Below are 130,885 nucleotides of genomic sequence, written 5' to 3' on the forward strand. Positions count from 1 at the left end.
TGATGTAGAGTGCACCTTAATATATCAAAATTAGAATTATTTATCATGCTTTTGATATATTTTCATGCTTCTTAACTGGAAAAAGAAGCAAAATTGAGTTTGATATCCCAGCCAGTGCATGACCATACATATGAGTCAACTCACTATGAACCACTTGACATTTATTATAGCTGCTTACTTTTATCAAACTCCAGTCTCAATAACAACGAATAGAAAATTACCTTTCTTTCACAGATTTGTGAATTTATCGACATTTTTAGTCTATCTAGTACAAACGTTGATGCCATTAAGGGTTTCAGGTTTTTACCTGGATTGTGTCTTCAGCAAGCATTGAGAAAAAAGTAATCTCTGTGCCCTGTTAGTTTACCCATGTGATAGCCAAATGTGGAAGGCTCTTGGATGAACAACTACATGTCATTCTCCATGAAAGATGAAAACAAAATGCTGCTTCAAATGGCCTCTCAGAGAAAAACGTAAGGTTGTATTCAGCTCTCAGTTATAAGGGTATACATTTAAATGAACCTTATAAAAGTTAATGGCGTTATAGTGGTGTAAATCCATTGTTAATGAGAGTAGAATTTGGTAAATTGTCCTATATCAGTAATAAATTGCTATTTCCTTTACAGTACAATAATGAGAAGTGATAGATGGACAGACTATCTGAGAACATGCAGCTCTTTACATGCAACAGTTCTTCATGCAGAGAATGAGCACTAGTACTATTTCCAGGAGAAGTAGAGGAGTCCAACCAGTGACTTGATTGCAAAGACCTTCAATTTGTATTCTGAACCACTTAAAACTTTAGTTATGGAAGTCAGACTTTGACACAAGTGGGCAGGTGCTAGATGTGATGTTTGGAAGTATGATGCAACCAGTTGTTTCCTGTTGTATGTGGAAGGGATGAAAGAGTAATGAGGGGGCAAATAAAAAAACAAAGGATGCAAAGGGTTAACTTTAAATATATGTGCCATTGCAGATGTATTTAGTCATTCCTCAAGGAAAGAGTATTCAGCCAAATGGAGTTTCCGCCAAATACTGAGCATGAGGAATGTTAGAGAGTGTGCTAACAGATGATGGAGGCATATTATGCACCAGTTTAGCAGTCAGAGTAAAATTTGTATTTATTTTGAAAAACATTTCCCAATAGTCCTATATATAAGTCCCAAAATATGACAACAACTTCCAGCTTTTCAAGCTGTTAGTGAGTTATTTCATGGAGATCCACCTTGTATACAGGATTGCTAGGTAGCCCAGACTACTGAAAACAGTGATCAAATATAATCATTTGGTTGTCCCCCATTAGGAACATATTGCAAAACTTAGTCAAGAGCTGATATAGACAAAATTAGGAATATTCTCACAGAGATCAAGACAGGCATATCTGAGTCACATTGTAGTTCATGATGGACTTAAACTTCATTGTGACTGAAGTCTTACTTTTCAAAGAGAGGATTTATTTTTTTCTTTTGAGGCTTTACAAAAGCTAAAACATGCTGTGCTGTAACCCACAGCAGTGAAAGAGAATCCTGGCCCTTCTATCAAAATATTTCCTTGGGGATGGACAAAACATATGTTTTTGATGCCTTTAGAAATGAAGCTTAAGAAAAATCAGATCTATGTACTATCACTGAATATAAGGACTCCAGATTCACCAGGCTACAGCATGGCTTCAGTACTTTGTCTTCAGACAGAGACTGAAAAATAAAAAAGACTCATTATGACATCATTATGTTAATATGTAAATTGACAGTCTACTAGACTGCTTTATACTTCGGTTTCTGAGTGAGGAAGAAGAGGAGAACACCCTACTTCAGTAGTTGCCTCTTAAATTACGATAATCCAATCAAATCCACAACAAATGGCAGTGTGCATGCATATTTAACAAAGCTTTTCACTACCATGTGCAGCTGTCTTTTAGGATATATTACTGGCGGTGGAAATATTCTTGTCATTGTCCTGTAGTGCTGCAGTAGTGGAATACATGTTTCCACAATTAATTTATCAAAACAAACCCATTCACATATATGCAGCAAAGTAGAAGCTCCTGGCCCATCAGCCTATTCGCTATAAACCTGAATGGGAATCAGAGACAAAATATATTCATGGACAGCATGAATGGAGGACTTGACTAATGCTGTCCTGTATGATCAGATCTAGATTTGAACCAGATGGACGCTAACTATGATTAATTGGGTATTGGATTTGTTTTGCTTGAATTTGAAATAATTTTTTGTAGATTGTTAATTCTGACCCAGCCTCAGTCTGGTGGTAGCAGGTACATTTTAATTTACACTAAAGTGAGTACACAATTTAATATATCAGACCAAGCATGAGTCAGACATGCTGAAAACAACAACAAAAAATTAAAATATGAAACCTTGTCTCAGCAGTCCACAACAAAGCAAGCAGAATGTAGAGCAATGCCTTTAGACAATCTCACCAGCAACAATATTTCATTTTAATTTGACAGAATGAGACCACAGGTGACAAATTTGGACAATCACATTATCTTGTTGGACAATAAAATTAAATGTCTTAGTTGCCTGTGGCCAAGTGCATCAGAACACTTTCCTCCCAGCTTCATGTATGCTGATAGCACTATTTAAGTAATACATAATAAGAACATAAGAATGGCCATACTTGGTCAGACCAAAGGTCCATCTAGGCCAGTATCCTGTCTTCTGACAGTGGCCAATGCCAGGTGCCCTAGAGGGAATGAACAGAACAGGTAATCATCAAATGATCCATCCCATTGCCCATTCCCAGCTTCCGGCAAACAGAGGTTAGGGACACCATCCCTATCCATCCTGGCTAATAGTCATTGATGGACCTATCCTCCATGAACTTATTTAGTCCTTTTTTGAACCCTGTTATAGTCTTGGCCTTCACAACTTCCTCTGGCAAAGAGTTCCACAGGTTGACTGTGCATTATGTGAAAAAATACTTCCTTTTGTTTGTTTTAAACCTGCTGCCTATTAATTTCATTTGGTGACCCCTAGTTCTTGTGTTATGAGAAGGAGTAAATAACACTTCCTTATTTAGTTTCTCCACACCAGTCATGATTTTATAGACCTCTATCATATCCCCCCTTAATTGTCTCTTTTCCAAGCTGAAAAGTCCCAGTCTTATTAATCTCACCTCATATGGAAGCCGTTCCATACCCCTAATTATTTTTGTTGCCCTTTTCTGAATCTTCTCCAATTCCAATATATCTTTTTTGAGGTGGGGCGACCACATGGATTTATACATAATAATAAACCCTTCACCTAACTACCATAAAAAATCGAATTGTTTCTTGTAAGTCAGTGTCAGATATGCCTCTCTCACTTTTTATTTGGTTTAAATGTTTGCTTTAGGCTGTTTTGGAGTGAGCTGTCAGAATGTGAATATGAACACAGAGACTCAGACTTGAATCCAAAGGACTTCCCTTCTAAAATTCCGGTGCATGAAGAATGTCACATTGAGGCTTATGCTAATATTAATATCAAGTCAGTTAAGTCTAATTATGACTCTTGCATTGTCTGCATACCATATGCATACATAATATATTTTGGATAATAATATGATCTAGTATCAGAGCTATTCTGTAAATATTTTAGTTTGTTTAGCTGAATAGCTCTCATAGAGAAAAATATTTGAAAAGTTTCATTCCACCTATCTATCTCTCATAATCAGACTATGATCAAAGTATTCTCACTACTATATACATGTACTGACAGATATAATACCTTGGGATGTAAATCCTTTTTATATTTATTGAGAAAGGTAACATCTAATCAGCATTTAATAGGGTATTCAAGTTTAATCTTCAAGGCACCCACAGTTTGTTAATTTACTACCTTGGGGTGAGGTGAGTAGAAATAAGTACTCAAAACTATTAAAGAGTTGCATTTCCTGGAAATAAATGCCTCGTAATAATTTAAAGGTGCCCTCATTCAGGATCAAATTAATTTCTTGTGAACTCCATTAACTACAGTCATTTCAAAGACAGACTTCCTAGACCTTTTATATGGTCACTACAATTACCTTTATTACAACAACAGCACCAAAAGCTTACTTTACAAAGATGGTATGATGGATGTGTGTTTTCAAGTGTAACATGAATGAATTCATTACACACTGCATATGCACAGGATAATGAGCCTCACTAAGTCCACAATGAAAGAAGATATGGTTTTGTTCAATATGTCTGAATTCACTGCAGTGTTTGCAGATCTATAGCACGTGGAAATTTGCCAAACTCTCTGGAAGTTTTATAACTTGGTCTTCATTAAAAAATCAACAGTTACCAACCAAAATATCCTATGTGCATACTGCAGTTTTGCTATACAGTTAGACTCAGAAATTAATGTGCATCTGGAGTGGTCACTGTTGGTAAACGTTGATATTTCAGTGGTAACCACTCTACATTTTTCTTTACTAACATGTTCACAGTGTACTGTAACATATGAAATTCTCCCATCTACCTACCACATAATACAGGAATGTAATATTGTAAAAGGTGTTGTCCCTGAAAAACTTATTCAAATGATCATTACTAAGCATGTTTATCCTATGCAATGATACCTTTTACACTTTCCAGCATTACTATAATTTTCTCTGGTTTATGCCATAAGTCATAAAATAGTATTTCTGCATTTTCTCCCAGAAGTTTAATTTGACAGTACATTTCAAAATTAATAAGAATTTAGGTAAATTATTTTAATCTGCAATTCATTCATTTAGTCCCTCAATCAGATAATCTGATTAATGTGGAGTCCTATTACATGCTTGCCTACTAGTTATGATTTTGCGGTAAATGTTTCTGGACCTCAGTTGGTAAAAAGTTAGGATGTGATGTTCAAAACCACTCAGCATTGGCCTAATTCTGCTCCCACTAAAGTCAGTCCAAGTTTTACCATTCAATAGGAGCAGAGATGGGCTAATAGAGATTTCTTTTGAAAATCCCACCCTTAATGTTACTAAACATTGAATTAACAATATAATCTCTGGCTTATAATTATCATAGGTCACATACTTGGGACCATGTTCCACTCTTGAAAATCCAGTGGCATTACTGTACACGTGTTAACGAGAACAGACCATGCTCCTTTGTCTTTTTCAAATTCCTACATGAGTAGCTTTAGAGAAAGGAGGATTCCCTTCATTTTCTCCTCTTTGGCTATGTAGAGCACCTACCATTTCACTGTCATGTAGTGCTCAAAGTGTTAAGTCTTTCAATGTCAATAATAAATGCTATAGGTGACCGAACCAAGGGAGAATGTTGGACACAGCAGACAATTTAAACAAAGGATGGTCCATACTCAGCCAGTAGTACCACTGACTCCAACAAAAGCTTTTCCTGAGTAAAGATGGCAGCATTAGGCTCAACGTATTTTAAAGGTTAGAAACAGTAGTTTTGTTGTCAGATCATTTAAATTTAACATTTGCTTGTGGCAGAGTATATGGTTTGTGGTTCAAAGCAGTTATCAGTGAATAAAGAGTGAGCATCAAGAAAGCTAACTAGCCAAAAATAATTACTTAGGTGAAAAGAAAAGCAGAACTCTTAGGTCTGTTAGATTTCCTCTGTTCTACACAAAAAAAAAAAAAAAAAAAAAGGAGATTGTGGTTTATTTGTTTTGTTAAAAAGGAAAACTTTTGCTTAGACTAGTATTGTTTAGTAGAAGAGCAACTGATTACAACTTAAAGCACAGGAAAAACCCCATTTACAGGAAAAACCTCAGACTGGCCTAGAAGTCTTGCCATTGGGATTTCTTCAGCTGTACATTTCCCCTTTATTGTCAGGACAAAGGGTGTCCTAAATAGTATTAATCTGAGATTAGACAACCTTATTGGTGACCATCCTCTTTATATGCAACTCCAGAATATCCCAGGGCATTAACACTCAGAAACAGGAATTCATATAAACTGATTTATTTTAGTGTTGCCTATTCATTTGACAAAATACCTGGACATTTCTGAAGAAATTGTGGTGGGAGAGGGAAGGGTTACAGGGTTAGTTTGTTTGTAAAGGCTCTTGTCTGTGTTTTAAGAAAAAAGCACAGTTGTGATTGGCACCAAACACAAGTGTTTGTAGGATAGGCCCTGCAAGCACTCTGCACAGTAGTGTGTTATAGGATTGGACAACTGCTAACAAGGAAGATTTTCACTGGCCCTTTATTTTTAAGAGAGAATCTACCACTATTAAAACTTCATTGGTCATGATGCTGTAAGTCTGCTTCTCCATTGCTTTGCATCTTGAGCAGTCATTTACACCAGTGCAAATCAGAATGGCAGCCTTTTACATACACTTCGTCCTCCTTTTGCACCAGTGTAAATGACCACACTAGGTGCAGGGCAACAGAGAATTGGACCGTTAGTCTTCTAAGTTTGTCATTTCCATAATGCAACTGCTTTCTACTAGCTTAAGGGGTCCAAAATGGGCTCCCGAATCTCATCCTTCCTTTAGGGCAGCACATGCCATCAGACAAGCATGTTGGTCACGTTTCAAGTCTATTTGTCACTATTCTGTTTCATTGAAACCACCCACATTAGAAAGATTGTTAGCTTATATAACAAGGCAATTTACACTTATCAGAGAGTGAACATGAAAAGAGAAAAAAGCTTCAGTTCTTGACAAGCATCCCCATTAACAAGAGTTGCACCTGCACACTGAGATCAGAACAAACCCAAATGGTTCCAATTAAGTGGTTAAAAAAACCAGCAACCACCAGTTGTTTTTATAGACATCTCCAAAGCAATATTTTGTGGAGTAGTAAGTGAATCAGTTTACTTAAGAAAATACTGTAAATAGCTACAACTGGTAGTGAATTCAGTTTTTGCTCCAGAGTACCTTATTGCTTCTATTTAATTTGAAACATGTTAAATCCTGATGGATTTAGATTTTTATAACACATGAGAAGAATAATTCCAGCATACTCTCTGTACTTCTAACTATGAGCTAGATGCTTATCTCAGTTGTGCAGGTGTAAATCCATTTAAGGTAATTGAGTTATTTTGGATGTACATCAATGTATTTGAGATCAGAATCTGGTCAGAAATGACTGTGGTATCTGAGCCTTGCCAAAATGACAAATCACCAACAAGATCTTTGATTCTCTTCACCTTCCAAGAACATACATCACTTTTGTTATCATTATTAATCTAGGAATACTGTGGAGCAGAGAGGAGTTTTATATGTCCTATTGAACATGATAAGATTAATCATTATTCCTATTTCTTCTGTAATGGTGTTCTCAAACACTGGGCCAGACCCCAGAAAAGCTACAGTAATTAAAATATAGTATATAAAGGAATACTTATATCTGGGTATATGGACAATAAGATTATGTAAAGGTAGAGACAGATTTTAGATAGCAGATCTGAAATACAATAATACATTTTACATATACCTGGGTTTCCTATGAATATTGAATTGATTGCATTTGATAGGAAATTGCTGCATCAGCAGTTAAATGCAGTGTTGTAGCCTTGTCAGTCCCAGGATATTAAGAGACAAGATGGGTGAGGTAATGTCTTTTATTGGACCAATTTCTGTTGGTGAGAGATACAAGCTTTTGAGTTACACAGAGTACTTCTTCAGGTATGGGAAAAGCAATCAGAGGCCTTGGCTACACTTGCGAGTTACAGCACTGTAAAGCCGCCCCCAGCGCTGTAACTCACTCCCCGTCCACACTGGCAAGGCATTTGCAGCGCTGTATCTCCGTGGTTGCAGCGCTGCATGTACTCCACCTCTCCGAGAGGAATAGCGAGTATTGTGCTGCTGCTGCAGCGTTGCAGAGCCAGTGTGGCCGCCCAATGCACTGTGAATGGCCTCCAGAATTATTCGGCAGTATCCCACAATGCCTGTTCTAGCCACTCTGGTCATCAGTTCAAACTCTACTGCCCTGGCCTCAGTAACCAACCATGTGACCCACCCTTTACATTCCCCGGGAATTTTAAAAATCCCCTTCCTGTTTGCTCAGCCCGGCGTGGCGTGGAGTGCTATCAGCGAATCTTTCCAGGTGACCATGCCTCCACGTGCCAAGCGAGCCCCAGCATGGAGCAATGGCAAGTTGCTGGACCTCATCAGTGTTTAGGGGGGAGGAAGCTGTACAATCCTAGGTGAGCTCCAGCCATAGGAATTACAATACCTTCGGGAAGGTATCAAAGGACATGATGGAAAGGGGCCATGACCGGGACGTCCTGCAGTGCAGGATTAAAGTGAAGGAGCTGCGGAGTGCCTACCACAAAGCCCGCGACACAAACGGCCGCTCAGGTGCTCCCCCCGTGACCTGCTGATTCTACAAAGAGCTGGATGCGATACTTGGGGTTAACCCCACCTCCACTCCGAGCACCACCATGGACACTTCAGAGCCAGTGGGGGGGGGGAGGAGGAAGTGGAGGAGGAGGAGGAGGAAAACGGGAGTGATGGTGGTGGGCCAGATGGAGACACCCTGGAATCCCTGGAGCCATGCAGCCAGGAGCTCTTCTTGAGCCAGGAGGAAGGTAGCCAGTCGCAGCGGCCGGTATTTGGTGGAGGACAAACAGAAGAGCAGGTTCCCGGTAAGCAGGGGGGGGGTTTCGGAAAGGAATTTTTTCGGTGCGGGCTCTTTGGGAGAGGAAGGGTAGGCATGCATGCCTAGATGCGGTTTTGATGTGGTTTATCACATCGCGGTAATCGGCCTCGGTAATCTCCTCGAATGTCTCATCCAGAACGTGTGCAATGCACTTGCGCAGGTTTATCGGGAGAGTCACCGTGGTCCTTGTCCCAGTCAGGCTAACGTGTCCGCGCTACTGTGCCGCGAGGGGCGGGGGGACAATTGCTGCACACCAGCAAGCTGCATATGGGCCAGGGCAGAAGCCGCATTGCAGTAGAAGACCCTCCCTTGCCTCCCAGGTCACCCTCAGCAACGAGATATCGTCCAGGACAAACTCCTGTGGAAAATGTTGGGCCAGTGTTCAGTGTAGGTGCTATTGGGATATAAAAGAAGGTACTAACAGTGATTCCCCCAAGTGACAGTGACCCCCTCATAATTTGTCCCCCACACTTTAAAATCCAACAGTTTCACCAAGTACAAAAATCTTTTGGGTCTTCTGTTAAAACTTGTAAGCTACTGTCTGTAGAAACCATTGATTGTATCTATCCTGTGAAAGATACTTTATTACTATGTAAGACTTACAAACAAGTTAATTGACTTTGTTCTTGAAGTAATTGATACAATGTAAACAAACACTATAAGCTGTTAAGTGACTTTCACTTCATTCAACGGCTCCTAGGATAGACCCCCACCCTCTGTGATTAAAGGGCCAAGAGTCTCAAATGAATTAGCACACACCCCGAAAGTGGTGGAGACAGTAAATTTAAAATATGGTTAAGATATGGAATGTATGTTGATGAATGCTTGATGTACATAAATGGTTAGGGAGGTGCCAGCCTAGAAAGGGAGTATCCATGGGCCGACTAATGTGTCAAGTAGGACCACCAGACAACCCCCTGAGGGTAAACTGGGATCCACCCCTCACCTGGAAGGATGAGAAACACAAACTTTGAACAGTGTGGAGCCACCAGGAATGTGCCACTTTGGACAGGAATGTGCCATCTGCTGATTGAGTCAGCAACAGCAGGATGAAACAGTTCCCATAGACTAACATAGGAATTAATTCCTATAAGAATGGACTCTAAAGACTGATGACTTTGCGTCTCTGGTTCTGCTGCCAGCCTCCAGGAGCATCAGGTGCACCTGACACAGACTCGGCTCTGTCCTCATGACCAAGATACCTGGCCAGTAACTTGGCATGAGCAACTTCTAGGCTGGTAACTATAACACCTATACAGAACGTAAATAAATAATTGTGTAAATCTCTCTCTGTCTCTCTGTCTCTCTCTCTCTCTCTCTCTCTCTATATATATATATATATATGTATGTGTGTGTATAAGAAATAAGTAGTCAAACAACGTTGTTTACTTTTATCTTTTGCTTTATCAGTATATTTACAATAAATGTGGCATCTTTGCCTTATCCCTCTTAATAAGATCCTGCTGGTTTTTATTCTATTGGTATAACAGTGCCCCTGAAGCTGTTGGCTCTCCCCAAGGCACAGAAACCCAGAGGACAGTGCAGCCCTGAAACAATCAGTCCCCCTTACTCACCATTTTGAGGCTCCGGTGGGATATGTGCGCTCTGTTTCGGACGCGAAAATTATGCTATTGTGTAGACCCTGTGTGTTTTCTACTCCTTAAGTGCGGGGGGGGGATCATTACTGTGTCTGGTATAAACAATGCTGCCTCTGTTAAATGTTGCATTTTGCCTATACAGCAGCATCAACCTTGAGACCTCAGACGTCCCTCTTATCGCCTGCCCATCCTCTTCTTCCATGCAGCATGTTTTATGAAGAGTAGGGAGCATCTTGTTGAGGAACAATTAAACATGTAGGCCCTAAACTGCGTGAAGCACCTCAAAATGCAACAGGCCAAATGACCGAGAAGGCTTTTTAATGATCTATAAGCTGGGGGCAAAACTTTAAGTGAAAAGTCCCCCCGAAAACCCATCTTTGGAAAAGAGCAGAATATGCTGACATTGGGGCATGTTGTGCTCCATAACTTTCCTACTCACATGAAAAAATAAAGGCTGTGGTGAGGGGCTCTACAAACCCCATATTACACAAAAAGGGGTTACAAGAACATAAGAATGACCATACTGGGTCAGGCCAAAGGTCCATCTAGCCCAGTAACCTGTCTTCCGACAGTGGCCAATGCCATGTGCCCAGAGGGAATGAACAGAACAGGTAATCATCAAGTGATCCAGCCCCTGTCGCCCATTCCCAGCTTCTGGCAAACAGAGGCTAGGGACACCATCCCTGTCCATCTTGGCTAATAGCCATTGATGTACCTATCCTCCATGAACTTATCTAGTTCTTTTTTGAACCCTGTTGTAGTCTTGGCCTTCACAATATGAAGGTTAAGGAGCTGCTCGGGGCTCAGGCAGCTCCACCCCATCCCACCTGCAAGGCATGCACAGGCTGGAAGAGTTGGTGAAAAGGGGAGCAGAGCAGCTCACTTGTGGGCAGACAACAGATGTTTAGGTCTCAGTGCCTGAGGAAAGGGCTGATTGAAGGCAGAAGCTACCCCAATGACCACTGCCTGAAGGCCCTCCCTTAGGGAAGGGAGGGCCAAGTTCTGATGCGCCCAGAGAGGGAATTATTTCCCTCTCTTTCTTATCAGTTTATTTGTGTTAGTTCCCCTTGATTTTTGTTCATGGACTAGCATGGAAGGGGAGATACTTATAGTGACTTGGTTGGAGGGCCAAGTCACAGGAGGAGGTAGGTCACCACAGAGACAGAACAGCCATTGGCAGGAGCCACCCAATGGGGAGAGAGGTGCTATGCTATGCCTGGCCATAAGGAGCTGCCAGTGGTGAGTCAGCCTGTTCAGGCATTCAGAGGTGACATGTAACTGTTGATAGTGGAGGGGGGCACAATTTAAAGGTTCTGGGGTGGACCGTGACCACCCCATACATCGCCTCAGGATCTAGAACAGACGTTTTCAAAATGAGGGGGCGTGGAAGAACACTTGTGGGGGCCAGCGGCAATGCCAGGCAGCTTGGACTGGCCCCACATGGTGTAGCTTGGGGAGGAAGTGCAACCTTCACCCCCTGAGTCACATCAGCAGGCCACCCAGCCTGTCTCAAAGGCCCAAGCACTCCCTCCCCGAGCACTGCTGCCTGGTGTCACCGCTCGCCCCACCTGAAGTTGTCTAAGACACAATGCTTGATGCTGATTGGAAGAAAGATCATGAATATGCAGCATGGAAAGATATTTTAAAAAGAAGTGAGCAAGGGCCCAAGTTGTATAATTCCTGTCCAGAGATTGAGATGATCGTTGTTAAGCGGAGAAGAGCTTCCCGGTACCCTGGAATTTGGTGACTTGGGCCCCTATTTATTCTGTTTTAGCTGTTTTATAATAATTTCTGTATATATAAGAGAGAGAAGCGACAATGATTCTGTCTGGAAATGTATAAATAAAGGTGAAAAATTGAGGCACAAATCCTCCCAATTTAAACTTAATCAGTTGCCCTCCTTACAATCTGGTATCGACACTTTCTCTCTGTATGACCCCACCATGACTCTTCCATGGACTGAGCCCTCTCTGTAGCATGATAGAGAACCTAGTGGAACATGTTTGCAGGATTGTGCTCTCTGTAATGACTGCAATTGCTTCTTTATGCAAATAGATCCCTAAGAGATTGTAATAGCTGACTCATTTCAGGGCATGAACAGCACGGAGAAAGTTGGATAGTTTAGTGTTCCCAGGGGGATATTACTAGAAGTTATGGGGTGAAACTGAGGGGACAAACTTCAGGAAAATCAGAAAGTATACTAACAATTGTGCCTATTAGCTGGTGAAAAGGCCACTGCTTGAGTCTCTTAAAATTTATACTGAAAAGAATATTCTGCTGAAACATTTCTGCACTGACAGGGAATTGGACTAGATGACCTAACAAATCTTTCCCATCTCTAATTTCTTTGAATCCATGATCCTATTGTATTGGCCTTAGTGGTAAATTAGGAAATACGGTTTTAATTTATGTAGTGGTCCCTCATTATGCAGCTGTCAGGTATGGGCAGGGCCGGTGCAACCACTAGGCGAACTAGGCAGTGGACTAGGGTGGCAAGTGGTTGGGGGCACCCAGGGCTGTCCTTAGGCATAGGCAGCTGGGTAGGGCACCTGAAAATTTGGGGCACCACTGGGTCTTAGGGTACGTCTACACTTACCTCCGGGTCCGGCGGCAGGCAATCGATGTTCTGGGATCGATTTATCGTGTCTGGTTTAGACGCGATAAATCGATCCCGGATCGATCCCAGAAGTGCTCGCCGTCGACACCGGTACTCCAGCTTGGCGAGAGGAGTACGCGGCATCGACGGGGGAGCCTCCCTGCCGCGTCTGGACCCGCGGTAAGTTCGGACTAAGGTACTTAGAATTCAGCTACGTTATTAACGTAGCTGAATTTGCGTACCTTAGTCCAAAGTGGGGGGTTAGTGGGGACCAGGCCTTAGTGTCCACCCTACTGGTTTTCCTATCCCTGTTCTGACCCTTCCTGCAGGCTCTGAGTCTTCCTGGGAAGGGGATCTAGTAATTAAAAGAGAAAAAAGTCTCCAGCCTGCCAGACCTATTAGCACAACACTGAAACTGTTAAAGAGCCATTCAAGGGGTAATGAAGACATTTAACAGACATTTGCCAACCCCCAGATATCTACTGTCAGTTTCTGAATGTACTGACAAAAACAGTTGTGCATGACTGTAATATTTATTCAGAACATGTTAGTCTACAGGACCTTCGTTTAAAATTTGCTTTAAAAATATTTCATTAGTGAATTGGTGAAGATTATAAAATCACATCTCTAAAAAATCCTTGCATAGATTTTTAGATACACAATCATCTTTAGCCTTAAATGCTTGGATCTTCAGACATATGGTTTTTTAAATAAATTCTTCAAAAGACCACGCTTACCTAAAATACAAATTTTAATTACTATAGTAAAAAAACTTACTTCCAAAGTCTTCCTGTCCTTTCTGTCCATCCATCTGTCCATCCATTTCTCCATTCACCCCCTCTCCCCCACTCCCACCCCCCTGAAGGAAGCAACAGCCCTTTGTTGCTTCCAGATAGCTGGACAAAGAGTTTCCCTTTCTTTACTTCTGACTATCTGATGAACTAGTTTTAAGCAAAATCAGTACCTTAGTAAGATATAAAATCCTTTGTTATAGCTAAAATCTTTGGAAACATATTTTTTAAAGTTGGTGAAATTTCATAAACATGTGTATTGTTATGGAGATCACACACAGTAAATTAGTGTTACCTTTTTCTAAAAGCAATGAAGATTGTTATGAGCACATTAAACCTCTGTGACTGATTAATTTAAAATAATGTCTGTTTCAGTGAGTTAAATATGTAGTAATCTGGAATGAGTACATTTAAGAGTACATTTAAAATATAAAATCAGCTTAGAAATACTGATTAAGAAAATGTAAAACAGAGAAGAGCTGCATCATGTATTACATAATATTTAATGTTGTATTCAGCAAGACAGCTGACTCACCCTTACTACAAAGTTTTTGCAAATAAATGTCTGACAAACTTCAGGGCATATCAAAAAACCTGTGACTGACATTTTTTATTCCCAAGTTTAGTGCTTTTAATTAGGTACTTTCTGCATGTCCATTCTGCATGAGGGAGAGGGTACAGGGGTCTCTGTGGGGAACTGTGACTCTCTGCCACTGGGAGGCGGGCCGGGCATCTTGTTGTTCTTTCTGCCTTGTCCCTCTGCTCCCGCCTCCACCCCCGCCGGGCTGCAAGCTCAGGCTGCTGTCGGATGTAGGGGCACCAGTTTAATAATACTGCATAGGGCCCCATAAATCCTAAGGACGGCCCTGGGGGTGCCAAAAAGTGGTGCCCTGGCTCGGCAGGGAGGAGCCGCCTTCCGGAGGCACCGGAGAGCCAGAGTGTCCTGCTTGAGGCCACGGCAAGCCCCAGCCATGGAGGAGCCGGTGCGGCGCAGGGGGGCAGGAGCCCTGCAAAGGCGGTGACGCCGCTAGCAGGGAGCAGCCGCACTCCCCACTCCTCCTGCCCAGACTGTGGCCTGGCACCTCCCCTGGGGCTCCTGCAGGCTGCAGAGGCCCCCGTGCACCCCGCAGCTCTCCCCTCGCCACGCTCGGGCTCTGCGGCTTCTGGGCATGTGAGGCACCACTGAGGTGCGGGGCCCTGAGCCTGCTCGGGGATGGGCAGCGGCGGCAGCGGCTCACGCTCCCGGGAGGCGCAGAGCCCGAGGAGGGAGCTGGGGGGGCGCACGGGGCCTCTGCCCGCATGCATCTGCTGCAGGAGCCCCAGGAGCCCCCAGAAGGCAGCTCCTCCCTGCTGAGCTGCTGAAGCGGTCCAGATCCAGCAAAGCCAGTGAGTGAACTCGGGGTGGGGTGGGGAGGGCTTATGGGGGGGGGGGCTGTGCACCCTCCAGGGGAGTTCAGGGGGCAGGGAGGGGGGAACCTTGTCTGGGGAGCAGCCCCTGGGCATGGCTGGCCCCTGGGGTCTATAAAGGCTCGTTGGGATTTGCCCCTCAATGAACCGACGTTACCAGGAGGAGGGGGGAGGGCGGGCGCAAGGTGGAAATTTCGCCTAGGGCACAAAATATCCTTGCACCGGCCCTGGGTATGGGGCTATCACTTATAGAGATCTAGTTCAGTGTTCCCTCTGTCTTCAAATTGCATCAACATCACAAGTGCAGTAAGTAACACATACTAGAAGGTGTGATGGGGTACACAAACCACACTAGCCAGGAAGGGGTTAATGTGAGCCTGTATACCCAGTCAGTCCTTCCCTGCTGCACCTGTGAGAAAGATCAAGCCTAGAGGGAGGAGTAAAAGGGGCAAAGCCCAGTTCACTGTTGGCTGGCTGAGGCCCAGTGGACAGCCAGTGAGTGCCTGAAAGAAGGTGCACTGAGGCTAGGATCTTACTGGATGCTGAAAGGGTAAGTCTACATTGCAGCTAGGAGTGAGTCCCCGGCATGATAAGGTAAATGGATGTTGTTCAAATTAATTATTTCTTTCTGGGTTCAATCCTGCAGTCTTTCCTCATGCAAAATATCCATTCCTTTCTTAAATGTTTTGTATAAATAATGACTGCAGGATCAGTCCCTCTGGCCATAGGATAGGTTTCAGACTGGTAACAGGGCACCTATGTTTTATCTGATGAGCCCAGTTTTCAAATATGAGGGCGGGGGGGGGGGCAGAGAAAGATGTCCAAACCTTGGTTTGGGATGTTGAAATTGGCCTTTAGGCACGTAAATGCTCTTTATGTGACCAAGTTGGCTTTTAGGCATATAAAAATATAGAATTTAGATTACTTGTGAAGGCCCCTGTTTTAATTGTCCCCAAGGAATCTTTGTAAAACTCTCCATTTCTGATTGAGAGTGAGTGGCTTCTGCTATGGTCCCCTTTTCTCTCTCAAAGCTACATACAGTATATATAGAATTTTTCCCTCTTGCTTCTGAGTGGGAATGTTAAGACTTTTTTAATATTTATCCTTTCATAACCTCCACTCCCAGTAGCAGACTGCACTGAAATAAACAGAACACCTAGTTCAAAATCACTGTCTATAATAAAGTAAGGGGAAGGGGGGCAGAATCCTTCTCTCATTTGGAAGCTTAGCCCTTAGTTTGGAGACTAACAAAACAAAATGTTTCTTATTAATTGCCAATATGTACTGGCCCTAAATAAACACGGAACTGTCCCCTCTTCAGCATCACATTTTATAGAATTTAAAAAGGCACCACTTAGAGTCTCACAATGAGTCATACTGATATGCAATACATTATTTTAATCGCATTAGTATGAAAATACTAACAATAAGGCTTTGTGAATTGTGCCAATATGTGCAAGAAACACAAGAGGAGCTGGCTCTGTGAGCAACAGAGTGCTATAGGAAGAACACAGTATTTTATTTGTCTTGCACAACATGTCTCGAGTCTGCTGAAGCAGAGGAAGCTAGGAGGAAGAAGTGACAGATTTTTTTTGCTGATGACCTAAAGAAAGAGGGAAGGGTCATGCATAACATAATGGCAGCAGTGGCAGACAAATCTCTCAGATAGGTGGTCTGGCAACTTCTTTAGGTCGACTTCCAAATGGCAAGAGAAGCAAACCCAAAATGCTTTCATGCCTGACCAAAAATAAGAAACAAACCTCATTGACAAGTATTTTCCTGCGCTAAAATGAATAATACAATGTCATTCACAGCCTGACCAATTTAGGATTAAGCTGTGTGAAATGTTTACCTGGGTTCAGATTTAAAATGTGTCTGTAAACCAACAGGGGTTTGCTCAATTTTTTTATTTCCATAAACTGTTCATAGAAGCGTCTAGCAAATACTTTTTGCTTTCCGCATACAGGTGACTCAGGAAAATGAACCTTTCCATGCTAGCTGTTCTCCTAGGCTTAGGCAGAGACAGTCAAACTGGGACTCCCACACATAAGTGCTGGAACTCAGGGTGCTGCCTCACCCGCTAGCTTGAAGTGCTTTCCATCATACACAGGGTTTACAGTTTGGTTCAATGTCTCTCAGCACCTCCACTATACAAATTGTTCCAGTGCCGCTGCTCCCACAGGCTGGCAGGGGAACCAATAATATTCTCCTCCCTCCACTGTGATGTAGCAGGCAGCCAACAGGGACGGGACAACAGCTGTGCTGACTGCTCCTGATTTCTAGCCAAGATGTTCCAAGGTTGGCAGGGGAAGTGGTTCCCCCTTTGCTCCTCTGCCATAGCAACAGGGCTAATTTGAACACTTCTGCAGCTCAAGTACCACACGTCCAATTCATAATCAAATGAAAATTTTCTTCTTAAGACAGACTCTTCCAAGCCACAAACTAGACACCCTTGCACTATCCCAGTGCCTACAAATTTTATTGGGCTGCTGATCTGGTGTACTTCAAATTCAAAATTGATTTGCTGTGATTGCTCATGTGGAACAAGTTGCATGTTATCTTACTGTGCACCTGATTGTCTGACCCTATTCATTAACTTAGAAATGTAGGTTTGGAAAGGACCTAACTCTGTCATCTAGTCCAATCCCCTGAACTGAGGACTAAGGGTATGTCTACACTACCCGCCAGATCGGTGGGCAGCAATCGATCCAGTGAGGATCGATTTATCGCTTCTAGTCTGGACGCGATAAATTGACTCCCTAGCCCTCTCCTGTCAATTCCTATACTCCAGCACTGCGAGAGGCGCAGGCAGAGTCAACGGGGAAGCGGCAGCAGTCGACTCACTGTGGCGAAGACAGCACGGTAAGTCAATCTAAGTACGTTAACTTCAGCTTCGTTATTCACATAGCTGAAGTTGTGTAACTTAGATTGATTCCCCCCTCTCCAGTATAGAGCAGGGCTAAGTATTATCTAGATCAATCTTGACAGGTGTTTGTCTAACCTGTTCTTAAAAACCTTCAGTGATGGAGATTTCACACCCTCTCTAGGTAATTTGTTCCAGTACCTTTACAATTAAGAAGATTTTTTTAATGTCTAACCTAAATCTCTGTTGCTACAATGTAAGCCAATTACTTCTTGTCCTATCCTCCGTGGATAAGGAGAACAGTTTATCACCCTCTTCGTTATAATAACATTGTATGTACTTGAAGACTTATTGTGTCCCCTCTGTCTTCTCTTCTTAGCCTAAACAAACCCAGGTTTTTTAATCTGTCCTCATAGGTTGTGTTTTCTGTACCTTTGTTATTTTTGTTGCTCTCCTCTGGACTGTCTTCAATTTGCCCACCTCTTTCCCAAAGTGTGGTGCACAGAACTGGACACAATACTGCACTTGAGGTCTTATCAGTGCTGAATAGAGTGGAAGAATTACTTCTCGTGTCTTGCTTACAACATTCCTGCTAATACCTCACAGAACAATTTTGTCCTTTTTTTTTTTTTTTTTTTTTTTTTTTTTTTTGCAACAATATTACATTGTTGACTCATATTTGGTTTATGATCTACTATAACCCCCACATCCTTTTCTGCAGTATTCTTAGGCATTCATTTCTTATTTTGTATTTGTTCAACTGATTATTCCTTCCTAAATGGAGTACTTTGCATTTGTCCTTACTGAATTTCGTTCTATTTATTTCAGACCATTTCTCCAGTTTGTCAAGATCATTCTGAATTCTAATTCTGTCTTTGGATTTGTCAGGCTTGCAACCCCTCCCAGCTTGGTATCATCCACAAACTTTATAAATGTACTCTCTATGCCATTATGCAATCATTTATGAAGATATTGAATAGAACCAGACTCAGGTGGGATCCCTGCAGGACCCCACTCAATATACCCTTCCAGCTTGATTGTGAATCACTGAAAACTGAGTACACTTTTCCAACCAGTTGTGCACCTGCCTTCTAGTAGCTTTGTCTAGCTTATCTGTCTCTGGTTTATTTATGAGGCGATCATGTGAGAAAGAATCAAAAGCCTTATTAAAGTCAAGATATATCACATCTACTGCTTCCCTCTATTCACAAGGCTTGTTACCTTGTCAAAGAATGATAGTAGGTTGGCTTGATTTGTTCTGGACAAATCCATGTTGACTGTTACTTATCACCTTATTTTCTTCTAGGTGCTTCCAGATTGATTATTTGCTCCATTATCCTTCCATATGTTTAAGGCAGGGCCACCCAGAGGATTCAGGGGCCTGGGGCAAAGCGGGGGAGTGGACATAAAAAAAAAAAAAGGCGCCACCCTCTGCCGCGCTTGTACTCACCGGGCAGTGCTCCGGGTCGTCGGCGGCGGCGGCGGGTCCTTCAGTCGCTCCACGTCTTTGGCAGCACTGACGGACCCCCCGCCGAAATGCCGCTGAAGACCCGGAGCGACTGAAGGGCCCGCCGCTGCTGAAGTGCTGCCAAAGACCCGGACCACCGCCGGGTGAGTAGCTAGGGAAGGGATTCTCGGCCAGGGCTCGCAGGGCCCCTGCAGGGCCTGGGGCAGATTGCCCCACTTGCCCCCTCCCCGCCCCCCCAGGCGGCCCTGGTTTAAGGAAGTGCAGTTTAACAAAACCATTTTCATTTGAATTCTCCGATGATATGGATACGTCAAGCTCTTTGATCTACCTGGAAATGTCATGGAAAAGAAAATCATTTTCTGCTAACCTTTGTAGTAGCAACCTAGACTAAGCAATTGGGAGTTGTGTACAAATGTACATTCAAAAGGACTATTTTAAAAAATTTAAATCCTTTTTAACCATCAATTTTTGCTAAAAGATTTTGAAGAAACTAAGAACATCTTAAAATCTTTTCCTTTCAGTTAAAAAAAAAAAAAGATTTTTTTCCTCCTAAAAAAAAAAAAAGAAGTCCTGTCTGTTTCTGTAGGTTCTTGTCTATGTTCTAGGTGTCTTAGTTCAAAGACCTCCCAGGTCTCAACTGATGATATCTTTGATTTCAGTATAATTAAACCAGGGGTGAATTTGGCCTATAATCTGTAGCGATGTGTGGGGAAAGGTGCTGGTTTCTGTGGGAGAGTTTTCTGTTAAAGTGTCTGGTTTTCTCATAAAGTCTTACATTATAATGCTGCTTTCATGCAGAAGATTCAGGCCCTGAAATGTTTTATTGGCAAGAGACCAATCACTTCACCTAGTGCTGAAACACGGCTATCTCCGGGGAGAAACAACAGACACTTTGCATTAGTAACACTGGGAGGGGAAGTGAAGAATTACATATTCACTTTGAAATTTAGGAAAGATAGGCTAGCTCAGCAGAGTGTAAATATCCAGACTGGAATTTGACCAGGATAACAGGGCTAACCCTTGTATTATTGCCAAATGTGCCCTAGGATCTTTAATCATCACAGCAGCTTAACATGTCATTTAAAAGACAGCCCCTCCAGAAGCTCAGTGCCCCCTACCATCATGTTGGATCGTTACTCAGTTGGTTCATAGGGTAGACTGCCACCTACTGAGCTACCAACAGTAAGGTTTTGGTGTAACAATCACACAAGAAAATGCAGACTAAAACAGTTGGGAATTTTTTATAAGGAATTATGCAAGACAAGGAGGAAAACTAAGGTGGAAAAAGCAGCTTCAGACAGAGGTTAAAAGAAAGCTTGTGCACAGGATAGTGCTGCTGTGTTGAATCGCCAAAGATATATATTTGATATTGTAATTTTAGCACACATCTCCAGTGCAAGGTCTAAAAATACTGCTTGGGTAATGCACCTCCACTATGCCCTCGTCTGTGTCTGTTAAGCACCGTTTTGCCCTTCATTTTGTGCAGTTGGGACACCCATTGGCTCTCCAGAATCTAAGCTTGAAACTGAAATCGGACAAGATGCCCAATACGAAATAAGCTTCCTGAGAATATTTTATATGTCCTCTCAGTTTACTCTGATGCCTGCAGGTAAGTACCACCCTTTCAAGGTACAAGCAGTGCTTGTGCTCCCTGATAGACTAAGCCTCATCAGGATGCAAGAGGATGGGGTCTGATGAAGAGCCATTGTGTCCTCCTCCCCTCTCTTGTACACTTGTGCCAGCCCAGCCACAGTCAAGACCCAAGTGTCAGAAGGAATTATTTACACAAGTGTTTTATATTAGAAATATCAAGATGAAATTAAGAGAAGGCAATTTTAGGATGACCTAATAATGATTTTCTATCTCTAAAAAACAACAGAGTCCTGTGGCACCTTTAAGACTAACAGATGTATTGGAGCATAAGCTTTCTGTAATATGTTGCTTTCACGGTACAGAGCTGTGAACTGGTCTAAAGCCAGGTTTATAGCAATCTAAAATATTCTGAGAATTTAAACATTCCATATTTTGTTTTGGAACTAACTTCCCCCATGGTTGAGAGATGGTAGAAAGAAATGCATGTGGTCACTGGAAATGCAGTGTTCCGTAAACTTTCCTAATGTCTTTGTCACTGGGTTTAGAAACAAACTAAACTTGGATGGAGGCCTGACAGTGCGGTCAGAGAATAATGATGAGGGAATGAGTAAGGGATAAAATATTACAAGATAAAGTCAGACCAAGTGTAAGTGGGCAGAACTTCATTGATTTAAGTGGAGTTGCATTTCTTGTACTGGGGTTGAATGTGACTCCAAGAATAAAACTTCTTTCTAATCTTTCCACTGACATTATCTGAAGATTATGAAAAATTAACATTGTAAAAATAGTCCCCCAATGGCATTACCTCAGGTCCATTGAAATCACTGTAACATCATGGAACTGTTGTAGTTTTGACTGAAATATATTGTCAGCTTAATTCATAGTGTAGGAACTGGAACCATAAACTCCCTGAACATTAAATCTCACCAAATGAGGGTCAATCCAAAAGCGGGACGAGAGGTTCAAGCTCAGAGAGGGACAAAGGATGCTTCAGTAGTGCTTGGCTTGTTTGTAGCTCTGAGCTCTACTGAGGGGCCCAAGGAAATGCCCTAGGACTTGCTACTCTGGAGAAGAGGGTGATTTTTGTTTGTTTGTTTGAGTTCTGTGGTGATTTGGCAGGACTTTGCTGCTGGCCCAGGGGGAGCTGTGCAAAGAGATGTTAGAGGCCAGCTGGGAGAAGCCACCTTAGGGTCTGTCCAAATACAGCTACATTTGCTTACCCTGGAAGGGAGACTGAATTTTTAAGTGACCTGGCCAGAGGGCTAGACCACAGAAAACCCAGCCAGAAGTGACCAACAGGATGCAGTGACCAAAGGGAAGGCCCAGCAATCCTGAACCAAGTCATAAGGGCATGCTGGCTGGTGAGTCATTTCTGTGTACATGGGCCTCACGTGGGCAGGACCCTATTGTAAAAACGCCTAATTAAGTTTCTCTTCGCTTCCTGATTTGTTTGTGTTCTAGGCACACAAGCCTTTCACAGAACAGACTACTTTAGCATATTATTCAGAATAGTTTCAAAGGAATCTTTACTCTGCTCCCATTCAAATGGTTCAAGCGTTAGGGCATGCCCTTGATGCACTTCACAGTACACCCAAAAGCCTCATGAGATGGCTTGAAAAGTGCTGTCATTAGAAAAAATTCTGCTATTTCAGCTTTGTCCATAGATGTTAAATCATAGATGATTTCTATAAAATTGTTATATAAACTGATTTGGTCTTCTTTGAGTGTCAGTGAGGATCCACCACAGGTGTGAATGCACAAGGGATGGGATTTTTTTTTTAATAGCAGTCTGTCAGGACCATGGATGTACCCAGTGTCACCTAATACACCTATGCTAGGGTATAAAGAGTGGAGTGGCTGCAACCCTAGTTCCTTCTTACTTGGCAACAAGACTCATCCTTGTCTGACCTGCTACTTTCCTCTAGCTTCAAACTCCCCTTCTTAACTTGTTTGTGAAGAAAATGCTTCTTCAGCCTCCTTATCTTCATAGTTTTTTAAAGCAGATGTTCCACTCCCCACAAAAAGGATATGAGGATACATCCCCCTGAATAGTGAGGCAAGGTGCTTTGTGCCAACCACTATGGCAGACTCTGAACCTTCAAGGTTTCAGCCTTGCCTGACCAGTGACTGACTCATCTCCCTGACTGATGGGCATAGCCAATGCCTATTCTGCCTGGGGGAAAATCATATCCTGGGCAAGTGTACAGTGTGCAAATCTTGAGGAATGCTACTCCTCATCACCATCTCTTCACTATGTGTTCTCCCCAACATCGAGAAAAGATGCTTCTCCATTACTCTTTGAGAATGGTGCTAAGGCTGTTGCAGGCATTCCTTCTCACAGGCCATGAACCCAGCACAAGCCCAAATGTCATTAGGCTGAACAGCCACAACTGAGCCAGGACCCAGTCAACATTCCCCCTGGCCTTACTGGCCTTGTTGTGGACAATCATCTCACGTGTCCTGTTGCAATCTCCTTCCTACTTCTAATAAAGGGATCAACATCATCACCTGATGAGGCAGTTCAATCTGCCCTGACCAATGATGACTCTACGGCTTTTCAGGATCTACAAGTTCATCTGACTACTACCCCATGCTACTCATCCATGTGGGCACAAATGATACTGCGCGGTGTGACACTGAGCGGATCAAGAGTGACTACAGGGCTCTGGGAGCACGGGTGAAGGAGTTTGGAGCACAGGTGGTATTCTCTTCAATTCTTCCTGTTAAAGGTAGGGGCCCGGGCAGAGACAGATGCATCATGGAGGTGAATGCCTGGCTGCGAAGATGGTGTCGCCAGGAGGGCTTTGGCTTCCTAGACCACGGGATGCTATTCGAGGAAGGACTGCTAGGCAGAGATGGCGTTCACCTTTCGAGGAGAGGGAAGACCCTATTCGGACACAGACTGGCTAACCTAGTGAGGAGGGCTTTAAACTAGGTTCGACGGGGACAGGTGAGCAAAGCCCACAGGTAAGTGGGGAACATGGAGACCGGGGAAATGAGTCGGAAACAAGAGGGAGTGTGGGCTATATTGGCAGAGAGAAAGGAGAGTCAGGAAAAAACTGGGAGGAAAGATCAAACCAGTATCTTAGATGCCTATATACAAATGCGAGAAGTATGGGGAATAAGCAGGAAGAACTGGAAGTGCTAATAAATAAATACAACTATGACATTGTTGGCATCACTGAAACTTGGTGGGATAATACACATGATTGGAATGTTGGTGTGGATGGGTACAGCTTGCTCAGGAAGGATAGACAGGGGAAAAAGGGAGGAGGTGTTGCCTTATATATTAAAAATGTACACACTTGGACTGAGGTAGAGATGGACATAGGAGACGGAAGTGTTGAGAGTCTCTGGGTTAGGCTTAAAGGGGCAAAAAACAAGGGAGATGTCATGCTAGGCGTCTACTACAGGCCACCTAACCAGGTGGAAGAGGTGGATGAGGCTTTTTTCAAGCAACTAACAAAATCATCCAAAGCCCAAGATTTGGTGGTGATGGGGGACTTCAACTATCCGGATATATGTTGGGAAAATAACACAGCGGGGAACAGACTATCCAACAAATTCTTGGACTGCATTGGAGACAACTTTTTATTTCAGAAGGTTGAAAAAGCTACTAGGGGGGAAGCTGTTCTAGACTTGATTTTAACAAATAGGGAGGAACTCGTTGAGAATGTGAAAGTAGAAGGCAGCCTGGGTGAAAGTGATCATGAAATCATAGACTTTGCAATTCTAAGGAAGGGTAGAAGGGAGAACAGCAAAATAGAGACAATGGATTTCAGGAAGGCAGATTTTGGGAAGCTCAGAGAGCTGATAGGTAAGGTCCCATGGGAATCAAGACTGAGGGGAAAAACAACTGAGGAGAGTTGGCAGTTTTTCAAAGGGACACTATTAAGGGCCCAAAAGCAAGCTATTCCGCTGGTTAGGAAAGATAGAAAATGTGGCAAAAGACCACCTTGGCTTAACCACGAGATCTTGCACGATCTAAAAAATAAAAAGGAGTCATATAAAAAATGGAAACTAGGACAGATTACAAAGGATGAATATAGGCAAACAACACAGGAATGCAGGGGCAAGATTAGAAAGGCAAAGGCACAAAATGAGCTCAAACTAGCTACGGGAATAAAAGGAAACAAGAAGACTTTTTATCAATACATTAGAAGCAAGAGGAAGACCAAAGACAGGGTAGGCCCACTGCTTAGTGAAGAGGGAGAAACAGTAACAGGAAACTTGGAAATGGCAGAGATGCTTAATGACTTCTTTGTTTCGGTCTTCACCGAGAAGTCTGAAGGAATGCCTAACATAGTGAATGCTAATGGGAAGGGGGTAGGTTTAGCGGATAAAATAAAAAAAGAACAAGTTAAACATCACTTAGAAAAGTTAGATGCCTGCAAGTCACCCGGGCCTGATGAAATGCATCCTAGAATACTCAAGGAGCTAATAGAGGAGGTATCTGAGCCTCTAGCTATTATCTTTGGAAAGTCATGGGAGACGGGAGAGATTCCAGAAGACTGGAAAAGGGCAAATATAGTGCCCATCTATAAAAAGGGAAATAAAAACAACCCAGGTAACTACAGACCAGTTAGTTTAACTTCTGTGCCAGGGAAGATAATGGAGCAAGTAATTAAGGAAATCGTCTGCCAACACTTGGAAGGTGGTAAGGTGATAGGGAATAGCCAGCATGGATTTGTGAAGAACAAATCATGTCAAACCAATCTGATAGCTTTCTTTGATAGGATAACGAGCCTTGTGGATAAGGGTGAAGCGGTGGATGTGGTATACCTAGACTTTAGTAAGTCATTTGATACGGTCTCGCATGATATTCTTATCGATAAACTAGGCAAATACAAATTAGATGGGGCTACTATAAGGTGGGTGCATAACTGGCTGGATAATCGTACTCAGAGAGTTGTTGTTAATGGTTCCCAATCCTGCTGGAAAGGCGTAACGAGTGGGGTACCGCAGGGGTCTGTTTTGGGACTGGCTCTGTTCAATATCTTCATCAACGACTTAGATATTGGCATAGAAAGTACGCTTATTAAGTTTGCGGATGATACCAAACTGGGAGGGATTGCAACTACTTTGGAGGACAGGGTCATAATTCAAAATGATCTGGACAAATTGGAGAAATGGTCTGAGTTAAACAGGATGAAGTTTAACAAAGACAAATGCAAAGTGCTCCACTTAGGAAGGAAAAATCAATTTCACACATACAGAATGGGAAAAGACTGTCTAGGAAGGAGTACGGCAGAAAGGGATCTAGGGGTTATAGTGGACCACAAGCTAAATATGAGTCAACAGTGTGATGCTGTTGCAAAAAAACCAAACATGATTCTGGGATGCATTAACAGGTGTGTTGTGAGCAAGACACGAGAAGTCATTCTTCCGCTCTACTCTGCTCTGGTTAGGCCTCAGCTGGAGTATTGTGTCCAGTTCTGGGCGCCGCATTTTAAGAAAGATGTGGAGAAACTGGAAAGGGTCCAAAGAAGAGCAACAAGAATGATTAAAGGTCTTGAGAACATGACCTATGAAGGAAGGCTGAAAGAATTGGGTTTGTTTAGTTTGGAAAAGAGAAGACTGAGAGGGGACATGATAGCAGTTTTCAGGTATATAAAAGGGTGTCATAAGGAGGAGGGAGAGAACTTGTTCACCTTAGCCTCTAAGGATAGAACCAGAAACAATGGGTTTAAACTGCAGCAAGGGAGGTCTAGATTGGACATTAGGAAAAAGTTCCTAACTGTCAGGGTGGTTAAACACTGGAACAAATTGCCTAGGGAGGTTGTGGAATCTCCGTCTCTGGAGATATTTAAGAGTAGGTTAGATAAATGTCTATTAGGGATGGTCTAGGCAGTATTTGGTCCTGCCATGCGGGCAGGGGACTGGACTCGATGACCTCTCGAGGTCCCTTCCAGTCCTAGAATCTATGAATCTATGAATCTAGCAGAGACTGTTGACATTGAAGGGATGGTCACACAGGAGAGATCCCATAAAATTCCACATCCCCCACAATAGACTTTTATGCCAAGAACAATGCAAAATGTCCTTGTAACAGGGTGGACTGGCCCGTTAAGTCTAAGGAGGGGCCAGATGACCCTGTTCCAGGAATGTTGCTGTGAGCACAGGCTCAGGAACTGGTCAGAACTAAAAGAAAGGGGGTAGTCCTTGTCAGGAGTGAGATCCTTCAACAGAACCCAAGGCCTAGATAGCCCAGCATCCAGGCAGATTAATGAGCTCAGCAGGGTTGCAGTAGGAGAACCTGATTCGCTGAAGGGAGCTAGCAGGTCTGCTTTTAACTGCAGAAGCAGCAGGTTGCTGGCTGCTCGGTGCTTGTGCCCATAGTAGTAACCACTTCTGTTACCTGACTTGCTCCAGCCTTATTCCTGTCCTCCTCCAGCCCTGCTTGCTCCTGTTGCTGGCTCTGACCCCCAGCTTGACTCCCAGTTCCTGACTCTGGCCACTAGGCCTGACTACCCATGCCCTGGTTGTGACAGTCCTGGGGAGCTAGCAATGGGATGGGAAGATCCCAGACACCTGGCAAAGAATTCTCTGTAGTAACTCAGAGCCTTTTCCATCTAGTGTCCCACCACCGGTCATTGGGGATATTTGCTACTAGCAGTCACAGATTGGCTACGTGCCCTAGTAGGCAGTTTCATCTTGCCATCCCCTCCATAAACCTATCAAATTCAGTCTTGATGCCAATTAGGTTTTTTGCCCACACTGCTCCCCTTTTTGCCCACACTGCTCCAGAACTTCACTCCTCTGATGGTTAGAAACTTTTGTCTAATTTCAAACCTAAACTTGGTAGTGGTCAGTTTATTTCCATTTGTTCTCGAGTCCACATTAGCCCTTAACTTACATAACTCCATAACCCTGTGATGTATTTATATGGAGAAATCATATCTCCCCTCAGCCTTTGTTTTGTTAGCCTAAACAAGCCAAGTTATTTGAGTCTCCTTTCATAAGATAGGTTTTTCTTCCTCTGATCATCCTAGTAGCCATTCTCTGCACCTGTTCCAATTTGAATTAATCTTTCTTAAATATGGGGGACCAGAACTGCACACAGTATTCCAGATGAGATTTCACCAGTGCCTTGTATAATGGTACTAATACTTCTCTATCTTTACTGGAAATACCTCTCTTGATGCGTCCTAAGACTGCATTAGACTTTTTCATGGCCACATCACATTGGCAGCTCATAGTCCTCCCGTGATCAACCAATACACCCAGGTTTTTCTTTTCCTCTATTGCTTCCAACTCATAAGTCCCCAGTTTATAACCAATTCTTGTTGTTGGTTCCTAAGTACATGACTTTGCACTATTAAGTTCCATCCCATTTCTATTACTCCAGTTTTCAAGGTTGTCCAGATCTTCTTGTATGATATTGTGGTCCTCCTCCATATTGGCACTACCTCCCAACTTTGTGTCATCTACAAATTTCATTAGCTCACTCCAACTTTTTGTGGCAAAGCCATTAATAAAAAACATTAAATAAGACTGGTCCCAAGACTGATCCCTGAGGAACTCCACTAGTAATCTCCGTCCAGCCTGAGAGTTCATCTTTCAGCATGACCCATCGTAGTCTCCCCTTTAACCAGTTCCTTATCCGCTGTTCAGTTCTCATATTAATCCCCATCTTCTCCAATTTAACTAATAATTTCCCATGTTGAACTATATAAAATGACTTACTGAAATTCAGGTAGATTAGATCAATTGCATTTTATTTGTCTAAAAATCAGTTATCTTCTCAAAGGAGATTAGGTTGGTCTAGCTTGATCTACCTTTTGTAAAACCATGTTGTATTTTATCCCAATTACCATTTACCTCTATGTCCTTAACTACTTTCTCTTTCAAAATTTGCTCCAAGACCTTGCACACAATTGAGGTCAGACTAACAGGCTTGTAGTTTCTTGGATCACTTTTCCCCTTTCTGAAAAATAGGTACTATATTAGCAATTCTCCAGTTCTAGGGTATGGCCCCAGAGTTTACAGATCCATTAAAAATCCCTGCTATTGGGCTTGCAATTTCAGGTGCCAGTTCCTTTAAGATTCTTGGTCATGCTGGTGGGGGCAGGTCCACAGTGTTCCCAGAAGAATGTCCAGTATTCTGGGAATGCAGCTGCTCTGTTCTATATTTCCTTTCACAAGGCATGTGAGGCCCCAACAGCTAAAATCTGACTGCACATTTATGAGATGCATGCACACCTATAGTGGGATCCACACTGACAATATCTTGAGCCTTTAATCTGTAAATTAGCAAAGTAAATCCTCCTGATTCTTTTAAACCGTTAGACCCCAATCTTGCAAGTGCTTAAGCATATGAGTAGCCCCATTAATTACGGTGGGACTGCTTGTTATTTAAAAGTTAAGTATGTACATAAGTGTTTGCAGGATTGGGCCTTAGGCAGTTTTTAATCAAGATGTGCATATACAGAGTATTTTATATGTAAAATGCATGTAAAATTAGTAGGGGCCTTTCTCAGTTAAAAACTGAGTTTATTTAAATGAACAAGGGTGGCAGAATCTCCCCCAAATGTATACTCTCTAAGGGCTCTGATTCTACTCTAACTACTTTCACACCAATGCAATACTGCTCCATATTCACAGAAGTATTAATAAAAATAAAGGACAACTGAGCATAAAATCTAAAAGCTCTAAGACAGTGTTCTAAACCAGGGGTACATGTATCCCTGTGGGTGTACACAGATCTTCCAGGGGGTATATCAACTTATCTAAATAATTGCCTAGTTTTACAGTAGACTACATAAAAAACAATAGTGAAGTCAGTACAAATTACAATTTCATACTATGAGCTGTTTATACTGCTCTATATACTATACACTGAAATGCAAGTACAGTATTTATATTCCAATTGATTCATTTTCTACTTACATAGTAAAAATGAGAAAGGAAGCAATTTTTCAGTAATAGTGTGCTGTGACACTTTTTGTATTTTTATATCTGATTTTGTAAGCAAGCAGTTTTTAAATAAGGTGAAACCTGGGGGTACGCATGAGAAATCAGACTCCTGAAAGGGGTATAGTAGTCTGGAAAGATTGAGAGCCACTGCTCTAGGATCAGACACTGGCACAGCTTAAAGTCTTTTAGTGAAACCAATCAACTCATAAAACGATTCAGTAGTCTGCAGATCTTGAATTCTGACATTAATGGTAAAACTTCCATTGACTCCAGAGGGAACAAGAATAGGCCCATCTCCTCTATTGCCTTGGACAAAGATGATAGACATTAAAAGCAGCAGCAATGTCACATGGAGGAATTTTGCAGAATAGCTGTGTTCACACTGCCTGCTGGCCTGCTAGCAGTGTTTGCATACAAACTGTCCCCGACTGCGGTGAAAAAACTTCACAGCCCTTTCTCTCTCCTTCTCTCCTCTGCCTCCTTTTTCCCAAATGTTGAATGTGGCTTGACCATGTGGTTCTGGATGCTGGTAGAGTGAGTATTCCCTTTATCCTGCTGTTCTGCAGCATAAGACTATTAAGTTCTGTGAACTTAAAGGCTTCTAAAAGCCAGCTTCCGCTGTCACTGATTGTTCTCATTTAAGCACTGAGCTATTGTATTACACGCACAGACTTTACTCTCTGAGTATCTACAGTGGTTGTTATACCCTCTTCTGCAGGTTCCCAACTTAAGACTTTTTTTAATTAACATTTCTGGTTTCATAACTTTGCCACTCTGCTATCACATAAAGGGTATGTCTGCATAGCAGTTGGGAAGTGTGATTCCCAGCATGGGTAGCATGGACTCAAACTGACTTTGCTCAGGCTAGCATACTAAAATTAGCACTGTGGATTTCTGTGGCACACCTGTAGGCTTTGGCTCTCCACCCAAGCTAAGGCTCAAGGGGTCAGGTGGACTACAACTCGGGTGGCTAGCCTGAGCCACTGCTCATGCTGCAACATCCATATTGCTATTTTTAGCATGTTAGTTCACCAGAGGTAGTGTGGGTCTGTCTACCCAGGCTCAAAGTGATGCCTCTCAGCTGCACTGTAGACATATCTATAGAGATTGGGAGACTTTAAAAGACACAAAGGGCACTTAATTGAACCTTATTAAAGGGGATGTGGAATTTGGTTAATGTGTTGGCTCCTCTTTGCCCTGGGCTGTTAAAGTGAACCTATGGCAGCTCCATGTGAGGATGTTAAGGTGGGGCACACCAGGAGTGCTAGACTGGTCCACAAGCAGGTGTGCAGGGACTGCCCATACCTTTACACTGGGATGCCCATAATGTTCCTTTATTATAAAGAAAAGGTTTGATTTATAAAATTAGGGCTGGAATCTACAATCCCATATGCATGTGAACAGATTCTCCTAGAATTCTCCAGGTGCATGGAGGGAGCTGGCAAGCAGTTCTCACAGTGACCCCACACTGTCTTACATATACCAGACACTATCATGGAACCTGCTAAAAATCCTTGTGAAGAAAGACCTCAAGGGAGAAAAACCTAACAGGGGTTCACATCAGCTTTGTTTCCAGAACATTTGCCACTTTCCCTTCTTCAGCACCTTGGGAGCGATCTGGAAAAGCTCTCTAAGTAATCTCATGGGAGTTCTCCTCCCTTTGGAACCTGCATGGGTTTTTTTTCCCTATCGTAGTGGCAACACCCATCTGCCCTTGAATAAAGATTTCAGGATTTGACCCATATATCTCTTCAGTTTTCTTTTTATATTTTTCATTGCTAAAATCAAATGTCCAGTAATGAAGTGTGGAAAACAAGGTGGTTAGAATAAGCAACTTAGAGTCAGGACTCCTGGGCTCTATTCCCAGCTCTGCAACTGATTCATCTTGGGCAAGTCACAGAACCTCTGTGCTTCTTTAGAGCAGGAATAATAATTACCTACCTCAGAGGTGCTATCAGACTTAACTTATTTATGTTCATAAAACCCTTCAAGATCCTCAGATGGAAAGCTGATACAAGTGCAAAGTATTAGTTATGTTGTATCTACAGTTGTAATTAATAATTAGTAGAGAGCCAAAAAGGATTGCAAAGCAGACTTTAATGTTAAGTTTCTATTATGTTAATGATACAGCAAAGTAAGATCATTTAAAAAAATATAATTTCAAGGTTGGCCATGTTCCTTTCACACAAAAAAAAGGGGCGCATTCACCTGCACATCTACCAATGTGATATATGCCATCTTGTGCCAGCAATGCCCCTCTGCCATGTACATTTGGCCAAACCGGACAGTCTCTATGTAAAAGAATAAATGGACACAAATCTGACATCAGGAATCATAACATTCAAAAACCAGTAGGAGAACACTTCAACCTCTCTGGTCACTCAGTAACAGACTTAAAGGTGACAATTTTGCAACAGAAAAGCTTCAAAAACAGACTCCAATGAGAAACTTCTGAACTGGAATTAATTTGCAAACTAGATACCATTAATTTGGGCTTGAATAGAGACTGGTAGTGTCTGGGTCATTACACAAATTGAATCTATTTCCCCATGTTAAGTATCCTCACACCTTCTTGTCAACTGTCTGAAATGGGCCATCTTGATTATCACTACAAAAAATTTTTTTCTCTCCTGCTGAGAATAGCTCATCTTATTAATTAGCCTCTTAGAGTTGGTATGTCAACTTCACCTTTTCATGTTCTCTGTATGTATATATATCTTCTTACTATATGTTCCATTCTATGCATCTGATGAAGTGGGCTGTAGCCCATGAAGGCTTATGTTCAAATAAATCTGTTAGTCTCTAAGGTGCCACAAGTACTCATGTTCTTTTTAAAGAAAAGAAGGTTTGATTTATAAAAACAGGGCTGGATCCTGTAATCCCATACACATGTGAACAGACTCAATGTGCTTATCCTAAGCAGTTAGCAGAGCTACTCAGAGAGTAGGGGATTGTAGGTACAGACCCTTAAAAATCACTCCTAGTAATAGCCCCTGGGTGGCATGTGTTTCAGCCGAGTACTTTAATTTCAATACAATGGCTACTCTCCAATGTATGCGTAGTTTTTTTTTAATCTATACTCCACTTTTATTTCAGTAGCAAGGAGCTGGCATGGGGCAGTGCATTTGTACTTTTCCTTTTGTTTTTGTGAGATCTAAAGATAATAAATGAGGCCTCTCTGAGAAGGAGGCTTTTCTTTTTTTTGGTGGGGAGGTGTTTCTCCTGGTTTGTGGTGGAGATCTAGAACTGGTGGCCTCATCCCACTGGACTTGAGAACTATGATTGGAATTTTATGCCTTTATCTAAGGGAGACTTCCATGTAAGCCATCTAGCAAGACTTTTATGCAGATTGAGGGCTAAGCTTTCAAATATTATCACTGGATTGGCAAAATATGTGTGTCTGCGAAATTGTGCACACGGTGCTTGTGCATGGAAGTATCTGTTTAGAAGCAAATGTGTGATTATTGTGCATCATTACCTGTTTGAATACATATGTGCTGAGGGTTTGGCCATCAGTCCTTCAATACACAGAATTTTAATGGACTATATTGCATTTGGTGGCAGAAGTCTAATTAGGGTTGCCAACTTTCTAACAGCACAAAACTGAGCACCCTAGCCCTGTCCCTTCTCTGAGGCCCCACCCCCCATTCACTCCATACCCCCTCCCTCCATGGCTCGCTCTCCCCCACTCTCTCTCACTTTCACTGGGCTGGGGGGTTGGGGTGCAGGAGGGAGTGCAGGCTCTGGGAGGGAGTTTGGGTGCAGGAGGGGGCTCAGGGCTGTGGCAGGGTGTACGGGCTCCGGCCGGGTGATGCTTACCTCAGGAGGCTCTGTTTGGCGGTGCAGCGGGGCTAAGGCAGGCTCCCTGCCTGTGCTGGCTCCGCACGGTGCCCCAGAAGTGGCCGGCATGTCTGGCTCCTAGGCATATGGGGGACCAGGGAGGCTTCTTCTGCTCAGAGTCTCCAACTGCAAACCCTATCCTATCCGGGGTTGCACATGGGCAGTGTCACTGTGGCCTGCGGTGCTGGGTCCTGGCAGGGGGTGCTGTGCAGCACTGGCTGCCTCTCTCCAAGTTCCTCTTGACCAGGGTGCCTGCCCTTCATTCTTCGCAGCCAGAAGTAGTGTCCTGGCTGGGGGTAGAATTAAATTAAATTAATGGAGATATCCCATCTCCTAGAACTGGAAGGGACCTTGGAAGGTCATTGAGTCCAGCCCCCTGCCTTCGCTAGCAGTACCAAGTACTGATTTTGCCCCAGATTTCTAAGTGGCCCCCTCAAGGATTGAACTCACAACCCTGGGTTTAGCAGGCCAATGCTCAAACCACTGAGCTATCCCTCTCTCCCACAGAAGACAGAGGCAGCGGTTCTGCCGGAGGGTGAGTGTCTGGGAGGGGGCTGCCGGGCCCATGCTGCCTAGGAGCCAGACCTGCCAGCCGCTTCTGGGGCACCATGTGCAGCCAGCGCAGACAGGGAGCCTGCCTCAGTGCCACAGCGCCACCGACCAGACTTTTAATAGCTCGGTTGGCAGTGCTGACTGGAGCCACCAGGGTCCCTTTTTGACCAGGCGCTCTGGTCGAAAAACGGACACCTGGTCACCCTAAAATGTAATGCATTCCTCATGCAATTGCTAAGTTCAGGTCTACACTACAGACTACTGCCAGCATAGCTCTGTTTGTTAGCAGTGTGAAGAGGTATGATCCTTGACTTATCTTACATGCCAGCAAATCCCCTAGTGTAGATTTTTGCCAGTATAGCTTATTTCATTCAGGAGGCCAGAATAAGCCATGCCAGCAAAAGCACAGTTTTGCTGGTACAATTGCATCCACACTAGTGCACTTTACTGTTGTAGAATATCAGTATAGCTATACCAGCAAAACACTCCTAGTGCAGACCTGATCTAACTTTTGGAGTAATTAGTGATGCTGGATAATGGGTACACATAAGGCACTCCAACATCTGCACACACAAATATTTTCAACAGACAAATCAAATTTCTACCTCCTTCAAGAGGTGTATGCATTCAAATAATTGTTTTTAAAATATGGAAAATATATTGTCCATGCTTAATTAGACATCAAGATGGTTCCTGCAGTGCTCTACCAGGCTTCAGATAACCTGTCTTCCCTTTCATTTGAAAGCTCAAGACCAAAATTGGCCACGTATAAATGATAACACTGCCCCCAATAGAGAAAGAGGCTAGTGTTCAAACTGGGTGTCCTGTTCTGGGTGCCAACATGGGTATACTGGTACCTAAATTCCAGTTTGGGCTCTTAGGTGTCCACATTTGAAAATTGGGTCTGTAGTCAAATGTCAGTATTTCAGGACAGAGGCAGCAGCGTCCACAAAACACTTCATTTCATTCTCTTTGGAAGGAGATTCTGTAGTAAGCCCCTTTAAGTTAATGTCATATGCCAAGAAGTGACAGGATAAGAACAGAAAAGGGTAATAGTGCTAGCGGGAGTGCTCTACAGTGACTAATAACTTATGTGCTTTTTCTGATGCTTGGTTCTTGAAGGAGCTTTTTGCAGTCTTCATCACTATCCAAATGATCTCTGGCTTACAGAGTGAAACTTTATCTCCAGGGAATCTTTTGGCAACATTTTAGGTTGCCTTCATGCTGCAGTAAATAAATGACATCTTTGAATCAGGAAGCTAACCATGTAGCAAGATTCCGCTTTTATCAATTATTAATATACTCTGCCTCTGATGCATAGAAACAATATCAGCAGGCACTTTAAAATGCTCTTGCATTGGCTTTTTTCCTGCATGCAAAATAGAATGTTGATCTGGCTGAGGAACAAGCATTATCCTAAGTACTTGTGTGGACTTCCTCAGAAGAGGACCAGTTTTCCATAAGATTTCACTTATTAGGTGTCATATACAAGTATCACCTTTCCTTCCTCGATATTTTGAAGTCACTATCTAGCTTTGCAAGTACTGTACTCAATGATATTTAGACATTTGATATATCTAAACTTCATTGATATTTCATACTGTATAGTATCTTAGATAGTGCCATAGCCCAGCAATGCTTTGCACTGTGTGTGTGACAGATTGAGAGGTGAGAAAGGTAAGCTGTGGTGCTATGTACCATTTTTCTCCAGTAATCAAAGAAGCAAACACCAGAAGGATCACCCCTGCTGTAATCGTAGATTTATTTATGGTATATTATTCTCCACTAGAATCTCTGTTGTACAAACAGGGGTGTGGTCGCTGCTGAACATTGGAATCAAAGCTGGAATTTGAGCTGTGTGAAATCACTTTAGGTGAAAGTCTCTTTAAGACTGTGATTCCATATATTATGACTGATGGGATTCTAGTCCTGACCCTGCCTGCTATCCTAACTCAGTCACACTTGAGATCAACTGGTAAAATAATCTGATGTGTGTGCATGTATGTCTGAATTTTATATTATTTAAAAAAGCTTAAATTCCCAATTAAGCAAGCTGTTAAATATAGAGATGGGGGGGGGGATGAAGATCCAGTATTATGTTCTAAGCTCTGCCTGAGGAACCACTAAAAAGGGTTTTATTGCTGCCTTGCCCACAGACTATGACCTGATCACAAATAGTAGTGATAACAGGAAGTGTAGGCAGCTCGAGATGGAACAATCTGGCCAGCTAGCCACTGGCCAAGATCACCATACTCCTTTCCTTCCTGAGTATGTAGGGTGTGGTCAAAGCAGCAGTAGGCAGAGGAGTGAGGGATGGATTTAGTCAAGCCACCCACTCTGGAGATATCTGCACTTTCTCCCTGAGATGGGGGAGTTAGGGTGGTTTCAGGAGCTGGAGCCACAGCCACAGGGAGTGGTGGGGCACCCAGGTCTGATGATTCCTAGAGCTGCCAGTTGCTGAGTTAGTGAGATATAGGGAAAGTGAGTGCAGGGAAACTTTTGGGAAATGGGGAGAGGAGGAAGGTGGGAATGGAAGAGTATGTGAGAACAGAGAGGGAGAAGTGAAGAGAAATAAAGGGAGAGAAGAGGAAAAAGAAATAGACTGAAGACACAATTAATGATGTTTAAAGCAAGAGAGGCTGAAATAGAAAAAGCTAGGAAAGACAGAACTTTAAGATCACTGAGTGTAATGTTTTATTTTAATCTCTATCTGTGCTGGTCTGTGTAGTTCATGGGCGTTTCCCAAGGATGAGATATACAGATCTTTAAAACAAATTTACTGATGGTATTAACCCTCACTGCTTCCTTGTGGACTAAGTGGTGGGGACACAAAGTATCTTTGCTTAAGGCACCAGCACATCTAAGGCCAGCCTTGCCTGGAGCTCAAACTTAATGGTATACCTGTTCTGGAAGCTGTTGGTTTCTATCGTCTCTCTCCATTCCTTCTTTTACTTTTCCTCCGACTGTCCCCTGTTTCGCCATCTGTGCTTCTGCATAAGTGTCCTCCATAGCTCAGCATAGTTACTCTTTTAAAGAGGGGGGAGGACTTTTTAGGAGCAGATGTTCCCATTCCTTCTTCCTCTCTACTTTTTTCTGTACAAACAGCAGATTGCATTGCTTCTGACATGTCAATTTGATTTACAAAGGAAAAAGCAAATATTTGTTTTTCTGTTCCTTCTTTCTGGCCTCTTATCCCTGGCATTCCAGCCAGATGATTACTGTAGGCCTTCCTTCTAAAGTCCCTGATTCCTTTTCAGTATAGTTATTTATCTTGGCTTTCTTTTTGAGCATCTGCTTTCTTTAATACTTAGCACTTACATAGCTTTCTAAAAACATCTAACTGGTCCTTAAATGCTGCTGTGAGGCAGATAAGTATTATCTCCATTTGTACAGCTGGGGAAACTGAGGAAGAGAGGCTACATGACTTGCCCAAGTTGAGAGAATCATTACCATAGCCAGGATTGGAACATGGGAATTCCCAATCCTCTGTCCCATACTCAACCCACAGCTCTGTTTCTTACTACAACTGTCACCAACACCAGCGCTGTCAGCCTTCAACTCCCGAATTTCCCCTTTGAGTAGCATACACATGTACATGATGGTGCCTAGGTATTATGGTAATGAATGAATGCTTTAAAAATTCCTCACAGCCCTGAGTATAGTCACCTTCCTTAGCTAAAGAAGGCTACTGGGAATTGTGTGATTACGGGAGACTTTAATTTCTCAGATGTAGATTAGAGGACAAATACTACTAATGGTAGGATCCAGATATTCCTGGATTTAATAGACAGATTTCTTCACCAATAGTCACCAAACCAACAAGAGATGATGCCATTTTAGAATTAGTCTTGTAAGTAGTGAGGGCCTCATAGAAGAACTGGCTTTAGAGGACAATCTTGGTTCAAGTGATCATGAGTTTATTTTTCTATATTATTTAAATGGAATTAAAAAAAATAGTTCTGCAACTAGGATCCTTGATTTCAAAAGGGCAAAGCTTTATTTCTAAGGGAATTAGTTAGGGAAGTGGACTGGACTGACGAACTCAAGGATCTGAATGTGGAAGAGGCTTAGAATTAGTTTCTGCAACTTTGATGTATAGTATCTGGAGCCTGAATCTCAAGCAAGGTGCGGGAAAAACTCGTAGGAAAGGGTTGCAGACCAAACAGCATGAACAAGCACCTCAAACAGGTTAAGAGAAAGCAGAAATCCTACAAGCAGTGGAAGAAAGAATGGTCAGCAAGGAAAGCTACCGCTTGGAGTTCAAAAAGTGTAGAGATGAAGTGAGAACTACCACAACCCAAGCAGAGCTGGAACTTGCAAAAGAAATTAAAGCCAACAGTAAAAGATTCTTTAGCTATATAACTAAAACAAAAACAAGGAAAGCAGTGGGACTGCTAAGCATTCAAGACAGGGTGGAGATTAAAGATAATCTAGGTATGACCCAATACCTAAATGAATATTTTGTCTCCCTTTTTAATAAGGGTAATGAGGAGCTTGGGGGCAGTTGCAGGGTGGCTAGCAGGAATAAGGATATGGAAGTAGAAACTACCACATCCAAGGTGGAAACTGAATTCAAACAGCTTAATGGGATCAAACTGTGGGGCTGTATAATCTCCATCCAAGAATATTAAAGGAACTGTTACATGAGCCAATATGGGCAATCATAGCAGGGACAAAGACAAGAGGGAAATATAGAGAGGAAATCTAATGAGCATCTTAGATATATGTATACTAATGCAAGAAGTATGGGGAATGAACAGGAAGAACTAGAAATGCTAGTGAATAATCACAGTTATGACATAAATGTCATCAGAGACTTGGTGGGATGATTCACATGACTGAAATATTGGTATAGAAGGGTACAGCTTGTTCAGAAAGGACAGAAAAGGAAAACCAGGGAGGGGTTATTTTCTATATCTTTGATATACAAGGCACTTGCACTGTGAGGTCATGATAGAAGTGAGAGGCAGACCTGTTGAAAGTCACTGTGTAAGGATAAAGGGGGTAAAAAGATGATGTCCATGGCAGGGGTTTACTATAGACCAGTGGTTCTCAACCTTTCCAGACTATTGTACTCCTTTCAGGAGTCTGATTTGTCTTGTGCACCCCAAGTTTCACCTCATTTAAAAACTACTTGCTTACAAAATCAGATATAAAAATACGAAAGTGTCACAGCACACTATTACTGAAAAATTGCTCACTTTCTCATTTTGTCTCTATGAAATTTTACTTTGTACTGACTTTGCTAGTGCTTTTTATGTAGCCTGTTTTAAAACTAGGCAAATATCTAGTAGAGTTGATGTAATCCCTGGAAGATCTCTGCGTACCCTGAGGGATACATGTACCCCTAGTTGAGAACCACTGCTATAGATTACCTAACCAGGAAGAAGAGGTGGAGGAGACTTTTTTTAAACAACTAACAAAATCAGCCAAAACACAGGACTTTGTGGTGATGCGGGAGTTCAACTACCCAGACATCAGTTGGGAAAATAATACAGCAGGACACAGATTATCCAACAAGCTCTTGGAATGCACTGGACACAACTTTGTATTACAGAAGATGGAGACAGCAACAAGCAAAGAGGCTGTTCTAGAATTTATTGTGACAAATTGGGAGGAACTGGTTGAGAATCTGAAAGTGGAAGGCAGTCTGGGTGAAAAGTGATCATGAAATGATCACTATTATAATGAATAGTAGGAGGGAAAACAGCAGAATAAAGACAAAGGACTTCAAGAAGGCACACTTTAGCAAACTCAGAAAACTGATAGGTAGGATCCTATGGGAAGCAATTCTAAAGGGGGGGAAACAGTTCAGGCGAGTTGGCAGTCTTTAACAGAGACATTAAGGGCACAAGAGCAAACTATCCCAATGCATAGGAAAGATAGGAAGAATGTCAAGAGATAACCAGGAGATCTTCAACAACCTGAAACTCAGTCCTACAAAAAGTGGAAACTAGGTTAAATTACAAAGGATGAATATAAAAAAAAAACAACACAAGCATATAGAGACAAAATTAGAAAGACCAAGGCACAAAAGAAGATAAAACGAGCTAGAGACATAAAGGATCACAAGAAAACACTTTAGAAATACATGAGAAGCAAGAGGAAGACCTAGAACAAGATAGGCCCATTACTCAACTAAGAGGGAAAGACAATAATGGAAAACACATCAATGGCTGACATGTTAAATGTCCCTCTTGTTTCTGCTTTCACCAAAAAGATTAGCATTGATCAACCAACTAACATAGTGAACATCAGTGCAAATGTGGTAGGAAATGAGGCTAACATAAAGAAAGAACAAGATAAGAGTTACTTAGACAAGTTGGTTGTCTTCAGGTCTGCAGGGCCTGACGAATTACATCCTAAAATACTTAAGGATCTGGCTGAAGAGATCTCTGAACCATTAGCAATGATCTTTGAGAACATATGGAGGATGGAAGAGATCACAGAGGATTAAAAAAGGGCAATGATAGTACCTATCTATTAAAAGAGGAATGAGGACAACCCTGGGAATTATAGACTAGTAATCTTAACTTCAGTATATGGAAAGATAACGGAGCAAATAATCAAACAATTAGTTTGTGAGCACCTAGAAGATAAGGCGCTAAGTAACAGTCAATGTGGATTTGTCAAGAACAAATCAGGTCAAACCAAGCTAATATCCTTCTTTGACAGGGTAACGCCTTGTGGTTGGGGGGGAAGCAGTAGATGTGATATACCTCAACTTTAGTAAGGCTTTTAATATTCTCTCACAGGACCTACTCATAAGCAAACTAGGGAAATATAATCTAGATGAACCTACTATAAGATGGATGCACACCTGGATGGAAAAGTGTACTCAGACAGTAGTTATCAATGGTTCACAGTCAAGATGGAAGGGCATATTGAGTGTGATCCCGAAGCCATCCAGTTCTATTCAATATCTTCACAAATGATTTGTATAATGGAATGGAGAGTAAATTTATAAAGTTTGTTGATGATACTGAGCTGGGAGAGGTTGCAAGCTCTTTGAAGGACAGGATTAGAATTCAAACTGATCTTGACAAACTGGAAAAATGATCTGAAATAAATAGGATGAAATTCAATAAGGACAAATACAAAGTACTACACTTAAGGAATAATCAGTTGGACATATACAAAACGGGAAAGGACTGCCTAGGAAGGAGTACTGCAGAAAAGGATATGGGGGTTATAGTGGATCCTAAACTAAATATGAGTCAGCTATTTCAAAAAAGTGAACATTATTCTGGGATGTATTATCAAGAGTTTTGTAAGTAAGGGCTTGTATACACTGGCACTTTATAGTGCTGCAAATTTCTCACTGAGGGGTGTGAAAAAAAACACCCCTGAGTGCTGCAAGTTTCAGTGCCGTAACGTGCCAGTATAGACAGTGCACCAGCACTGGTAGCTACGCCCCTCGTGGAGGTGGGTTTTTTAGAGTGCTGGAAGAGCTCTCTCCCAGTGCTCTGCCACGACCATACAAGCCATGTTAAAGCGCTGCCACGGCAGTGCTTTAATGTTGTCAGTGAAGATGTGCCCTAAGACTTGAGAAGTAATTCTTCCACTCTTCTCAGCACTGATAAGACCTCAACTGGAGTATTATGTCCAGTTCTGGGCACCACACTTCGAGAAAGATCTGAACAAATTGGATACAGCTCAGAGGAGAACAATAAAAATGATGAAAGGACTAGAAAACATGACCTACAAGGAAAGATTGAAAAAGTTGGATTTGTTTAGTCTGGGGAAGAGAAGACTTAGGGGATACAAGATAACAGTCTCCAAGTACATAAAAGATTGTTACAAAGAGGAGTGTGATAAACTGTTCTCTTTGTCCACTGAGAACAGGACAAAAACTAATGGGCTTAAATTGCAGCAAGAGAGACATTAGGAAAAAATTTCTAACTGTAAGAATAGTTAAGCACCGAAGCAAATTACTTAGGGAGATTGTAGACTCTCCGTTGGAGGTTTTTAAGAACAGGTTAGATGAACACCCATCGGGATGATCTACTCTAGATAATACTTAGACCTGCCTCAGTGCAAGGGATTAGACTAGATGACTTTATGGAGGTCCATTCCAGTCCAACATTCCTATGATTCTACAGGCCCATTAGTTTGACTGCCAATCAGGGCTTAAATTCAGCCAGAGCTGTGGAACAGAATTCCAGTAAATATTTTCCCTAGGCTCCAGCCTGATGTTTCTAAACTGGGGGTCCGCAGCCCTCTGGAGGGCTGTGAGCTGGTTTCAGGGGGTATGCAGGGCCTCGCAGCTGGAGCCCCAAGCCCCGGCACACCCTGCAGGGCTGAATCCCAGAGCCCTGAAAGGGAGGGGGGGCCTTTAGGAAATACTCTGAGAATTTACACCATGACTGCAGTTATATGCAAGGTCTTAGAACAGGGGTTGGCAACGTTCGGCAGCGAGAAGCAGCGTGGGCGAGCAATGTGCTGGCCGCGGCTTCTCGCCACCCCCATTGGCCCGGGACAGCGAACCGTGGCGAGTGGGGGCCGCGATTGGCCGAACCTGCCGCGTCAGCAGGTAAATAAACTGGCCCGGCCTGCCAGGGTGCTTACCCTGGCGAGCCGCGTGCCGAACATTGCCGACCCCTGTCTTAGAACAAATGTTGAAAGAGAGAGTAATGAAAGACATAGAGATAAACAGTAATTGGGATAAAACACAACATGGTTTTACAAAAGGTAGATTGTGCCAGACCAATCTGATAACCTGTTTTTCTAGAAAAATGAAATGCAGTGATCTAATTTACCTGGATTTTAGTGAAGCATTTGATAATTCAAAATGGTAGATTATTAGTTAAATTGGGGAAGATGGAGATTAAGACACAAATCAAAAGATGGGTAAGGAACTGATTAAAGGGTAGGCTACAGCAATTTATGCTGAAAAATGAACTGTCTGGTTGGAGGGAGGCTGCTAATGGAGTTCCTCAAGGATCAGTCTTGGGACCAATCTTATTTAACATTTTCATTAATTACCTTGGCACAGAATGGAAGTGTGCTAATAAAATTTGCAAATGAAACAAAGTTGGGAGGTATTTCCAATACCGAGGACCAGAATATCCATACAAGAAATTTTTACAACCTTGAAAACCAGACTAATAGAAATGAGATGAAGTTTAATAGTACAAAAAGCAAGGGCCCTTCAGGACTAACAGCAATTTTTTTTTCTGTAAGCTAGGGATGTATCAGTTGGAAGCGACAGAGGAAGAGAAAGACCTGAGTGTAGTGGTTGATCACAGGGTAACTGTGAGCTTCCAATGTGATGCAGCTGTGAAAACTCCTAATGCAATCCTAGGATGCATTAAGCAAGGTATTTTCAGTAGAGATAGGGAAGAGTTATTACCATTGTACAAGGCTCTGGTGGGACCTCATCTGGAACGCTGTGTGCAATTCTGTCTCCCATGCTTAAGAAAGATGAATTCAAACTGGAATAGGTGCTCAGTAGGGCTACTAGGATGATCAAAGGAATGGAGAACATACCTTATGGGAGGAGACTTATGAAGTTTGGCTTGTTTAGCCTAACAAAACGAAGGCTGAAGGGAGATACGATTGCTCTTTAAATGGATCAGAAGGATAAACACGAGGGAGGGAGCGGAATTATTTAAGTTAAGGGCCAATGTTGGCACAAGAACAAATGGATATAAACTGGCCATCAACAAGTTTAGGCTTGAAATTAGATGAAGGTTTCTAACCATCAGAGGATTACAGCCTTTGGGGAGTACTGGGGGCAAAAAACCTAACTTGTTTTAAGACTGATCTTAATAAGATTATGGAGGGGATGGTATGAGGATGTTGCTTACAATGGCCTATGGTCCATCCATAACTGCTATTAGCAAATAACTCCAGTGGCTGGAGATGGGACACTAGATGGGGAGGGTTCTGTGCTACTGCAGAGAATTCTTTTTCAGGTTTCTGGCTGGTGAGTCTCACCCACATGTTCAGAGTCTAAATGATCACCATTATTTGGGGTTAGGAAGGAATTTTTCCCCAGGTCAGATTGGCAGAGACATTGGGATTTTTTGCCTTCCTCTGCAGTGTGGGGCATGGGTCACTTTCTGATTTGAGCTGGAGTAAATAGTGTGTTCTCTGTAATGTGAAGTCTTTAAATCAAGATTTGGGTACTTCAGTAACTTAGACAGAGGTTATAGGCCTATGGCATGAATGGGCGGATGAGGTTCTGTGCCTCTGAGGTGCAGGAGGTCAGACTAGATTATGATGGTCCCTTCTGGCCTTAAAGTCTAAGTCTATGAGAAGTGGGTCACCATTGCCATCTGGAAGTTGGACAGCCCAGAATGTTACTGGTCTGTAGCCAACCCCTTTGGTGGGAGGAGATCAACTGTTGGGGACACTGTCATGCAGATCTGCTACACCATTGATAAGTTCCTGTCTAGCCAGGTTATACAGCTGGGTAATGCTCAGGAGATTGATTGGCTTTGCACACATGAGGTTACCAAACTGTATTGGAGCAATTGATGGGACCCATGTACCTATCATTTTTGCCCCCCCTCCCCAACCCAGGCTCATAATTTATAAACAGAAAGGGGTGTTTCCTCAGGTGCTCCAAGGAGTGGTTGACCACCTGGGGCACCTGAGGAAAGACATGCATGCAGGATGGGCTGGGAGAGTCAATGTTAGAACTGAGTTCTAAGGGATCCTAATTAAATTATGGAGAAAGGATTGTTTGCACACTGTGATACTAATGGTGTGGAGGTTAGTCATTTTGGGAGACCCTGCTTATCCTTTGGTGCTCTGACTAATGAAGCCATACATTGGCCACTTTGACAGAAGGAGGGAACCTTTTAACTGTCACCTGAGTAGCTGCAGAATGGTGGTTGTGTGTGTGTGTGCATTGGCTGTTGAAAGGCAGATGGTGCTGCTCTTTGAATCATTTTGAAAGCAGCAGAGAACAGCCTGACTATTATATCTGCATGCTATGTTCTGCATAATGTTTGTGAGACCAAAGGGGAAACCCTTAACGATGGGTGAGGCTGCAGTGCAGAGAGTTGCTCTGCAGTTCAAGCAGCCAGCAAGGTGTCCCGTAAAGAATGCTAAGACCCAGGAGAATATTGTCAGGGATTCCTGTTAGTCATAGCTGAGACTCATGCTTGAACATGTGTCGCTGTACGTCCAGCAGCTTATATGTGGGGGTTGGAATAGACAATATTATTTATGGGGTACATTGGCTTATGAATTATTTTAGCTTTATTTAAAGGATTTTGTGTTACATGTAGTGATGAGTCATAATGGACCAAAATTACTTTTAAACAGCTTTTATTATGAAACAGTAACCAAGCCAAAGATGAAGCTTCAATTGAACCAATGGATCAATAAAAATACTTGAATATAAACTTACCAAGTCAATCTACTGATTAATCAACAGAAAGCAAACCTTTAAATAAAAAGGTAGAAACCAAAGTGCAGCAATGCAAACAGTGAAAAAATAACAAAGTTGTGGAGAGGCTTAAAGTTACAGGCATGTATAGGTCTTTCTTTGCCTGCCCCTCCCCACTACCTCTTGTATGCAAGATTCTGGGGTTCAATGCCATGGCTCAAAATTTTCAGGTGTGTTACAGGGCAGAACAGTGCACGGCTCCCAGGAGCCAGTGTTCTCATTGAGCAGATGCTAGATCTGAGAGGGGAATGACCTCTGGGACAAGTGTTGCGTGGTACAGCCAGGAGGGAAGCCATTATTGTCCAGGGGCTGAAAAGCATAGCTAGTTCTTGGCTGCAGGGTCTCCTGGCCTAGCAGGAACATGTTCAGCAAAAGGGCAGTCTGGCTTAGGATAGCATTCCTGAGTTGCCCCTTGACAGGGCTGGTAATAGAGCAATCATCTAGGTCATACATGACCTAGTGGTCAGAGCCAGGTTGGGGTTGGGGACACAGTCAGAAGTCACACCAAAGGTTAAAGCCAGAGTTAGAGTTCAAAGCCATGCCAGGGGTCAAGCTGGAGTAAGTAACTGGAGTTATGGGGAGGAGCAGGAACAAGGTGTAGTAACAGGAGCAAGGAAGCAAGAACTTGGTCTCAAGGGATCTGGTCAGCATGAGGCCTAGCAATTAGTTGCTCATACAAGGGGTGGAACAGGAACAGGAAGGTTGATACCTGGTGGTGTCCCATCAGCAATCTACTGCTAGTCATCTGACCCAGCTCAGTCAACAGGTGTAGCCTCTGGTGGTAGGGCATTAGCATCAGTTCCTTCATCTGACCCTGCAGCAGGTAAGGTAAGATCTTGCTTAACAACCTCTCAGGCCTGGGTTCAAGACCTGCAGTGCCTCACGTCTCCCTTTCTCTTGCCATGCTCTCCTAGGCTGCTGCAACAATGACCTGGGAAAAGTGTGTTTCTTTCTCCCTTTGGGTCCTCAACTACTGCCTTCTCTGAGCCAATATGGCCTTCCTCTGGGACTCTGCCATGAGTTCACCAAACATCTGATGCTGAGTCTTCCTTTTTCACCCTCTCAGGTTGGCCAGCCTCTCAGCCATACATAGAAGCTGTTGCAGATACTGTGGCTGTAGAAATATGGGAAAAAAACAACAACAATAATTTATTGTTCACATTCCCGATAGGCTATGATAGCTTGCGTTTTTTGTTGGTTTGTTTGTTTTTTGGTACTCATAGGCGACTTTACTTCACTAAGGCTCTTTCCAGCCTTGAGATGGGGGGAGAACTTCAGAGATGGTAGACCACTGTCTGCGTGTGAGGAAGTGGTGGGTGCATTGGGATTTGTCTGCTGTACATGCTATTTGCCACTGTTCTTTAGTGGGGTGGAGTGAGTTGAACATGTGCAGCTGTACATCCAGCTGCTAATCCATGAGGGTTGGGATAGACTAAGCAATGTCCATTTTGGTTTTATAGTTTTGTTTGTGTTTCTGAGATGCTTCTGTGGAGTCAGAGGGGTGTGGGGAAGATATGCAGGGGCCAAGCCAGATAGTAATCCACTCTGCGATCCCGAGGAGGTTCTGGGACATTATGCTGAGGTGAATGACTAGGAGGCAGAGAATAGTCTTATTCAAAAAAGGCAAAGGGCAGACCAGCAAGATATGCTGTGAGGTTATTCATGAAGATGGTCCTCCTAGAAGTGCTATAGGAGTGGAAGGGGCTTGCAAGCTATACCGGGGGAGGGGGGGCATGCAGCTATTCTATAATGCGTGAACCAAAACTGAGCAATTCCTTGATCTTAAGTTCTGGTTTAGCTCTCCTGCTGCATGCATGGAGAAAGTGCAATGAAAAATAGATAGAGTCCTGCAATGATTGTCTGCTGGAATGCATGTTACAGGGCATCTAACCCTCAGCAGAGAGCAGTCCTGTTTATACCTTTTGAAATCTTTACCAGGTATGCAATAGCCATGTGTATGTTATGTAAATTATGAACACTAACCAAACTTCTCTTCCTCTAACTACTCAATAAACCGTTGCATCTTGCACAAATGAAGTCTTTCATTATTTGGATGTGCCATGAGTGGGGTGTAATAGAAAGAGAGATCCTGAGACATGAGGCCTGGTATAAGAGCCTGGTGTAAGGCCTATGGCCCAAACTAAAGTCAGGCCCTGCCATGTTACAAAGCAGATACCTTCTTGCCAAGTTCATGATTGGACAGCGAACCTGCAAGCAGACATCTGCTTTGTAACAGGACAGACCTGACTTTAGTTAGGGCCTTAGGCCTTGCACAGGTCTCATGTTCAGGCTCTCTTTCTAATACATGGAGGATTAGAGGCTGTGATTGTGTTATGCGGCCAGCTGCCCTTTTGAGCTGGTGAATTCGGGCAAAGAGGAGGGTTGTTTGCCAGATAGGACAGATGAGGGATGAGGAAAGCAAAATAGGCAGATGAGCAAGTACTCTTGGTCGATAGCTGTTGCCTGAATGGAGACAGCTGCCATTTTGGAAACATGATGAGGGAGGGGAGGCTGAACAGGCAGTGGGGAGGGAGGTGGACGCTGGTTACACAGAAGAGTTCCTAGCTCACATCCATCTAAAATGGCTGTGGCTAACGGGCAGCTGGAATAGCAGATAGGATGGCACTATAGCAAATAATAAACTGTAAGGATAGTTTCATGCCAAAGTTCCCTCCAGGAGATCTGTCGCTTTAGTCCTGGCCTGGCTTTCTGACCTAAGCTCCTGTGTAGACAAGCTCTTAGAGCTGAGTGAACTGCCACCCCAGTGTGTGTATTCCTTTCAACCTTTCAGTTCTAATCAACAAATAAAATCCCTGAAACTTGAATTTTTCTACTTTTCATTCTTTGTCCAAAGGGAGGAAATAGAATTTCAAACAAATAACAGCAGCAGAAGCTGTTTCATCAATTGAAATACACCCATCCACTTCCAATTAAATTTTTTTTTTTAATTTTCCATCCAAGAAAAAACCCTACTCTTCCCTGTTCTCACTAGGAGGAAGAATTAAGGCCTAGATCCTTGTTCTTCAGATGTGCAAGTGCTGGAATGGGGGCTTGGACCCCATTTCTGAATGTTTAAGCAGAAAATAAATTTCATTATTGATGTTGGATGAGCTTTCATATGACTAAAATTAGGAACAGAAAGGATACTGTCAATATGGCTTATCTGATCAATAGCAACTTAGTTAAACCACTCCAACTTACAATACTGATGATCAATCTCAAAAGTATGAGACGTGAACAGAAATTTGTCAAATTTTAGGAAATTTCAGTCTGTTCATGAACAAGTCATAAGAAGAAAGAAACTAAATACACTAAGTTGTTCACTGCTCAAGTTTTGTAGACTGGTTGATGCTTTGCTTTTTCATGTACTCCATACAATCTTCCTAATTTGTGGAAAATTGTGACTCTTATTCCACTTATTCCATACATTCTCCCCTCTCTCTAAACTATGTATAGCTGATCACATCAGTGCTTCAGGTTGCTGGGAAAGACTTTTTACATTTCAAAAATGTCATAACTTCTGGGTGGTAAATGATTCAATCAAACTTCAAGCAACAAAGGATAACTATTGTTAGTGCATTAAAGATTTTTTTATTGTAACAGTTGCTTAGCTCACCTTTATCCACTACATGTATTTTTGCATTATTAGAAGAGAAAATAAGTCAAATCACTATGATGTACCTAGTATATAATATGTGGTGGAATCAATCAGCTCGTCAATAAATTAACAAATGTCCCAGGTAGTCACTCAGATTGCCTCCTGAATAATAATGAATAGAGCATTTAATTTATCATTTTGTATCTAGGTGGCACTGTTCATTACTATTAAGATGACTCATCTGGTTCTGCAAAACATTTGGTTCCCTAAGACACAGTCATTCCCTCCCCACGCCCCCTGCATATCCTTAACGCTGAACCTACAGAATACATGTGCATAAAATTAGTGTCAGTGTAGAAAAGATGAAATGAGGCACACATATCTCTCTATTCACATCGCCACAGGGGAGCCATGCACGGAGGAACTCTGCATGAGCTCTCCCCTTACGTCTTGTTTGGTGAGGGAAGAGACTTGACATGAAGTCCCAGTGGCTTTCAGAGTTTCCAGAGATTAGATGAATTGAAATATTGCATTGAAGGGGGGATGGATAGCTCAGTGGTTTGAGCATTGGCCTGCTAAACCCAGGGCTGTGAGTTCAATCCTTGAGGGGGCCACTTTGGGATCTGGGGCAAAATCAGTACTTTGTCCTGCTAGTGAAGGCACAGGGCTGGACTCAATGACCTTTCAGGGTCCTTTCCAGCTCTATGAGATAGGTATATCTCACTATATTTAAACTAAGGAATGAATATATTTCCTAAACATATCTGTCATTTCAAACATTTAGAGAGACAAGATGGGTCTCTGTGAGCTGAGGGGTGAAAACATTATCTCTTTGGACAAACTTCTGTTGATGAGAGAGACTAGCTTTTTGAGCTGACACAGAGCTATTCTCAGGTCTGGCAAAGATTTGGCAAAGTAACAACAGGTCCTGAAATCCCCCATTTGTCCATTATCTGCAATCTAACCCAGTTCTCACCCTATTGTAAAGCTATTACTGAATTAATTGTTCCAATGGCCCTTTTAGGTAATAATATTAACATAGGAAACTTCTGGGGGAATTAGTTTCATTTACATTTGGTGTGGAGGATTTTTTTCACCCTCAGTATTTAATATGCATGTTTTGTCTGATTTGAAAAATGACATCATGATCACTGTGCCTCAATGACTTCCACAGCAAGTGTGCACATTATCACCGGTAATTATTCTGTTACACCTCTGAATTTTACCTAATAAGATCTCAGCTGTCAAATAAGTGGAGAGATCTAAAGTTGTTACTCTGAAGAAAACTTTTTTTCTGATTGCCACCCCACTGTAGCTTATACATGAGGATGCTGGTTATGTGCAAAGACATGAGCAATGCTGCTTGCATTGAGCTTGAACCTTTGGAAATGGTATTACAACTGAGGCAGGCAGAGACTACAGACAAAGCAGTTTGTCTGGCAATTTGTCTGATGTCAAGCTTAAGGGCAGAATACCAGAATCTCACATCTGAACCTTCACTTTCTGATACAGGATTATGGTCCAACATTTTCTGAAATGCAAATACACCAAATGCTCAAGTTATCTGAAAACTTGATTATGCATATTCAGTTAAACTTCTCCAGGACATTCAGATAAGCATAATTGTACTGTATTGCTGTGTTAGACTGAGTCAAAGTAAGGTTTTGGTTGTTACACTGATTCCTTAGGGTGACTTTCACATGGGCAAATCTGAAAAGACCCAACAAAATGGTGTTTAGTTTCCCAGTTATGTTCCTTGTAATTGTAATGAAAACACTGAAATCTGCACTGCACTAAGACTGACTTCCGATATGCAACCTACTCTCTCGCCCAATTTAAGGTATTCCCAGGGTTCCAAATACAACTGTTTGACCTTTCTAGTTAGAGACCAATCTCCACTGAGTAACTGATTTTAACTGATCCCTTGGGTGGTCACTTGAGACAGAGAAACATGTTTGTACAAAAAAATCTCCCTCACACTTAGTTTTCCCCTCATCTGAGTCTTGCAATTTATTTATTTTATTTCTTATTTATAGAGTTGCCAACATGTTGTAGGCATTTCACAAACAAATAGAGACAAGGTTCCTTGCATCAGGAGTTCTTGGTCAAAATAATTAAGCCTTAGGGTCATTGGTGGTGTGTATAAGCAGCTTAGGGAGGCTGAGGCTTGGGAAGGCTAAGTCTCCCCAAAAAAGGCTGGCTACGTAGGGGGCAAAAATGCCATATGCGGCGTGGGTTACCTTCCTTTGGAGGAGTGCTGGCCTGCCGCCTTTGGAGTGCTGCTGCCAGAAGCTCCCTATAAGTGCGGGGGGTGGAGGGTGGGCCATCAGCGCCTGGACTGTGACCCCGCCTGCACTCGGCCCTGAGACCTCACTCCCACTTGGCTTCTTCCCCCGAGGCTCAGCCCTCGCTCTTCCTCTTCCCACCCCGACTCTGCCTCTTCCCCCAAGGCCACCCTCACCTACCGCTCACTCTTCTCCGTTCCCTCCCCCAAGTTGCTTCAGCATCAGCACACACAGCAGGAGGAGGAGTCCCACATCTGGGCCAGCCAATAAGACGCCATGTGCGCTGATGCCGGAGCAATTCAGCTAACGGGCACTGGTATGGGGGCCGGGTCAGGGTGCCATGGCCCCATCACTTTTTTTCCTAACTTAATGGCAAGTAACAGGGATGGGAAGGGGAGGAGAGGAGCGAGCGGTGGGCAGGAGCTTCAGGGGAGAGGGGCAGAGAGGAGCCAACAGCAGGCAGGCAGGCCTCAGGGAAGGGGAGCAGAGAGGAGCCAGCGGTGGGCAGGGGGTCCTTGGGGGAACAGGCAGGGTGAGGGAAGGAAGAGATGGAGCAAGGGGTGGGGCAGAGTGGGGGTGGGGCAATGGTCCAGGTCCAGTGCTCATGTAAGCCTCCCCAAACAAGAGTAATGTGCCACCTATGTTTAGGGTCAAATTAACTGCTGACATAAGCAGGCACAATTCCATGGAGTTCAACTGAGTTAGACTTGTATATTCCAGCAGCAAATGTGTAATCTTGTCTTTGTAACATAAAATGTTACTATGGAGATAATTTTGATACAGTAAATTCAATGCCATGATATCCGTGCAAGAGAAGAAAGAAGGGAAAGATGGGTTTAGAGCATGAGTGCTGTTGTTTATTTGGATAATTAACAAAGAAAACGCTTTTTAAAGATGTGAAAAGTGACTAGATACCTAATGAAGGAATGTAAACTTTAGATACTCTTCCTATTGGAGAACTGAATTATTGACAGTAAGTGTTATTTTCTTGCCTAAGTAGAAAAGGAGAGGTGACAGATAGAGAAGATATAAGAACATAGCACAGTTGAGGCAATATGGGTTATGAATTAAAGTAAATATATACTGTAATGTTTTAAAAGTTAGAACAGTGACTTGTTCTGAATCACTTCAACCCACATGGTCTATCTTTCCTCATAGCAATCTGCTGTTAATCTACTACAGACAGAAAGTTTTTCAGTTTCTCTTAATCCTTTTATTATTGTTATATTCACTGGTAGAACTGCAGTTTGGTTTATTGCAACCATAAGTACTAAACCTACACAGATAGACATAAGGTGGAATGTGCATAGACATAAGGTGTCATCCATGTGGGTGGATCCCTTTGCAGGATCCAGGCCATAGTGATGTAATATAGTTAATAATTGCAGTTGCACATGTGAAAATACTTAATCATAACTCCATGGATATTTTCTCCATTAAGGTATCACTGTACAAGCTCAATGATATGAGGATTCTCCAGTAGGAAGAATGTTTTCAATGTTTCATTTAACTTTTGTGACACATAGCTTAAATTTTTCAAACCAGTTCTTCATCCTTGCATAGCTGTAGCCTGGACAACAGCTACAATTGTGTAGGTTCATAGAATCAAGTCTAAAATGGCTGGTCAAACAGGGAAGAATTGGTTACAAATCTGAAGGTGGAAGGCAATTTGGGTGCAAGTGATCATGGAATGATAGATTTCATGATTCTAAGGAAAGGAAGGAGTGAGAACAGCAAAATAAGGACAATGGAATTAAAAAAAAAAGCAGACTTTTACAACTCAGAACTGGTAGGCAAGGTCCGATGGGAAGAAAATCTAAAGGTACGTCTACACTTACCGGAGGGTCCGGCGGCAGGCAATCGATGTTCTGAGATCGATTTATTGCGTCTGGTTTAGACGCGATAAATCGATCCCGGATCGATCCCGGAAGTGCTCGCCGTCGATGCCGGTACTCCAGTTAGGCGAGAGGAGTACGCGGCATTGACGGGGGAGCCTCCCTGCCGTGTCTGGACCCGCGGTAAGATCGGACTAAGGTACTTCGAATTCAGCTACGTTATTAATGTAGCTGAATTTGCATACCTTAGTCCTAAGTGGGGGGTTAGTGGGGACCAGGCCTAAGAGAAAAAGGCATTCGGAAGAGACGGCAGTTTATCAGAGACAATATTAAAGGCATTACAGCAAACTAGCCCTATGCAAAGGAAAGATAGGCCTCACTTGGGGTACTGTGTCCAAGCTTGGGTGCCCCACTTTAAGAAAGATGCAGACAAATTAGAGAGTCCAGAGGAGAGCAACAAAAATCATAAAAGGTTTAGAAAATCTGACCTATGAAGAAAGGTTTAAAAAGAAAACTGGTCTCTTTAGTCTTGAAAAAAGACTGAGGGGGGATGTGATAAGCCTTCATATATGTTAAAGGGTACTATAAAAAGGATTGTGATCTATTGTTCTCCATTTCCACAGAAGGTAGGACAAAAAGTAATGGGCTTAATCTGCAGCAAGGGACACTTAGTTTTTTCTAATATCTAACTATAAGGATAGTTAAATATTGGAATAGGCTTCCAAGGGAGGTTGTGGAATCACCATCATTGGAGATTTTTAGGAACAGGTTAGACAAACATCTGTCTGGGATGGTCTAGATAAACTCGGTACTGCCTCACCACAGGAAGCTGGACAAGATGACCTCTTGAGGTCCCTCCCAGCCCTACATTTCTGTGATGCTCTGATTCGTGAGTAGAAAGGCCTACATACTTCCTGAGAAAGCAACTGTGATAGAGCTATCATATGGGAGAGGAGTCAGGCCATTAGCCACCTAAGTACCTACCAAGAGCAACTGGGAGGGTAGACACAGGCCATCACAAAGCAAAGACACCCTCCCCAAAGGCACCTCTTCCTTTTTAATCATAGAGAACCTGTCCCAGTTCTTTCTCTCATTTGAAACACTACAGTCACCTTCTTCATCCCCTTCTTTTAGAAGCAGAGGGGACAAGATCCAGAGAGGGTTACTCAAGGGAGCTTATTCATTTGAGTTTCCATGCCCATCCCTGATCGTATCCCTAAGTGCAGACTGGAAACCAGATGTGAAACAACTTTGTTCCTCCTCCTCTTCCTGATCTGCCCCAACAGTCAGCTGGACCAGTGTGATGAGGACAATCCTTTACTGCCACAAATCAACAGGGCCCAGGATCTGGTCCTTCATCTTCTTTATTTTTTTTTTTCTTGCTAGCAGGTTCTTTTTTGTCATTTTTTAAATTAAACTTGTAAATTCAAGGGGGAGAAAACCAAACATCAAGCCATGGAATAGTAGCTAAAAGAATTCTTATCAGCTTCTAAATTAATTTAATATCAGATGTCTTTGCTAAAAGTCTTTGAGAATGGAAGTAGATGATGATATGCAGCTGCAGAAACCTCTCCTTGCAATGCTAATGTACAGTAAGTATTCTCCTGGTTTCCTGCTCCCTCTCAGCTTCTCTGCCAGAAGACATTATTTTAATTTAAGGAAGACAAAAATACTTAAGATTTTAGACTTTTTTTTCCCCCTCTGTTCTTCAGAATTACAGGCCCAATAGTCCTCTTCACCTCTGTGAACAGAGGAGACGCAGATCAAGCATATCTGGCCTGAAGATGGAGGGAAGAAAGAATTGGAGAATACGGGATCCATTTCCCCTTCAACTCCATACTCTGGTTTTGCAGAAGCCTCTCTGGGATGCACTTCAAAGGTAAGTCTCCATGGACAGGGAGGAGGCAGAGGTGGAAGGGACTGTCTTCAGCACTATTAAATAACCACCTCCCCAGAAACCTCTGGAGATTTTCCAAGTAAGATCATCTCAGCACAGGTGATAGAGGAGGCTAAGAAGCCTCATGGAAGATCTCTCTTCAGGACCTCAAGCCTTTGATGGTGTCCTTAGCCAAATGGGCTTGAGTCCTTCTGAACAGAAGATATAGAGGTAACCCCAAATGCAGAAAGTCAATTTCCTGTCCCCTACATGTTTAGTTTCCCTCTTGTAGGAGTTAATATAGTGCTAATACTGATTTCACTCTTGAAAATGTTTGTCTCTTATATGACATGACTTTGCATGAAAGCTAAGCAACTGGAATCACTTCCAGTAGAGGGCAACTATAACTGTGACCAAATGGAAAGGACACGCATTTGCTCTGTATCTAAATTGCTTAAGTCTCTCCATGACATACTGAAACACTTGCTGGTTTACAACTTATATGGTAAACTAATTGCTGAATTAAAATAATTTGGCTTCTGCTATAGTAATTAGTATGCAAATTACTGGTGTATTATCTCTGAATCATAAACTACAATGACAAATTTAACACTTGCATATGCCATATACCATTCTTAGTAATCTTTCTATTTGCCAGTAGAGATGGAATTTGGATATTAATGTCCTTATTGAACAGTAATGCCTTAAATCAAGAGTGACTAATTAAATACAATTCCCAATGTAGTCTAGATTCTTGTATCACACCCACCATCATGCTGTGCACTCATTTATTTCACTGAGCATTAAATTAAGACATTAATTATACAATGTTCCGAAGTGTGCTAAATGACTGACTGAAAAATACAGTTAAGGCAAACAGTTCCTTTTGTAACTAAAATACACTCTATTATCCGGATACAACAATACATATTCAAGTTCTATATGGTTTTATTAGGAACCTTAAATGCATATATCCTGTATGTGCAGATTCTGTGCTTGTTGAGATATACTGGAATCTTAAGTAGGCAGCCTCTTTCACCACTGGTAGCAGAGGTATATATGACTAGGGCCAGATTTGATCCAGTGACCTAGAGGCAAAAGGATGCATAAATACTCCTCTTGCAGGGAATGTCATCCTGTACATTGCATGAAGGGGTTTCATCCCTATTGTGGTCTTTGGGTGCTCTCATAGTACACATAGTTATTACTATGATAATTGTCTTAATTCTGCAACCGTTACTCACAAGTACTACTAGGCAGGTGTATCATCCCACTGAGTTTTGAATATATTGTAGTTAGAAAGCAAACTATTAGTATTCTTATAGGGCCAGATCTATTGCTGTTACATTAAGTAACACTTAGACAAGCTGTGATCCTGAGAACCCCTAAATGTCAACTGGCAATGGGTTCACTGTTCTTTAACAGTTACTCCTAGCAACTGGAGTGGACTAACCAATCCTCTACACCTAAAATACTGCTGTAATAGGATTTACTTATAAAAGGTCATGTGAGATGTCTAACAGAAGCTTATGTCATACTGATCCTCCTGGTGTTGTGTGATGTGTGTACAGGGGATATTTAAGAAATTGTACATACTGGAAATATGCTTAGAATCAGTGTCCCAGGCAGTGTTGTTGGCAAGCCGGTTTTGCCAGACAAAGGGATGGGGAATCAGCTGCCTTGGTTCATGTGTAAGTTAAGCATTGCAACGCCAACATATAGACAGCCCCATTTACATGTGACGGTCAACAGGAAAACAGGTCAACAGGGAGATGTGAAACAAACTGGAATATGGGAGGCACCTTGGAGTGAGCACCCCAGGAAAGAAACCACAGGGAATCATCCAGACTCGGGACAAAAACAATGGTCTTTGGGGTATAAGCAGAAGAGCCCCTCTCTTATCCTTTATTTGGGGGATAACTGGGCAGCGTGGTTATGCTTATGAAAACAGTATCTCAAACAACCTTGGTTGAAATGCTGCAAGGAAGGCCTTAGGTGAGAAATTGCTTTAGAGAAGGTTAGCTTGTTATAGTAGAGTCTTAGGCTTGGTCTACACTACCCCCCCTAATTCGAACTAAGGTACGCAACTTCAGCTACGTGAATAACGTAGCTGAAGTCGAAGTACCTTAGTTCGAACTTACCTTGGTCCACACGCGGCAGGCAGGCTCCCCCGTCGACTCCGCGGTACTCCTCTCGCCGAGCTGGAGTACCGCAGTCGACGGCAAGCACTTCCGGGTTCGACTTATCGCGTCCAGACTAGACGCGATAAGTCGAACCCAGAACTTCGATTTCCAGCCGTCGAACTAGCTGGTAAGTGTAGCCAAGGCCCTAGTCTAGTAGAAGCATGTTATATTTCTTGTTTTATTTGTAACCTGTTCTTATTACTCTTCCTCATTAGCTTTTAAAATCTTAACCTTTAAGAAACTTGCTTTCACTATAAATTTGATCACAGTACTGTGTTATATGGGATCTGATACTCAATTGAATCAAAAATGCTGGTGTGCATTTGCTATTCTGTTGGGAATAGCAAATCTGGTAAGTACTATGAGTGTCCGGTGACAAGGGCTGGACACAAGAGGATGGGTCTGAGATGTTTGGTGGACTGGAATATATCAAGTGTTTACTTGGAAGGCAAAGTGAGGGCTGGCAGAGCCCAGTGGAGTACTTGAGTGCCTGAAGGACTGGTAGTATATTGTAGTTAGAATGCAAACTATTAATATTCATATAGGGCCAGATTCTATTGCTGTTACATTAAGTAGCACTTACTCAGACAAGCTGTGACCCTGAGAACTCCTAAATGTCTTCCAGCTACCACAAAAAACAACTCCCTCTTGCTGAAGACAGGAAGGTAGCACAATGACCCACAGGCCTGGCTCTCTGAGAAATTGTCACACAAGTCATCCAGTGAGTTCAATGAGACTGATAACATGCTGTATGCTGGTGGACCAATCACCAGCCTGGGACAGATAATTGGCCACTCCCAATTTAGTCTGTAGCCCTTTTCCTCTGTGCTCTCTTTATTCTTTAACATATATGAAAAAAAAAGTGGAACAATAACAGAAAGCAACAGTCTTGTTCTTCAATTCGTATTGCATGGCCCTCTGGTCTCCAATAGCTTACTGCGCTGGATGTTCCCCCCCAGGGATCCAGAGGGCTTTCCTGCCCTCCTGCAGCATTCTGCTACTGGCAAGTGCACTCCTAGTCTTCTCCTGCTCCCAACTTCCCCCCGGGGCCTGGGGCCCTCATTTATATCCCCTGGCTGGAAATAATCATTTCCAGTCACTAATGTTGTCCAGCTGGGACAGATGAGTCCCAGCACCTGTCCAGAACAGGGCCAGCATGAGTGAGATCTGTAAAATCAGGACCTAAATAATTTACTTACAGAATATTCAGACTCTTTCTGCCTTTCCATCTTTGGGGACACATTCAGACTTTGAATAAGGATTGCAGTTCCATTCATTTAATTGAAGCTGTGCCCACCTACACCAAGACTGACCTTGGCCTTTGGTCCATGAAGTGTTTTGTAATAGAACTATGCACAGCTTTCTACATCTGCAACTGTGTACAGACACTGTCCCATGGGTTGGTGAAATCATTGCATTCCAGACAAGCTTTTAGATCCTTTTCTTCAAGGGTTATACATACTTGGTGTCTCGATTATGTATGTTTTTCTGAGTGCTGAATTTCGAGATTAATTATAGTGGTTATTAATACAACAAGTATTCACTTAGACCACATTCTGATCTGTTAAACCCTTGTATATCCAAAGTAACCCCACTGAGCTCAAAGGGGCTTCAAATTGAGCAGAAGTATATACACCCTGCTCAACAAGTGTTTTAAATCCTATTCAAATTCACTTCTATTGTATGCATTTCTAATGCTGCTGGTAGATGCATTATTTTATTAGAATTTCATTTAGGTTTTTGCTTTGATCTATACATTCACTTTCATTTTCACAAAGCCTACAGGGTCTGATAAAATCTGAAAAAAGTAGAATAAGACTGTTTCTATTAAATTATTTATGTTGCTAGGTTTGACTTACTTTGAGGAATGGAGAGATGTGCTATACATACACAAAAGAGAGAGCTGGGTTACACTAGTGTAACTGAGAGCAGAATCTGGCTCATAGATTTCAGGAAACTAGCAGCATGTAAGACTTTCTCTTATTTTACAGGTAATATGTTGTGTTTTCTGTTAACTCTACGGTGAAAACAAATAGCTTTTTTGTCCAATTCTTGAAGGATTGGAAAAACAATGGGTGGATGAATAAAAAGGCAAGCAAATTCCATCAAGTGGATGTTGATTTTTTTTTGTAACCTTTCTCTGAACTGTGGCCAGGGAATTAAATAACTCAACCACGATGGGATAATATTTAGACCTAAACACTGTCTTCTCCATTTCTATATATATTTTGCCTTGCAGGCACAAATTAAAGAGTATAAGAAGAAAGAATACCTTGATACTTTGTAGAAATAGGGTTATCAGGTTGGGTTTTTTCTTGATAATTATTTTCTTTGGAACAACTGAAATACGTCTCATCAGGAAACTTATCTTTATATATAACAAATATTGTAACTCACTATACTGCAGCTGTCACTGTGTGAGTTGTGATATTCCAGTCCCTTAAATGTTTGTAGTGTGCTAGGTATACCATGTGCTCGTGATAAGATGATGTAGGTGCTCCATGCACTAAGCTCTTCAGACTGTAGCCATCACTGAGTTCCTAAAAAAGCTCATAGATTCCCAGGAAATAACAAGATTCCTTTACTAGGGCTGCAAGCAATAAGAGATGCAGTTACATTAGGTATGTTTGCTGTAAGTTTTATCACAAAAATAAACACAACGTAATTATAAGCAGGGCCGGCTCCAGGCACCAGCCCTCCAAGCATGTGCTTGGGGCAGCACCTGGAGGGGGCGGCACTCACCCGGGGAGAGCGGGGCCGCGGCCGGGCCCTCCGCCCTCCTCCCAGCGCTCCAGCCGGGTGGGGAGAGCGGGGCCGCGGCTAGGCTCGCCGCCCTCCCCCCCGGAGCTCTGGCTGGCCGGGGAGAGCGGGGCCACGGCCGGGCTCTCCGCCCTCCTCCCGGCACTACGGCCAGTCGGGGAGAGCGGGGCTGCCCTCCCCTGGTGCTGTGGCCGGCCGGGGAGAGCGGGGCCGTGGCGGGCTCGCCACCCTCCCCGCGGCGCTCCGGCCCCCGGAGAGAGCGGAGCCACGGCCCTCCCTCCACCCTCACCCCTGGCGCTCCGGCCGGTCGGGGAGAGCGGGGCCCTGGCCGGACTCTCTACCCTCCTCCTGGCGTTCCGGCCACCAGGGAGAGCGGGGCCGCGGCCAGGCTCGGCACCCTCCCCTGCCGCACTTCCCGCCGGGGGGCCGGGGTTGGCGGGAGGTTTTTTTGCCTGGGGTGGCAAAAAAGCCAGAGCCAGCCCTGATCATAAGGGCCAGTACAGTCCAGGAATATTAAAATAATAGTCCCAGTATAACTTCTATATGCTATCCTACATGCCTGCAGGTTGCAACCCTGAGTGTCCTTCTGCTCTCTAAAGCACTGGCCCCCTGCCAGCAACAGGGTATGTCTCTGGTCATCTCTCAGATTCTCCAGCTTTCAAGGTCCTGCAGTCCTTCCTGGGCCAGATTAACTCTCCAGTGGACCCAGGGCTATTAGATTTTGTAGGGCCCCTGTAGACCACGGGGTGATCCCAGCTGGCGGCGCAGCAGGGTTCAGGCAGGCTGCCTGCATGCCCAGGCCTCACACCGCTCCTGGAAGTGGCTGGCTGCTAGCACGTCGCACCCCTAGGGGAGGGGGACAGTGTTTCTCGTGGCACTGCCTGCACCTGCAAGCCCACCTCTGCAGCTCCCATTGGCCAGGAACCAGCCAACAAACTGTGGGAACTGTGCTGGAGGCAGCGCCCCAAGACACACTGTCCCCCGCCAGAGACATGCCAGCAGCCGGCCGCTTCCGGGAGCGGCGTGGGGCCAGAGCATAAAGGCACCCTGACTGAGCTCTGCTGTGCCGCTGGACTTTTAGCAGCCGGGAGATTGCGATCAACGGGTTGGTGACCACTGATTTATTTTTACAGGGCCCCCCTTAGCCTGAGGCCCTGGCCTGCAGCCCCATAAGTCCCTGTATTAATCCAGCCCTGAATCCTTCCATAATCAACTCCCAGGCTGCTGCCTCCAAGCAGCTGCTCTTGCTCTCACATGCAGCCTCTGGCTCCCTCCTGAGCTTGGTCCCTGCTGACCTCTGGGTTTATTTTCCTTTTCTGTACTTTGGAGATTATGGCACTTTCTGCTGGCTGGGAGGGTAGTGAAGCACTGGAATGGGTTACCTAGGGAGGTGGTGGAATCTCCTTCCTTAGAGGTTTTTAAGGTCAGGCTTGACAAAGCCCTGGCTGGGATGATTTAGTTGGGGATTAGTCCTGCTTTAGGTTGGACTAGATGAACTACTGAGGTCCCTTCCAACCCTGATAGTCTATGATTCTATTATGTTGAACTGGGAGTTAACAGAGTGCCCAGCAAAGAGCCAGCAGGTTCATTTTGTTAATTTCTTTGTATTACTGTACTTACACTAAACAAAGAACAGCTCTGTAAGCTCGAAAGCAGAGCTTGTCTCTCACCAACAGAGGTTGGTCCGGTAAAAGCTATTACCTCACCCACCTTGTCTCTGTAATGCACTCATAGATGCATACACTTCCCTCCAGCTTTCTTTTCACAGGGTGAGGAGCGGGGAAGGGGTGGCCCTTGAGCTTCTTACACCTAGAGCAGGGCCAGTTAATCTCCTCTCAACTCCTCTGCATCTGTTCAGCAACAGCAGTGTTAAACTCTCATGAGAGGTGACTTCTAGTCTCCCCTGGCTTCAGAGGGACAGGGATCCACTGCCTGGATCCAAATGGATTGGACTTAGATTTCCCCTAAAAGGTCACACAATATGTACAACTCATGAATTCTGGTGGACATTATGAAGCTGTTACTATGAAAATTGCTATGTCATAGAGGCATTCAGTGGAAATGTGGAATTGAACAGTGCTGACAGGGCTGAAAGCACATCCCTGCCAGACCAGGGACAAAGGTCAGTCATGAGATCTTAAATGGTCACCTAGTCAGGTGGAAATGCCTGAAGATCAGTAGGCTGGCTAAGGCTGGGAGTAGCTACTTTCTCAAGCTTTTCTGCAGGGGAAGGGGAAAAGGGAGCGAATGGAATATCCCCAAGCAAAACAAAGGGACAAAGGTTACAAACCAGGGGTTTAAAAGGGACTCATATGGGTAAGGCTGGGGGGAGAGAGACACAGGAAGTGTCTCATAGCAGGGGGAACTGATTTAGCTGCACGATCAACCAAGGTTAAAGCAAACTGAGCTGGAGAGAAGCTCCGTGGCTGAGAAGACAAGCCATGTGCTGCAGATGGCCCCTGGATGTCCCAGAGGACTCTGACCATGCCCAAAGAATGCTCTGGAGTGGAGAGGAAATGGAAGCAGGAAAATCTGTTTAGGTTTATTATTTTTGTATAGATGTGTAGTTCTTGTGCTATTAAATAAAGAGCGATAGTGTGTTAGAATCACATGCAAAGTCTGTGTGTTATACCTATCACATGGCCTTGAAGAGTTAACCTGTGAACCTAGAGCATCCACATGGCTAGAGTTCTGAGAGACGATGTGTTTAAACTATGAGGGAGCCTGCGGTGTCAGCACTGGTTCCAGAGCTATGTGGTTGGACCAGCAGGTCTCAAGAAAGAGTGATAGAGGATCTGAACCTTGAAAGCATGCCTGGAGATCCCAAGCCAGAGGCAGTGCCTGGACTCTGGTGGCTTAAAGCACATGGGATGAGCATTTGGATCCCCTCATGGAATGTCTAAGAGAGGGCACTTGTGTAGATCTGTGACATCTCATAGTGGACTCCTCTTATCCTTGTGTGGTTCAGCTGTGGAATTTGTCCCAGGCTGTCTCCAGTGTCCCCTATTTATAGCCTCCACCCCAGTGAGCTCCAGCTGGCTATCGGTGTCTCCCACTAGGTGGTTTGCCCACAAGGAAAGCCTCCTATATGTAGTTTCACAATTGCTACTAGCATGCATAGTGACTGCCATACCCCAGATTCTGAAAGTTTCTTGCTCCTCCAGTGGGATCGCCCAATCTACACTCCACATGTCTGCCGCGATACCATATTGCAAACTAATGGAGGAGAAAAGTTATTCCTTCATTGCTTCCATTCCATATTTGAACAACTGAATGCTGCAATGCAAGCATGTGGGCTACAGTAACACCTGAGGACATCAGTCAAGGATCAGAACACCATTATGCTGAACAAGCTGTAGTAAATAAGGCACATTGTATTCTCCACTTTATTTTTAATTGAAGTTTAATTTCAGCCTTGAAGCTGGGGAGGTCCAGTATATTTTTATCAGTAGTAAAAGCTACAGCAGAGAGAGTGCAAAGAAATGTTTTGATGAGGCTTAAAACAAGATAAATTAACATCGGACATATCCTTATCTGTTCAAATATATATGACTGTATCCAATACAAGAGATCTGTGTCTAAAAAAAATAAAACAAACAACCCCCTTTCCCAAAAACCCAACATGTTTTGAGAAGAAAAGAATGGTTTCCCTTCATCAGTGAGTGGAAGGGCCCTACTTAATCTCCTTTGGATGACACAGCCCAGGACAACTCATGTAGTGATGCTGGAATTTTCAAAAGGTATTATTGGTGTCAGTGGCCTGTTGCTCTCCATGGGACTGAGGCCCAGTGCATGTTTAGCCACTTAGGGATCTTAAAAATGGTTAGTTAGTCCTGCACACATTCCCTGCGTTCTCCAAGAGGGAGGGTCTGAGGTTAAGGGATTCACTGATCTATCAGGATTTTCCAAAACACTTGGAAGCTGACAGGAATTCAGCCAAATGAGGACTGCAGAAATAATATCCCTTGCTGTCATTGCACTACAGTCATTTCATTTATACAAGCTGTTGAGCACAAAATGGCAAAAGTCTGGAGATCAAATCCATTTCTGCTCTATCGAATAAACAGGGCTGGAATTTGTTGCACTGGAAAGAATGATGGGCTGCCCTCAAAAAAGGAGCACAACTTATTTTTGATACAGCCGGGGGCCCTTTTCTTGAAAAGCTCATGTCTCTGAGGATTCTTCAATAGTAATCACTGTTTTCTGTATGCAATGAGAACGAAAATTACTGCCCTGTACAAAATCCTATGTGCAGGGCTTGTATGCTGAGGCATAGTTTTATGTACATGCCCTTCAGGATACTTGTTAACATATTGTGCTGTCTTTTTTTTAAAGGTGAACGAGAGCATGACTACCCAGTGGTGTTCATAGTCTACTTACAGTGAAGTGCTCAACTGCCTTCTTTTTCCAAATGCTCCTGTTTTCTCTGTTCTTTATAACTGTATTAGAAAATCACAAATCCTATCTGCAATAGAGATTTCATAATAAGATAGAAACCAATATTCCTGTGTACTCAGTGCTAGAAAACTAATGCTAACTTTGAGCCTCATTCTTCATCTCTTACTCACAGGCGTGTTATGTATTATTTGTATAGTCCCTGGTGTGCGTTAGATGCCTTAAAGAACATATAACAGACCATCTTTGCCTTGAAGGTTTTGTAATCTAAGTAAAAACAAATAATAAGAAATGAAGATGGACAATAGGACAGATAGGACTAGGGATGACAAGATTGTCTCAAGTAACACTTATTCATGCAAATAGTTCCATTGAAGTTATTGAGCCAGATGGTTCCACCCTATGGGAAAATCCAAAGGTTGAGGCAAGAAGAAAAGTCTCTTTGCAGAACAATCCTCTGGTGAGAGAAGCGGGGTGGGGGTGGGGGGAGGAGAGGCTATGGACTTTGGAACTCAGGCCTCTCCAATCTTTATCAATTCTAGAGATCTAGAGGTAAGTTTGAGAAATACAATTTTTATTGATTGATTTTACATTTTCACAGTTGTGGGAAATTATGGGAGGGGTCAGACAATTTTATTTAATGACAGTGGACACTGAGATCCAAAAAGCTAAACTTTATAACCGTTAAAACACAAATTGTCAACCTCACATGTCAAAATATACCAAGTACCCTTAAATGAAACTCTAGGTTCTCAAGCAGCATTTATCTTACATTGCCCAACTGTAAACTTCAGTTATCAATGGAAATATTTTTTTCTTCGGTTTGTGTGTGTGTGTGGTGAAATCTGTTTACTGACATAAATCTCATCCTTCTAAGACTATCTATTGGAAATGGAACTGTTCTGTAGAGATGACTCTAGCTTTACTGGACCCTTTCCCCCTTGGCAGCATGGTTTCTGCAGGTCTCACATAATTGCTCAGTACCTGCCATGGACGGGCCCACACAGATGTACTTCTTCACAGCTTAAGAGCAAGGCAGGGGTGGTGCTGCTCTCCATGGGGTTGTCCTTTGCAGAACTTAGGGACATAAAGCTCTCAGGTATATTACTTCCTTTATGGAAATCCCCAGGTTCTGTCCAGGGCAGTGCCATGGAGCACAGCACCCCATCTTCTTTAGAAACAGAGATAGAGCTATATATGGAGGGCAAATTCAATTGAAGTCCCTGGTGGGGCTGATGCAAGCCAAGCTCATCATCCCTGTGAGCAAGATTTATAGGGCTGGGTCTTTAGTTTTTCTATACTGCCACAGTTAGTTAATTCAGTGCAGAAATTTGTAATCTTAAAATGAAAGCCTAGATTGAACTCACTGCTTTACTGTATTAAATAATTCTCCCCATTATAGCCCTACCATTTAAAAAAATCTTATGTTTAGCTGGCAATAACTTCATCTTAGTATCATGTTCTTGTCAGATATATTTGATCATGGATAAGAAATTAAGCTCAGTAAAAGCCATGCTGGCATGAGTAATTAATACGATGACTGTCCCTGTGACATTTATTTGAAATAGAAAAATGCTTTTCTTGTAACTAATTTTATGTAACGAATACATTTTATAATCACCAGGAACTTCATACTGTGCATTTAATGCTATAGATGTTAACTGTGAATAAGAGTACTTGTCAAAGATTATTTTTACACAGACTTGAAATGTGGATACAAATATCATTAAATATTTTGGAAACAAATTTCAACATCATTTGCAGTGACTACCAGTTATGCATACTGCTGGTTTCATAATCGGTGAATCTTATAGAAACAGTAAAAGCAGGTCCTGGCACTGGAAGCAATCCAAGTTACTATGTGCTAATGGATCTGCATCAGATTTCAAAGTTACATTTAGCTTTCAGACACTAGGATTGGAATGCTTAGAGAACTTGTCCCAGTTCATTTTTGAACCTCATTTCAGTTAGCTAAGACCTTTCCCAAAGCCCTGTACATGCCTGCCTCAGCTCTTAGCAGGGCTATGCTGCTGTACATGCTAACCACCACTGGCGCGCCTGTCGAAAGTGTTCAAAATCAGAGACCTTAATCATATAGATACTTTAAAAAATATTGTAGACACAAATAGATGTTCTCTGAGAGATTTTGTGGTGTTTTTGTTTAGTAGGTACATAGTTTAGTTTATCATCTCTAAAGTTATGCAAGATATATTGTACAGTTACTTGATCACTCTTTAAGATCTTATGTGTTACGGAGTAGAGCTGAGGTGCAGGGGAAGGAAGGGTGTTTTTCCAGTGAAATTTTTAATTCTTCATTGAAAACCCCAAAACCTGAAAATCAAAAAATGTTCAGCCAAAATCTGAAAAAAATTAGGTTTTGTCCAAAATATTTCATTTTCCAGATTTTTGATTGAAAAAAGTCAATTTTTTGAGGAAACCAGATGCTTTCCATGAAAACTTTCATTTAGGCAAAAACCCTATTTATTTATTTATTAATTTTACAGAGAGGTTTTTTGATGCAATTTTGACCCGCGTTATTATGGAATAGTGTAGCCACTCCATAGTTAAATTTCAGATAGCATAGGAGGTGAAAGGGGGCCTGGCCAGAATGATTCGTTGCATCAGCAACCCCAGCTACCAGAGTAGCCTTTAGGGAGCCATTGCAGCTGGCACATTTTAGAGCAGTTTGAGTTTTTGTATATGCTTTTGCAGGTTTTAGGGGATAACTTTAAAATGTGAGTCCACTGGGGTAATAATGAGTGTTGAAAGATTATATGGCAGCAAGGAATTGTCTTTATCCCCTAACTACTCATTTCCAGACATTCTAACATTTGGGTTTTCAGAAGGTTTACAAAAGTAAAGAAAGTGCAGTGTTGATCCTGGGTGTTAGCTAAACTCCATTGAAACACATCTCCAACCTTAACTCTTTTTTTTTTTTAAAATGACATTTTAGATCTGAATTCTGTTTATGCTTGCCAATTTTGTTTGGACATATTCCTGGAGATTTCATCACATGACATAATCTTTAATTAAAAATTGATCTTTCATTCCTGGAGACTCCAGGACAATCCTGGAGGGTTGGCAACCCTAATTCTGTTGCTTGTTAATAAAATTTAGAGCCTGATCCAGTAAACACTACCTTCTAGGTGTAATGCTTACTACCATGATTAACCATATTAATGTTATCCTCATTACATCTTTACTCACTGAAGTCAGTGAAACACCTCACTGTGGAAATCACTATTCTTGGTAGTAAGTGTTGGCCAGATTGGACCCTAAGAACTGTTGTATGTATTTAGATGTAATACATTGACTAAAGGTGTTTGTAGCAGGGTGGTCACCCGGCTCCTGCCCGGAGGGGTTAAAACAGCCCTGGAGACGGCTACAGCTGGGAAAGAAAGGCTGAGTGGGGAAGCAGCCACAGGTGAGGCCATGTCCCAATCAGGCCACAGCTAGCCCTATAAGAGGGCTGAGGGCCAGAGGCTGAAAAAGATACTCTCTCTAACTTTTCAGACAGAGAAGGACCTGGCTGCCTGGGAAGCTGAGATGGGTACCTAGGGTGGAGCAGTGTTGGGGAAGGGCAGAGGGAGCTGGGGAGCTCCAGCCTAGCAAAGCCCTAGGCTGAGTTAAGGGCCCACAAAGGGTACTGGGGCTGCAGAGGGGCAGCCCAGAGATAGGCAGAGGCAGCTGATCCAACCCCCCCTTGGTGATGAGTGGTTTATAGACTGCAGTCTGCCCCAGGGAGCGGGGGCTAGATAATGACTGGTAGTAGCCACTGAGGCAAGGTGGGGATAGAAGGTTGAGGGTTCCCTTGGGAGGGGAGACCCAGAGTGAGACACGTGCCTGCAGAGGGCACTCTGGGCTGAAGAGCTAATTCCCAGGACAAACAGCAGGAGGTGCCACGCTGGTGAGTCATTGCCTGCCACAGTGTTAAAGTAACCTTGTTACTGTCCAACATTAAACAGTGTTAAGCAAGGTCCCCAGTTTGGTATACAGAGACCTGAGCCTGTTTAGTACCATGGCAAACACACCATTAAAAATCCTTTAAACCTTTTATTAAAGATAATGAAAAGGAACAACAGCTACAGCATTTGAAATGTAAAGTATTAAGGCCTTCATTTTAACAACATCCCTTTCTTTTTAGCTGGAGAGAGTTTTTTAGAAAGAACAAACCCCTTGTTTGACAGTCTCTTATATGGTATCACAGATGGTAACCACGGTCCTTTTGAGGAAAAGAGAAGTTAGTTGAGATGAGCTGGAGCTGCTTCTGTTAAAATCTGATCCCGTTCCAAACTAGATGGTGGTTGCGATTCAGCTAGAGTCAGTAGAGATGGCAATATTATCTCAGTCCCTCTCTCTGGCTGTGATGGGGCTTACCTAGCCCTTTATAGCCCCGGCTAGAGAACCTGTGGTCCTACTACACCCCATTGCAGGAAGGAGCATTGGAGGTACGTCTTCCAGGCCTGCCTTATTACCTGCACCCACTCTAGGGCACCTTGCCTTTACCATTCTATGGGCTCAAGGCATAACCTGATTCATTTAGGCACCCCTATCTTTTCCCAGTTCCTAGGGCTCAGGGCATAATCTTCTGCATGTTTGCTGGGCCTTTTACCAGTGAAAGAGACTTGCACAGTAATATCCTTCACCCCTATTTATTAACAGTTACTAAAGCAGAATACACATGCTAAGCATACAATGCTCACCACTCTCAATAAGGCAGACAAACTTTCCTTCATGATCTGTCAAGATTAGATTATCTGGGGCTTTAGTTTCTTCGTGGTGTGATTGGCAGGGTGTTGAGGTCTGGCATCTCTGATCTTGGGCTGTGTCTAGAATTAGGTTCCAAAGAACTTCCTTTTGGACCCCAGTTTATATAGTTAAACGTGAGTCCTGCTTAGATATACCTTAACCCATCATTTTAAACTTAAGTACTACAAAACAGTATTTTTCACCAATCCTAGTCCATCACAAAACAATTCTTTAACCAATCAGACCCCACCACTTAGTTGATTTAAATCTTGCAAAATTAGTTATGCAACTAACCGACACAATTAAAGAATAAGACAGAAATCATAAGATAAACAATAGAGAAGTAGGGACCACAAAGGCAAAACAATAAAGAAGTATAAATTTCATAATCACAACTGTTGATAAGTGGTTTCTAGCTAGACAGAATGCTATCAAAGAAAGTTTTTTTTAAAGATCTTAAGATCTGTTTCTTTATCTGGTGATGGTGAGTACTATTAGGACAGAAGCGCCTCCTTAACAGCCCGATATTACATTGTTTTGATGGAATGTGAGGATGTGACTCTCTTATGGTTGCTAGGCGTCCAGTTTTCAACCGGAACACCCAGTCAAAAAGAGACCCTGGTGGCTCCGGTCAGCACCACTGACTGGGCCGCTAAAAGTCCAGCCGGCAGTGCAGTGGGGCTAAGGCAGGCTCCTTGTCTCTGCATGGCTCCCGGAAGTGGCCAGCATGTCCGACTCTTAGGTGCAGGGGCTAGGGAGGCTCCACGTGCTTGCCAGGCCCTGAGTGCCGGCTCCACAGCTCCCATTTGCCGGGAACCGTGGCCAATGGAAGCTGTGGGGGCGGCACCTGCGGGCAGCACACAGAGCCCCCTGACCCCCATGCCTAACAGTCGGACATGCTGGTTGCTTCTAGGAGCCGCGCGGAGCCAGGGCAGGCAGGGAGCCTGCCTTAGCCCCACTGCGCTGCTGACCAGGAGCCGCCTGAGGTAAGCGCCACCCAGCTGGAGCCCACACCCCTTCCCGCACCCTAACTCTCTGGCCCAGGTTGGGACTCCCTCCCGCACACTAACTCCCTCCCAGAGCCGGCACCCCAACTCCCTGCCCCAACCCTGAACCTCCTCCTGCACCCAAATTCCCTCCTGGAGCCTGCACCTTATACCCCCTCCCATACCCTTGCCCCAGAGCCCCTTCCTATACCCCAAACCCCTCATTCCTCGCCCCACCCCCAAGCCCGCACCGCCTCCCACACTGCAACCCCCTGCCCCAGCCCTGAGCCCCATTCCTCACTCTGAACCCCTTGGCCCCAGTCCAGAGCCCCCTCCTGCACCCCAAACCCCTCATCCACAGCTCTACCTCAGACCCCACACCCTCAGCCAGAACCCTCACCCTCGCCCCCTTCTGCACCCCAGCCCGGAGCCCCCTCCCATATCCTGAACCTCTAATTTCTGGCCCCACCCTGTAGCCCTCACCCCTCCTGCACCCCAACCCTCTGCCCCAGCCCAATGAAAGTGAGTGAGGGTGGGGGAGAGCAAGCGACAGAAGGAGGGGGATGAAGTGAGCGGGAATGGGGCCTCGGAGAAGGAGCAGGGCAAGGTGTTCGGTTTTGTGCGATTAGAAAGTTGGCAACCCTAGATTCTCTGCTTCTTAGCTCATGGCTGCTGTCTCTCAATCTGGCTGCTGTTTCTACTACAGAAAAAAGCCTCAGACCTAACAGCCTATAGAGGCCTCATGGAAGCAGCCAATAAAAGCCCAGCAGGCTCAGATAAAAGGAGCTGCAAGCCTTGCCAGCTCACTTCCTTGCTAGGCCCAGAGGGTGAGAAAGGGTGTCCCTCTCCATCTGCAGGCATGCCATTGGCAGCATGTACTTAAGCTTGGGAGAAAGGGGACCTGAGAACTTTAACCCTAAAAATAAGGGGCAAAGATAAAGGGATCCAGTGGGAAGAGGCCCAGGGACATAGCAGCAATCAGCTGAAGGAAGCAGTACGTGTCTGCGGTTTATAGGGTCACCAAGTTGGAACCCAGAGTAGTGGGCAGACCTTTGTTCCTCTAGTCGTGGAGTGATCTAAGCCCAAGGGTCATTTAGAAGCCCAAGTTTAGGGTCCAGAGACAGGGCTGAAGACGCTGGTACAGGCAGATAGTTTTGTTGGACTTTTGCTACCCTGGAAGGGGTTCATTCTGACCATGTGACTTGGTTGGAGGGCTGAGCCAATGAAGACCAGCCTGGGAAAGGAAAAGGCCTGCAATACCAGACGCAGCAGCAGGAGGCATTCAAGAGGTGAGACCCCCCGTCACACTGGCCCAGAATGCTCAGGACATCTTTCAGGATCAGGATGACAGCGGCCTGGTGTCCCTGGAGATAGTGGGGGTGACAGCAGTGGAGGTGAAGCTTGCTCCAGTAGCCAATTTTTCTTCCCAAAATCTCTCTATGGACCCCAAAAGAAAGTGATGGGTGGAACAGCCCATCCCCTCATTATTTTGTCCACCAATTAGGCCTAATAGCCAACCAGTTTAGTATCAGGGGGGTAGCTGTGTTAGTCTGGATCTGTAAAAAGCGACAAAGTGTCCTGTGGCACCTTATAGACTAACAGACATATTGGAGCATAAGCTTTCGTGGGTGAATACCCACTTCGTCAGATGCATGTGACGAAGTGGGTATTCACCCATGAAAGCTTATGCTCCAATACGTCTGTTAGTCTATAAGGTGCCACAGGACTCTTTGTCACTTTCAACCAGTTTAGGTTCATTAATTTCCAGTCCCACATTTTCTTGTTTATCAAGCATGATCTTAACACAGTCCTTGAATTATATCAGTAAGCTTTTTTGTTTGGACTAATTCAGTCTTTCTGTCTCCCTTTCCCATCAACACTTGTTAATGTAGTTTATTGTGACATCTTATGAACTTATACTAATTCTTCACAGCGGAGCTTCCAATAGGGTAAATTTTTAGGCATAATTATCACAACATATCTCACAAGCTAAGATGGGACATGTTAAAATGGCTTCATGACTAGATGCTTAACAGAATATTAACAATGGGGAAGGAACACAAGCCCTAGTAGGAAAAGAACAGATTAAAAATATTTAGATGAGTTAGATGCAGTCAAATCAGCAGGGCATGATTAAATTCATCCTAGAGTACTTAAAGAACTAACTGAAGCAATCTTGGAACCATCAATGATTTATCTTCAAGAACTCATGGAAGATGGGTGAGGTCCCAGAGGGCTGGAGGAGGGCAAACATAGTACCTATCTTTTAAAAAGCGAACAAATAGGCTGACTGGTCTATAATTCCTAACTTCAATAACTGAAAATATAAATAATATCAATTTGTAAGCACCTAGAGAATAATAGGGTGATAAGTAATAGCCAACATGGATTTGTCAAGAACAAATCATGCCAACCCAACCCAACGTTCTTCTTCAACGACAGGGTTAGTGGCCTAGAAGATAAGGGGAAAGCAGTAGACGTGATACATCTTAATTTTAGTAAGATTTTTGACACATTATGACTTGGATAATGGAGTGGAGACTATGCTTATAAAACTTGTGGATGATGCCAAGCTGGGAAAGGTTGAGAGCACTTGGGGGAACAGGATCAGAATTCAAAATGACCTTGACAAATTGTTGAATTGGGTCTGAATTCATCAAGATGAAATTCAATTGACAAGTGCAAAGTACTACACTTAGGAAGGAAAAATCAAATGCACAAATACAAAATGAGGAATAAGTGACTAGGCCAGAGGTGGGCAAACTATGGGCCACATCTGACCCGCGGGACGTCCTGCCTGGCCCTTGAGGTCCTGGCCCGGGAGGCTAGCCCCCTGCCCCCTCCCCTGCTGTTCCCCTTCCCCCGCAGCCTCAGCTCACTGAGCCGCCGGTGCAATGCTCTGGGTGGCGGGGCTGCGAGCTCTTGCCGGGCAGTGCAGCTTCAGAGCCAGGGCCTGACCCGGTGCTCTGTGCTGTGCGGTGGTGTGTCTGGTTCCAGCCAGGCAGTGCAGCCAGCTTGGCAAGCAGGTGCTTGGGGAATCCACTCTGGAGAGGGGCAGCAGGTCCAGCTATTCGGCGACAATTCGGCAGATGGTCCCTCACTACCGCTCGGAGCAAAGGTCTTTTTTTGGCTGGGTCGGCCAAAACCCTGGAGCCAGCCCTGAGCGTGGCTGCCTGCCCTGGTGCTCTGGGCGGCACGGCTGTAGCGCCGCCAGCCACCGGTGCTCCAGGCAGCGCGGTAAGGGGGCAGGGAGCAGGGGAGGTTGGATAGGGGGCAGGGGAGTTTGGGGTGGTGGTCAGGGGGCGGGGATGTGGATAGGGGTCAGGGTGGTCAGAGGGCAGGGAAGAGGCAGGTTGAATGGAGGCAGGGGTCCCGGGGAGGCAGTCAGGAATGAGAGGGGTTGGATGGGGTGGCAGGGAGCAGTTAGGGATGGGAGGTCTGGGGGCCATCAGGGAGAAGGTCTGGTTGGATGGGACAGGGATCCCGGGGGGGGACAGTCAAGAAGGAGACGGGGGGGTTGGATGGGGCAGCAGTGGGCAGTCAGGGGCAAAAGGTCCGGGGGTGGTCAGGGGACAGAGAGCGGAGGGAGGGGGGTCAGGGGTCTCTGGGAGGCCATCGGGGGCAAAAAGCAGGAGGGGTCAGATAGGGGGCGGGGGCCAGGCCACATGTGGCTGTTTGGGGAGGCACAACCTCCCCTAACCGCCCTCCATACAATTTCGGAAACCCGATGTGGCCCTCCGGCCAAAAAGTTTGCTCGCCCCTGGGCTAGGCAGTAGTACTGCAGAACAAGATATGGAGATTATAGTGGATGACAACTGAATATGAGCCGACAATGTGACACACTAGTGAAAAGGCAAATGTCATTATGGAGTGTATTAACAGGAATGTTGTATCTAAGACACTGGAGATAGTTGTCTTGCTCTACTTGGCACTAGTGAGGCCTTAGCTGAATTATTGTGTTCAGTTTTGAGCACCATACTTCAAGAAGACGTGAACAAATTGGAGAAAGTCCAGAGGAAAACAACAAAAATGATAAAAGGTTTAGAAAACCTGCCCTATGGAGAAAGGTTAAAAAAATGAGCATCTTTAATCTTGAGAAAAGACTGAAGGGGCATCTGGTAAGTCTTCATATATGTTACAGGCTGCAATAAAAAGAACTGTGATCTATTGTTCTCCATGTCTACTGAAGGTATGAAAAGAAGTAATGGGTTTAATCTGCAGCACTGGCGATTTAGGTTAAATATTAGTAAAAACTTTCTAACTATAAGCATAGTTAAGTACTGGAATAGGTTACCAAAGGCGGTTGCGGAATCCTCATCATTGGAGGTTTTAAAGAACATTTAAGAACGTTCTAGGTATGTCTGTTCCTGTCTTACTGTGGGGGGCGGGGTGGACTTGATAATATCTTGAGGTCCCTTCCAGCCCTACCTTTCTATGATTTGATGCTTCATCGGTGCTTGTGTGAAAAGTATATAGGAAGTATCAGGATGCTACAAAATGTGGTAGTGATGAGTTCATAAGTATCACTCTTCCCTGTGAGCCAGCACAGAACCAATGATCCAACCCACTTACAGGGTTGCTTACCGAGGTGTGGTCTTTCAGATGAGATATAAAATCTAAATCCCACCCACTTGTGAGCATTGACTATCCCATGGTACTTTCTGTAGGAGTTAGTGTTAGTCCTGCTGCCCTGACTAAATTCCAGCTGGGATAGATTTGCCTGTTGAAATGCCATTGTGTCTCAAATATACATGACATTCTGTTCTTCCTCTAACTGTTGGCTGCTGTGCTGTTGGAAGCGTTGTCTAGGTTCACCCTCAGTATGTAATAGGCAAAACATTTGCTCTTGATAGGGTTTCTGCAATTGTAAAGGTACAAGCTGTCATTATATTAGGGGTGAAATCCTGATGCCATTGACTTAAATAAAGCCAGGATTTAATCGTATGTATTTAAATTGTCTTTAAGAAGGTTTAAGAAAAAAAGGAAAGGGACGGGAGCTTTTGAGAGTTTCTAGGTTAATGGAAACATGAAGCTGACATAGTGCTAGGTTTCTTGGGATTGCTTCAGCAAATTATACCTCTGTTCCTGCTCGTCAGTGGGGAATGAGGTGTCACTGATTAAACTACATCATTTTGCCTTGCTAGTGCAGCCAGTCTAGCAGAAATTCTTTCATAACACAAGAGATTTACAGCAACAGCAGCACTGACTGTAACTGAACTAAGACCAGGAACCACTCTCGGTAGTAGCAGCCAAATTCCACAGACCTGTTACAAAATTCACACAACATAGTGATCATCCAAGTGCTTAACATGAGTGTTGTTATACTGGAAAATATATTCAGTTATTCCATTTTAATATGCTGCAAAGCCTTGGCAGAGCTTGAGATGTATTCACCTTCCAGGCACAGAGTCACTACAGCCTAGAAGTGAGTGGGAGGCCAGGCTTCATTTGCAGGCTATTTTTCAACACCATCTACATTTTTCCTTGAGTTGTTAAGATCTAATGTGACTGTAGTCTACAGATGGCCTGTCAATTTTAATTTTTCCTGAGCTATCTAGTATGTTTGGAATAAGACACAGTCTCAGATCTTATTTCATTTTTTTCATGCTTCGAAAAAAACATGAACTGATACAGGGATACCTTGGGTTGAATTTTACTTTTCATTGGGAGAGCCTGAGGTTTTTTAACTCAATGATTTAAACAGGAATTTGCCTGAGGAAGAACTGAATAGCAACAGCACAATTTGGTCCTATGAAATGCAAAGGCTTGTACAGTATTTACAATGAACTATGAAGCTGTCATATGCACTGTTTGTTCTGCAGAGGTACAGCACAGTAGTGACTTAAGAAATGAGTTTCCACCTTTCACTACTAGTAAGGCTTTTTTCTATTTTCCTACCCTATTGCCCATACCAATACTGTCACTGACTGAATGTGCAAAGCTTTATTCAATTTCAAAATGACTATGCATTAGTCCCTTTAAAGAAAAAAAATCACTTTGGCCAAATGGTTATTATATAATAGCTCTTTTATTCAACCTATCCAACACTCTCATCTTTATAAGTGGAAGCTGAGTTCTGAATAGGGAGTGCGGGTAAAAGGAGGTGACCACTATAGCTTAGTGTATTTGAGAACTGATGTAGATTTAAACAATAAACCAGTTTATGTTTAAATAGTGCCTTTTATCCAAAGGATCCACAATTACCCTATGTACATGCAGCACCAATGGAATACATCCACTTCCAGAGTGGATGGTGGATATCTACCAATACACTTACACAACTCATACAAATGTCCACATAAGCAGTTTTTTAGAGTCTCCACCAAGAAGAACCCTAACCAATAAATTGAGTTAGACTTAGTTTACTAATGGACATAATGGAGCCTGCTGTGATTTGAACCTGCAATTTCCAGAATAGATAGATGTTTTAGCCATGAAATTTATAACACCATGACACCCCTCCAGGTGAGACTATGATACTGGAGAGGGCTATGACAAATGTGGCAAATACCTGATCTGAAGTGCTTGAAACAACAAAGTACATATTCAGCAAAGATGTGTGTGTGATGAATTGGACCAGCATACAGAATAGCCGAAGTTGAGAAATCCTGGGCCAGACTTTCAAAAGTCAGCTCAGTAACCACAATTTGGGCTATTGAAATGGCCAAAAACTTTCAAAAGTGTTCAGCACCCAGCAGCTTCCTCATTTAGCTACCTAAATGGTAGCTGTTGGATGCTGAGCTATTTTGAAATTCTGCCCTTCTACCCATACGTAAAACCTAGAGTATATTGGAGGCAGGCTTCTTGTAGTTTTAGTTCTATGTGTAAATGTGACATACCCAGCACACGGTACCTGAAACATTGTGATGATGTGAAAGGACTCTCTGTTTCTAAAACTAAATTGGCTCTTTATTAAGAACTTTTTACAGAGGTGCTGTAACTGCAGCTAGCATGCAGCCGGGGCAGATTAGGGTTTGGTGGGGCCCCTGGGTCAGAGGAAGTGGGGCCCCTTCCCACCCCTTCTGCCTGCAGTCCCCCGTCCCCCTCCCCCGCACTCCTGCCAGGGAAATGGAGTTGGGGCAGAGGTACCGCTCCTCTGCAGGAGTGCCGGGCAGAGGGAGTCAGGAAGTGGGGGCACCCATTTTTCCAGGGGCCCCCAATTGGCTGGGGCTCCTGGGCATGGACCCCGTTGGCCCAGTGGCTAATCTGCCACTGAATGCAGCCATGTGCTGAGACTGGCTTCCTAGTACTTCCTCCGAACTCTTCCCTTCTGTAACCTGTGCTCCTCCTTGAAGGCTGCTACATTTTTTTTTATTTTTTTGCTCTGTCTTTTGTACCAGCATGACTTGCTGAGCCCAGAAGTTACTAGTGCATAGCCCACCCTTGGGACATAGCCTTTACCACCTGCCTATTAATGGGGGAGGGATAGCTCAGTGATTTGAGCATTGGCCTGCTAAACCTAGGGTTGTGAGTTCAATCCTTGAGGGGGCAATTTAGGGTAGGGTTACCATACGTCCGGTTTTTCCTGGGCACGTCTGGCTTTTTGGCATTCAAACCCCCGTCCAGGGGGAATTGCCAAAAAGCCAAACGTGTCTGGGAAAAATACCGTCCGGGCACTTCCTCTCCCGCGGCTGCTCTGCTCCTCCCCGGACTCAGACTTCAGCTCTGTTTAAGAGCCAAGCTGCCCGAGCCAGCACTACTGGCTTCAGGCAGCCCCCGTGCCACCGGAGCAGAGCAGCTGGAGCCGGGGAGGAGAAGTGCCCGGCCGGGGGCGCAGGGTCCGGAGGCATAGGGGCTGCCCGAAGCCCAAGTGCTACCGGCTTCATGGTTTGCTGGGCAGCCTCCAGACCCTGCGCCCCCGGCTGGGCGCTTCCCCTCCCGGGCTCCAGCTGCGCTGGGGAAGCGCCAGCTGGGGGCGCAGGGTCTGGAGGCTGCCCGGCAAACCGTAAAGCCGGTAGCGCTCGGGCAGCCCTTTTCGCGTGGTTGGGAGGGAGGAGGGGGAGTTAGGGCAGGAACTTTGGGGAAAGGGTGGGGAAAGGGCGGAGTTCGGGCGGGGCCGAGGGTGGGAAAGGGGCGGGGCTAGGGCCCATGGAGTGTCCTCTTTTTTATTTTTTAAATATGGTAACCCTAATTTAGGGATCTGGGGCAAAAATCTGCCTGGGGATTGGTCCTGCTCTGAGCAGGGGGTTAGACTAAATGACCTCCTGAGGTCCTTTCTAACCCTGATATTATAACACCTGTTAGGCCTCACAATCCTCCAAGTATATTGGTCTTTGACCCAGTCTACCACTTCTTATTTGACTTATCACTGTGGGGGATTTGCTTCCATCCTGTTGCTGCTTTCATTTTGTTGGGTGGCATCCTAGTGGTCCTCTGTATTGCTCTTATCTCTTGTTTCTTCTGACTCGTTTCTTCTGTCAGCTGACAGTTTAGGCTCTTTCTAAGTCCTCCTTGTCTTAGCTGTGGCCCCATCTATCTGGGTGTGCCAGCTGTCTGCAACTATTGCACAGGCTTCCACTGCTCTCCGGAGTCTATAGCTACGTCATGTGATCTGTGTGTTCACTGCAGCTTGGACTGTTGCTTTTCGCTTTTTGTTTGTGTGGCTCTCAATGGCCAGACTCCGATCTATTCACCTGTGCATAAAGGCTTCAGAGCGTTGGCTCCTCTGTAACAGCCTGCCTGCCTCACTTGCCATTCTCTTAATTGATTCAGTTTTCTGACCATCATTCCTCCACTGGACTGTAGAAGACTATCCCTCATGGGAAGCAGAATCTCGGTTCTTCAGCCCATCAGTCCCTGTGCTGGACTACTGTCTACTCCCTGGGAAGCTGTATTATGATGGCCTAATATTGCCAGGTAGGGATCCCTTCCTGTCTGGTTTGCCTTTGTCTTGGCTATCTTCCCATTGCTTTGTGGGTACTCCAGGGGAAGATATCTTGTGCTCACATTCCCATATGGTGCAGAATGGTTTCTGCCACAGTGTACTGCGGCCCATTTTCAGGTCATAGAGTGTCAGCTGTACCATACCTTGCAAATGTGCCTTCAGTTTCCTGATCAGTTCTTGCCAAAGCCTACTCTAGATAACTCACCTCCCAGAAGCTGGAGTAGCAATCTGTAAGGCTAGGTTTTAGTCAGGGGTATTTTTAGTAAAAGACATGGACAGGACACAGGCAATAAACAAAAATTCATGGCCCCGACCTGTCCATGACTTGTACTAGATACCCCTAACTAAAACTTGGGCCAGGGGGCCGTGGATGCTCTGGCGGGAGAGGTGGGGGACAGGGGCACTGTGGGTGATGTGGGGGGGTTGCCCAGAAGCCACGCTGATGCTGGTGGGGAGGCAGGTGGCAGTGTGCGTCCCGGGAACCCTGCTGGTGCTGCGGGGGGGGGAGGAGGGTTGGCGGAGCTGTCAGGCTCCCTACCAGCCTCCACGCAGCTCCCCGGAAGTGGCCGGCATGTCCCTGCAGCTCCTAGGGGGAGGAAGGCCAGGGGGCTCAGAACGCTGCCCCCGCCACAAGCTCCGGCTCCATAGCTCCCATTGGCCGGGAACCACAGCCAATGAGAGCTGCGGGAGTGATGCCTCCAGGCAGGGGCAGCGCACAGAGCCCCCGGCCTCTCTGCCTAGGAGCTGCAGGGACATGCCAGCTGCTTCCAGGGAGCCCCCCCACATGTAAGTGCTGCTCCGCACCCCAACTCCCATCCCTGAGCCCCCTCCCACACCCAAATTGCCCCAGCAGTGGCTGGTGCGACTGGCCCAGGGGCTGCCTGATCTTCTTGGGCAACCCCAGAGCCAGCCGCACTGGCTGCTGCAGAAGTCACAGAGGTCACGGAATCCATGACCTCTGTGACAGACTTGTACAAAGCCTTAGTAATCTGTGACCATGTAGTTTCTGTCATTAAAAATGAACAGGTTTCTTCTGACCTTTTCCCAGGGTGAGGTTGTGATTTAATGCATGTAGAAGCTCTTTCTGCATCAATCAGTACTGGGTTTATAATGGCAGCCTGCCACTGACAGGGGAGGGAGGGCGGCAGAGAGGAGCCCACAGCCACTGCCGCTCCTCCGGGCTGCTGGTGACAGATGGGCTGCCACTTAGGGCTCCCCCGGGGTCGGGGAGCCCAAATCCATGGACCATCACTGGCGGCCCGGAGCGGAGTCCCTGCCTTCCTGACACTCAGCTCTGCAGCGAGCGGAACAGTGGCGGGTGGGCGCATAGGCCCCCTCCTCTCCGGGCTCTCCTCTCCCCGAAACACCTTCTTCTCCACCTGCATTGCGACTCCGCTGTGGGCAGAAATGGGGCGGGGGCGGGGGGCGAGCAGGGGAAGGGCCCTGTGGGGCTGGGCCGCTCTGTGAGCCCAAGTTCCCCGACCCACTCGCACTTTGTGGGCGGGTGAGGTGTGAAGCATCCTTGGGGCACCAATTTCGGGGGTCCCCAGGCACAATTTGCTGGGAACAGGGATCCCTGCTCTGTGCTGCCACGTGGGCTGGGGACATACTATCAGCTGACACCTACAGTCTCCAACCCACCTGGTCAGCACAGAGCTGGGAAAGGGTGGAGTGGGGGTGGGAAGAGGTGGGGCAGGGTGGAAGCTTGGGGGAAGGGGTGAAGTGGGGGTGGCACCGGGAGTGGAGTTGGGGCAGGAAGAGGTGGGGCAGGAGTGGGGCCTTGGGAAAAGGGGTGGAGTGGGGGCAGGGCCTGAGGCTGAGCAAGGGTTGAGCACTCCCAGGGAAAATTAGAAGCCAGTACCTCTGATTAACAGAACTATTTACAGATGTGCTACTACTGCTGCTAGAATTCCAGCCATATGCTCAGAGACTGGCTTCCTGGTGCCTCTTCCCTCCTGCAACCTATGCTCCTCCCTCCAAGTTTTATGCAGGTTGTTACACAGAGTATTAAGGCAATGAATTTTATTTCCTGGATCCAGTAATGTGACCTAGTTGAAGTTGCAATATTTAATACCCCTGTGACATGCCAAGATGAGGTATCAATTAAGTCTGGTGCTAGCTGTTTCACTGTTAGAAAACTAGCCACAATAAAGTATCAGAGGGGTAGCTGTGTTAGTCTGAATCTGTAAAAAGCAACAGAGGGTCCTGTGGCACCTTGAAGACTAACAGAAGTATTGGAGCATAAGCTTTTGTGGGTGAATGGGGTCTTGCGTCTGATGAAGTGGGCATTCACCCACGAAAGCTTATGCTCCAATACTTCTGTTAGTCTTAAAGGTGCCACAGGATCCTCTGTTGCTTTTAGCCACAATAAAGGTGTTCTCTGAAGCTGCTAGAGTTTTTTGTTTCAAGTTCTCAGTGACCTGAGACAGAGCAAGGTACAAGCAGAAAATTACCTGATGTAGTGAATTGCCAGTCAGAATAGTAGACTATTCCATCTGACTATATGTTAATAACAAATGAAAAGATCTGCAATATTAAATTAATTAAGTACTTAATGTCTGTACAGTTCTTTCAGAGCCTGCGAGGGAAAAAGCTTTCGTATACAAGTCCTAAATAGTTAATTGTTATTGCATTATGCTGACAGTCTGATTCATAGTCACACACTTTAGCCTTTTTCTTCTAACATGCTGCATGCTTTCTATAGTGTTTCAGGAAGCATTTCCAAGCTATACTTGGTGTAGAACTTCACAAAAAGAAATTGTGAATCATTTTTCTTAGATACATATAATAAGCTGTCTATACATTAGTCTGTTGTTACATTGTCAACTGCTTCAGCTTCCAAGATTACAAAAGCAATTTTTTGGGCAGCATAAGTGGGAGTGTTGTTAAATGCTTTAATTGTTTTTAGCACTTAAAAACCTTCCAGAACAAGTTGTCATAGAAAAATCTTGAAATCTGATAATGTCTTTAAAAAAAAAAAAAAACTACTCAAGCCACACACTTCTCAGCTATATGGAGAAAAGCATCAAAGCTCATTACTACAATCTCTGATGGCCATTTAACAGCAAATTGCTATCCTGCTGCCAACAGTGTAACAGCTATTTTTTAAAGTATCACTTTAAAATATATATTTTTCAGACCAACAACATTCATTTTTGGGGTGGGTTTTTTTTGGATTTTTATATCAACTTCTGAAGTCCCAGTTAGCTACAGCCAGCCCCAAATAAAGCATTTTCAAACTACAGCTATTATAGAATAGAACTGGGGAGTGTTGCAAAGCCCTTTTCATAGTACGAAAGCAAGATAAAGTGTTATAGCATCCTTGCTCATGCGCTCTAAGTCTGGAGGGAAAACTGCTGTGTGCAAGACAGTGACTTCCATTTTCTTGTAACAGACTGGTATTTAAGTCAATTTCAAAGGGACATAACTGAACCAGTATCCCTTAACTGGGTCACAGTTCTCAGCAGAAATTTATCTCTACGATACGCAAACAATGTACTATCAGTCTAAAATACTTCTTTGATTAAGGAAAACAACACAAGCACCATGTTTCTTCTGTTACAGGTTACAGCAACTCTCTACTGAGCTCTACATAGGGAAAATTCTCAAAACGTCAGGGTGCAGTAACAGACAACAAAAGGGGTCATAATTTCATAGCTACATGCACCACCTGGATTCAATCCAAAGCACATGCGATTTGGAGAAGTAAGGAGTCCAATCCAGATTTCCAGCCCCTAAATTTGGGGTTGTGTGAATGAGAGGTTTTGGAGCAGGCTCTTTTGGGGCCACAAAGTTCAAATCCAGCTTTCTTACCTGGAGTTTTAGCCCCTGTGTCCAATCTAATCATTTATGGGCTTTTGCTGTTGCTTTACAAAGCATTGCAGATCATTTTTGTTAGATTCAAAATGTGGTCAAGTGTCAAACCTGATTTTTCTCTCACTTTCTGCTTGCCAGTGCTATGCTCTTATAACAGCTATTGGACTGAGCCATTGCACTATCTATCATCAAAATGAAAAAGATGATTTAAGGGATCATCTCCAAACAGATGGAAAATGCTTCTAAGGAGGGTAACACTAAGTGCTTAAACAACATGGAATACTGTTGTGAGTTTCATGGTCATTGTTAAGATTTATGGGGGAGCTTATATTTTATGATAATTGCTTACAAAATCTAGAGAGTTATGGTGAATTTAAAGTCACTGTGGAAAACTCATGCTTGATCCATTGTCAGTAATCTGTGATCACTTGTAAAGAATTTCAGCAGGTACCTATTACCTAATTCACTACATAGAAGCCTTCAAAGTTCTCCTGTGAATCCTCATATTTGAACTCTAGCTAGTAAAGGGCAATAGCAGTGCTAAAAATCCTGCTTGCAGCTAATGCACTGAGTGTGCATATGTGTAAGCAATTTCCCTTGACAAGCAACAAGGGTTGCCAAACAGACTGCTGAGAAGTACACCTCTACCCTGATATAACACAACCCGATATAACACGAATTCGGATATAACATGGTAAAGAAGTGCTCTGGGGCGGGGGGGCAGGGCTGCACACTCCGGCGGATGAAAGCAAGTTCGATATAACGCGGTTTCACCTATAACGCGGTAAGATTTTTTTGCTCCCGAGGACAGCGTTATATCGGGGTAGAGGTGTATTTTGGACTTGGAAAATAAACAATAACACCTCAGGTAGTTGTAGTTCTCATGCCTTGTATAACTACACATCTTGGTGTGTGCATATGGAGAGAAGGGGTAATCTATTGGGAAGATAGGATAAAGCGAGACACAATTGTTGGATTAGATAGACAATACCAAACAATTGCTATGGTTTATATTAAAACAGAGTAAATAGCTAACAAATAGTAAGCCGACAAAGCTGTAAAGGTGCATGGGGGAAGAACAGATTGTTACAAAAGGAGGGATGGTTCAATGGCTGGGGCACTAACCTGTACTTGGGAGGCTCATATTTGATTCCTTGCTTTGCCATGGGCTTCCTATGTGACCTTGGACAAATCACTGAGGGCCAGATCTTTAAAGGTATTTAAACAAAAAGTCCTTCACACAATGCATAGTCAACCTGTGGAACTCATTGCCAGGAGATATCGGGAAGGTCAAAAGTATAACTGGGTTCAAAAAAGAATTACATAGATAAATTTGTAGAGGATAGGTCCATCAATAGCTATTAGCCAACATGGTTGAGGAATTCAACCTATGCTCTGGGTGTCCCTAGCCTCTGATTGCCAGAAGCTGGGACTGGACTGGGGCTGGGGCAGGGAAGACCAAGCTCCTGCTGGGATGGGGTAAAGATCGAGCTCCTTCCGGGGCCCAGGCAGGGAGAAAGAGGGAGTTCCTTCTGTGGCTGGGGTGGGTGGGAAGAGTGAGCTCCTGCTGGGGTGGGGGAAAGAGTGAGCTTCTGCCAGGGGCCGGGCGGGGGGGAAGTTGGGGGAGAGAGAAGAGCAAGCTCTGCCAGGGTGGGGGCAGCGAGTTCCTCCCAGGGTCGGGTGGGGAGGGTGGACAGTGAGCTCCTGGGGGAGCACAGAATGTGCCCCTCTGTGATGGGGTATACTTACCCCACCCTGGCCCCACAATGGTTAACTGTGCATTGTAGGCTGAGGAAGCATGCCTGTGACCTCTGCTGGGCCTGCTCAGCCTGGAGGAAAGATATAAAAGGAAGCAGCCAGCTCAGTCTGCGCAGGGAGAGGATTCAGACCGCAGGCTCTTTCCAGTGAGCTGCTACAGGCCCCAACTCCAGGGCCAAGGCAAACAGAGCCCCAGATGGATTCCAGGCTACCTGACGAACATAGAGGCTGTGCTGTCAGGAGCTATGCTGCCTGAGGACACTAGAGACCCATGGAGCTGTGGACCATTGCTGGTGAAGACAGGGTAGGAAGCAGCCCAGGGGATTTAGACTTTGATCCAGTGGGTGAACTGGGGAACCAGTCAGCATGTTTCGGGAGAATCCCCGCTGACTTGTGGTGAGTAACCCTGCCACTGCCATGGCCCTGGGCTGGGGCTTGGAGGAGCAAGGAGGGCCCAATTCCCCCTACCCTGGGTGCCATGCACCCCTGAGTGGTGCTCCACTTCCCCAATGGGCCAATAGGGCACACAATCCCACAGAGGGGTGCAACTTTATTGTCTCTGGCCATTAGGCCATGCTGTCCAGAGCAGCAGGATGACTTTATTGACTTCAGCCACTAGGTTGTACTACCATGTTTTTTAGTAAGGGTCATCAGCATATCATGTGGTACAGCTTCTTCCCTTTCTTTTGACCACATATGACTTGACACCCTGTGACGAAGTGTACCTATCTCAAAACACCCTCCAGAAGGGGTCAAATTTAAATTCCTGCGCATGCCCTAGTTTAACCATTACTGATTTAAGAGAGGACCTCTTATCCCATGACTGCTTACTTTGCTTAAGAGCCTTGTCAAAGCCTTTCTGAAAGTCCAAGTACACTATATTGACTGTATCACCCTTGTCAACATGTTTGACACCTTCAAAGAATTCTAACAGATTGGCGAGGCATGGTTTTCCTTTACAAAAGTCATTTTGACACTTCCCCAACAAGTCGTGTTCATCTATGTGTCGGATAATTCTGTTCTTCACTATAGTTTCAACCAGTTTGCCTAGAACTGAAGTTAGGCTTATTAGTTTGTAATTTCCAGGATTGCTTCTGGGGCCTTTTTTAAAAACTGGCGTTACATTAGCTATCCTCTAGTCATCTGGTACAGAGGCTGATTTAAGTGATAAGTTACATACTAGTAGTTCTACAGTTCCATATTTGAGTTCCTTCAGAACTCTTGGGTGAATACCGTCTGATCCTGGTGACTTATTACTGTTTGTTTTATCAATTTGTTCCAAAATCTCCTCTATTGACAACTCAATCTGGGACCATTCCTCAGATTTGTTATCTAAAAAGAATGGCCCAGGTGTGGGAATCTCCCTCTCATCCTTTGTAGTGAAAACCAATGCAAAGAATTCAGCGTTCAGCTTGTCTTTCCTCAGTGGTCCTTTAGCACCTTAGTCACCCAGTGGCCCCACTGATTGTTTGGCAGGCTTCCTCACTTAAACTAACATCAATTTTTTTTTTTAAGCTTTTCTTGCTAGTTGCTCTTCAAATTCCTTTTTTCATAGATTCATAGATTCATAGATTATAGGACTGGAAGGGACCTCGAGAGGTCATCGAGTCCAGTCCCCTGCCCGCATGGCAGGACCAAATACTGTCTAGACCATCCCTGATAGACATTTATCTAACCTACTCTTAAATATCTCCAGAGACGGAGATTCCACAACCTCCCTAGGCAATTTGTTCCAGTGTTTAACCACCCTGACAGTTAGGAACTTTTTCCTAATGTCCAACCTAGACCTCCCTTGCTGCAGTTTAAACCCATTGTTTCTGGTTCTATCCTTAGAGGCTAAGGTGAACACATTCTCTCCCTCCTCCTTATGACACCCTTTTAGATACCTGAAAACTGCTATCATGTCCCCTCTCAGTCTTCTCTTTTCCAAACTAAACAAACCCAATTCTTTCAGCCTTCCTTCATAGGTCATGTTCTCAAGACCTTTAATCATTCTTGTTGCTCTTCTTTGGACCCTTTCCAATTTCTCCACATCTTTTTTAAAATGCGGCGCCCAGAACTGGACACAATACTCCAGCTGAGGCCTAACCAGAGCAGAGTAGAGCAGAAGAATGACTTCTCGTGTCTTGCTCACAACACACCTGTTAATACATCCCAGAAGCATGTTTGCTTTTTTTGCAACAGCATCACACTGTTGACTCATATTTAGCTTGTGGTCCACTATAACCCCTAGATCCCTTTTTGGCCTTCCTAATTTATACTTCTACACTTGACTTGCCAGAGTTTATGCTCCTTTCTATTTTCCTCACTAGGACTCGACTTCCAGTCTTTAAAGGATGTCTTTTTGCCTCTAACTGCCTTTTTTACTATGTAGTCATGGTCTCCTTTTTTGTGGTCTTACTGTAGTTTTTGATTTGGGGTATAGATTTAGTTTGAGCCTCTATTATGGTGTTTTTTAAATGGTTTCTGTGCAGCTTGCAGGCATTTCATTCTAGTGATTGTTCCTTTTAATTTCTGTTTAACTGGCTTCCTCATTTTTGTGGAGTTCCCTTTTTGAAGTTAAACACTACTGTGGTGGGTTTCTTTGATATTTTCACCCCTACAAGGATGCTAAATTATATTATGGTAGCTATTATTGAGTTTGTCAGCTATATTCACCTCTTGGACCAGATCCTATGCTCCACTTAAAACTAAATCAAGAACTGCCTGTCCTCATGTGGGTTCCAGGACTAGTTGTTCCAAGAAGCAGTCATTAATGGTATATAGAAACTTTATTTCTGCATCCTGTCCTGAGGTGACATGTACCCAGTCAATGTGGGGATAGTTGCAATTCCTCATTATTATTGGATTTTCTGTTTTTATAGCCTTTCTAATCCCCCTGAACATTTCCTAATCACAATACTGGTCAGGTGGTCTGTAGTATATTCCTACTGCTATACTCTTATTGTTGTATTCATAGCGATTGTATGGTATTGTTTGATTCATTTAAGATTTTTACTATATTTAACTCTGTGCTTTCTTTCACATATAGTGCCACTCCCCCACCAACTACTCTCATTCCTATATATTTTGTACCCTGATATTACTGTGTCCCCTTTATTATCATCATTCCACCAAATTTCTAGGATGCCTATTATATCAGGATCCTCATGTAATACCAGGCAGTCAAGTTCATCCATCTTAGTATTTAGACTTCTTGGATTTGTATACAAGCACTTATAAAATTGGTCAATATTTAGTTGTCTTCCTTCATGGATGTAACTGAATGGAACTTTTTTTTTGTTTGACTCTTTATCTGCAGTTCCAGCTTGTACTTTATCAACTTCTGTCTTTCCTCTTCTCTAGAATACAGAGAATCCCCTTTAATAAATCCTCTCCTAAGGAATGTCTCTGTCTGAACTGTGTGCTCCTCTGTACCTGTCGACTTTCCTCCAGCTCTTAGTTTAAAAACTTCTCTACAACCTTTTTAATTTTTTGTGCCAGCAATCTAGTTAAATTGCAATTTAGGTAGAGCCCATACTGCTCCTGTTGGCTGCTTCTTTCCCAAAAGGTTCCCCATTTCCTAATAATGCTTCCTCTGAACACCATAATCTCCTCCATGCATTGAGACCCTGCAGTTTTACCTGTCTTTCTGGCCCTGCACATGGAACTGGAAGCATTTCAGAGAATGCTAACATGGAGGTCCTGGACTTTAATCTCTTACCTAGCAGTCTAAATTTGGTCTCTTTGACCTCTCTCCTCCCTTTCCTATGTCACTGATACCTACACATACAATGGCCACCAGATCCTCCCCAACAGTGCGCATATGTCTTTCTAGATGTCTTGAGAGGGCTGCAATCTTCACACCCAGCAGGCAATTCACCAGGCAGTTCTCCTGGTCATTACAAACCCAACTATCTATAGTTCTAATAATTGAATCCCCCTTCAATATTGCCTATCTTTCTAATAACTGGGTCCCTCCCCAGGAGACATATCCTCTGTGCAAAGATACAATGATGTCATCTGGAAGTAGAGTCCCAAATATGAGATTCTTTGCCTCTGCTCCAACTTGATGTTCTCCTTCCCTGAGACTTTCATCCTCCTTGACAGCACAGAGGCATCAGACTGGGAATAGGACAGCTCTACTGAGTCATGGAAAGTCTCCTCTATATACCTCTGTCTCCCTTCACTCCTCCAGCTCAAGAGCCTGTACTTGGTCTCTGAGGATCATGAGTTGCTTGCACCAAATGCACACAGGTGCCACCTGCCCACAAGACAGGTAATACTTGCTGCATTCAGTGCAATAAATGGAATAGCCCCATTCTGCTGCTGGACTTCTGCTGGTATTATTTTGTGTGTGTTTTGTGTTTATTGGCATAAGATTAGAGAATGTTTGTTAGGTGCATCTGGCTCTCGCGCTCCCTCTCTAGCAAAACTCCCATTCACTAGCTCCTCTGGTCGCTTAGGAGCTAGCTTTTCAAATCCCTGTTCTCCTTGAGATAGCGTGACCAGATCTCCCATTTTGAATGGGACAGTCCCGTTTTTTAGGACTTTTTCTTATATAGGCGCCTATTACCCCCCTCCCTCGTCCCATTTTTTCACAGTTGCTGTTCTGGTCACCCTACCCTGAGACATTGTGCCGTGGGCATGCTGCTGGTGTCAGGGCTCTGAGCCAAAGCTGCACAGCACAGAAGCACCCAGAGTTATGGGCAGATGGCGACACAGCCCATTCTGGTCTGGGGAACCCACAAAGTCTCACAACCTGTTACCTGCCAGCCAGCCCCCACGTCAGGAGAGCCAGATGCAAGCCATTGATAGGTAGAGGGGCAACAGAGCACCTGCACAAAAGACAGTAGTGGGCACAGGGAAACAAAGGCTAGCATGAGAGTTATCTAGACAGAGCAGGAGACATTGTTATGGCTGTTAGGGCAGCTGTTCTGGCTTAGGTTAGCAGTTCTCAACCAGGGATCCACAGCCCACTGGGGATCTGTGAGCTGGTTTCAGGGATCCTCAGGGCCCCACAGCTAAAGCCCAGAGCCTGAGCCCTGGCACTGCCACAGGGCTGAAGTGGGACTGAAACATGGAGCCCTGAGCCCTGGCACCCCCATGGGTCTATGGGGCTGCACTGATGTACACAAAAGTGGGTTTGCATGGGTGTAGATGAATGCACAGTTGACCCAGATGGCCATTACTCATCTAAAACCCAGAACCTGGTGCATCCCTGGGGCTGAAGTCTGGAGCTGTAGGGCTGAAGCCCAGAGTCCCAAGCCCACACACAGGGCTTAAGCCCTGAACCACCCCACCGTCCGCCCTGGGCCCTGGAATTTTTACAGCATGTTGAGGGTGAGGGGGGCAGCTCTCAGAAAGAAAAAGGTTGAGAACCCCTGGCTTAAGTAACTAACTGCAGGAGAGGACTCATGGCTGAAGATCCTGAGTGGAGAGAGGCACCCATCTCTGGCCCATTAGTGAGGTGCGTCAGGTCAGCCACTTAAGTACAGTACTCAAGACACTTTTCCTAGCTCTCACCTTGGCATTTCACCCTGTCTAGCTTAGGTGGCTCCCTGTTCAACTGGATGGCTTCTGAAAGTCCTCTCCTTAGGTGCCTAACTCTCCCCAAATGTTGTAGGGAACCCTGGGCATCTAGCTTGAGGCTGAAAATTCCACTGGGCAGCAGACTGCCTAAGCGTTGCAACACTGAGCCTAACTCCTAAGTCCCTTTGTGGATCTAGCCCTAAGTACCTTGATGGATCTGGTCTTTAGGAGCATAAGACCCACTGACTTTCAATGAGATTTAGGCTCCTAAGTCACTTTTGAAAATGGAACTTAGCCATCTGAGTCACATAGGCATTGCAACACTGAGCGAAGCAATGCCTAAACACCTTTACAAATCTGGGCCCTTGTGTGTCCATTTCCCATTTGTAAAAGGGGGATAAATAATATTTCCCTACCTCACAGGAGTGTTGAGGATAGATACACTAAATGATCGTGAGGCACTTAGATATTACAGTGATGGGGACCATATAAGTACCTAATCTAGACAGAAAAGCATAAAGGTGAATTTATTGCATAAATAACTATAAAAAAATTTGATTATGGATCAATAGCAAAATATAGCTATAGATTTAAAGGGATGCATTTTGAAAGGGTTGGTATCTAAACTGCACCTGCAATACTGGTACATGCAAATCCATATTTGTTCAAGCTCTGAGTATTTGTATGTACTAAATAGGGATGAAGCATGCAGATACTCACTTCACAAACACACGATTTGTAGCTATCTTTTATATCCAATTTCTGAAAATTTGGCTCTAACACTACAAATACAGACATATCTTAAATCCAAAATATTTGAAAATCATTTTCTCCTTCACAACTTAGCTGCAAATGTGCTGGCTTGGGTAGCAAAAATCATAGGCGGTGACTTATATGGGCCCATGGTGCCTGTGCTCCACCAATATTTAGGAACGTGGGTCTGGCTCCACCAATGTTTGGGCCTACCGTGCTTTGGGGTGCCCCACGCTTCAGGGGGACGCAGGGTCCAGTATTCCTTGGGGGGTTAGTGGAGATGCTGGCACTGGCAGCAGCTAGCGAGCAACCCGTCCCCAGCCCTCCCTGCCCCGCCAGCTCCTGGCATCGCACAGGGGAGGAGGTGGAAGCTGGAAAGAGGCGGGGCAGGGGCTTGGGGGAAGGGGTGGAATGGGGGTGGGGAGAGGGCAGAGCAGGGGTGGGCTGGCAGCCGGGTTGCTCACTGCTGCCACTGCCAGGCCCCCCACTAACCCTCCAGGCTGCCCTGGACCCTGTGTCCCCCTGAAGCGCAGGATCCCCAAAGTGCGGGGCCTGGGGCGGTTGCCCTGGTCCGTCCTGTGAACGGGATGGCTCTGGGTTCAGGGTGGTCTGGGGGATTAGCAGGGGGTCTGGCTCCATCCCCTCCCTGCCCCCATTCCACCCCTTCCCCCAAGCTCCCGCCGCACCTCTTTCAGGCTTCTGCCCCCTTCTCCCAGTGATGCCGGGAGCTGTCTGGGCCCATGTCACTAGACCCAGGGCCGGTGCAACCACTAGGCGAACTAGGCAGTAGCCTAGGGCGGCAAGTGGTTGGGGGCACCCAGGGCTGTCCTTAGGCATAGGCAGCTGGGTAGGGCACCTGAAAATTTGGGGCACCACTGGGTCTTAGTGTCCACCCTACTGGTTTTCCTATCCCTGTTCTGAGTCTTCCTGAGAAGGGGATCTAGTAGTTAAAAGAGAAAAAGTCTCCAGCCTGCCAGACCTATTAGCACAACACCGGAACTGTTAAAGAGCCATTCAAGGGGTAATGAAGACATTTAACATGCATTTGCCAACCCCCAGGTATCTACTGTCAGTTTCTGAATATACTGACAAAAACAGTTGTGCATGACTGTAATAATTACTCAGAACATGTCAGCCTACAGGACCTTCGTTTAAAGTTTGCTTTTAAAATATTTCATTAGTGAGTTGGTGAAGATCATAAAATCACATCTCTAAAAAATCCTTGCATAGATTTTTAGATGCACAATCATCTTTAGCCTTAAATGCTTGGATCTTCAGACATATGGTTTTTTAAATAAATTTTTCAAAAGACCATCCTTATCTAAAATAAACGATTTAATTACTATAGTAAAAAAACTTACTTCCAAAGTCTTCCTGTCCTTTCTGTCCATCCATTTCTCCCTTCACCCCCTTCCCGCCTCTTAAAGCTTACAAATATATACCCACCCCTCACTGAAGGAAGCAACAGCCCTTTGCTTCCAGATAGCTGGACAAAGAGTTTCCCTTTCTTTACTTCTGACTATCTGATGAACTAGTTTTAAGCAAAATCAGTACCTTAGTAAGATATAAAATCCTTTGTTGTGCCTAAAATCTTTGGAAACATATTTTTTAAAGTTGGTGAAATTTCATAAACATGTGTATTGTTATGGAGATCACACACAGTAAATTAGTGTTCCCTTTTTCTAAAAGCAATGAAGATTGTTATGAACACACTAAACCTCTGTGACTGATTAATTTAAAATAGTGTCTGTTTCACTGAGTTAAATATGTAGTAATCTGGAATAAGTACATTTAAGAGTACATTTAAAATATAAAATCAGCTTAGAAATACTGATTAAGAAAATGTAAAACAGAGAAGAGCTGCATAATGTATTCCATAATATTTAATGTTGTATTCAGCAAGACAGCTGACTCACCCTTACTACAAAGTTTTTGCAAATAAATGTCTGACAAACTTCAGGGCATATCAAAAAACCTGTGACTGACATTTTTTTTATTCCCAAGTTTAGTGCTTTTAATTAGGTACTTTCTGCATGTCCATTCTGCATGAGTGAGAGGGTACAGGGGTCTCTGTGGGGAACTGTGACTCTCCGCCACCGTGAGGCGGGCCGGGCATCTTGTTATTCTTTCTGCCTTTGTCCTCCGCCCCCGCCTCTGCCCCCACCCCTGCCAGGCTGCAAGCTCAGGCTGCCATCAGGCATAGGGGCACCAGTTTAATAATACTGCACAGGGCCCCATAAATCCTAAGGATGGCCCTGGGGGTGCCAAAAAGCGGTTCCCTGGCTCAGCAGGGAGGAGCTGCCTTCCGGAGGCACCGGAGAGCCAGAGTGTCCTGCTTGCGGCTGTGGCAAGCCCCAGCCATGGAGGAGCCAGCGCGGTGCAGGGGGGCAGGAGGGGTGGGGTGGGGAGGGCTCACGGGGAGGGCTGTGCACCCTCCAGGGGAGTTCAGGGGGCGGGGAGGGGGGAACCTGGTCTGTGGAGCAGCCCCTGGGCATGGCTGGCCCCTGGGGTCAATAAAGGCTTGTCGGGATTTGCCCCTCAATGAACCGATGTTTTGAGGGGGGGGGGGGGCGCAAGGTGGAAGTTTCGCCTAGGGTGCAAAATATCCTTGCACCAGCCCTGGCTAGACCCCATGTACCCCTGAAGTGCTGGGCCCCCCAAAGCGTGGGGCCTGGGGTGGTTGCCCCGGTCCAGCCTATGGACAGGACAGCTCTGCTTGGACCCGTTCTGGACACCACCAAAAATTATACAAACCTGGCACCCATGGCAAGAATTGAGGATTTCACAAACTATTACAGCAGAGCAAGCGTGAACGGAACTGTTCTGCTATATGGGGGGACAGTTCTAGACTCTGGCCTTAATGGCAAGTGAGGAAAGGAGTAACTGATTTTTTTTTTTAATTTTCTTGTTAAAATTTAGTTAAAAATTTAAAGCTTACAAATATATACCAGGTCTTAATCACTGGCTTCTGTTTTCCTGAAGCAAATAATTATGGGTATAATTTGTCATTAGATTTCTGACTGAATTCTTAAATTAAGTGCTAGGGTACATCTACCCAGGGATGAAAGCCCCATGGTATGGCTGCGGCAGGCCCGGGTCCGCTGACTCAGGCTTGCGGGGCTTGTGCTGCAGGGCTAAAAGTTGCTGTGTAGATGTCTGGGTTCATGCTGGAGTCTGAGCTCTGGGATCCTCCACACCCACAGGGTCCCAGAGCTCAGGATCCAGCCTGAGCCCAAATATCTACACAGCAATTTTTCAGCCCCCAAACCCAAGCCCTGCAAACCTGAGTCATCTGATCCAGGCCAGCTGTGGGTTATTCAATCCCATGTAGACATACCCTTAAGAGTAAGGGCCAGATTTTTAAAGGTGTTTAAGTGCCTGAAGATGCAGATAGGTGACAACTTGCAGATAGGTCTAAGTATCTTTGAAAATCTGGCCCTAAGTCATCTAAACTGCATGTGCAAAATAATTGCAAGTGCAGTGATTTGAGCCTGCATAACTGTGGTACAAAACAAACCAAGAACAACAAAAACAAATTAAGAAAATTCATCTCTGGTGTAGTTATGCCAGGAAAAAAAAGCTGGTCCATTTTCTTTTGCTGATTATTATTATTTTTTTTAATTCGTTTAACTTTTTAATGCAGCCCAGACTTGTCTTCATATGACTTATTTGGTTTCCAGTACTCCCAGCTAAAAATACATGCCTCTCATGGTAAAGCAAAAGAGAGGAGCATTACTGGAACCAGAAGTAAATAAGGAATTTGAAAAAAAAATTAAAAGGAAAAAAGAATGGGGGGGGGGGGGACGGGACTTATGACAGGAGAGGAGCTGTGTGTGTGTTTCCACTTGATGGTACCAGGAAGAAAGAAAATGAAGGACAAAGTGCATCGGCAAAGAATCTAATCCAGTCAAGAGAGCTTTAATTATACAAATACATATTTCACAGTTTCATTGATGGGAGAGAGACTGTGGTGATGTGTGTGGGATATTATACAGGGACTCAGGAGACTTGGGTATTGGTCCTTGCCCTGCCATGGCCTTGCTGTCTGACCTTGGCAAATCTCTGTGTTTCCCCACCCACTTTTTGTCTTGCATTTGTTTTCTATTTAGATTGTAAAATCTTCAGGGCCGAGACTCTCTCACTATATATTTGTACAGCCTGTAGCACAATAGGATTGGTTGGGACCTCTAGGCACTTCTGTAATATTAATAATAATGAATATAAAAGTGATTATAGTTTTTAAAATTTCCACTGTCTGCTCAGCAAAGCGCACATACAAGCCCAACTATTTTTAAAGAATTAAATCTATTTTTTTCTCTCCATGCTTTTCTGACAAGCATTGTGGCAAGCTTCCTAATTTTACCTTCTATTTGCCAAAATCTACTTTGTTACACCCATGCAGCCCTATGGGGCTGCACTGATGTACACAAAAGTGGGTTTGCATGGGTGTAGATGAATGCACAATTGACCCAGATGGCCATTACTCATCCCTAATATAACTCCACAAGAAATTAATTTGCTCAGTGCCTTTTAGGGACTCAGCATAGGAGCCTGCCTTGCTTTAAGTACTGTAGTACCTTACTCTGAGTAGCTCTACTGAAATCAGTGAGACTATTCATGAAGTAAGATACTTCTGATAGTGAAGAAGAGAAGCGGAATTAGAACCTTAGTACTATGTGAAGAATAATTTACCTATATTAACAATAATAATAACCATAGTGGGACACAATCTCTTCTGGGTTTACTGGTATTCCTCCAGTTGAGGTCAATGTGAGCACTATATATGCATCCAAGGGCAGACTTTGGTTTAATGTTTTTTTTTAATTAAAATATTTATAACTTTTATACCTGTTTTTTTTAAACATGGTCTTTTCTAAAAGCTTTTTTGGCATCTTCTGTTTCTTTTGGTGGTAATTATCAGGTCTGTTATCAAGCTCCAGAAGCTGCACTGAAAGAAAGTATAAAGTACTGTCTGGTTTCTTAACAAATATAGGATTCATGCCCCTTTGGAGCAGTCAGAGGAAATTGGGTAAAAACTGGGAACCTGAAGAAGAATTCATATGACTCAGACTTTTCATTCTGGATTAATACCTAGTAAAAACTGTAGTACTTATAAAGAGTTCTCTGCCCTTTATCAAGGTGCTTAGAGAACTGTACAAGACAATATAATTAAAATACACCCTCAATAAAAGTGAAACAAAACTGACAGGAAGCAAAAAAAAAAAAAGGGGGGGAGAAAAATTAATCCATGGAAAAGCCCTGTATATTCTGTGGCAAGCAAGGCCTAAACTCAGCAGCAAGGTGTTGACGGGCCACTTCATTCTGAATGAAGCAACAAAGAGTCCTGTGGCACCTTAAAGACTAACAGATGTATTGGAGCATAAGCTTTCATGTGTGAATACCCACTTTGTCAGACACATGACGAAGTGGGTATTCACCCATGAAAGCTTATGCTCCAATACATCTGTTAGTCTTTAAGGTGCCACAGGACTCTTAGTCTGGATTTGTAAAAAGCAACAAACATGGCTATCCCTCTGATACTTCATTTTGAATGGTCCCTTAGAATATGTCCTAACTACTTATGCTAAACTAGCTGTTTGGCCTTGTATTTAGCTGTGACACTCTGATTGCTTTTCCCATACCTGAAGAAGCACACTGTGTAACTCAAAAGCTTGTCTCTCTCACTAACAGCTGACACGGGCCAGTCACAGGTGTTTAATTGCAGTGAAGACACACCCTGTATGGACAAAGTGTACAGTTCCTATGCCAGAGAGTGTACAGTGTCTCCACATTTGTTTCTGAACTGCTGCAGATTTTTCTCTTGACAATGCAATAGCTGCACTGTACAGATTGTCAGAGAGGAACCTGAAAATTTTGGACCTTGGGGCTTTGGGCACTTGAGGAGGCACACAAGGCAGTTTGGGACTGTGGGGCATGGATGTTAGCTGGATAATAATGCTAAGCTGTTCTGCAGTGATGTAGTTAAAATGACAATATTAACAACCCATTAAAACAATGGAGTAGTTCAGACCTCTCAGAGCTTTTGATTTAGGCTTTTGGAAGACTCAAGACAACAACATTGAATTCGTTTGCCCTCAGTTCATGTTTTCATGGTTTTCTTTGCAACCATAATACAATTTTTAAAAAATATAAGCATGGATATGGTGCCCACAGAGTCATGGAATATATGGGAGCAGCAATAGTAATTCTTTGGCAACAACAAAAACCTTTGAAATAAAAATGTTTTGAGATTATCATAGGTCATAATGGTAGAAGTGGATTTGGAGAGACGTCTAGTAGCAGCAAAAGTATGAAGTTGTCTCTAAATTAGACAGGACCTAAGCAGTTTACATTTGCATCTTCTATTTGTGTTGGTTTTCCCTGTGAGAGGATACTACCTGTACTTCTCTGACTGGTCAGGAGATAGCTTGCATCTGTGGCTTTAAGAATCTCTTAATTCAAGTGACTGCCTTGAAAGCTAAGAACTCTTCCAGGCTTGCTCAGAAAGGAAGGCATTCTCACAGGGTGATGTCAGTGACTATAGACTTTAGAGGGAGGGAGCCCATTCCAGGGTAGTGTGCGTGGGAGGGAAGAATGAAGGAATGCTGGAGAAGGTTGCTCCTAATGCAGTCTCCAAAGTGGGGCCTCCTCAATGTTAATAAAAAAAAGGAGAAAAAGGATCATCTCTCTATCTCAGGACTTGGCACACACTGCATTTTTCATCCACATTGTTGTTTTCCAACTGCTTTGCAGATACTGTGCCTGAATGCAGATATGATAAGAGAAAGATCTGCTCTATTGCATGACCTGGTGCAATCCGTATGTGATGCACTGGCTTGGCAGGATAAGTTCATTATGTCCACAATCTGACATATCATTATAACACCAGATTTCTATTAGCTACATTTTGATACCCAGATAATCCTCACCACATGAAACTTGCTGCTGACACTTACCTTGCAATAAGTACATTCTTTGGGCCATATTTACCTCTATAGAACTCAGGCTGTGGCTCCAGTATGAGAAAATCCACCTGGGGAAGGGTGTAAGCTGCATGTAAACCTTTCTCTGCCAGAGAAGTGGGGCTAGAGCTGTCTGAGCAAACACATCATGCATGGAGCTTCTATTGGTGGGGCGTCTATGGAACTACCCTCCACTTGCAGAACCCCACAGGTATAGCAGTCACTGGTACTACTGCCTCTCATCCCCCAGGATGAATCCCTCCAGCAGTACAGTCACTCCTCCTGGCACAAAATGCACAGTTTATAATCCTCTGCACTTGCTCAGGTGAATCTGGCTGTTATCCCTAGAGCAGTGATGGCATGAAATGAAAGTTACACTTTGAGCAAGAGATGTAATTCCCAGCTCAAGGAAACATACCTGAGCTAGCTCTGATCCAGCTAAGTCTGAGACACTAGGACATATTTGGGGTGGCTAGTCCCGCTCATAACTCACACTGCCACATCTACAGTGCATTAGCTTGATCAGAGCTACCACGGGTATGTCTTATTGAGCTGGAAACTACACCCCCCAGCTCAAAGTGTAGACACACCCCAAGAGTATGTCCTTTATTTTGCACAGTTTGCTTTTAGTTGTATTAATATTAAAGATGCTTCCATTACTGCATCTGTTATTTCAGCAGCACTGTGATAGTGAACAAATGACTTCTTGATACATTCATTAGAGTTGACAGAGAGCCAACTCCCTCTACAGGAGTGTTATAGTCATTTACGAGTCCTAGATATAGCATACCAGTAACTACCTTCTTAGCCTTTTATACCGTACTTTTCATAGTGTGCAATTTCTGTTTCTCTGACAATTGATAGCCTATAATATATCTGAATTGACTATTTCAGAAAACCCTCTAGAAGTCATTTGTGGCATTTTATCATCTCCTCTGATAACTATACTATATCAAATATCCATTATGTACCAAGTATTGATTTCATGTGGTTAATTTCAGCACCATATTTAGGCTAAATTCTATCCTCGCCACTAATTATTGTAATCAAATGCCAACTATATAATTTCCTTTAAATTAGACAGGATTACAGATTACTCTCTCATGACTGTTTTTTACATGCAAAACTAAGGGAAGGTTTCATAACTGCTGCACCATTGTTGGTGCAGGTATTTCTGGAGAAGTATGAGTTACAGCATGAGACCAAGGGAGATCAGGGAGTGAGTGCAGCTGTACTTTCCACATCTGGCCTCAAATGTAGAACCTCCTCAATGATATCTGGGCATAAATGTGTCCTCTTGATTTGTGAGTGCCAGAAAGAGGTTAGGATTGGAATCTACAGTGGGGCAGGGTACCATGTGTAAGCAGGGTCTGAATGAATGCTTCCCGGACAGCTAGCTGGGGGAGAGACTTGGGTGTGTTTATGTGAATACAGTTTGCTCCTGCTTTGCTTACATATTCAGCAAAAAGTGATCAACTTTGGCTGGTGTTGGGTAGAAATCACCTTAGTACTGAATGCAGGGGTAGTGAAATATGGTTACCAATGTTGTAATTATTGTAGGAATACAGGAAAGCAGGACTGTGCTTAACCTGTCCCAAATGACTCAGCTTAACCTGTCACCCTCAGTTGAAAGAACCTCGTTAAGTCAGGGACTCGATTGTCAGAGCCCTGTGAATATAAAAAGTATGGGAACAGGTATCCCCAGCATGGAGGCTGCACACTCTCAAGGGTTCTCTCTAGACTGGTTTAATCTGTTCCTCTCCACTGTTCAAAGAATAGAGCTAAATAGGCTTCATTAGGAGCCTCTTTGTTATGTTAAATACCCAATCAGAGCTGAAATCAGTTGTGGTAGGATTGTGGTTCTGCCCTGCCTGCTAAGAGCTAAAAATAATTGAGAGCTGAAATCACTTGAGATGGGGCAGTGTAAGAGACTGATGTGCAGAGGGACAGGTAGCAGCAGAAGGCGACTGACAGCTGGTGAATAAGTGGCTGGTGCAGTGGAGTGATGTGATGAGCGCCAGCAAGGTGGTTGGTGGAGAGGTGTGACGAGAGTGGTGAGCAGGTAGCCAGCAGGGCGGCAGCAGAGAGGCATGATAAGCGGCCAGCAGGGCGACTGGTAGAGAGGTGTGACGTGAGCAGGTGGCCGGTGGAAGCAGTGAGCAGGCAGCTGGTGTGAGAAGCCAGCAAGGTGGCCAGTAAAGTATCTCTTTACCCCACCTGGGTGGGGAGGTGAACTCTGCAGATGCACCTCTGAACTCTGGCTCTGCACTGATTAAGGACAGCAACTGTGAGTGGGGTGCAGAGAAGGGTTGGGCATGTGAAAGGGACTTTTGGGTTGCTGGACTTAAGAACCTGAGGGGAAAAAGACACTGCCCAACCTACTTGGGGGTGGTCTTTTAGTCATGGTTTATGTTTATGAACCCTATTTGCGGTGTTTTCCCAAATTAATGCCGAGTTACTTCCCTCCTTTAATTAAAAGTTTATTTTCTACACTCCGACTCTGTGCTTGCAAGTGGGGAAGTATTGCCTCTCAGAGGCGCCCAGGGGTGGTGTGTAAATTTCCCAGGTTACTGGGTGGGCTTGCGCTGGTTCTGCGTTATTAATGGAAAGGAATCCCTAGATATTGAACCCAGCCCTGATTGCTGCTGGCCGGTCTGAGCTGATAGTTTTTGGTGAGTTCAGTTTCTGTATAGATTCTTTTGAATTAGCTCAGCCATAGGACTGATGCAAATGGTTGTAGCTTCCACTCAGTCTGGTGACTGGGTCAGGAACACTGTTAAGTGTATGTGATGCACTGATGGTGGTTTCGGGAAAGAAGGGAGCACAAAAGTACCTTTTGCACTTTCCTGATTCTGAGCCATTCTGTGCTGGGCTGGTCCCCTACAAACAGTCTGGCTGCTTTAACCTGTATCAGCTGCCAGTGGCTCCAAAGGATTGTTAAAACGAATCTTCAGTCCAGGCAGTAAGCCAAGGAATCAGTACTAGACAATACTACAATCTAATCTAGGACCCAGGCAGACTTCTAATATTTTACCTGGCTAAATTGGTATAGATGTGATATGACATGTATGTATATGTGTGTATAGGCAGTGTGGTCTAGTGCAGTGGCTCTCAACCTTTCCAGACTACTGTGCCCCTTTCAGGAGTCTCTGTCTTGCATATCCCAGCTTTCACTTCACTTAAAAACTACTTGCTTACAAAATCAGACATAAAAATAGAAAAGTGTTACAGCCATTATTACTGAAAAATTGCTTTCTCATTTTTGCCATATAATTATAAAATAAATTAATTGGAATATAAATATTGTACTTAACATTTAGTGTATGGTGTATAAACAAGTCATTATCTGTATGAAATTTTAGTTTGTACTGACTTTGCTAGTGCTTTTATGAAGTCTGTTGTAAAACTAGGCAAATATCTAGATGAGTTGATGTACCCCCTGGAAGACCTATGTGTGCCCCTAGGGGTATGTGTATCCCTGGTTGAGAACTACTGGTCTAGTGCAGTGGTTCGCAACCGGGGGTCTGGAGCCCCTTAGGGAGGCCTCAAGCAGGTTTCAGGGGGGCCTTCAAGCAGGACCAGCATTAGACTTGCTGGGGCCCAGGGCAGAAAGCCAAAGCCCCACTGCATGGGACTGAAGCCCAGGTCCCTGAAACCCACCACATGGGACTCAAGCTGCAGCCTGAGCAATGTAGCTTTGTGGGGGGGCCCCTGTGGCATGGGGCCTCAGGCAATTGCCCTGCTTGCTACCTCCTAATGCCGGCCTTGGCTTTTATATGCAGGAAATCAGTTATTGTGGCACAGGTGGGTCATGGAGTTTTTATAGCATGGTGGAGGTGGATGGATGCGGGGGTTGGGGGACTCAGAAGGAAAAAGGTTGAGAACCTCTGGTCTAGTGAATTAAGCAGATAGCTGACAGCCAAGAATTAGTAATTTGGAGAAAGAAGGGAAGGACTTAATTGAACTCCAAACTAGGGAGTTTCTGTATATTTTTCTAGTTGTATTAAGCGGTTGTACACACCTCTCACTACATTCTTGTGGAAGAGACTGTTCTCACTTTTGTTTGTTTTTGCTATTGAGCCATCCCACCGCCCCAGCTAGAGACATTAACTTTGAATTTTCTATCTTTTAGATGTATTGGGATTTATTAAAATACATTCCAACTTTCTTCAAGGTCCACTACAACTCTACCTCAGATCTCATTTCTCATACTAGTCCTCACACCCCCTTTGCTCTGCCAAAGATCCCAGCATTGCCACCCCATTTGTTTTCTTCTCCCATTCCCGTCTCTGTGCCATCTTCCATGCTGCACATAGGCCTGCAACACCTTTCTTATCTTTTGCCCTTTTCCCATTCAAATCCCTCCCAAAGATGTGCTCATTCTGTAAGGCTTACTTGAGTCACCATAGAATATTTTACAGAAGGATGATGGGAAGAATTAAAAAAAATTATCACCTTCATCTGGTAGCTTCAGGGTATCTTCTGGGTGTATTTTAAACTGGCCAGGGCAGGGACTCCATTTTTGTGGGGTTTTTACACCACAAAGTGCATTTTCAGTTCTTAGCAAATGATAATAATGTATTGCTATTACTTAAATTGCAGTAGCTTAAAAATGTGCTAGCTACTGTACACACATACGCCATACAGAAAAACATCAGCAAAGAAACCCCTGGCCCAAAGAGCTTACAGGCTGAAGTTATGTTAAGGGTTTTTTTTATTGATACATACACATATTTACAACTTTAACACTAGCCTAACCAAAGAGGGTGGGGCTGTAATATGAATGAGGTGGGTGGGAATTTTTCATCCAAGTCTTCTCAGAGCTGGGGACCTCCTAGTATATGTCCTCAAAGCTACATATAACAGCAACTCTCCTTTCAGTGGAGTAGGGAATAATTTGGATCCCTCCAGAGTCCATCACATACTATTCCTTGAGACCACCAGAAACTACTACTAGAGAGCAACACAAGGGCTTGTACTGAATGTATGTTTGTCTGATAGTCCCCTTCCTCCTTGTGGTCTGAGCTCATTGTTGCCATAGGGTGACATATTGCAGCTTCCTCCCCCACCCCTCTATATGCTGACATGGCACATGCCCTTTGGAACCACATTGGCTCTGCTGAATTTGGGTGACAGATTGTGGAAAGCCATGTACAGAGAGTCCAATCCCCCATTTACACCCCCTTTCTCTGTGACGCCACAAGGGAGTGTCTACTGAAACAAGGGAGAACAAGGCCAAATAGGTTCCATGTCTAACTCTCTAAAAACACAAACTTGAAAATACTGAAACTTATTTTAAAAAGTTCTTTCTACTCTGTATTTTTTTCAATGTTCTATTCTGGGAGATAGCTTTCCCTCAAGTGTTCCTGTTTGTCTAATGCACTTGCTGAAAGATGGGATATTATCTGCCTACATGGAAAATGCAGTAGCGGTGTTATTTCTCTAATTTGCATTATTCATCCAGCACAAGAAAGCTTTGCTTGTCAAGAGGAAGCTCATTGGTCTGGCTTGCTCAGCCTATTAATAAATAACAGAAATAGCACTTAAACATCTAAGCGCAGAACTTGGGGGGGTGGGGGTGGTATTTATTTCTACTGTGCTGATTGACTGTTTTCTGCAACCCCCTCCCTATCAGTCTCATCCTCTATGACAGCAGTTCTTAAACCTGAGCTACCCAAGGACCTCCATTTTGATTTACAATTTTTCGCAGACCCCAAAGCTGGCTTCTAATTTCCCCTGAGGTTGCGCCATCCCTGCTCAGGCCCTGCCCCCCTCCACCCCTGCCTCTTTTCTTCCCTACCCCTTCTGTCCCCTGCCCCGAGTGCACCCTGCCCCTTCTCCTCTCCCTCCCTCCCAGTACCTCCATCACACAGCTCAACAGCTGTTCTGCAGTTTGCAGGAGGCACTGGGAGGGAGGGGAAGGAGTTGATCAGCAGGGCCAGTAGTCCCGGATATGACTCCGTGGACCCCAGTTTGAGAACCGCCACTCTATGCGTCACTCCACACTGCCCATCTTACCCTCTTCTCACCTGCCCTGTTCCCCCTCATTCCCCTTGCTAAAAAAAAGTGGAACTAATATGACACTTAGTGCCATTGCATTGTTCTTTGCTTGTGTTATACAAGCTCTCTGTGTCTATCTTGTTCGTTTAGATAGTAAGCTTTTCAGAGCAGGGAGCAACTGCTATGAGTTTGTACAGTGCCTTGCACAATGGAGCATGATTCTTGGTGACCGTTAGCCACTACCATAATAAACATAATGATTAATACAAGTATTTGTTTAAAAACCAGAGCCAAGAGGCAGCGGCGGCTCCAGGCACCAGCGCTTCAAGCGCGTGCCTGGGGCGGCAAGCCCTGAGGGGCGGCCTGCCGGTCGCCGTGAGGGTGGCAGTCAGGCAGCCTTCGACTGGCACTGAGCTAGTTTAATGGTCCTAGCATGCTTATCATTACTTTTTATATTTATAAACCTGGAAATCAATGACATACCTTGGTATGTCAATTGCAATTACACATACAAATTAAATGTATCCTTGTTGTTTTTATATTGTTGACATTGTTTTTTTACTACTCTGCTTTGACTAATTAATTCATACAATTAAGGCTTGAAACTCTGGTGCAGAAGCCCTCCAAAAGGCATAAAACACATTTATAATTTATTCAGGAAAAATGTGTCTTGCCAACGTGTCTGATTTTGTGTGTGTGTTCAGCCAGTTTTACTAGGACTTGAGAGCAGAAAGGGAATGAGGAGTCAGATTTCACTATATATGTCATTCAAATAGCAGCACATTTTTCCATCTGTAAACTATTAACCTCTCTCTGATGAGAACACGAGTTTTGATTTATTGTACAAACCAGCCATGGATTCTGTTTTCTTCCATTACACAGGTAAGAGTTTAAGTTGTGAAGGATTGCTCTAGTGGATAGAGCACAGGATTGGCAGTTTGGAGATCTTGGTTTTATTTACAACTCTGCCACCAACTTGCTATTTGACCTGAGACAGGTCATTTTATCTCCATGTTCATTATCCAATCTGTAAAATGGCGATAATAGCTAGTCACCTTTTGTAAAGTGATTTGATATTTATGGACAAAACATCAGTATACACAGGCAAAGTAATTGTCATTATTATTTGATGCTTCAACATGGAAGCTCAAGACAAACTGCTGGCCAAGAATCTTGCCCTTAGCATGTGTATTATGTATTTTCTACAATTTGATGTACATATGTGATTATGCAGCTCTAGTCATAATGATGTTCTGATGACATTATGCCTGTTAACAACTTTCATTTGACACCCATGCCAAAAAATGTTTAATGTGGATGAGCAGCTATCCCAAGCCTGCATGTACCATCTTTCCTCTGGGAAGTCCCTTCTGCTAATGTCACTTTGTTCTTCCATGCCTTTGACTGTGGCTAGGCATGTTCATATGCCAATAGATATTTGTGAGGCAAAAGAGACCGAACTCATGGACTTCTGCAGATTACAGAGAGCCAGGTCTTATTTCAGCAGATATCTGGAAAATCTATTAAGAAAATATAAAGTGGCAAAATACATAATGTATTCTGTTTACTCTGTATGGAGGTAAGATCATTTCAACCAATGGCTATAAAAAACAGCTCGAACCTAGAATACCTAGAACCTAAACACACAAGATATGCACTCATCGAGGGATGTAGTGAGAGCTGAAAATAGATAACTCTGTCAAGATGCCATTTGATATTTAATAATTGTTTACAAGAAGATAAAAATTAGACTAATATGTTGTTCCTTCAGCAGATACTTTTTTTTCCCTATGTCTTGTGTGAAAATGGATCTGCTTATGCCTAGCCTCAAGAAGACACTGAAAGAAGTATACCATCAAAATATGATGGAGGTATCACATTCCAGAACATGATAGTGGCTGTTAGCAGCAGTGACAGTTCTGCTTTTGAGGCCTATGGGTCACTGTTCCATTCAGAAAAATATGAAAATTAATGTAACGTAAATTAGATGCAGATTCATCATAATGTGAGCTATCAATTGCAGCTGTTAATTTAACAGTATAGAGTTTCCATTTTGTTCCATGAAATATCTGCCTGGGAGGTTGCTGCAGTGTCCTAGAAGTGTACTACACATTCCAATGGACAGTGGGGAGTGTTCCCAAGGCAGCACTAGGCATTTAAGCGGGGGCACCTGCGCTCACCTCACTAACCAGTCTACAGAGGAGGACCGGGGGTGGGAGGGCAATTTCAAAATTCCCTTTTCAAAAAAATATTGCATGAAGTAGGGTTACCATATTTAAAAAATAAAAAAAGAGGACACTCCACGGGCCCTAGCCCCACCCCTTTCCCACCCCCGGCCCCGCCCCTTTCCCACCCCCGGCCCCGCCCTAACTCCCCCTCCTCCCTCCCACCCATGCGAAAAGGGCTGCCCGAGCGCTACCGGCTTTACAGTTTGCCGGGCAGCCTCCAGATCCTGCGCCCCCGGCCGGCGTTTCCCCAGCGCAGCTGGAGCCCGGGAGGGGAAGCGCCCAGCCAGGGGCGCAGGGTCTGGCGGCTGCCCGGCAAACCATGAAGCCGGTAGCACTCTGGCTTCGGGCAGCCCCTATGCCTCGGGACCCTGCGCCCCTGGCCAGGCACTTCTCCTCCCCGGCTCCAGGTGCTCTGCTCCTCCCCGGACTCAGACTTTGGCTCTGTTTAAGAGCCAAGCTGCCCGAGCCAGCGCTACTGGCTTCGGGCAGCCCCCATGCCTCCGGACCCCAGCCACCGGCTGGGCACTTCTCTTCCCCGGTTATGGTGCCCCATCTAAAATTTTGACCTACGGTTAATGGTTGGCAAATCCCTGACCAGCACTTACTCTAAACCATTGTGTTTCCTTATAAAATATGTGTATATTCCTCCACCCCCACATTAGCAGATCTGTAACATTTCGTTGTAGAAAAACATTAACATTCATTAGTTAAAAAAATTCATCAGTTAAACAATTTCTTTTTCCAGACTAACCTTTAGTTTCTGACTAGAGGCAGGTCACAGTGGGTATTCTCTTGTTTGCTCTGCTGGTAGTAATTTGCCTGTATTTAATGTTGTGTTCTATCAGCAATGCTGGAAGCACTTCAACTGGTGGACTTACTCGCCCCTCATCCTTCTCTAAGATCCAGTTCAAGGTGGCTAAAGTGGCCAGTGGTTGGAGCACTTAATGTGGTGGTGGAGTGAAGCATGAGTGCCAATGGGCCAGGAGCTGTTTGAACAGATATATTGGTTTGGTGCATCAAATGCTATACTTTTCAAGAGAGCATGGGAGTTGTGAAGGTACACTTCATCAACACAAAGCTACCAACAATGCCAGCAGAAGCAGACTTCTTCCTCCAGTGGCAGTGTTAATTCTCCACTGGCTTCTCATCCATGAAGCTGGTTCTTGCTGGGAGAGGCTCTGAGCAGAGAAAAAGAGTTAATGAAGAGGGATAATGTTGGCACCAGGTGAAGGAGCTAACTTTTGCTATGCTCATGACAAACATCTCTTGCATGCTTGAAGACAATTAGATTCAGTAAACTTTCTGACTCAATCTTTTGTTTCTCTATCTATTAAAACAGTCTTCTGGCCTGTCAACATTCCTGCCTCCTTTCCCCCAATCAGTTGTTCAGATCCTTGTCCATTTGACTCTGGATTCTTAGAGCAGAAGGCTGGGGGCAGGGAAACAAAATGCAGTTACCTGTTAAAGGTTCCACTATATCAGTTGGAACACAGTGTAATGTGCTTGTTTTACTGTCTTGTTGCACCACCACCTGAGCATCCTGATCGTCTATCCTCAGTCATTAATCAGATCAGCACAGAAAGGCCACGTGGAGCAACTTCTTGGATCAAAATGAACCTGGTTTGATTCACCTATTGGGTGAACCAAGCTCAAGGGCTAGGCAGAATTTCCATTTCTTCTGTCTCCTATTCATTCCAAAGGAGACCTGTAAATGCCCAAGCCTTTTTGGTCAGAGAGGACTTTGGTAACATAAGATACCAGAGTTTCTGAATATATTCTAGACCCACTGACATGGTCTTTTAGAAGCAATTTAGTAATAAGGATGAGGGGAAGAATTTTATTTTGTAATCTCAAATTGAAAGTTTTCCTTTTCCCATTCATCCTGTGATGCAAGGCCACATATGAGTAGAAAGAACATTCACATCCCAGTGTCGTATTGTTTGCTGATATCTGTGGAGGAAGAATGTGGCCTGCCTTTGTATGCCTGGGAGTACCAGTGCTGAAGTAGCAGCATTTGTATCTGTTATTCTGGTAATCACAAAAGAGCAGTTTCTATTGTCAGTATTTTGCAGCCCAAAAGGACCTACACCTGGTCTGACTGCTATACTCCTCCTTTTCTTCCAGCAGATTCTTGGCATCTTTGCTTGAGGATATTGTGTTTCCTTTGGGCATCAAAGGAAACTAAAGCCTTTAAAGCTGTTAGGGCAGGAAGTTTTTGAGAGTTTTTACCTAAGACAGGGTAACCCAGAGCACAATCCATGACCACCCAGGGATGGGGGAAGGCTGCTCTTTATTTTCTGAAAACACCCACTCAATGTGCAGTGGCAGTCAAAAAAGCGAACAATGTTGAAAATCGTTAAGAAAGGGATAGATAAGAAAGCAGAAAATACTATATTGCCTCTATATAAATCCATAGTACGTCCACATCTTGAATACTGTGTGCAGATGTGGTCGCCCCATCTCAAAAAAGATATATTGGAATTGGAAAAGGTTCAGAAAAGGGCAACAAAAAGATTAGGGGTATGGAATGCCTGCCATACGAGGAGAGATTAATAAGACTGGGACTTTTCAGCTTGGAAAGGAGATGACTAAGTGGGGGCGGGTATGATAGAGGTCTATAAAATCATGACTTGTGTGGAGAAAGTAAATAAGGAAGTGTTATTTTCTCCTCATAACACAAGAACTAGGGGTCACCAAATGAAATTAATAGGCAGCAGATTTAAAACAAAAGGAAGTATTTTTTCACACAAATCACAGTCAACCTGTGGAACTCCTTGCCAGAGGATGTTGTGAAGGCCAAGACTATAACAGGGTTCAAAAAATAACTAGATAAGTTCATGGAGGATAGGTTTATCAATGGTTATTAACTAGGATGGGCAGGTGTAGGGATATAAAAGAAGGTACTGACAGTGATTCCCCCAAGTGACAGTGACCCCCTCATAATTTGTCCCCCACACTTTAAAATCCAACAGTTTCACCAAGTACAAAAATCTCTTGGGTCTTCTGTTAAAACTTGTAAGCTACTGTCTGTAGAAACCATTGATTATATCTATCCTGTGAAAGATACTTTATTACTATGTAAAACTTACAAACAAGTTAATTGACTTTGTTCTTGAAGTAATTGATACAATGTAACCAAACACTATAAGCTGTTAAGTGACTTTCACTTCATTCAACGGCTCCTAGGACAGACCCCCACCCTCTGTGATTAAAGGGCCAAGAGTCTCAAATGAATTAGCACACACCCCGAAAGTGGTGGAGACAGTAAATTTAAAATATGGTTAAGATATGGAATGTATGTTAATGAAAGCTTGATGTACATAAATGGTTAGGGAGGTGCCAGCCTAGAAAGGGAGTATCCATCGGCCGAAGAATGTCGAAGAATGTGTCAAGTAGGACCACCAGACAACCCCCTGAGGGTAAACTGGGATCCACCCCATCACCTGGAAGGATGAGAAACACAAACTTTGGACAGTGTGGAGCCACCAGGAATGTGCCACTTTGGACAGGAATGTGCCATCTGCTGATTGAGTCAGCAACAGCAGGATGAAACAGTTCCCATAGACTAACATAGGAATTAATTCCTATAAGAATGGACTCTAAAGACTGATGACTTTGAGTCTCTGGTTCTGCTGCCAGCCTCCAGGAGCATCAGGTGCACCTGACACAGACTCGGCTCCATCCTCATGACCAAGATACCTGGCCAGTAACTTGGCATGACAACTTCTAGGCTGGTAACTATAACACCTATACAGAACTTGAATGAATGATTGTGTGAATGAACCTCTCTCTCTCTCTCTTTATATATATATATATATATAAAAATACGTGTGTGTGTGTGTATAAGAAATAAGTAGTCAAACAAGGTTGTTTACTTTTATCTTTTGCTTTATCAGTATATTTACAATATAAATGTGGCATCTTTGCCTTATCCCTCTTAATAAGATCCTGCTGGTTTTTATTCTATTGATATAACACAGGGATGGTGTCCCTAGCCTCTATTTGCCAGAAACTGGGAATGGATGACAGAGGATGGATCACTTGATGATTACCTGTTCTGTTCATTCCCCTGGGGGCACCTGGTATTGGCCATGGTCAGAAGACAGGATAATGGGCTAGATGGACTTTTGGTCTGACCCACTATGGCCATTCTTATGTTCTTAGATTCCAAAGGCAGCTGAAGATGTGGGTACATGTGGGGGAGAGGAGTGAGTGAAAGAGTTGAGTGCAAAAGAGGGGAAACTACAATAGTCAGTAAGGCAATTAGCTGTATGTTAGCCAGCCTTAATAGCCTTCCGAGGTGAAAGAACTATTTTTTTTATGGTCCATTAAGCCTATGGAATTATGTAAGGCTGCATTAAGGTCTCTTATTCTATCTCATTTACTTTCAACCCTTCCTTTCCAGAATGGCTTTCCACAGATGAAAAGCTTATACCTTCTAAATTTTAACAGTTTTCTGTGTCTTCTCAAATCTTTTCTTGTTCATTGGCCACATGTGATTCCCTCTCCACTGGGCCTATGCAAACCTTTTTACATACGAAGTTAAAGCAGCAAATTAAAATTTGTTTAAAACTGCTTTTGCATGTTCATGATCAAGAGTAACTTTCACAGATGATCCAAAGTCATCCCCTTGTAACAAGCAGCTGGTATTTCCTAAGTGTGTATACACTTGCTCTAGTTGCATTAGTCATACAAATGATCAGATCACTGTCATAAATTAGAAGAACTACGCGATCATCAGCTGCTGGAATTCTATTACTAGAAATAGCTAATTAGAATTATAGATCTTCTTATGTAATAGAAGTGCCATAGAATTTACAGAATCTTGCCATTGCCTTTCTGTTACTCATGCCACGGAAATAAATTCCCAGACATATCTAGAAATCTCAGAGTCAAAAAATGATAGTTTTTTAAAAGTGCAGAGTGATAAAACTATTGATAAAACTTTTTCAACAAAGTTGCTGAAATTCTTATCCAAGAAACAAATTAAACCACACAAAAAATTCAGTAACATTAACTGAGCACATTATAATTATGGGAATTAATGGCAAAATTCAGACTACTAAAAAAGGCAATTATTTTTGTAATTTCTCCCCCCCCTTTATTTAAAAAAAATTATTCAGGTCTTGAAAGTGGAAAGAGTCCAGCAGAGGGCAACAAAAATTATTAGGGGGCTGGAACATATGACTTATGAGGAGAGGCTGAGGGAACTGGGATTGTTTAGTCAGCAGAAGAGAAGAATGAGGGGGGATTTAATAGCTGCTTTCAACTACCTGAAAGGGGGTTCCAAAGAGGATGGATCTAGATTGTTCTCAGTGGTACCAGAACAAGGAGCAATGGTCTCAAGTTGCACTGGGGGAGGTTTAGGTTGGATATTAGGAAAAACCTTTTCACTAGGAGGGTGGTGAAGCACTGGAATGGGTTACCTAGAGAGGTGGTGGAATCTCCTTCCTTAGAGGTTTTTAAGGTCAGGCTTGACAAAGCCCTGGCTGGGATGATTTAGTTGGGGATTGGTCCTGCTTTGAGCAGGGGGTTGGACTAGATGAGCTCCTGAGGTCCCTTCCAACCCTGATATTCTATGATGCTAACAAAACCATGACTTTTCTCCCTATTTTTAATATGCTATTCAGTGTTCTATTTCTAAATACTTTAAAAAAGAAAACATGAATCACTCTTAGGTTTGCTACTGTATAGCACTCTTAGAAGCCCGCATATATCCAGGTAATTAGGCCACCTTGGCTGTATGTGTCTGCTCTGAAAAAGGGAAGAGGGATTAATTGTAAACAATGAGATAATTCTCCTCACCTGGCCAATTATCCTTTTCACCTGCCCTGAAATTTAAGTACCACTGAGTAGAAAAAGTAAATTATAATATAACATAACCTATGATTTTCTTCAGCTAATGGAATGTGACAGAGGGCCTTTTGTTAGGAATACAAAAATATTAACATTTCTGATTCTGTCATTTGATTATTTACTTGATTAAATCAGTATAAACCTACTTTAACCACATGAAAAACCTAAGCCCTTGTCTTTATTTACCGTGGAGTTTGTTTTTCCAAGCACGTCATTAAAAATAACTTCCTGAACAGACAGAAGCACTGAATATAACACAGTACAGTCTAGGTTAAGGGCCATCAACAGATAATCTGCAGATAATCTGGATTATATGATTACCACTGTGAATTGTAGGTGTGTTACAAATTAAAAATTAATCAGATCTTACAAAATCTATTATTAAATCAGGATAACTGTTGTCCTACTTTTAAAAAAAAGTTGGGAAACATTTTAGTGATTCTATAGTTAATAGAATGAAGTGTGAAAGGACTAACACAAATGCTTAGATTTTGTTTAAAAACCTCATGCACTGAATGCACTAAATACTGTTTGAGAGATTTCATTGTTGTTACTCAATTCGTTTTCAAATGAATTTCAAATATGTCTGTCTGTGACTACTTTCCCCTCTTTGGACATTCCACCAGTTTTGATAAAGCTGACTGAACATGTATTTGGCAGATTAATTTTGCTCTTCCAGGGATATGTTGCAGATATAGGGCCATATCCTGTCCTCCACTATATGAAGCCAAATGCAATATGATGGATCAAAACCATGGTAATGCGAGAACAGTGAGGCCACAGTTTTCTCATGAGGTTGGGGCTTTGCTGCTTTGAAGAGGGGGAAGCAGTCCCACTCCATGGTATACTCCCCATAGGTCTGCAAGGTTAAATTACTACTGAGCACCAGCAGCAATTCCCCTGTGTAGCTGTAAAATCTACCAGTCCCAAAAGACAGCGGCGGGAGAGGGGATGTGATATGATGCAGCTGATTTGGGAGAGGAAGGAGGGTAAGTGGGAGCATAGTTCCTGTACAGTCATTGGCAGGAGGAAAGTTCGGAGAGCAGTGTGGAGGCTCTGGGACCCCAAGTGGGTGCTTTTTGCCTCCTGCAGGCATCTCAAGATCTTCAGGATTAGGACATTGAATCTTCTACTATTTCCATAAGGGAACTGAGAGATTGACTTCCAGCCTGAAATCTGCATATCACTATTCCCAGTGCATGCACCCTAAGTGCATAACGATACCACTGCTAGTACCATCATGTCGTGAAAAGAGACAGGAAATGTGCAGAAAAATAGCCTGGATGTGCAAATCATCAATGTTGATCTGTCCCCATCATGGAGCCATTGGTCCTTGAGAATGACCAAGTATATATATTGACTTAAAAATTACAAATAAAAGATCAAACCTTACTCATGTGAGTTTACATGAGTAACAGTGAAGTCAAATGGACCACTCAACAAAAAAAATAAGGAAAGGAGAATTTGGTCCAAATAACGTATCAGAAAACGTATTTGAAAATCAGGTCTTCTTTTGCTTAACTGCTAACTGCTTTTGAGTTAAAGGTTTTGTGTTTCTTCTGCTACAGATAATGGCATACCAATATTTAAAGCAGTGTAAAGATTGAAGCTCCCTGAACTATTTAGGTATTAACAATGTTAACATTTGCAAGGGAAGCACATTCTATGGAATTCATGACTTGGGAAGGTGGAAACTTTTTCAGTTCACCTTTAAAATTCATTTATTTGTGAAGTCTACATATGTATGCTGATAGTGATTTAAGATTTCAAACAGCTGATTTTTAAAGCAAGTTGATTCATTTTTAAACATTTGCCTAGTTATGTTTCTGTGTCTCTTAAAATTACATTCTGCCTGGTGGGGTTTTGCAAAATATACTTCTCCCGTAGGCAGCAGTTTCATGATGTGTTGGTTGTGAATTACTCTGTCAGCAGATTCAGCCTTCAGGAGCTACCTTGGGATGGGAGGGGAAAAGAATGCTGTGTTACTGACAATGACGTGGGTGATTCAAGCACCCACAATCTGTACAAGTAGCAGTAGCAATGGTGATGATTACATTGGTACAGATTATGCATATTACTTTTCCAATTTGAGGAAAGGTCCTTTGTTTATTATTATCTAATATAAGAGCCTAATATTGCAAAGGGCTGAGAGCCCTCAACTTTGGTCAACTCAGTGTCTTGAAAGATGGGGCTGCAACTTTTCAGTTATTAAGCATAGAAAATGCCCCCTGACTTACATGGGCATTATTGAGCCTATTTCTGCAAGGTGCTGGCCTATTTTGAGAAATACGAGGTAATTACTCTCAATTCCTATTTACTTCAGTGAGAGCTGAGGGCATTCAGCAGATTGCAGGAGTCTGAGCCCTGTGTGTATATAAAGACTACAGTGTCTGTCTTTTATTAGCATTTTGGTCATTATGTGTTTCATTTTATACTGGGGCGGGGAGATGGGGGGAAGCAATCATTCTTTTACCAATATTAAATACTCATTACTGGAAATGAATGACCAGGTTTTAGTGTTAACTGTAAAAGTTGTTTCTAACTAGCTTGTTTGCCACTTTGATGGCTTTTAACTGAAAAGAAAACATATAATTGGAAATCTCATAGATTTCCTTAATTACCCTTTAGTTGCGCCTATGTACAGCAATACTGATATCATGCCATGGCACCAGCATGTATGTCTCTAGGATTTATTACTAGGCTTATGTCTGCTCTTTTATGGATTTCATCCAAGAGATGCTTGAACACAGAGCTCTTGGAATGTCTCCCTTGTGGGGGTTCAGAGGCAGTGAGCTGTATCAGCAAATAGCTCTGACACTCAGCAAGGCAGCAACTGTTACATTCCAGCATAGTTTGATTTAGTGCAGAATTTTATACATTTATTCTGCTGTAACCCTTTTATTCCCATTGTTTTACATGATCCAAATCTAAAAATCAATTCTGCAGAGGTTTAGAGATTGCAGTACTCTCCTGGGATTTTATATGGCAAATATTGCATATCTCAGTGGTGATATCCCTTTTGTATAGAGAACAACCACTATTTTCCTGTAGCTGTTAAACATGAAACATCTTAGATATAGAGGTGGAAAAGGCTTTTGATCAAATTTCCAGAAAGGGCAGCCTGAGGTCTGTGCACCTACATTTAAATGCACAATTACAGTGATTAAAAACATGCAAATCAGGTAACTATACATGCAAATAGCTAGCTAGGCACCTAACCCTTTAATTCAGGGGTGGGCAAACTATGGCCTGTGGGCCGCATCTGGCCCACCAGCCATTTTAATCCGGCCCTCAAGCTTCCACTGGGGAAGCGGGGTCTGGTGCTTGTCCTGCTCCGGCACTCCAGCCGGGAAGCAGGGTTGGGGGCTGTGCCACGCAGCTCCTGGAAGCAGCAGCATAGCCTCCCCTCCAGCTCCTACATGTAGGGGCAGCCAGAGGCCTTAGCTCTGCACACTGCTCCCACCCCAAGCACCGCCCCTGCAGCTCCCATTGACTGGGAACCTCAGCCAATGGGAGGTGCGGGGCGGTGCCTGTGGACGGGGCAGCGTGCAGAGCTCCCGGACCATGCCTCGCGTAAGAGCCAGAGAAGGTACATGCCACTGCTTCTGGGAGCCGCTTGCGGTAAGCACTGCCAGGAGCCTGCACCCCTGAGCCTCTCCCCATGCCCCAATCTCCTGCCTCGGCCCTGATCCCCCTCTGAACCCATCGATCCCAGCCTAGAGCATCCTCCTGCACCCCAAGCCCCTCATCCCCTGTCGCAGCCCAGAGCCTGCACCCCCAGCCGGATCCCTCAACCCCCCTCACCACACCCCAACCCGGAGCCCCCTCCCGCACTCTGAACTTCTCTTTTCTGGCCCCACTCTGGAGCCCGCACCCCCAACCAGAGTCCTCACCCCTTCCCGCATCCCAACCCCAATTTTGTGAGCATTCATGGCCTGCCATACAATTTCTTTTGCCAGATGTGGCCCTTGGGCCAAAAAGTTTGCCCACCCCTGCTTTAGTTGTATGCAAAAAAGTAATTGTGTGTGACAACACAGTTGTGCAACTATGCAAAATTTCATTAAAATAAAAGTGTGGCCTAATGCTCTTATTTTTGGCATATCAATATATAGTCAATAAAAATCAGGTGGTTGTGTATGGGGGGGTGAGTACATTGCTAATTCACTAATCAGAGCTTGACCTTTAACCAAACACAGCTGTCAAATCTCATTAAACTGTTCTTTATCTAGACGGGGGAAGAATGTATATCAACTGCCTTTACAGAAGGACAAAGAGTACAGGCATTACTGGTGTTAATGCCTTCCAATGCTGAAAAGGAAGAATTAATATCCAGAAATTAGTTCAAACAGAAAAAAATAGCTGGCGGGTGGGTTTTTTCCACTCATCTGATTGACAATAGTGTTTTCATGGAACAAGAGAAACAAGCTGAATACATTAGTGATATTTAAGAAGGAAAGAATGACTCTCAATCTTGTGGTTAAAGTACATCTGGGAGTCAGGATATGTGAGTGCTGTTCCTGGCTCTGCCAGAGTTCCTGTGACCTTAGACAAGTCATTTTGGGTGGGCTCTGTGAGAGGACTTAAGCATTGCAATGCTGAGTGGCACAGCACCTAACTTTTAGATGCCTAGAAAATCACAGGAACAACGCTGTGATCCAGAAAGCTGAGTAGAACACCTAGGCTCCCTGTACAATGCATGGGGGGTGGGAGTCTAAGAATGTGAACCACAAAAGCCATCAAACTGGGCAGGGAGCCTCCTAAACTAACCAATGGGACATGGCAAGGAGAAGGGTGTGTGCTAAGCCTTGCGCCTCTCAGAGAGAGGTGTCTAGCTCTGTTTAGTGACCCACAAATGGGCACCTGCTACCTACAGCAAACAACATAGGCAGGTCAGGCATTTCTTTTGTGGGAATGAGGTAGGCACATGCCTTGCTCCACAAAAAGGTGAGGAAGGGATACCTGCATTTGTGATGTTTATCCTAGTGGTTAGAGCACTTATCTGGGATGTGGGAGATCCAAGTTCAGTTCTTTGTTCAAATCCTCGCTCTCTGTCGGGCAGAAAAGTGGGGGGACCTCCTACCTCTCAGGAGAGTGCTCTAAACCTTTAGTTATTACAGTGGTTCTCAAACTTTTGTACTGGTGACCCCTTTCACATAGCAAGCCTCTGAGTGTGACCCCCTCTTATAAATTAAAAACACTTTTTTATATATTTAACACTATTATAAATGCTGGAGGCAAAGCAGGGTTTGGGGTGGAGGCTGACAGCTTGTGACCCCCCCCCCATGTAATAGCCTTGAGGGGTCCTGACCCCGTTAATTTGAGAACCCCTATTAAGGATATTCTGATGTGGGGTTCCTTTTGTCAGGAATCAGGACCTGCAGCAGACCCAGTCTCTGGACAATCTAACGAACGAGCACAGCTGGCCTGTAGTAGGCTGCCTGATTGGCTGCACTGCCAGATTGGTTGGAAGGGAAAGCAGACTTTCTGTTAATCTCAGCAGAAGCAGTAGTTCAGCTGTGATAGTGCCTGCTTGTTTCCAGTCCATTCCTGTCTTTCCCCTGTCATCCTCCAGCTTTAGCCCAAGCTTTGATTCACTCCAGGTAACCAGGCTCTGACCCTAAGTCTGACCTTAGACTCCTGATTCCAGCTGTGACCCTGGGCTCTGATTCCTGGCTACTCACTCCTGCACTGACCATTAAGCATGACTGCCTATGCCCCAGTCATCTGACACCCTCCATCTCTTCTGTTGAAGCTGTCCCACTCTGAATAAATAATGAATCGTTGGAGAAGAAGGACTGGACCCTGAGTCTCCTAGGTCCCAGGCAAGTTTTCTAACAACTAGGCTGAAAGTTATAAGATGGATGGGGTGGGTGAGTTGTGGATTGCAGTGGAGTGAAAATAGGGATTTAGGAGCCTAAGTATTTTTGTGGATTCCACCCTTTGCCTAGATTTTCAAATCTCTTCGCTTAATTTGGGCTTGAAGCAGCAGGGGGTGACTTCCAGAGGTGATGAGCACCCATATCTCCAATTGACATCAGTGAGAACTCTGGGTGCTCGGCATCTCTGAACATCGGGATTAAGTGAGACCCCTACAGGTACGTTCTGAGGCTACATGTATTAGTTTGTAAATGGCTGAGCTTCTTGGATAGAAGGAGCTACAGAAGTACAAACTATTATTTAGAATTCTGACAAATCAAAGTTAGATTATGGTTCAAATTAAAAAAGAATAAACCCACCTTTGCCCATTTTAGAATCCAACTTTAACTGAACCTGTTTTGAGAGTCTATGTTTGGGTAAATGTGTTCCCTCCCAACCCCTTCTGGTTTCCAGCGAGGACCAAACATGGAAGTTCCAAATGCCTCAAGAGAGTTTCTTCAGCAGAGAGACAAGACCAAACGTTAATTGCCCCCAGAAGGGAGATTGGTGGAGAGAAGACTTATTGGTCAGCCCCACTGATGTCTGCAGAGGAAGGAGCAGGCTAGCCCAGTTGCCATCAAAAGGATTGGGAGTAACTTGCCTTACAGCTGGCTCCCTAAATCCAGTAGAAGGGAGCAGTTATTGCCACCCGAAGAAGACACTAGACTATGAAGAGAGGCAGGCCAGTACAGAGCCTTCCCTCAGTAAGGTACTGTTAAAGGTACTGGGGCCTACTGAAAAAGGTTGTTGTGTCTATGGGGGGGGAGGCCTGGAATTTGCTGGGGGAAGAGATTGTATGGGGACATGGAAAAGAGGGTTTGCAGTTTAAGGAGAAGGGAAGGAGTAGAATCCTCAGAACATTCTGTTAATTCATGATTCAGAAGAACTATTAGATGTTCCTATACATATTTAGAATTAATCCAGGCTGTGAACCATTTGAAGTTTGCCCATCACTAAACTGAGGCCTAAATTATCCTCTCAGGTGCCTATGGTGGTTCCCAATTCTGATATTTTGGAGTCGTCTCATTACATGCATGGAACTCTAAGGTACTTAAGATGAGATTGTGAAAGTCCAGCTTCTGTTTTTGCACTTGGGAGAGTTGCAGTTATTCAGGTGAGGCAGGACCAGATCAGGGCCGGGGGCTAATGTGATGGTTGCATGAAGTAGGACTCAGATTGAGGGTGGAAGAAGACCTGGTTTGTGTATGGGAAGTGCAGGTGGGAGGGGTAATCAGAAGAAGGAATGTTAGGCTCCTAGGGGGTCTATGAATATGACCTGTTGATATGGCCAGGAGAAGGCACAAGTGCCCATGTTAGTAAATGCAGGGAAAGAAACACTGCTCAGGGGCCTTCATTTTTCTCTTAAGGGTAACACAAATTGTACCAGTTCAGTACTATTGCACCTTACACACCATTTCATCATCTGATATCTATACTGAGTATCAAGATGGTCCATGGGATTAGGTACATATCCCCTCTTTGTCCTGTAACCCTACCCCCTGTATCAACATCACACAGAGTGGTGGATCTTATGCAGGGACAAGTAGTGCTCTTCTTGTTCTCCTTTCACAGTAAATCAGAGTAGTTGCTGGATGTAGTGTTCACCTCACTGCCTTTGCTAACTTGGGGTCTGATAGGAACATCCTTACTGACATTATATCGATAGTCAATGGGACTACTTGCATCTGTGAGACCTACAAATGGGAATAAGTGTGCAGGATTGGGATCTTAAAAATCGAATACGTACACATCAGCATTTTGCCCAGAATTTCTTCTGTTCCATTCAGGGTCTTATTCTGTGCTCACCACCATGGTACAGGTTTCCCAACTACAATGCTAAAGCACTCACATTGTAGGGAGCATTTTCTATTAAACTCAATACAGTGTGAATCTCAATGATCATTCATTTATTCCTGGGTTTTGTTCTGTGAGATTACTAGCTGTGCTGAACTGTGACAAATCTGGAAACTTGGTAAGAGTGTAGGTTTTTATTTTTTAAGGTATTAAAATCAATACATCATTTAGGAATGATCAGTGACTTTCTCAAATTAAATAGATAAAGGAGGTCATTTTATGGATAATTTAGGATGACTATTGGTTTCCATTTTTATAATTAAATTTTCTCTCCCCACATTGTCAATGAGGAAACTATATCAATACTAATGATTGTTTTGTAGTGGAACAGGTTTTTTTTTTCGATAAAAGTTTTATCAACAGTAATAATTCCAGGATGTGACTTTCTATGTACACAAAACACTGATTAGACAAAGGACAAAAATCCCAAAGAAAATAAAGCAATTTCTGAGATTATGCACTCATGATACACCATTTGTTCAGAATTTTTCTTACATATAACACTGACAGTCTGTACCTCTCTGTTCATCCCTTTTTAGTGGATTATGGTAAAACTCGTACAAAACATGACTTGTTATGTATCTTTTGAAAACTCGTGATTTGCTGATCATTATTGTCTTGGTAAAATGTGTGGCAACATTGTATGTAAAGTTATAAGATTCTACTGCGTGATATCACTGAGACATGTTCTGGAGGGCAGTCACAAACCAGTTCACCAGAGACAAAAGGCTTGCCAACGCCTCAGCTAGGTGTCAATGAGATCATATGGACCATCATCTGATTAAGTGGCCACAAAGAAGCTGCTTGAGGTTCCTGTCCACGCAGACTTCCTGTCACCTGAACCTCAACTGGAGATGATTCTCATGCAAGAGAAATGACTAAGATAAGAGCAAACTCCACTATTCCCCTCCTTCCCCAATCACCTCTCCCTTTCTCTCTACCAACAGTATCAACAACACCTGAAGAACAAAGGAAGCAGCACTGGACTGGGGGATAGATTGTGACTGAAAGGAGTACAGCCAGTAAGACTGATGAGATATGTGGTGAGAGAGACCTTTGCTTTGAATTCCCTCTAACTTGTTAAGTTAGTCATTAGTTGTGATTTGCTTCCATTTTCTTGTAACCAATTCTGACTTTTATACCTCATTACTTGTAATAACTGAATCTATCTTTCTGTAGTTAATAAATTAGTTTTTACTGTTTTAGCTAAACCGGTGTGTTTGGATTAAGTATTTGGGAAACTCCATTTGAGATAAGATTGGTGCATATTTCTGTTAATAAATGATGGACTTTATATGAGCTTGTATTGTCCAGGAGGGTGCTGGGCAGTACAAGGTGCACATTTCAGGGGGGAAAGTCTGGGACTGGGAGTTTGGTGGTGTTGCCCTGCAGTGTAATTCATGAGTGGCTGGCTATAGCACTCATACAGTATAACTGGGAGAAACTTACATGCTGGAGGCTGTGTGAGAGCAGACCAAGAGTAGTTGTCTCACGGCAAAGCAGTGTAAAAAGTCCCCTAGGTTGGAGAATTGAAAGAACACAGCTGTCCATCACAAACCCTCTATAGCTGCTGATCCTCCAGTCAGTTTCAAAATTCAACATTCTGAAAGAATAAACAAAATAAGATGAAAATATATCTTAGCTTATCATACTCAAAAATATTTTTGTGGTTAATAACTTTTTATCTTAAACATTTATTGCATTTTCTAATGTTCCATAAAACATAGGATAATGTCAAACATGAGCTAGTCCCTAAGGGTTATATAAATAACAACAAAAACACCATTAACCTACCTCTTCCAAATAAAATTAAAGGAAATACTGCCCCAAAACTACAAATAAACTGTAGGAAGGAAAACGTATTAGATAACAAAGAAATAAATTTCATTCATGATACTTAGCCTTCAGAAATTCCCTTAAATAAATATATAATATATTAGTAGGAAAACTGTTAAGATACTGTGGTGTGGTTATCTAAAAGTGACAAGCAAAAAGGACCCCAGTCTCCCTGAATGGATTTACAAGGAAGATGTGCCTTCTAATAAACAAGTACTTCATACAAGTGAAGGAGATTGGCGCCAAAAGGTTGCCAGCCAAATGCTGTCTATGGTATTGCCAGGGAATCAAAAAATTCAGATTTTAAGTCCAGAAGGGACCATTGTGATCATCTAGTCTAACTTCCTGTAGAACACAGGCCACAAAATACATACCACAGTCCCCAAAATAATTCTGAGAGCATGTTTTTTAGAAAAACATCCAATCTTGATTAAAAAATTGTCAGTGATGGAGAATCCGCCATGACACTTGGTACATTGTTCCAATACTTAATTACCCTTACTGTCAAATGTATGCCTATTTCCAGTCTGAATTTGTTTACCTTCAAGTGCTACACATTGAATCACATTATACTTTTCTCTCTGTCTTTATTTATTTTATTTGTTCCCCATGTAGGTACTTATAGACTGTAACCAAATCACCCTTCTAAATAGATTGATTAGAAAACATGACTTATGGTTAAGGCTACAAGTCTGTCACGGAAGTCACAGACTCTGTGACTTTCTGGGACCTGCTGATTTCTGCACTGGTCGATGCAGCTGGCCCTGGGGCCGCCCAAGCAGCTCGGGCAGCCCCATGGCCATCTGCACCGGCCACTGCTAGAGCAGTCTTGGGCCACTTCACCACCCCCCAGCAGCAGCAGGATTGCTGGGCTGCCATGGCCCCCTCTCCCCCGAGCCACTCCCTTCCCCAGAGCACCCAAGATTTAGTTAGGGATATACAGTATATATAGTACAAGTCCTGGACAGATCATGAGCCACGAATTTTTCTTTACTGCCTGTGACCTGTCCATGACTTTTACTAAAAATACCCAAGACTAAAATGTAGCCGTACTCATGGTGATAGACTCAAGGAGCTCATCCTTGTGGCTCTTCTCTGAACTCTGTCCAATTTATCAACATCCTTCTAGAACTGCAGACACTACCAGAACTGGACACTGTATTTCAGCTGTGGTCACACCAGTGCCAAACAGAGGTAAAATAACTTCACTACTCCTACTTGAGATTACCCTGCTTATACATTGCATTAGGTCTTTTGGCCACAGCATCACATTGTGGATAATGAGTTGAATATGAGCTCCCAATGACCCCCAAATCTTTCAGAGTCACTGCTTTCCAGGATAAAGTCCCTAGTCCTGAAAGTATAGCCTACATTCTTTGTTCCTAAATGTAAATATTTAAATTTAGTCAATTAAAATTAATATTGTTTGGCTGCACCCAGTTTATGAAGTGAATCCAGATTGCTTTGAGTCAGTGACCTGTCCTCTTCTTTATTTACCACTCCCCCAATTTTTATGTCATCTGCAATCTTTATCAGTGATTATTTTTTCTTCCATGTCATTAACAAAAAATGTTAAGTAGCACTGGGCCAAGAACCAATCCTGCAGGACTGCACTGGAAAGATACCTGCTTAATGGCTCTTTCCCATTTTAAAATTACATTTTGAGGCCTATCAGTTTGCCAGTTTTTAACCCATTTAAAGTGTGCCAGGTTAATCTTATATCATTCTAGTTTTTAATCAAAATGTTGTGCGGTACCAAGTAAAGGTATATTATGTCAACACTATTACCCTTATCAACCAAACTTGTAACCTCATCAGAAAAAGATATCTAGTTAGTTGACTGGCATAAATTACACTACCCTCCTTGAATTCTTTATTAATTGAGTCCTGTATCAGCTGCTCCATTTTCTTTCCCAGGATCGATATCAAGCTGACAGTCCAATAATTAACCGGGTCATCCTGTTTATCCTTTTTAAAATTGGCACTACATTAGCTATTGTCCAGTTGTCTGTACCTTCCCCAGTGCTCCAAGATTTATTGAAAATCAACATTAACTGTCCAATGAGCTCCCCAGCCAGCAATCTTTAAAACTCTTGGCTGCAAGTTATCTGGACCTGCTGATTTTAAAAATGTCTAACTTTTTAGCAGCTTCTGCTTAACATTCATTCTCTAGAGATACTAGTGGAATGATGAGACTACACAGATTTTGACAGAGCAGAAATAGTCATTTGAATGGTCTGCCTTTTCTGCATTATTGATAATTCTACTATTTCCATCTAGTAATGGACCAATACCATTAGGGGGGACATAAGATCTGCATAAGTAGTATATAGGATCAAGAGAAATTTGAAATGCTTTTATAATGAGAGAGAATAGATGTAAAGACCACATGTGACACAGTGCAGAGGCACTGCTGAACAAGGGCTTACCTTCAGCTCAGTTTCCCTTCTTCTTGTACAAGTGATCAGACCGATAGAGTATAGAAGAAGGGCTTTCCTCCCTAGAAGTTTTGTATTACATCTTATCTTGCTTATGTCATCTTATTTTGACTTTATAAAAGCTATTCCCTAATTTAAAAACATTGCTGTGTCTGTTTTTCTGATGGGTTTTTTTTTTTTAATTCTACCAGTTTACACTACAAAATATCATTTGAGGGGGCTCATGTGAGCTCCTTAGTAACAGAGCTATCCTTTTAATATGGCCCCATAAAGGAGCATCCACGCCTGTATTTAAAAATAGATTGTTTGTTTGTAGACCTTTTGCTTGTAATGATACAAAGTCTTTGCTAAGATTGAAAGAAACAAGTAGCTGAGTGTGACCCAAAGATCCCTCGATGCTAGCTGGAAAGGGGGTTACAAGAATATCCTGATTCTGATATGTACATTCTGGTTCTCCAAAGGATGTTCTGTGAGGTCTTAAATGAAAGCAGGGTCATGCTGGTTCTTAATATTGTTGTGAAACGTACATGTATAGATACTTGGTAAGGAGTTAAGTATGTATACTGAAAATGGGTTTTTTTATTTGTTTTGTTTTGTTTTTTAAAGTCTCTGTATCAAGGCAGAGTTGACAAACAGGTTTTCTGTCAGACAAAAGATATTTATTCACCTGTTTCCATCTCAGGATGTAAATTAAGCATTGTAAGCTAATGCAATGGCTACATTCAAAGTCAATAGGGCAGCAGCACACAGGAAAATAAGCCACAGGGGTTATTCTGACTCTGAGCACAGACAATTAGTTTTGGGGATATAATCAGAAGGCAAAAAGACAATCTTTATCCTGCACCTTGGAAGTAAATGGACAATGCATTTACATTCATGAAAACGGGATCTCTGCCAACCTTGGAGGAGGACGTTGCAAAAGACTCTAAGTGAGAGAGGACTACATTAGACAGGAGATTAGCCTATTATGATTTTGTTTTATATGTAACCCTTTTGTTTCAATACTCAAGAGATAGTGAGTAAGGATAATGGAATCTGTGATCAACTTATTGTTTTCACTGCAGAGATATAATCTCACTGTGTGGTACTAAGCAAGGGTATGATCCTCAAGTTAAATCATACAAGTTGGTGTGTACACTGTTCCCTTGGACAGCAGACCTGGTATTTCTGTTAGTGTTCAGAGGAGAAGGGGATGGACACAACAGGGAATGCTTCAAAAGAACTGAAACTATCAGCAAAGTAAGATTTGCATAGCCCGGAGGAGAGTGTTGGGTTGTTAAACAGGCTGGTGGTGTCAGCAAGCTGACACCCAGTTCAGCACAAGCAAGTCTCTCCCATGGGGTGAGGAGTGGGTTAACAAGGTGAGTCATGGTGCTGGGTACCCCAAGACCTGTCACACTAGTTTCATTCCTCAAGAGGCACAATCCTTGCCTCAGTTCCCTAGTCTGCAGGGGGGACTGTGCATGACACACCATTGATAGTGGAATCTGCTGTCCTTGAAGAACTAAGCTAGGTGTAAGGCTAGTGCACAAGGGTGGGACAGTACCATGGTCCCATGTCCTCCCCCCTTCCAGCTTTGGGGTCACTTGTACCCTGTGTTGGTGCTGGGAGGTGGTAGACTATCTAGTGCCCCAAGCACAGGGACATGTAAAGGGGATGGGAAAGACTGTTCCATCCACCTCCCCTTCACAATCACATTGGGACCAAGTTATGTCTGATCTAAACTACTACTATATTGTGGCTTTCAAGATACAGTAAGGAGGGGAGTACTTGTGGCACCTTAGAGACTAACAAATTTATTTGAGCATAAGCTTTCGTGGCCTAAAACCCACTTCATCGGATGTATGCAGTGGAAAATACAGTAGGAAGATATATATATATATATATATATATATATATATATATACAGACAACTACAATACCCACCTGCTGAAGTGAAGAAACAGATTGACAGAGCCAGAAGAGTACCCAGAAGCCATCTACTAGAGGACAGGCCCAACAAAGAAATTAACAGAACGCCACTAGCCGTCACCTTCAGGCCCCAACTAAAACCTCTCCAGCACATCATCAAGGATCTACAACCTATCCTGAAGGACGATCCCTAACTCTCACAGACTTTGGGAGACAGGCCAGTCCTCGCTTACAGACAGCCCCCCAACCTGAAGCAAATACTCACCAACAACCACACAACAAAAACACTAACCCAGGAACCTATCCTTGCAACAAAGCCCGTTGCCAACTTTGTTCACATATCTATTCAGGGGACACCATTTATAGGACCTAATCACATCAGCCACACTATCAGAGGCTCGTTCATGTGCCAGCAATGCCCCTCTGCCATGTACATTGGCCAAACCAGACAGTCTCTACGCAAAAGAATAAATGGACATTAATCAGACGTCAAGAATTATAACATTCAAAAACCAGTCAGAGAACACTTCAACCTCCCTGGTCACTCAATTACAGATTTCAAAGTCGCAATACTCCAACAAAAAAACTTCAAAAACAGACTCCAATGAGAAACTGCAGAATTGGAATTCATTTGCAAACTAGACACCGTTACATTAGGCTTGAATAAAGACTGGGAGTGGATTGGTCATTGCACAAAGTAAAAACTGTTTCCCCATGCTAATTGTTTCCCCCCTACTGTTACTCACACCTTCTTGTCAACTGTTGGAAATGGGCCATCCTGATTATCACTACAAAAGTTTTTTTTTTTCCTCCTGCTGATAATAGCTCACCTTAATTAATTACTCTCATTACAGTTGGTATGGCAATACCCATTTTTTCATGTTCTCTGTGTATATAGTATCAGAGGGGTAGCCGTGTTAGTCTGAATCTGTAAAAAGCAACAGAGGGTCCTGTGGCACCTTTAAGACTAACAGAAGTATTGGGAGCATAAGCTTTCGTGGGTAAGAACCTCACTTCTTCAGATGCAAGGCATCTTACCCACGAAAGCTTATGCTCCCAATACTTCTGTTAGTCTTAAAGGTGCCACAGGACCCTCTGTGTATATAATCTTCCTACTGTATTATCCACTGCGTGCATCCGATGAAGTGGGTTTTAGCCCACAAAAGCTTATGCTCAAATAAATTTGTTAGTCTCGAAGGTGCCACAAGTACTCCTGGTTCTTTTTGCTGATAAAGACTAACACGGCTACCACTCTGAAATCAGTTAGGAGGGGCTGTCCAACAAAAGTAATCCTCCAAGGGCTTTTCGCTAACACAGCCACAATGCCTCTGGGACCATCAGGGAGAGTCCAGACTAAATGTGAGAGTAGGAGCTGTGCCGCTATTTAACAGGGTTCAGTGTGGAATCCCCAAACTCTCATACAAACTTACTCCAAATTTGGGAGAGTTTGGATCCATGGTTTTATTTTGGGCCTATCTCTACTTACACTTTTTTAGCTACGAAATGTTGACAATGCTCATTTGAAACGTGCATCCTTATAAAGAATGTTTACAGCCTGTACTGGAATACTTTTCAGGGATGGCTGGCATTTGATAAATATCCAATATCTAAATAAAGATAAGTCTAATTCTTTCTTTTTTTTGCAAGCTAATCAGTGTTCTGTATGCCTAAAATGCACACCATGCTCTGCTTTGAAATCAATTTTGAATTGGCTATGAATACTACCCATTTTCATTGGAAGGAAGAGTAGATGACTGGTGGTTTTAAAAAAATATATTTATGAAACTTTTTAGGAGGAAGCTTAGTCTATCAAAGGCACCTTTTGGGGGTGGGGAGAAATCCTTAAGCACTAAGTGTTCCCTTTGGAGAACCCTTTTTCAACTGAAGCAGAGTGCTTTTTATTAAATATTTTACCTCAAGATTATGCCTGAGTGGAAAGTTTCAGTGGCACCAACAAATAAAGAGATGAAATATTAGGGAAACTCCATTCCTCAGCTCTTTTGTGTAAAAGGGCTTTCCTGACAAACATTCCTTATCCTCCATTGGAGTACATGTGGGAAAGCAAATGCTTGGGGTGAAATCTTGTCCCATATAAGTCAATGGGAGTTTTGTCATTGGCTTCGGTGGGTTAGGATTTCACCAATGTTTAGTGATTACATTATAATTTAATATTAACCGTACCTCTTCTATAGCAATGGTTTTATATATTGCAAGTTGTAATGGTTAATTGTAAGTTGTATATGTTTTACTTTGTACTTATAATGAAAAAAACTTATCTATAACATTGAAGTATTTTGTATTCGTTTTAGTACTTTGTGCAATTTACTTTTGTCGTGCCATTTTTTGACTTATAGTATTAAGAAATTATTTATAAATATCACTCATTGAAAAACAAGGAATCAATTTATCTATTTTTGTATGGCAATGACTCTGCACTTTGGGACTGTGCCTTAATGCATCAGTAATCATATTTTTCCTCATACACACAGTCTGAGCAGTCACACTCAAATCCAATCTTGACCAAAAATTACAACTCTAACTGAGCTGATTATATATTGAAAGAGTTTGGGTTTTAGTTCCTGAGGTAAAGAATGTTTTGCCATGTCTCTGAGCTGAAAAAAAATTGGGTCAATAATATAGCAAAAACACAGTAGTATGTTTTTATTAGTGTAGCCCCTCCTGGGACACCCCCAATCCCTAAGGGTGTTAAAGTCCCTTATTCTTGCCTTTTCAAGGGCTTGGTGACCCATATTAGGATGAATGGACCCTGGTTATTTGTGGGCCGTGCTTCCATTTACTGGCTGGGTATTTAAATTAATTACCCCTACAGCCTCTAGGACAGTGGTTGTCAACCTGTGGTCCATGGACACTAGGGGTCCACAGATTAAGATTTCCAAAGGGGTCTGCACCTCCATTCAAAATTATTTAGGTTCCTACAAATGAAAGATGGTTGAAAACCACTGCTCTAGGATGTTGGCCCTTAACTTCCTATATAAAATGACAAACACCAAGGATAAACACTTCCTTCCTGAAAAGGATGGGGTAAATTAAAAGAAGGGGATGAAAATTGGCAAAGAAGTCATAGAATCATAGAATATCAGGGTTGGAAGGGACCTCAGGAGTCAAGGGAATCAAATAAAATTAAGGATTAACAAATCCCACTGCAATAAACGTTGAAAGCCCACAAGCTAAGTTAATATAATGGGAGAGATCCCCAAAGCACCGCCTATGGAAGGCCTGTGTGGAGAGAGCTGGAGTTTGATGTGAAGGGCCTGTGTCTTGGATAGAGTCTTTAGTCCTCTGTGCTTGAGAGCAACTCAGGAACTGTCTCCTTTCCAGGGCTGGTTTTAGAGGCCAGCAAGCAGGGCAGTTGCCCTGGATACCAGCTTCCAGCAGGTGTGGTACCCCTGTGCTGTTGGTTTGGGTTTGTTTTTTTTTCTCTTGCAGCTGCTGGGGGGCAAAATGGCTGTGGCTGCTCCTGATTCTATTCAACTGCTCAAATCCAGCTCCCTGCAGCCAACTCTTCTTCACCTCACCCTTGACCCACGTACACATTGGGGCAGTGCTGGTCACGTGCAAGCTCTTTAAGACCTGCAGTTGGTCACCTAGCCATTAGGGTTGCCAGATGTCTGGTTTCAACTGGAACGCCCAGTTGAAAAGGGACCCTGGCAGCTCTGGTCAGCACTGCTGACTGGGCTGTTAAAAGGCTGGTCAGTGACGCAGCAGGGCTAAGGCAGGCTCCCTGCCTGCCATGGCTCTGTGCGGCTCCCGGAAGCAGCGGCATGTCCCTCCTTCAGCTCCTATGCATTGGGGAGGCCAGGGGGCTCTGCACACTCTCCCCTGCCCAAGCGCTAGCTCCGCAGCTCCTATTGGCTAGGAACCACAGACAATGGGAGCTATGGGGCGGCACCTGCGGATGGGGCAGCACGCAGAGCCGCCTGGCCGTACCTCTGTGTAGAAGCCGGAGGGGGCACATGATGCTGCTTCCAGGAGCTGCCTGAGGTAAATGCCACCTGGAGCCTGCACCCTTGATCCCCTCCCATGCCCCTGCCTCAGCCCTGATCCCCTTCCCGCCCTCTGAACCCCTCGGTCCCAGCCCGGATCCCCCTTCTGCACCCTCAGCCCCAGACAGAGCCCGCACCCCCAGTGAGAGCCCTCACCTTCCCCCCCCCCCGCTCCATACCCCAATGCCCTGTCCCAGTCCTGATATATCTATTCAAGTGACATCATCACAGGACCTAATCACATCAGCCATACCATCAGGGGCTCGTTCACCTGCACATCTACCAATGTGATATATGCCATCATGTGCCAGCAATGCCCCTCTGCCATGTACATTGGCCAAACCGGACAGTCTCTACGCAAAAGAATTAATGGACACAAATCTGACATCAGGAATCAAAATACTCAAAAACCAGTGGGAGAACACTTTAACCTGTCTGGTCATTCAGTGACAGACCTGCGGGTGGCTATATTACAACAGAAAAACTTCAAAAACAGACTCCAAAGAGAGACTGCAGAGCTAGAATTGATATGCAAACTAGACACAATCAACTCCGGTTTGAATAAGGACTGGGAATGGCTGAGCCATTACAAACGTTGACTATCTCCCCTTGTAAGTACTCTCACACTTCTTATCAAACTGTCTGTACTGGGCTATCTTGATTATCACTTCAAAAGTTTTTTTTTTTTTTTTTTTTTTTTTTTCTCTTAATTAATTGGCCTCTCAGAGTTGGTAAGACAACTCCCACCTGTTTATGCTCTCTGTATGTGTGTATATATATCTCCTCATTATATGTTCCATTCTATATGCATCCAAAGAAGTGGGCTGTAGTCCACGAAAGCTTATGCTCTAATAAATTTGTTAGTCTCTAAGGTGCCACAAGTACTCCTGTTCTTCTTCGTAATATGA

At 43.6% G+C, this 130,885-nt stretch overlaps 1 long non-coding RNA gene across 1 annotated transcript; it reads left to right on the plus strand.

The window, feature by feature from the left end:
- Positions 1 to 55,028: 55,028 nt before the first annotated feature.
- On the plus strand, positions 55,029 to 120,993 carry LOC128839874 (uncharacterized). The gene is made up of 2 exons (XR_008445542.1): positions 55,029 to 55,180; positions 120,736 to 120,993. It is a non-coding gene; the product is annotated as an uncharacterized LOC128839874 (long non-coding RNA).
- Positions 120,994 to 130,885: the final 9,892 nt, after the last annotated feature.

The sequence above is a fragment of the Malaclemys terrapin genome, chromosome 6, assembly GCF_027887155.1.
Source record: "Malaclemys terrapin pileata isolate rMalTer1 chromosome 6, rMalTer1.hap1, whole genome shotgun sequence".
Classification (NCBI taxonomy): Eukaryota; Metazoa; Chordata; order Testudines; family Emydidae; genus Malaclemys; species Malaclemys terrapin.